We start from the raw sequence: 115,572 nt of genomic DNA on the forward strand, positions 1-115,572 counted from the left end.
TCTAGTCTTAGTGTAAGTTTCAAACTATGACCTCATGACCCCCTGTGGCTCCTTTACTGCTCATGGCCCCCCTTTTGGCGCCTCTGCTGTTTATGACCCCTGAATATCTGTCACTTTGGGAAACTCTGGTCTACGGCTACATAAAACAGGCTGTTGTATTATTACAAAAATTAAATTTATGATTCTAGTTCAGCGCGATTCGGGTCCAGCTTGGTTAAATATGATAATATTATTACTATACTTCATAATCTTCTGGTACAAAATTTAAAAATTATTGATCAATTGTTTTTATCTGGTATTTAGTATCAAAATTTACAAACAGCTAAAAATTATTCAAAAAAATTAAATTAAATTTTTACACTAAATAAACTTGAATTCAAAGAAAATAAAATTAAACAGTATTTTTTTGTTTCTTTACAGTAATTGTTGCATTTGAAAGTGTATTTACCAGTTATGTCTTTGTTTACCTAATATAAAGTGCTTTTTTCATAAAAAAAAAGCATTAAAAATAAATAGCAGTTTAAAAAACTTCCTTAAAAAACTTATAAAAAATTTTAAAAGTCCATTTTTTTAAGATCTATTACTATAAATCAAATTTTATACAAATTACAAAAAAATTCAAATTTTGATTTATTTATTTAAAAGCCATCAATAACTTAAATTACATACTTGCAATTTAATAATGTTTTTAGTTTACAAATGACAATAAATAAACATTTAAACTACAAAAGATTAAACGATGTAAATTAGTATTGGGCAACTTTTCTAGTCGGTGGACAGATTTGCCAAAAAAAGTGTTTTGAAGGCTGAAATCATTAAAAAAAACTTGCTATAAAAATAAAAAGCGCTTTTTAAAAGTAAAATTCAATGAAAAAATCATTTATTCGTTTTAAAAACACACATTTGAAAATATTTGCTATAAAAACTTTAAAATTCAATTTTGAATAAAAAATACGTCGCGGGCCAGAATTTTATTTTTGGCGTAGCCCACCAATGGTAGTACGAAAAATTATATTGCAATTTTCATATTAAAAAAATTCGGTTCAAAAATCTAAACAATTTTTTATGATTTCTCGCTAAACCTAAAAGTTTTCACTTAATCGTCCACTGAGCGCACCAGCTTAACTTTCTTCATTTTTTCCCGACGAAAATCTTCCACCCCGCGTGAAATATCGACGCCATCACTGCCAGCGCGACGACCAGAATGAAAAAGACCATTTTCGTCTTGGTCCTCGCGTCGCCCGTCCTCCTGTACAGGTTGGCCTCCTCCCTCCGCTTCCTGCCCTCCTTGGCGTGCAGCGGCCACACCCTCGGAGTGTTTTCCTCCACGATTCCTCCCAGCGCCTCCGCCACGTCCTCTTCCTCCGCCTCGCCCTCCTTCAACGAGATCATCTTGTTCCTCGACCTCCGCTGACGCAGCACGTTGAACGTCGACGCGTTCTTCATCAGTTTCGCTGTTTTAAACAAAATTCATTAAAAAAAAACAAAATTCTTGTGATTTTGGTAAAAAGCCAGAAACGTCTATATAAGGTTGTGCTAGACCTTTCAGATTAATGAGTTTTTTTGAGAAAAACTGTTTTTAAAGTTCTACTAAATTTTTTTAGGTCTTAACTAGTTTTTGATTTGCTTTGGTTAGATAAATTGCTTAAGGTTTATTTTCACTTTAAGTCATTTATATTCTAAAACTTTTTATAACCACGTTTATTTCTTCACTTACCCGTTCTCGAAAACAGCACGCTTCTGTCCTGCTCAGGATCGTACAAATCTCCGAAGGTCGACTCCTGGTGCTCCAAACGCCCTTTTCTCCTCTTCGGTTCCAACTCAGGGACTTTTATGAAGTTTTGCGGCTTCGTTTGTTTTTCATCTTTATCTTGCGGAACTTCTATTTCGCTGTATCTTATTTTTTCTTCAATTTCTTCCGGTTCTTCAAAATTCACTACTTTTCCCTCCGTTTCGAGATTCACGACTATTTTGTTGGAGTTGTCTTTTTCCGAACTTTCCGAGTTGTTTCTGCTTCGTCTCTTCTCCAGCACTTCCAGCTCCTTTTCAACCTGGCACTGCTCTTCCTCCGTCAGCAAGCTCTCTTCCGCTGCCGAGTCGCTGACCACTGTGAACTCGAAGCGGCTTTTGCTTTTGTCTTCGTCCGAACTCAGCGAGGCCGTGTGGTACTCTGCAGCGGAGTTCTTGTTCTCGACTTCGCTCGGACTCTCCGCGTCCTTGTACTCGTACTCAGACTCGCTCGAGGTTTTCTGGCTTTCCTCGTAAGCTTCCAGGAAAACTTCCTGCGAAAGCTCCTGTGAAAAGTTGACTTTTTTCCGCTTGCCGTACTCGACTTTGGGCTTTTCTTCCACTTTACCGTCCTTTTTGCTTTTGTCGAGATCGTAAGCCAGAGTGAATATCGACTCCGACGAAACCGATCTGTAAGGGGTCAGCTCCACGCCTTCCAATTGCTCCTCGTGGCTCAGATCGTTGTGCGATCTCGACTTGTCCAGAGGAACGACGTAGTACAAGTTCGACTTGTCCAAGCTGGTCGGTCTCTCAAACACCACGTTGAGCCGGTTCGCAACGCTCTTCAACGAAATTTCTCTCTTTTCCACTTTGTTCGTCTCCCTCATCGAATTCGTCAATTTACTGTCCAAAAGGCCGCTGAATATGCTGGCCACGGCTTTTTGCGCCTGTTCTTCTATCTGTTGCCACAACGAGCTGTCGTTTTCCTTATTCTGCAGCGAGGACAAGACTCTGTGCAAAACTTGTTCGGATTTCAGCTTGGCGCTGCGTACGATTAAAACAGACTGGTCGCGAACGTTGTTTTTACTCGAATCAGACAACTGTGTAGACTCGAGTGTTTCGTCTAACGTGTTATTCACAGACTCGATGAGACTTGAAAGAGAATTGCCGTTTTTGTTGCCATCCGTTAAGTGTTCTAGAAAGTACTGCAGCATTTTGTTTTTGAGCTGATCAGTCAGGTCCCTTGTTGCTTCTTCGCTAAGATTCTCCCCGCACCGAAACTGTTTCATTAGGAAGGAGACTATTTCAATCGATAGTTTCACACACGTGTCATTATCAACTTTATTTGAATCTTCTACGTCGTTTAGACTCAAACTGCTTTCGTCTTCATTGTTCAGTTTGCACTTTATTTCGCTCTCTACGGTTTCATTAAACTTAAAACTGTCGTTGCCACCGAGCTCTTCTTTTTTATCTTCTTCATTTGACTTCCCACTAGCGCTTAACTCTTGAGATGCGTTCTCTTCGTTTATTATAACTTCAACGAAGCTTTCTTCGACCTTTCCGGGCGTTGCGACACTTCCACTGCTCTCCGAGGCGTCGTTTTTAACATCGTCCTGACGCAAGGCCACAGTTAAAATGTCGTCGAGCAGAATCTCGCACTTTGCCTTGGTTTGGGTGTTGATTGACTTGTTGAGAGTGGTGTTGGCGCTCAAAACTGAGGAACTTTCCTCGTTTGAAACTGAACTGTTGTTTATGTTTAACCGCGTGGCGTCGCAATCGAGCTTGTTGTCATTACTTCCAGCTGTTTGATTCGTTTCGGGGACTTTTACCACTTCGAAACTTTCTTCTTCCATGTCGAAGGAGGAGGCGGGGGTCATGGATTTGAGGTATCTTTTTATGGAGTCGGGAACCGATTTCGCCTTTGGAGTGGTTTGCTGCGCTTGTTGCCTTGTAAAATTTGTATTGGTTGAGGAAAAATGATAATGACTTAAATAATCGTGTTTAACAGTTAAAATATATGAGCCTTTAAATCATAAAATGCTTTTACAATATATAAAAAACTACTGTTTATTAGATTTGATAAAACAATATAAAAAAAAAGAAATATAGTTGAAAGCATGAAGGTACTCTTTTAGTATTTTATTAAGTACCGTCAATTTTTAACTGTATAAACTTAATAACCATTTTTTTAAACTTTAAGAAAAATACACAAAGTAATTATCTAAAACTCGAAAACTGTAAAATTATTTTTATTAAGTTTTTTTACCTGTTTTTAGTTTTTAGTACACAAAAGTCACCTTTCTAAACAAAAAAATCTTTTAGAAAGATTGTATAATGTTTTACTTGCTTGCTCAAATACGTGAATATACTACAAGTAAATGTATTTTTTAATAACTAAGATACACAGCGGTGTCCTAACGTGGGCAACATGACCCCCTTCAAGGGCAGTTTCCAGCCAACGGGAGAAAATAAATAGCAACGGCAAAAAGTTAACTCGGTAACTTACTAGTAAAAGTAAGAAACCTGATAAAAGGGGCAGATTATAGCTAATGAGTTAGGAAAGCATACAGTATACGAATGTTCTAAAACAAATGCATTCAGTATCACTACCAACTTGTTCAAGTACATAGCCATCAAGTTCGACGAGGTCCGTTCCCTGCTCCGCAACGACGACGCCACCGACCAGCTGCCCTCACTTCCGCAGCTCGACGGCGACTGTGACGTCACAACGTTGTTCCACCTGCCGCGGGGTGTCGTCCTAGCCGAGTTGACTTCGTGTTGGTCGGTAACCTGGTTGGCCGTCGGGGCGTCCAGCAAAAGGTCCACGGTCGTTTTGTAGCAGTCCTGGCACAGCTGCAGAAGTGGCATGTACCTGGTAGGTTTTTGTTGTTGAAATAATTTTATTAAATTTTTGGAAAAAATAAAACTTTAATTTATTATATGAAATTTTAAAGTATGTATTAAGTATACAGCTAGAGATAAATATATATCAAAGAGTTTTTGGAAATTAAGGTTTAGAAGTTTTTCGTTTGAATTTAAAATACATATTAAGATGACATACTATAAATTAATTCTTTAGTGTTAGTTCTAAAGTAAAAAATTTAATACCTAAACCAAAAAAATTAAAATTCTGAATGATCACTCTTAAATAATTAATAACTTTTTTGTTAATTCCACAGTTTGGTATAATAAGTAAACTATTTGATTGCCTAGTAAAAAAATCTTTTTACTCAGGACTAGCTTGAAAGTTAAATCTTTCGTTAAGATTTCATAAAACAGTTCAGCAAAATTACCTGATGCACTTTTACAAAATTTCATAGCAAAACAAATAAATTTTAATTGATTAGCTACGTTTAACACATTCGCTGAATATTTTCAAGCACATAAAATAAATATTATGTAACCAATTACAAAACAACAAGTTAAAACATTTGTAGATAAATAAATATTCAAATTTTCTTACTCGGTTTTGAGAAATATGGTGTTGTTTATAAAAAACCAACATTTCAAACTCCCTTCTTAAAAAAGTCACAAGTAACTTAAACTAAGAGAAAATAAAAAATTATGTACAAACTTTTGTTAACTTTATAAACAATCATTAAAAATAATATCAACATAATTAAAAAATTAGTTTCGTTTTATACTCGTTTTTTTATTTTTTGGCTCGAAATAACTTATTAATTCTTAAACTTTGTTTAACTTAACAAAGCTGTTTTTAATTGTTGTTATAAAGTAATATGAGAAGTTAACCTTACTAATTAAACAAGTGTTTACACAATTTGCTTTTTTTATTTATCTATAATTAACTTGTTTGTATACCTACTTTTTTTTCGAAAAACTTATATACGTTTAACTAAAAAAGTTTTAGTATTTTAGCTTAAAAGTTTTTTAATAAATGTTCTGTTAAAACCTAGTTTTAAGTGATGTTTTTAATAAGCAATAACTTCATTGACATTTATATATCTTATATGTTTTAACTTAATCTATTTTAGTCTGTTAATAAAAAGTATAATTTTAGTACGGACAGAACAATTTAAAGTTTATAAAAACTTTTTATTACATTTAGTATCCGATTCTTTTTTTTTAAGAAAAACTTGTTTTTCTATAAAGCATTCATACTTTAAAAACAACTGAGTATTAAGTAGTAAAAAATTGAAGCAGCATATTCACTGTGTAGCTTTATCTAAATTAATTAAAGACACTAATACCATTACTTTTAGAAAAAAGATTATAATTAAATTTTAGTATTAACACAAGAATTTTTTTTTTCTATGAAATATACTCTTATTAATATTTTACATTTTAAAACGTGTTTACTATTACTAAAGAAAAAAGTTTTTTCAACAACCGTTAATGTACAAAAGTAAAAACTGCAATTGACATATGAAAAACATTAGTTTGATAGGTAATAAATTTATTTAAAAGCTTTATTTTGGCAGGTAATTTTTTTTTAGTTGAAAAATAATTTATTTCATCTGTCTTGCTTACGTACATTTAAACTTTTAACAAGTTGTAAAAATGTTTCAAATGCCTTTTAACTCTTAAGCTTTAGATTTAAAACTTAATTAAATTAAAAACAAGTGATAAAAAATGATATTATTACATGTTTCAACAAAAGCCAAAAAGTGTTCAGTATTTTCGTAAATATATAATTTTAACAAAAACACACCTAAGTAGATAAACATACTTATAATGTTCGTAAAAGCTTTGTCAAAAATTATTTGTTTAAAACTTAAACTTTTTATATTCGTGTTTTAGTAATCATGTTTACAACTATGTTTAAGTTTCTTGTTTACAAATGAACTTCTTTATTATTATTACTTATGTCATTAGTTCAAACTTTTCTTCCCCTTTTTTTTATAAAAAAAACATTATTTAAAAGAAACATATAAACATTGAAGTAAAAAAAAGTCAAATAGTTTTGTAGTATAATTTTTTGACTGTTGAAAAATGTTTTTTGTGTCATTTATAACACCATATTTTTAGTAACTCTACTAACAACAGACCTAATTGATATTCGTTTTTTTTTCCAATATATAAAAGTAATTAATTAAGTACTTTTTAAATAAAACAGCAACATATGTTATTTTATTAAAAATACAAAAAACTAAAATAAACAAAGTTTTAAATAAAGTTCACAGCATTTTGTGTAAGTGTATCTTATACAAGTTCAAGGAAAAACAGAATGTTTAATACTCATACAGTATTGTTCAAATATTAACTTTAAAGAGTTCAAGTTCACTTATAAAACTTCTTGTACTAGTATACAAACAAAAAGAAGACAAAAAATAAATTACATATAACATATTGTTTTAAACTTATGTTTTATAAAATTTTTTTTTGTTCGACTAGTTATAATTAGATAAATAACAAGATACGAAATATTTTTGAAAAAAAAAGTTTATAAGTTAATTACACTTAAATAAAAAGTAAATTAAAACTTAAAGTTTTTGTTTAGTTTTTCTTATACTTCTCTTCTAACAAAAAATGATTGTTTTTAAGGCAATTATTGTTTGAACATATTTTTGGTGCTTTATGTTTATCATTTAGAAACATTTTTTATATTAGTTGTTTATAAATTTGTAGTTATGTCTTTTATACTTAGATCTTAGTGATTAAAGATGATATTTAGCTGCTTAAAAACAGTTTAAAAATGAGTTAACTTTTTTAAACATAGGAAATAAGCTTATTTACTTAACTAAACTATTTTTAAACCTGTTTTTAAAAGTTTACCAAAAATAAGAGAACCGCTGTACTATAATTTTTTTAATTTAAAACTTCCAAAAAACAAACTCTGCAAGTAGCCAACAATATAATAGTTTTTATTCGCATAATACCTCATAATAAAAAGTTCTCTCTCTATCAAGAAAACAAACCTTACATGGCTTATATACAGGACTTGGTATAAAAACAACAGATGTTGCAAAACAAGATAACTCACAGTAAATACGGTAATAAAACAGATAGTTATATGATACCTTGAACTGGTGTCTTTGTTTTCGAAATAGTGTCGCCAGGCCCTGGGTACCGGCCGGATCCGCTTTCCGGGTCTCACCCCCTTGCAGAAGGGTGCCGAGCATTTTTTGTGCAAAACTTGGGAGCTGTAACTTGTGTTCATGTTGATGTTAAAAGTTGTTTTGAGGCTTAAAGTTTCTGAAAGTAGTAAAGTAATTAGCTTGTTAGAAAATATTATTGAGCTTTAGTTTTAACAAGTTTTGCCTAAAAAACTTTTTTTAAGTCCTTAAACTTTGAATCGTATTTATTGTTTGTACTGCTTATTTGATTTAAACTAATAGTCCACAGTATGAATGACAAAAAAAAAATCAAAACAAAAGAAACAAAACTAGAAAATTATTTTTTTATAAAACTTAGCACAATGTATAGAACAACCTAATAAAAATCAAGAAAAAAAGGTAAAATTAAAGTTTAAAACATCATAAACTGACTTTAGTATTTTTAGTTTAGATGCATTCTAATATATACTTTAAAGACTATTTTACATGTTAAACCTAAAGATTTGAAACCTAAAGATTTGAAAAAATGCGAAGATGTATACTAAATTATTAAATTGCTTATTTAGTTTCAAACATATGATAAATCAAGCTAAAGTTGAAAATACTTACCTAATATTTTTTCAGTAAAATCTAGTTAAATTATTTTAAACGATATAAAATAAATTATAAACCCAACCTCGACTGTAATAAATAAAAAAACAAACGATTTTCACTAACGGAAAGAAGGTTATATAACAAGTTTAATGTATAAAGTTTTTCTTATTAAACATTAATTGTTTGAACTACTGGAAAAAGTGTAATAGTGCAGATTTAAAGTATTTGATGGTTTTTAAATTTCTAGGTTTAAAAGCATTATTCAAACAAATGTGTCAAATAAAGTCTGTTAAATAAATTAAACTATCTCTTTTTTAAACTTGTGTACGGAATCAGAGGTCAAGTTTTTTTTATGCAAAATTAAACTACTTACTATGAACGTAAAATGCTTTGAGAAGAAATTACCTAATATACTTAATAGCTAACTATCAATACTAATTTCAAAAGATAACTTGTTTGTCATAGCTTTAATGATATTAAGCTTTAAGATGAAACGTTATTCTATTTTAAGACTTATTTTATTAACTATTTTCAAAAAGCTCCTAAGTTTTATTTCTATTTTTAATCAAACTTGTGTTTTAAAGATTTGAAGTTTTTAACAAAATATTAAATAAAAGAAATTTAACGTTTCTCGTATTTTCTGCTAAACACTTGTTTAAAAAATACTACGAAATTTAACCTTGTAAAGCTTTTTATCTTCAAAAAACAAATGTTTATTTTAAGATAAAAAACAACAGTGTTCAATTATAAAATACAAATACTAAATTGTTGAAAAATGAATGTTGAAAATCTGTTATTGAAAAAAAACTGTTATATGTTTAGCTTTCACAGTTTAAAAAGTAAAAAAAAAACTTACAACTAAAGTAAATTGTAAAAAAAAACAGCCTGTTATATGTATGTATCATTAAAATTAAACAACAAAAAATTGTATAATATCTCAATAAATAAACAGTTTTTGGTAAAAACTGTCCAAAAAGCTAATATCTGAAGACTACCTAATTTGTATGCAAACAAAACTTTACTACAAATTATTAAGAGCCTATTACGAATACATGATTACAATCCATCCGTGCAAAAATGTGTTAACATAACAAAATGGTATCAAGAGGTTAATGATTAATTTTAAACACAAAAAGATTACAATGCTCAATTGAAAGCAGAAATTTGTTAAGGCTGGTCTTTTTCTATTCAGTGAAACCTGCCTTTTTCCTTTCGCGATTGATATACAGCTCGTATGTTCATTTACACTGCATTTTTGTGCTCTTTGTTGTAGAGAAACGCTCGCCATAAGAATAACGTTGTTTACATTAATTTGTTACTAAAATTAAAGCGCGTTGTTTTACTGGTGCCTGAGAAATTTCAATTTTTTGTAATTTCAAAATTTATTGAGTTGTTTTTAGCCTAATGTGTTTTCGGTCGTAGCTTTTTTGTTCGACTAAAATAAAAAAATAACACAAAACAACTCTAATTTTAGTTTTATTTTCTGTTTTACAAATTACAATAAAGTTGTTTGTTTAAAATGTTTTCAACAATGCCTATACCACACAAAAAGTTAATTTCTAATTTAACAATGCTGTAAAGGGTCTCAGTTATTTTAGTTAAATAAATGTTTTTTTTTCGATTTCTTGTGTGCTTGTAATTTAAAATTTTTTGCTAGTTTTTTATTTGATTAAAATTGCACCGTTTCAACTGTTAAAAATGTTGACATATTTTACCTATAAAAAACTGGTTTTTTTATTTTTTGAATTTGTTACTAGTAAAAGTTAAAAATATTGCAAAAGTTTAAATACTTTGAGCATTAAACAGTTTTAAAATAAGAAAATTTCAGATAGCTTTTAATTTTTTAATGGCAAATTAAATGTAGCTTATAAATTATTTGAGCTTAACCGTTTAAAAATATAAAAAATCTTTTAAAACTACAACTGCTTGTTTATTTCCAACAGTAAAAAAAATAATGATAGAAACCTGTGATAATTTTGAGTAAAGAAGCGACTTTTCTAGTTAAACATCGTAAAACACTTATTTGTTGTTTGTGATTACAATTCAAATAAGAAATTTTATTATAACTTAAGAGAAATTATTTTTCTTTTTCTCGTTATACAAAAGTTATACTAATATAGCAGTTTTCTTTTTCAGCTGTTGAATAACTTTTTGGCATTTTATCGGTTTTTATTTAACATGTTTCAGTTAGAATATGTACAAAAAAACAAGTACAAAATAAGATTTTATTTTCTTATAAACTAACTAATGGTAGTTTTAAATATAATAAGTATATTAAAATGTTAGTAGTTTATCATTCAAAATTTTTCAAGGAATTTTTAATGTTTTAATAGTAGCCTTTTGATTATAAAGGTTTAAGATGTATCATTTAAGTACAATTTAATGAGAATACAAAAGAATCTTTTAAAACAAAAAACAAAAAAAAAATGAAACTAATCTTTATACATTTTTTTGTAGAATTTATACAGTGTACAAAAAATAATTGATAAACTTTTTTAGTTTTATTTTTTAACTTTGTAGCTAACTTGTTCTGAAATTACAAAAACATTAATTTAAAAACTGTGTATAAATCTTAACAAGAATAATAAAAATTGCACAGAAAGATAAAATATAAATGAAGTAAAACAAGTTTATATAAAACAGTATTGTTCAAATTTGTTTTTTTACACAAAAATAAAACTAGTTAAACTTAAACTAGATTTCTCTAATTTGTTATGATTTCTTTTCTTTTTCTTCTAAAAACAAACTTCTTTGTCACTTTCCACTAGATCTTTTACCACCAGTTGCTTTGAATCTAAATATTAAAATAAATAAATGTTTTATTAAATTGTTTATTAAGAAACTATCAACTATTATTTAAATGAACACAATTTTTCTAACCGTTGTTATTGTCTCCTTGTTTGTTTACATTAACACATAGATAGTTGTTGTTATTTTTTTCCTTGTTCGTATTTATACATAAGTAGTTGTTGTCTTCTTTTTGACTATCGGCATTACATTGAGTTGTACTGTATTTATAATTCTTATTATAACTCCTATAAAAGAATTTTAAATGTAAAAATTTATGCAATGTATTGAAATTTTAAAAGAATTTTGTAAAATATTATGTGTATAAACTTATACAAACGAAAAATGTACCTCGATTTTTACGTATATAGTAGAGCTATTTATATTAAAAGAAGTTTACTTTTTAGAAAATAGTTATAATTTAGTGTTTAGCAAAATTTTGAAGTATATATACCATATTAGGATTTTTTTTGTTTATGTGACTTCACACAATTTACTTTTGTATACAACAAAAATTTTTGAAATTTAAAAATAACAATATTTTACTGAATTTTATTTTGTTAAGTTTTGACCTGTTTTAAAGTATAACAATTGCAACACAAAAATAACAACTAAACCTTTTACAAACAGAAGCTTTCTTTGCACAATTTGATGAGCTTTGCTTTTGAGTTGGGCTCTAAGTTATTTAACATTGCTTATTTAATATTTTGAAATTTGTAAATATATACCTTAAGTAGTTTAAACGCTTTAAGAACGCTAAACAGTTTATTAACTAGCACAATTTTTTTTTCAAAAGCTTTAACTTTTAAGTTATACTTTTTGCGAAGTTTTCAACATTTAAATAGTACTTTAAAGCTAACTAAATGTAAAACATTTAAGTCGATTATATAAGATTTCATTACAAATACTTAATATTTTTTAAATTAACGCATTTTAGTATTTTAAATGCTAGTTTTTCCATTTAAAGACTTTTAAATCAATATATTTTGTACTCGTGTAAATTTTTTATACAAATATTTTTTAATTCAAATAACAAACTTTATGTTTTTCTTTATTTCTAGATTTTTCTGACTCAAACTTGGACTTAATTTTCTCATAATACTTCACGGAGTGATTGTTTTTAAAAATAAATTCAGCTCTAGAGCTTATTTCGAAATAAAGTGCATTTATTTGACGAATAAGATCACTAATAATGTGTTTTTCATTCTTCTTATAAGAATCTATACTAAATATGTACTTTTCTTATACGATTTTTTTTGTTGAACTTAATTTAATTACTTGACTTACTTTCAAGGCTACTAATTAAGCTGAAACTTTGGGTCGAACACCTTTTAACTTTTTCATGAATATTTTTTATATTATCGGAAAACACCTTTACTGCCCGAGATAAGTCTATCTTGTCGATTTCAAGTAGTACCTGTAACAAAAGTTTAACTGAGAGTAGTTACTTGAAAAAATATTTATGTCTTTGAATATTTGAAATAATAAAAGTTAAAGTTTTCTTTGAAATATAACAACACATAAGTTTATCACAAAAAGTTTTTAAATGTATGCGTAATAAAAGTTATGTTTGATTTACGATGTTTGTTTTCCAAATTAGATGAAACATTGTTTGGTTAGCTTTTACTAGATCAATAGCTGATTTACAACAACAATTAAATATTTATGTAAGTTTTAATTTATAAAACTAAGCAAAATACGAACTTAAAACAAAAACATACTTGAATACAAAGCTGAAAATAATCCACGAACGAAGAAGCTAAACCTTTTTTTTCTTGTATAATCAAGTTTGTTTGTTGTAACAATGATTTTAGTTCTTTTAACTTTGGACTACTAGTATCGTGCTTAAAACATCTATTTTCTAGTAAATACTTTTTAATATTACTAAGCTCTTCTACCTTTATCCGTAGTTTCTGTTAATTAAATTAACGTTTAAATATGTAATAAGTCATTACATGAAAAGTAAAAAGTACTACAGGTAACTTTGATCATCTGGATTGAAACAAAACTTACAAAGTGTTTGTTTTAAACTTATTACAACAGTAAAAAACAGCCTTACAAAAATAGTACTTTAAACAGTTGCTAAATAAGATTTTATATTAGTAGTTTGTTAAATCCTTTTTTGAAGTGTAAACAATTTCCATTAATTGATAACAAAAGCTTTTAAATATTTAAAGCTGTATAACTTAGCTCTTAAAACCAACACAGTTAAACGATTTAAGGCTCTTAAAGTTTTCTTTTAATTTAGTATACTATTTCGCATATGTTTATAACAGTAAATAATAAAAGAAAAAGTTACATTACAAAGTTCTTCTTTTTCTTTAGACCATTTAACCATACCAACGGCAGAATAGTAATCTTCAAATAATTCTTTATTTCTCAGTTCTTGTTCAAAAACATTTATTTCTTCTGATAACTAAATATAACTAAATATTAAAAACATCGAAGATAAAGTTGTTAATTATTGTTAATATTTTTTTTCCACTAAATATACTTTATTATTCAAGAAATATACTTTATAATAGATTGTAATACTTAATTTTATAAATTCTAAGCGTTATTACAGTACAAAAAAAACAAGTAAAATTTTACAAAAATCTATATGTCTATTGAACGTAAGATTTAGTATGTTCTTTAATTGTTTCTACACATTGTCAATGAAGTTACAAACTAGGGCATATAAATCACCAGAAAAATTTATGAATGTCCAAAAAGTCTAAATTTAAAAAGTAAATGAAGCATTTTAAAACTGTTTATGATCAACTCGTAAAAAAGATTTACTTTCGAAACTAGTTTATTATACTCAATGTTTTCCTTGACCGCTTTTATTCTGTCATCAAGAGTTGTTAGTACCTTCTCACCGAGTTTATCGAGATTTGCAGACCTTTTGACTGCTTCTTCGCTTAAACTTGGCTTTAAACTTTTACCTCTGAGCAGTAAAGACTTTAAGTTTTCATATCTTTCCTACCAAAAAAAAAAAACTCAGATGATATTTTTAAACTGTAGTACGAATTTATTCATCAAGTAAGTGCATATTACATAACTTCAAAACCGTATTTCGTTAACATAACTATGTTTATTTATCACGTTAACATCGAATTAAAATAAGCTGAGCTTTCAGTTAAACTTAAAACGTACAACAACTTTTAAGAAATTTCACTTACTTTACTTAAACGCTTAGACAAACATTTCTTTTATATATACAACAACAACTGTTATTAAAAAGAACAATTGAAACTACCCAATTTTTCTTTTGAAAACTTAACTTACTTTAACTTCGGGTTTTATGTAGGTAAGTTGCTCGTAAACATCTATTAACTCATCACTGTTTGAAGACACATAAATCTGATTATGGAGGACATTTGTGAACCAAAAGTTTTCCTGTTAGCAGTTGAATACAAGTTAAAGCTGTCCTTAAAAGTAGTAGTCTTAGTAATTAGTTAGTTTAAATATAATTAGAAAGTATAGTTTTTATAAATACTTAATTTTTAAAGTATTTTTTTTTGTTATACAGCTTAGATTAAGCAATCAAAGTCAAAAATAAGATCTATTATTAACTAAATAAATTTAACAGAATGTAGCTACATTTTAAAACTTTACTTATTCTAACAAAAGATCTTTGACCTGTAGTAGATAACTGTTACAGTGAATTACATTTTATCTAACTTGAAATTTTGAAACTTTTATAAAGTTAACATATGGATAACTTTCGGCTATCAAGTGTGAAATTTGTTAAACAAGACACATGAAACTAAAAATATTTTGAGCAACAGTATATACACCTATACTACTTTAATATTTTGTTTTACGTATAGTATTTCTATATTAATTTTAAAAACACTTTTTGTACTAACTATATAAGAAAACGAAAAAAAATTGTGAACTTAAAAATATGTGCATATAAATTTAATTGTTTTTTCTATCTACAAGTAATAAAAATGACCAAAAAAATTAACAAAATTACAATTCAATTAAATAAGTTAAAACAACATACCTAAAAATTCAAATAAACTATGCATTTTAATTTGATAAAGCCATAATTTTTGGTTTGTGTTTACTTTATATTATCTGTGTAAGTTTTAAAAATGCAGTTACATTTACTTTTTGAGAGTTTTGGATCCATTGTTTTATTTTTAGATCATCTTGCAGCTGTTTAACTCGTTTTTTAAACTTTTGATCAAGATGTTTTTCTCTTTCGAAAACTGAGGCCAGCATACAATCAATTTTCGAAGTAGAACGTCTGAAGCTATTAGAAGTCTGTTTCATTTTTTTGTAAGTATTAAAGTGAAACTCATTTTATTTAGTTTTTTAACAATGAAGCTAAGTTAAAATAAAATTAAAGTCTTACTGTTAGTAAATGTTTATCTTCTGTACTTAACTTCATCAAATTTTGTTTTAAAATTTTTCCGTCACTTGTACAAAGCTTTAGCATTTTCTTAAATTCTTCATACATACTTTCGACCGTTGATATCAAGTGCTTTAAATCTGCTGGTTGCTTTGGCAAGCTGTCCCATTTTAAATAGTTTTCCATGCACAAAATTTTCTTATCCAGCTTTTGAAAAAAAGTAAACTTATAATTTATAAAGTTAAACACAAAACATAAAAATTATAAGTACTGTTAAATAAAGGTACTTTTGTTACTAATTATTGAAACTAAGTGTTTAAAAGTTTAGCAACTTACTTTTTTTTTAGTTTCTTATTTTAAAAAGACTCATTACCTTTTCAAAAATTTTATAGAAATTTACAGAGCTTTCCAAAAAGATCTTTTTGATTGAAGAGCAATAATTGATTTCTTTCAAAAGGTGTTTTAAGGACTTTGACTTTTCATTGAAAAGTTTAACTTGAGTTTCGGGATAATCGAAGAAGACTGATACGGACAAAAGACTTGTAATCATGTTTCTAGATTCCTACAAAAAAAAGTTCTTGAAATTTTTAAACAAAAGCTGCTGACAATTTTTTTTTGTTCAACTAACTTGAAAGTTTTTGTGAAACAGCTCATGATCATCTAACAGTTGTTGTGCATCGGTTGAATTTTTTCCAAGTACAAAAATTTCAACTATTGAAATACACAACAAAGTATGTTTTATGCAGTAAACATACTTTTAGTAAGTATTATATCCCTATTAACCTTGAAACATTCAATTTTAACTTTAAGTACCTTTAATAAACGTAGTTACAAATATACATATGATTATATTTACATACCTTAGATTTTTTATGCTAGTTATATTCTATAACTATCAAGAAAACTTGAAAATATTGAATATTTTCAACGTAAATTTTAAGGTTCTTGTTACAACAGAGTTTAAAACATTTTGCTACTAATATTTTAGTTTTCATTAAAGAAAAATTTGTATAAATACTTTTAAAAAAGACAAATCTAATACTCAAATATATAATTACAACAATTTGATACTAATGCGTAATAGCTACCTATCAAAAATTTTAGTTTAAATTGACTAACTCAATAATATTATAAACTATAAATTTTAAGTATATAATTTGACTTTTTAATACTTGAAAATACTTTCTAACAACTATCAACTAGATATAAACTTTTTTGAATTTTTGGAAAAATACTTTTATCAATTTTTTGTATAAAAACTCACTTTTAGTTGTACAGTTTCATTTTTAAGGAAAAATTCATCATTTCTATTTTCTTTAAATGTTTCATCTAAATTTGCTTTGAGTTCTTTCAGCCGATCAAAAGACTAAAACATTAATTTCTTAACTACATTAACTTTATTAATAAATTTATATAACTATACAATAGATGTATGCAAAACAAAACATTATAAATATGATAAAGTAAATTAAAAAACATGTCATAAGTATACCAGTTTTTAAAATTTTTTGGATTAAAAATAAACAAATAAAAATTAGATTTGTTTATAAAACTTTCTTAGATTATTTGAATATTATCTTAACAAATACTGTGCTTAACTGTAAATACATTTGTACAAAGGTGAATTTTGGCTACTTGTAATCATAAAAACGCTTGTTCAAACTTACAACAACACATTGTTTAATCGCATTTTGAAAAGTTTGTTCATGTTTCATGTTATTTTTCCTTTGTAGTGCTAGCTTTTTAAACTCTTTGTGTTTTAGTTCTAACGATTTATATCTTGATTGAAATGATTCCAATTCTTGTTTACTCGCACCACTAAATGGTTTATTTTTGTTTATATTATGCCTTAATAAATAAAAACTTGTTTTAAGTATGTTTAACAACATTTAACATAAACACTATATAGAAAGTTTATTAGTCTAAAAAGCTACTGCATATAACAATAATATGTTTACTGCATTGTTTTAAATAATCTAGTGTTTGAATATACTAAATGAAATCTTTGATATTTAACTCTATAAACAAAACGTTAATAAAAAAAAACTGCTTAAATATTTTTGTTGAAGTTATCAAAGTAAGTGTTGTTAAAATAATTTTTTACTACAAAACAATAACAAACCTTGAACCAATAACATCTGAAGATTTTTTTGTTAGATGATTTTGGTATGAATTAATTGATTTTTTATACTTTTCCATAATTTTGACAACTCCCTGAAACAAAAAATATTTTAAATAATTTGTGTCAAAAAAAAAGTAAGTTATTGTTTATATTAATTAAATTAAACTTTTGTTTTGCCAACACTTACTTTATTAAGAACTTGTTAAACTAAATTTCAACACCAAACTAGATTGTACTAACTTTTTTTAAATCATATAAAATTGTTATTATTTTATTTTCTATCTAAGTCTTGTATTCTTAAGAATACTTCTTATATATTTCTAAAAAAAATATCTATCGTTGCTTGTAAATAAAGAAAGAAAGTTTTTCAAAATTTTTTAACTATGTTATTTTTATAAAACTTCACTAACAAATAAAAGCAGTACTTGACAAATACATAACTAGAAATCATCAAAATTGTGAAAAAAAATGCAATTACAAAAGTGCATTATGCTAATGAAGCGAGTAATTTGAATAATTATTCAGTTCATTACCAAAAAAAACATAGTAAAAACAAACTTGTTCATCTAGTTCTAACTGTTTCATTACTACATCAATAGGTTTGGTACTATTCTTTATTTCATCAAAGACCATATTTCTCTTTATAAGCTTTAATATCTGTAAAATACCGTTAAAATTTTATGGAGGTTATATTTTATATTAAAATTATATTTAGTTCAAAACTTCTAGTGTGATAAGACCCTTTTTGAACTAAAATTTGTAATTTTAATGCTTTTGAATAGACTATAAACAAAACAAAATTTTGAATTTTTAAAAAGTACGTACTACATAGATGTTAACACAGAATATATATTTAATGTAAAATTAAATAAACTGTAAAAAATGTTCTGTATCTTTTTACCATTTTTTAAGTAAACATACATTTTTTTCTGATGTGTGCAATTCATAGGCTAATTGTAAACACTTTCCTCTGTCTCGTAAGTTTTCTTTAAATTTTTCAGCTTTATTTTCTACGGTGTCGTATATTTCATCAACGTCGTTTTTCAACTGCAAAAATATTTGTTCAAGCACTACCCATAGTTTTAAGTAGCTTAAAAATAAATCTTTTAACAAACGGTATTTTATTGTGCTTGATAAAAGTATCGTAAGTACCTTTCTGTTTTTAAATTAGCGTTTCTAACAGTTAATTTCAGTTTATATAACAAAAATATCATACAGAGAAAATATCAAACTTAATAAATAGACTTACAAATAGCGCTCGCAAATATAGCTTCTTTAGCTAGTTAGTAAGTTTAAACATAGACCTTTGTTTACTTTTTTCTTTCTAATTTTAAACTTTCAAACACTTGATTGATTGTAACAATAAATAATTTTAAATGTACTTATCAAAATTACTATTTATTGTTTAGTTAAACTTTAGTTATATATAGATACTTACCGAATTATAGGTTAAAACTGATGGCTTATTTAATTGAAGCAGCAACATTTTTTCTTTAAATTTACATTGAACTGTTTTGATTGATAATAAAGAACGGTACATCAGCTGAAATATTTCCTACAATTTTGTTTTCTAGTTTAAATGATCTTATTTTAGATGATAGTTATAAGTTTTATATGTAGTACAAAAAACTAAATAAAAAACTATGTTGTTCGGTGTCTTAAATTACTTTTTAATAAGATTTATTATGAGGTTTTTTTTCGTTTTTGACATGATCTAATTATTCTTTAAGACATTTTTAAATAACAAGTATTTTTGTTTACAGTTCAATGTTATTTTTTAGTTTTGTAACGCGAAAAACTTAAAAACTTTAAATAAAAACTAAAAAATCCTAAAAAAAGTTTGTTTCACTATTACAGGTCAAACTTTCAAGATAAAATGTTTATACATTTATGTTGACAGAAATAATTAAAGTTTACATATTTACCAAGCTTTTAGAAAGTATTTGTTTGTGGTTTTTGATTTTTTGTTCAACAGTCACACCTTTTTCGTTAATTGGGAAAACATTTAGATTTAGATATTCTTCGTTATCCCTTAAAAACTTTTGTACCTGAAAAGACAAAGTTTAATTTTTAGTTTAAGAGTTTGCATAAAAAGATACTTCCAAATTAAAAAAAATTATGAGTATTCACTTTTAGTGATGGTTGTTTTTGTGTTGTATACTTTTTATAGTAAATGATATTGTTTCACCTTTGAATGAAAATGTTTAGTTAAATATTTGCGGTTAGACATTATAAGTACTTTGCTCTATACTTTTACCACGTGACCACTTTTTTAAGTTGTCTTTAAGTTTGCATACTAAAAAATTCCTACACTAATTAATTTTATTTTAATTTTTCTAATTATCGATTTTCATTATAATTATCATAAAATTTTATAACGTTATAAACAGTGTTTAAATTAAAACTTACTTTTTTGAGGTCGTTTTCAATAATTTTAAACGTATACTCAATGTTACCAAAATCTATTTTATCATTTAAATTTTTGAATTTGGTCAATACTTGATTGTTGTTGATCATCGGTACTGAAAAATTTCTTCTATTAATTTCTGTCTGGTTTTAAAATTTAACATCAGTTCAACAAAAAACAGTTTTCAATATTTTAAATGTAAAATTTTGTGTTAAATGTAGTTTTTTTAGTAATTAGAATTTGTTTTTTGTATACATTTCAATGAAATTTTATTTTACAAAAGTCTTTAAACTAATAAAATATCTCTATTAAACTCATTTTCAAAACTTTTATTAATTTTTTTTAATAGAGGTTTACAATTTAGAGACTTAAACAATTTAACATAAGCTTTTTATGTTTGTAACATGTAATAAAAAACGCTTGAAAATTAAAAAATACTTAAAAGTTAAAAAACATAAAACAAGTTTTCCTATTTACCGATCTACATCGAGTAACTTTTGGTTCGGATTTTCTTCGTGGTTTTCTTTTTAAAGATAAACTTGAAACTTGTCCTAAATAATAAAAAAATAAAGTAAATTGATTAGCTATTATAACAAATCTGTTTTAATGGTTTGAAAAATAAGATATTTTTTATTAATAATTAGATTATGTACTTAAGGTTGGATAATATTAGTAGTAGTCCAAAAACTTGCTAAAGACCTTAAACGTAAAAATATAAATCAATTATTGACAAAAAAATAACTTTTTTGTAGTAAAGTTTTATTTTGCCGTTAAAATTTTAGACCCTTTATATAAACAAAAAAAATCTAAACTAAGGCTTTATGTATATTTTAAACATTAAATAAGTTTTTCAAATGAAATTAAAGCAATAAATTGTAAAGAAAAAAAAAGTTTATTTATTATGCCTTAATTAATCTAAATGTAAACATGCTCTTTTAACAAAGTTTTAAACTAAACAATGCTAGTTCAAAGTTATAAACAACTTTCATTAGAATTCAAACAGTTTCAGAGTAAAAAGCTAATAAATAAGATACCTTTCAATAAACCACTCGACAATCAATTAAACGCGACAACTCAAATTACAAGTGATCAAATTACAATTAGTCAAGTGCGACAATGATATGAAGCATCAAAAAATTAGCTACGCTATTATTACAAACAATAAAATTCATAGATACTAAGCTATTTCGAGTGAGCTAAAAACTGTTACTTTATTCATTAATCAAATATAAACAAAGGACATAGTTTTAGTTTTGATTTTGTTGAGAATTTTAAATTTCATTATATATTTTTGGTATTTATGAGTTTAATAGTTAAAGAATAACGATACAATTGTTTTAAGTTTTTTCAAATGCGTTTAAGATGTAAAGCTTAAAATTAGTTCATTTATTTCTTTTACTAACTTTTCGTGAGTTGTAACAACTTTTCACATACGCTTTTAGCTCAACTAAAGTAAGTTTTGATTATTTTATAAGTCATATAGTTGCAACTTAAGCAAAAAAATTCATTTATACTTTTAGAAACCCTTTCTATAGTGTAAATAAAAAAAAGTTGTGAGAAATGTATGTTAAACTGCCTACTAATCATTCTAGTACTTTCTATTTTCTTTTTGTTTTTATTTTCTCACCTTCTTTTGTTAATGTAGCATTATTAATGCTTAATAAGTCAGCTTCCGATTTTCTCCGAATTTTGTGTAATCTGTTTAAAAACAGCTTTTAATGAAATAAAAATTAGTTGTTTTATGTTATGGTTTTAAATAAGCTAAATATTCTCATAACATCGAGCTTTTTTTTTCTGTTACTAAATTTGTTATACTTGAATTTTTTTAGCTTTATATTTTTAAATGTTTTATCCTTTTAACATGCATTATTTGTATAAAATTTTAACAGAAATATGTTTGTTATATTAAAAAACTCACCTAAATGACACTTCTTTTTTACTTGAACTGTTACACTTTTCATTTGTACGTATGCTCGAATTTTTATTTGTTTTCTGAACATTTTTTATTCTTTCTTTGATGTTGTGACTTTTCTGACAAAATTTATATTTTCAAAAAGCTTTGATAAAACTGTGTTAATCATATATATGTTACTGTTGTATTTATCTTTACATCTTATCTATTATATATTACTATCAAATATAACTTTATATTATGTTTAACTGTGATACTAAGTTATACAAATTACAAAATTCATACAAATTTAGTCAATGTGTCTATGAAAAATAATTTTGTAAGATACTATTATACTTAAAACAAGATCTTTATTTAATAAAAATGCTAGTTTATTTCCAGATTGTTGAAAGTTTTTATATATGAAAAAAAAAGTAAGCTTACTTTATTCTCTATCACTTCAAATTCATTTGAAAGAACTTTTTTCATCCATTCATTATGGTCAAAGTGTATATTACCACCTAAACTTTTCAATAGCTCGTCTTTTTCTATATAATTCTTCAAGTTTTCAAGTTTCACAAGAAATATCTACAAAAATATAACAATAATAAATTGACTTTCCAAAAAATATAGTATAAGTAAGCTTTTTGACTTTTTAATTATTACTTTAATTTTAAAGGTGTCTAGTAAGTGAAACTTTAAAATAAGTTTTCAAAATCAGATGAGTTCTTAAATCTTTTGTTTGAAAGGTTTCTTCAAGTTTTGTAATAAAATATAACTTTGTTCAAACTTGTTTAAACTTGTTTTATCTCAAAGTAACTTCAGGACTTACAATTTTAAGCTACTTATTTTAAGTCGTGTAAAATAAATAATAAGTGATATAATATTTTAGTTTTATGTAACAAAAAGTACAAATAAACTTTAACTAATTTAAAATACATCTTAGATTAGCTTTCACTGATAATATAAAGAGTTCATCCAACTAACTTTAAAGTTTGCATTTCTGAGGCAGTTTTTTAGCTTGTGTTTAGTTAGTTTTCGTTGCCAGAAACTTTCAGGTTTAATAACATACATTGATCTAATTGTTTTCGTAAAAAAAACCTGAAACCGAAATACTTTGAAACTTGCCATTACTATCAATACATATTTCATTTAAAGTATTATCAAAAATAATCTTTAAAATTTTGTTTTTTAAAATGATTTTAGATTTGTTTAAGGTTATTTACATATTTACAAAACGAATAAAAGAGAATATATAAAACAAGTTTTGAAGATTTAAATAGTAGATTAATTTTAAAAATCAAGTTACTTTAATCTTCTATTACTCTACTATTTAAATGCTAAGTATCTTAAATAAATGATAATACAATCAAAATATAGTTAACCATAAACTGTTTCACAACGTTTTTAGTTAACTTCCAATTAGACTGACTTGAATCCAATATTATTGTTACAAAATAATCTTCTTTTCTAAAATAATTTGAGTTTCAACAGCAGGTAAAAAAGCGTAGAAAAATCGTAAGATAAAACAATTACCTTTTTAAGCTTAATAAGAAGTTCATATTAATTTTGAGGTCATTTTCGCAGCTATAGTTTCTTAAGTCAACTAGAACTATTTTGTTAGATTCATTGTCACGTCCTCCTAAATACAAGAGAGAAAAGATTAATTTTGTTTTAAAAATTTGTTATAAGTAGGATTTAAAACAAAATAAATATTACTTTAAAATCTTAAGTTTGTATAAAAAATACCACAGCCTTAACTTGAAATAATTATTAAAATTACTATGAATTTAAACTAGTATAGATATAATAAAATATAGAGTGTATGTAAAGGAAAAATAATAAAAAACTAATTATGATTTTTATGTTGTTTAAAAAATCTAATATTACCTGTAAAGTACGCAATTTTCAACTGAAGAATTTTTTTGAGTTCCTCTATTCCTCCTAAATTAAATTTTGTTATTAGTTTTAAGTAATTATTTTCAAAAATATCTATGTTCTTAATAATTCTATGTAACACAAAACCTGAAAAACTATTTAGTGAGACATTCACAAGTTGACAGCTAAGAGCATAAATAAAACAATGCTTTCAATACATATAAATAACTTTACGACGGTTAAATAAATACAAAAAGACACAAACTTTTACTCGTTTTGTTTCCAATCTTGTTTACTGACATTTCTATTTTGCCAAATTTTCAACTTTTCATCTGACCGGTATTAACTGAAACTTATATGCCTCATTTTAGTCGTAATTAAATTTATAATTTAAAAAATACTTTTTAAGCAGTTAATAAACAGTTGCCCTAAATGAAATTCAAAGTTAGCTTGACTTTTTAAATATCATATAATGTGATTGTTTATAATAAAGTAAAGTTACCACATACTTGTTACTGTTTAATGAAAGGTTGACTTTAAACTTATTGTTCATCTACTTGATTTAATTATGCTTTGACAATCATGAAGTTTTTCCAATGAAGCATAAAGTTTTCAGATAGTGTATCTTTTAAAATAAATTTATATTGCATCTGAGTAACTTTCTCATACAAGATAAAGCTTAAGGTATAAGTTTTTGAAAATTGTATTTAAAAAATGTGAACATTGTTTTGCAAACTAAAAAGCTGGCTACTGAAATTACTAAAAGCAATAAATTAGTACACCTATCAAAATCAATAATTGAAATAAAACATTTTTGCACTAACTTATCGGTATAAATTAAAAGCCTACCTTTTTCAAAAAAATTATTCAAAATAACTAACAATATACGAACCAACATAACTAAAAGTAATACAGTCGCCCTATTTTACTATTGCCGATTTAACACTTTTTTCCCTCAAAAAGTGTATATTTAAACAAAATCAATGGCGCACAAACGTGACAGAGAAGCTCTCAAAACATGAACGATGCTCGAAGGCACTTCAGAAAATACCAAATTAGCAATAAACAACGGGCTGCCATCACAAAGTATTTCAAGCACTTTTGGAAAAGTATTAAACGAAACTAAATGGACTCTTGTTTATAGATTATCTCCTTTATGTTCGCTTCTACAAAGGGAATGGTTGAAACTCTATAGAACTTACTCAAAATAGAGAAACATCATTATTTAGAATGATTACAGAGCTTAAAAGTAGTGTTACTTTAAAGTTTTCAAATGTTAAAACTGTAACTATTAATTTTATACAGTTAAAATTATTGAAAGCATTTAAGGTTTTAACAGTTGTTGTTAAATTTAACCTAAGTAAACTTTACCTTATTTAAGTATAATTGTTTGTTTTAAGCTTTTTTAACACAACTACTTAAATTTAAGTGAAGTGGTTACGTCACTGGACAATGACGTTAACCGCATTGTAGTGTGTGACTCAATAACCGAAAAGTTATTTTGTACACCAGGTCCTAGGACCAAATATTTTGAGCGTCTTTTTTTTTCGTTAAATAGGCTATGTTTAACTCTTACAAACATCCTGTTATAACTTGATATCGAATTCTTCTAAACTTGTATAATTTGTACTTAGAAACTAATTTTAAAATACTTAGCATGAATAAAAAACTATATTACTGTTAAACTATGTAAGTTTTTGACAATTTTTTTTTTAAGTAAACTGAAATTAATTAGTTTTGTAAAAGAGTTTTTTTTTTGTTGATAGATTTTTAGTTTAGTATAGGAAGTTATTGAGTCTAACTTAAATAGGAAATTTATAGTTTTTAAATAGAAGTTTTTAAAGTAAAAGCTATTATCAAAACAATTAATGAGTTATAGAGCTGATTAATAAACTTACTGTACTAGGTCAAAACATGTTTGGTTGTAGTAAAATAAGATAAAATAATCAGTAAATTAACTAAGTGAGTTATATCAAATATCTATCTCACTTACAAATTAAAGTTTACTGATTTTATTAACTATAAAAAGAGAAAACAAACACTTAAAAACTACGTGTTTTGAAATTTGTTAATGGTATGTCTGAATTATTTTAAATAAAAAAACTTGTATTTATATTATTTAAAATGAAACTGACGTTGACTAATGAAATTTATAATTTGTTGAAAAAGATAAAGTTTTAAAATCACTTATAACAATAAAATAAAAGAACTTATTTTTTTTAAATTTAAGTTAAAAAAATGTAGCATAATTCTTTTGAGTTTTATTTACAAAATAAAAAAGTTTATAAACTTTATCTTAAAATTTGAACAAATATAACAACTTTATTGGTAAGAGTATTTTTTATATGAACAGTTTTTATCTTGATTAAAACTAATTTGATGTTCAACTTTACTTTGTTTTGACAAATGAAGATGTTTTATTATTTAAAAGTAAGCTACTGAGCTTACTTAGTTACTGAGTGATACGACATCAATTAAACTTATTGATATTTCATGCTTTCTTAACATTTTTATCATCCGTTAATAGATTTTAATCTTCCTTAGACATTTTATAACTTAACTATACTTATATTAGTAACTTATTGTGCAACTAATGTAAACCTGATTCTCGTAAGTTTAGAGACTTTATGTTACTTAAAGATTTGCTATATGCTAGCATTTTTATTGGTAAAAAACATAACAGCTTATCTAATGCTACAAACTATATTTAACTATTAGTACAAGTATAAAATATCATCAGATAAATCGTTTTCTTCTATGTATGTTATTTGTATTACAGCCTACTCATTAAAATATTGGATTTGAAAATTCTAATAAAAAGTTTTTTGAGTATTTAAATACTGTTTAAAGATTTAAATTCTGAAATCCGTATATATTTAACAATTTTTTTTGAAATTTTAATTGAAGTTAATTTGAAATCATAAATATCTAAGGGTTTATACTTTAATTTTTTATTCATATATGAGTAATTTGAATATTTATCGTGTAATTGAAAGCTTTAATAATTTTTTTAATAACAGCATCTAATGTGTGCTAGTTTTATTTTAAGTATAAAATATCACGGGTTAGTGAGTACCAAAAGTTTTAAACCAATTAAACCATCTGAAATTGTTTGCATTATTTTTTTTTTCAAGCGTTTAATCTTACGCCCGTATGAACAAAACGAAACAACATTGAAATAAAAAACAAGTTAAAAAGAAAACAACAAAGTGCTGAAACGTCAATTTGTTCTGTATTGAATTAAACAACTAATTAATAAATTTATATTTGTTTGAATTTATTTGAATTTTTTCGCTGCGCCGACTCCCCTTCCTCCGGCGATCTTCACCTTGCTCTTGTTCTTGTTGAACTTGCCCATGTACTCGTTGACACGTTGACGAAGCTGGTTGCTCTGTTAGATGATTAGAAGTTTTATTAATTTGAAAAGCTTGCTTATTTGTTTTCATTGGGAGTGTGCTTAAACTTCGAAAAAAAAAGAATTTTTTGGCTGAGAGCATTTTTTTAGTAAAAATTGTTAACTTTACTAAGCTTGTTTTTTTTTTCTTATAAATGTTAAATCTTTCAATTGTCTCAACTCTTACTTGTGAGCAACGCTACGTTACAGGAGTTACAGCATCGCTTAAAATAAACTATGTGACGTATAAACTTTACTCATTCCAACTTACATCGTATTTCTGACGAGCAATTCTCTGTTCAGAGTCGTACTTCTGTTCTTCGTATCCGTAAAGTTCTTCCCACAATTCCTTGGCCTTTTCACGAAGTCTAAAACGTAAGTTATGCTGGTCATTTAAAGTCAATATTCAAATACAAAGACTTAAAGGTTAAATTTTTAATCATAAAAATTTTTCTTACGATAGATTATTTTGGCAAAGAAAAAAAAATCTACTTATTAAATAAAATTTGTTTTTTAATTCGAAATATGAATTTTTCAGCTTTACAACTGAATTAAAGTTTTTGTTAAAGTTTTTCATAATTTTATTTCACATATTAACTTTAAAAACTGATTTTTCAGCTTTACAACTTAGTTTTTTTTTAGTTTTTCATAATTTTATTTAATACTCCACCTGTCAATTCCAAGATGGTCGATGTTGAGGGCCTTCTTGTTCTCAGCCAGCCACTTCTTCTTGACTTCACGGTCAGTTTGCCTCTTGTTCGGTTTGTTCTTTTCAGCCTATTTCACAAAAATCAAGTTTGAAATTATTTGTATTATTTTTTTTGGTACGACTGTGATTTTTCGAGTTTAAGTATTTGTAATGAGAGGTAAACATCGATACCAATTTTTAAGAATTTTTTGAAAAAATCTCACTACTTTGAATATTTTTTTTCCTTATTTAATGACATAGCTCAAACGAAAGAGTTGTATCATTGTCATTCATACTTGGATACAGTTTTTCACAAACGATCATTTAAAACGTTTAAACAAGGTTCTGCTTGTTACTAACTCTGGCCAAGTATCCGCCGTAGTGAAGAGACATGTTCGCGATCGCCGCCTTCTTCCTCGCCTCTTCCTCCTCCCTCTTCTTCTCTTCTTCCTCTTCCTTCTTTTTGCGCTCTTCCTGTGAAACAAATTGAAAAAAGTTTAACAACAAATTAATATGAACTTTTTGAAATTTGTAAACTTTTAAATTGTTTTCAAATTAGTTGAAAACAGAACAGATTAAAGACAATATTTTGTTAAATTCAAACACATAAAAGTTTTTGTTAATTTGGAAAAATTCTAAGTTATAAAAGTAATGACTGAGCATAGGCTGCTAGCTATATTTTACGTTTTCTGGATGAAAATTGATGATTTATCTCTTAAGATTTATGTGATAAATTGATACAAAACAGCTTAAAACAAAAAATCAAGCTGTATAAAATCGTACAAATAATGTACAATCCATTGTTTAAACATTTAATTTAAAATAAGCTAGAAACTGTTCACAAAAACTTAAACAGATTTTTTATAATTGCACAATCTTCTCACTCTCTCTTGCGCCATGCGCTGCTTCTCCTTCTCCTGCCGGATCTTGGCCTGCTCGATCCTGGCCGCCTTCCTCGCCTCGATCCTGTCGTGGAGCTTCTGCAGGTCCTCCTCGTCCTTCTTCCTCTCCTCGAAGTGCTTGGCGATCAGCGCCTGCAGCTCGATCAGGTCCTTCTCCCTCCTCTTGCGCGTGATGTCGTCCAGGTCCACCAGCTCTCCCTCGGGCAGCCTGGGAGCGGAGATCTTGGGCATGGAGAGGCTGAAAAGAAATTTTTTGAAATCTTGGAGTGCGTTTTTTGTTCGTGTCAAACGTTTTAAATTAAATATTTTTGTGAAAAATTGTTAAATAACAGCAACATAAAACAGTTTTGAAATAATTTGTTAGTTTTTTTTTTATTTGAATATACTTTAAACACTTTGTATATACATCAAAAAAAGCTAGGTAAACACAGTTGACCTACCGTGGTTGAGAGGAAACTTCGGCACGGTTCTGTTTTAAAATTAAATACTTGTTAGTATAATGTTTCGCTTAACACTAATGTTTAAATATCACTTGATATTTTGTTAATACAAGTTAGATAAATGTTCAAGTATAAAAGTTTCTGTTGTATATATGCACCTAAATTCTAATTTTAAACTGCTCAAAAAACTTGTTTAAAACGTATCGTAAAATTTTAGCTATTTTTTAGTCGTTCTTCAACCTAAAAAGTCTAAAAGTGTTTTATTCCAACGCTAATGACGCATATAAAAAAAACACTTTTTACTAGTTTGTTAAAGAATTTCCGAATAGAAACGAAAGTTAAAACAAATCTGGATTACATCACGACAAATTTATTATGTACAAAATTAACCTGTTCTTCTTCCGGTTCCATCGTGTCATCTTCTTCTTCAGGTTCGGATTCGGGTTCCGGTTCCGGCTCCGGTTCAGGTTCTTCTTCCTCCTCCTCTTCTTCGGCCTCGGAAGCGGCTTCTTCCTCCGCTTCGGACGCCTCTTCTTCCGCTTCGGAGGCTGAAGCCTCGGCCTCGGAGGCTTCTTCTTCTTCTACCTCCTCCTCGCTCTGTGTGACGTGTTAGTTCGTGCATTTGTGACGTCATAGTGATAATTATTAGTGTTGCACGCTACACTGAGTTGTGTTCTAGTTATCATCAAGTAAAAAAAATTTTAAAAAAGCAAGAATTGTGTTTAACGTTTAAACATTTATGTTTTGATTATTTCACAAATTACAATAAAGAAAATAAGGAAAAAGTATGAAGCACTTAATAAAAAATTTAATTGAAAATTTAGTAGTTCAATCTGTTATTTTCTAGGTATACAACTAGAAGCAGCAAGATTTTAAGGTAAAACTATTTAATTTTTTTTATCAATTTACTTGAAACAAGTCACACATCTAAAGCTGGTTTTCAAACAAAAACCAAAATAAACTTAATTTTTTGTTTGTTTCATAATAAATTAAACATAATGTATTTAGTATAATTTCTAATATAATCAAATTTCATGTTTGTTTTAAAAAACCATATAAAAAGCATTTGTTGTAAAAATAAAAGCATTAGTTTAGTAAAAGAAAACCATGTAAAAAACTTAATAAATTAATTTTGAATTTTGTAAATAAACCTCTTCTTCCGACTCATTTTGTGAGTCTTCGTTTTCACTAGAATCTACCTCACTAGATTCCTTCATTAAATTTCAAAAACATTTACAAGTAAGTGAGATGTAAAGTGAGTCACACAACAAGGTTAGTAATAAGTAAAAAAATATATTTAGTCAGATCGAATATAAAAAGTTGTAAAAATTTAAGCTAACTATATCTAATGTATGGGGAGTTTTTTGAGAAACCTGAAAAACAGTTTAAGCTTTCATTCGAGTAAAACATTTTAGCAGTATTACTATAAATAAAGTTGTGTATTTAGTTTAGTAATTAAAAAATCAAAAACTTACTACTTCTGATTCATATTCTTGTTCTGAGTCGGACATGATTACTATTTAAAACCCCTAAAATTCAAGAGGTAACGTCTGTAAAGTTTTTTTAATACATGTGTTAAACAAAGTTATACAAAAACTGTTATTAAGTATACAAGAAAAAACATTTTAAAATTAGATTATAAATATAGTTGTTACTTATTTTTTGTTAAACTATAAAACATTCTTATATAATATTTTAGTGTAGTGATACGCAAAAATAAAAAGTCTAAAACTTTTTTGTAGTTTATCAATTTTATCAAATTAATTTAAAGTTATTAAGCTTTGTAATCTCGTTATTTTCGTTTTTTTCTTTTTCTTTTGGTTCAAACATCAAAATAGTCCGTAATGTAGTTTAATATCTTTACAAATGCTGAACTTAGTATTTTTTAAAGTTTTTACCAGGTGTTTTGTAAAATTTGTTGTACTAAAATAAAACTTTTTTAGTTTTAGCCTTTCAACGTTAAAAATATATAATAAAGAAAAATAGTTAATAAATGTGTTATTTCAAATAAGCACAGAACAAACAAATCAAAAACATGCTAAAACTAAAACTGTTTATATAAAATTTAAAACTTTGCTAATACTATTTGAATTTTATTAAACTGACTTAATCTAGTAACATAAGTGTAACTACAGAAATATTTTACAAATAAAGTGTACATTTAATTAACAATAATAAGTTTTAAAATTTATTTGCTTTATACAATAATAAACGTAAATAAGCAACTAAAATATTTATGTAAATACATATAAAAACTTAAATTTGCTTTAAAGAGTAAAATTTTTAAATGTTATAGCTCAACAACTAATTTATCAACACAAAGTGAAAAACTTAGCTAAATAAAAAAGACCGCAATTAAATGACCTTGAATTAACTTTTGAATTTAAAACAGTAATAATAAGATTACCTTGATTTTATTGGCTCGTTTTAAAATTTTGCAAATTGCTTTACATAGCCTTGCACTATTTACTCATTTATCTATGCTACTTTGCTTTGATATTTTATCAATTTAAAAACTTTTTTTTCAAAATTTTCTCAATAACCTACATTTGCTGTTAAATTTATCACATACTTTTTATAACGTATGAAAAGTTTTCAAATTATTTCAAACAAACAACTTGATACTTCTAAAAATTATTTTTAATGTTAATTTTTGTGAAATTAATTAAAATCCATTTAAAAAGTTCAGTAATGAACTAGATTTCATTTCAGTTTAATTTTCAATTGTTTACCTTTAATTTAGCATTATTATAAGAAATCTTAAGACATTAGAAATTCATTATGATGGAATATTAAGTTGATTTAAAGATTTTATTTAAACGACTAAACGAAAAAAATTTAAAGTGTACAAGTTATTTATTTTTGTACTAGTCAAAAACAATTTAAAAAATAATACAAACTTTTCAAAACATCAATATTGTTATAAAAAAACCATAAAAAATCGCAAATTTTCCTAAGATTTTATTACATCTATTTTAAAAAAACCTCAAGCTTAACGTTTTGATTTTTATTTTCTACTTCTCAACAAACTAGTTGTAAAACTCAAAAAATTTTAAACTTATTTAGCAAAAATAAAATGGATACATAGCTAAGGATTAGATTTGCTACCTTTACTAAAATATTCAAACGAGAAGACGTGGTTGCTCGTACAGCGAACAACTTGACAATAACATAAATAGAAGTGATGTCTAAAGCTTATCGTCATAGTCTCGTTATATCTGTTTATGACGTAATAATGTGAGCGGCTGTTACAACGCTACATCTTATATGCACTGCACAGCTTTTAATAAAGTTGTGCTGATTCTTGTATAAAAGTTTTATAAAAATATATTCAAAAAAGTACAAAAAGTGACAAAACTAATTAAAACTGTTTTATCAAGCTTTAATATTTATTTTAAAGTTTGTCACTGTTGTATAAAAGAACTCGTTTAAAAGTTCAGTTATAGTTATGTAAAAAATAACTAGTTTCTAAAGCTCTATTGTATATTTTAATATTTTATATATGAATAAAAGCGTATAAATAAAAATAAACATTTTAAAGAAGTTTTTAAAATAATATTACAGAAAACATTTACATCAAAAGTTTTTTAAAAGTTCAAACAAGTTAAGCTTAAAATTTTGAAAAAAAAGACACACCTTCAGATTTATATTGATATAAAAAAAAAAGAAATTAATGTTTAAAATTAAAGCTCAATTAAAATTATTTTTAATTTTTACATATAGTTTAGAACCACGATAGTTTTACAAGCAAGTGTTTATTTCCTATTCAACACACTAACTATTAATTTCTCTTCGTTTAGTATCTCTTTCTTAAAAGTAGTGTTAGGTCATACTTACAAAAAACTTAAGCTTGTTAAGTTTGTTTGAAATAATTCACAATTACAAAAAATACAACGTTTAATTTTAATAATTGTTTTTTTTAAAACAAGTTATGTGAAATTATTTATAAAAATATAGCATTGATGTTTTATTTAAAGTATTATGTTAATCATTTTCAAACCATATTGATTTTTATAAGAGTAGTTTAATATATACTGCTAAGACTAAAAAACTAGTTTAACCGTTGTATTTAAATTCTTTGACATCTTCTTTTTTTTAGTTATTTTAATTATTCTGGTAAAGTAAGCCTAGATTATTTTCTGTACTAGGGTTTAATACTATTTGTTAGAAAATTGCCAGTTTTAAAATGACTAAAAAAATGTAAGGAATATATAATAAACAGCATAAGAAGCTACTCATGGTAGGATAAAAGTCATAGGTAAAGTAATAAGTTTAGTTTAAAAGGTTTTTGTATTTACTTATTATATCAGCAAACTTTTACGTAAACTTTTTAATTATGGGCTAGGAAATTTCACTAGAAAATATTTCTAGTTGTTTTATCAATTTGAAAACATTTACGTTATAAGCTTTAGCCAATACTTAATTAACTGTATTCTACAAGACCTCTATGTTATATTTAGCGCAAAACTTTGTATGTGAGCAAACACTTTAAATAAAAACATTATATTTTCTTTGCAGAACTTAAAACTTTACTTGTTTGTTAAACAACTAGAATCATAGCAATATTTCATGATAGAGGAAACACTTTTAATTTATTAGAGTCAGAGTAGTCTAATTGTTAATTAACACAGTTTGTATATCCACACCTAACTGTTTTAAAATATATTTTAACTGTATAATATTAAGGGAGTCTAATCAAAGTGAGTACTGTAAGTATATTGGACCTTATAGTTAGTTAGAGAATTTTTGATTTATAAATATGTGTAAGATATAAATAACTTTTGATTGAGAATTTTAAATATAAACTACGTAAATATCAAAACATTAAATATATTTTGAAAGAAATACTTAAAGAACTGAAAAATTATGTGATGTCCAGATGTTTGTTTACAAATAATTTTTAAATGCATTTATATTAATTACACACAAAAATAATTCACCAACTGTTAGATTATACATTACTGTTAGGTTTTCTTTATAGATTAATTTTTTTTTGGGAGTGTGTATTAAAATATAATTTTTTATTATTATAGTACAAACTTGTAGTTTTAAAGTTAAAATGCTGTTTAAATAAATTGCCCAAAATAGTTTAAATTTATAACTATTTAAATTTTATTTATTAAAAGAAGAAAGCTCTTTACATAGTTTTATTGTTTAAACTTCGTTGTACAATTTAGAAACAAATCAGGTATAATTTTGGCAAATTTCAATTAAGTTTAGTAAAGAAAGTTTGACACAGCTATTTCTAAAGTTTAAATAAGTTTTGTATCATAAGTATAAGTTACAACACTAATTTGCAATCAAAAAAATTTGAGTGTGTTTTAATAACCTATAAACTACAAACAAAACAAGATTTAAAATACATACAGAAAAGTTTATAAACAAGATAATTAAGATTTTAACCTTATTTGAAAAACAATCAATATCCAAAATTCGATAAACAAAACGAAATTTAAGAGACTATTAAACAATTTATGAAAAAAAGTAAAATAGCAAATTTAAGCATTATAGATTATAGAATAACAAAAAAGATTTACTAAAACTTTAACAAATATTATTAACTAAATAATTAAAGTTTGAGATTAATTGATAAATAATCAAAAGTAAAACAAAATTAGTATAAAATTTATTAAAAAATAGAATGAAATATACATGAAAAAGAGTTGTTAGCTTCTTCTAGTTCCTTGTCTAAATTTGAAGTTCTTTCTTGTTTATTTTTTTTTAATTATAAACTTGGATAATAAAATAGATTATGGTTAACTTTTAGCTCAAATCTTAAATAAAAAAATTGATAATTAATCGCTTTTCAATGAGTATTTATATATATAATATTGACAACGATGTGCTTTTTGGCTTAAAAATTCTTGTGCAAAACAAGTAAAAATGAATCTTTTTTGGCAAATACTCTTATACATGTACTCAGTTCGATTTTAGGTACACAGCATTTAAATGAAAATTTGAATACAATACTTCCCCTGAAATTTTTTTTAGTTTTTATAGTACAATCTTAAGTTACGCGGTCCGCGAAAGACTTTTGTTAAAAGTCTGGCCCATCGACTATAAAAGTTGTCTACCTTAAAATATACTTTATTGTACCAATATACTATACTAATTGAAATGAAAATTAAAGTTAGTATTTTAAACTGCAGTTCAAGTTTAATAGTTGTTTTACAAAATTATGCAAATTAACTTTGCACACCTACAAAGTTAAAAAACGTATTTTCTACTAAAAGCATAAAAAGATATTATTTTCAATTTAAAATGGGGGCAGGCAACACTTTCAGTCGACGGGCCAGTACCACCAGAATAAGCTTTTGAAGGCAGTCAAAAACAAACTTACAACAAAAATCAAAAAAAATAATTTAAAATAAATTTTATTAAACAAGCACCATGTATACAGCATGAACCAAAAATGAGGTAGCTGTCTAGTTTGCTAAGTGTACAAAATTGCACGAAGACTAATTTGCACGAGAACACAAAATTGCACGAAGATACTTCTGCACGAAGACACGTTTGCACGAGCAGACAATTTTGCAAAGAGACATTTTTGCTCGGGTCTTTTTTTTTTTAATTTCTGTATTATTTTTAATTTTTTTATATTTAGCTTTATTTTTACTATCACGGTTACCTTTAACCCTTACCCTCGGTCAGTAACTATTTATTTTCTTTTTTTTTAGTTTTATTTTATCTGTATTTTTCTACTTTCGTGTAAAATTGACCCTTGGTGAAAAGTAGTCTTCGTGCAATTTTGTTTTCTCGTGAAAAATCGTTTTCGTGCAATTAGGACCCGTTCCCACTAAAAATACGTAAATTTCAAAATGATTAAAAAAATTTTAAGCTTTTTTGTTTTGATTACATTTATAAGCTGAAAAGTACGTTGCCAGATATTTCTGTTGGTGAAGCGGTCTGTTTTATGTACGTTGCTCACGCATAGTTTATTAAGTTTTAATAACCAGTACCTTATTTTGATTTTAAAAGATCTAGTGATTGTTAACAATTTAGCAGTCTTAAACATTTTACAGAGTAACTAAGAGAACTTTAAAATATTTTTTTAAATACAAATGCATTTGTGTTACAAAAATGTCTGAGACGTTGAGCTGTGAATGATTAAGCTGTGTCATTTTTTCAACTTTACTCCCAAACGGTCGCTTCAGTACATTGTACTTAAGCCCGCTTGTTTAAGATCACAATAGCGGTTTCTCGCGACTATTCCTGCCTGATGAGTCCTAATGAGGACGAAACCGGTCGTAGGATTGTCTCGGATGCTGTTGTTGATCTTGCGGTAAAGTTCATTGTTTATTATCGATGGCATAAAACATCTCAACTTGTTGATGATGGCCGAAATAAATACTGGCTAAAACTGATCAAACGAGCGCAGACTATAATCTCACAACAAGCTGACAATGTCTGAGACGTTGAGCTGTGAATGATGAAGCTGTGTCATTTTTTCAACTTTACTCACAAACGGTCGCTTCAGTACATTGTACTTAAGCCCGCTTGTTTAAGATCACAATAGCGGTTTCTCGCGACTATTCCTGTCTGATGAGTCCTAATAAGGACGAAACCGGTCGTAGGATTGTCTCGGATGCTGTTGTTGATCTTGCGGTAAAGTTCATTGTTTATTATCGATGGCATAAAACATCTCAACTTGTTGATGATGGCCGAAATAAATACTGGCTAAAACTGATCAAACGAGCGCAGACTATAATCTCACAACAAGCTGACAATGTCTGAGACGTTGAGCTGTGAATGATGAAGCTGTGTTATTTTTTCAACTTTACTCACAAACGGTCGCTTCAGTACATTGTACTTAAGCCCGCTTGTTTAAGATCACAATAGCGGTTTCTCGCGACTATTCCTGCCTGATGAGTCCTAATAAGGACGAAACCGGTCGTAGGATTGTCTCGGATGCTGTTGTTGTTGATCTTGCGGTAAAGTTCATTGTTTATTATCGATGGCATAAAACATCTCAACTTGTTGATGATGGCCGAAATAAATACTGGCTAAAACTGATCAAACGAGCGCAGACTATAATCTCACAACAAGCTGACAATGTCTGAGACGTTGAGCTGTGAATGATGAAGCTGTGTCATTTTTTCAACTTTACTCACAAACGGTCGCTTCAGTACATTGTACTTAAGCCCGCTTGTTTAAGATCACAATAGCGGTTTCTCGCGACTATTCCTGCCTGATAAGTCCTAATAAGGACGAAACCGGTCGTAGGATTGTCTCGGATGCTGTTGTTGTTGATCTTGCGGTAAAGTTCATTGTTTATTATGTTACAAAAAAAAAGTGTTAAAAAACAAACTGGGTTAAGATTTGAGGTTTTGTTTTACTGATTTCAAATTTATTTATTTTCGGCGACTCTTTATTTGAATCATCACTGCAACCCAAGTAGCAGCTGCTTTTTTCCTTAAAATGACCTTCCTTCCAACTGAGATGCTATCTGCTTACATCTGCCAAGTCAACTCTGACGAACCAATAGGAGAGAAGGGAGGCGAGTCACGTGTTTGCATATCTGCTGACTCAGCAGAAAATTCTTGGTTTAACGATTTTTTATTTTGATACGAAATTAGTAAAATATTTATTTTTAAAGATGTTCTTATAAGAAACAGAACTCGTCAAATTAAAATGATTAAAAACCTTTAAACAAACTTTAAAAATTATGTTGTTAATTAGTCTATTGTTAGTCTCCTTCGAAGTAAAGTTTATTAATAAAACTTATTTATAAATAAAAACCAATTATACAGTAATCTTCCTTTATTGTACCAACATATGTTTCTGTGTTTTAACGAATCAACACACTTCAACTGGGTTATTAATGGAAAGAATAACAGTTTTTGAACAGTTAAAACTTATTTATTCATAAACTAACGTCCTAGACTAGGGGTGGGCAACGTAAGTAATTGACGGGCCGGATCCAAAAAAAAAATAGTACTCAACGGGCCGAAGCATTTCGGGTAAGTGATCTACCGGATTCAATTGGATCCTTTTTTAGATCCGGATCTTTATTCAAAATTGTTATCCGGATCCAGTTAAATACTAATTTTAGACAAGGTTCGTATCTGAATAGAACTAACTTCAAAAGACTTGGATCCGGCATAATGCTAGTTGATCTGGTGTTTTAAATTTTTGAATCAATATATTAACTACCAAGGTTCTCAAATATAAAATTTAAGTTAATTTTTATGTAGTACTCATAATTCTGCATTTATTACAACTCTGGACCGAATTAATACTAGTTAGTTTTATGAAAAAAATAATTTACTTACTAAAAGTTACTCGAGCCTAAGATTTCAGACTAAAACATTTAAAAATTTAACTACTCGAAATTATCTTATTTTGGTAATCCTTGGCTCGAGGCTACATTAATAATATTATTCAGAAGTTAACAAACATTACAATATTAAACTACTATCTTTTTATTTAAAAAAACTTACAAAGATTCATTCAAAATTTAGTTAGATTGTAAACTGTTATTACAAACATACACAAATAAATTTCCTAAAGAAATCATACTTAAAGTTAATGAGATATTGTTTTGAAATATTGTCATCAGTTGGTCATCATTAAACTTAATCATTTAATTAATCAAAAATTCCTTAATTAAATATCAATAGCAGAAAAGAGTGCAAACTGTAGTCTCAAATTGGAATATTCTACTAAAAATTAAAGTTGAGCAGTTTTACTTAAAGTAGGTGTCGATGTTATTAAAAACTACTTTTCTTAACAATTATAAGAACAACTCACTACACATATGGGAAAGACATCAATTTTTTACATGTCATTTAAATGAAAATCTTTATGATAGGTAAAATCATCAAAGTTAGTTCAGCAAACAATTTTTTGGATATTTTGAGAAAAATTAATTCAACTGACTTGAAGCAGAACAAGGTAATATAACAAAAGAGTGTTTTTATTACTACAAAAATTAAAAGCCATTTTCAAAACATTTTTAATGTTAAAGTCTTACAGTTTATTTTGTGTGAATAATTTAAAAAAAGTTTTGTACAAATTTTGTAATATTTACATTGGCTTGTAGGATTTCATATAAATTTGAAATGCCTAGCAGCCCGGATCATCCACTCGCGGGCCGGATAAATTCTGTCCGCGGGCCGGATTCCGTTTAAATTTAAAAAAGGTTTGGGGGCTGGTCATTTTGACTCCGGGGGCCGGAACTGGGCCGCGGGCCGTACGTTGCCCACCCCTATCCTAATACCAAATATTCTGAGCGTCTTTTTAAGTCGTTTAAAAAACTATGTATAATAAAAAGAACTTTATAATGATTATGATTAAGTTCTATAAATATGCATTTATTTATTGACATTTGTATTTGAATTATATAAAAATTTCACTAACTACAACAAGCATAATTTGTGTAAAGTTATTATAACTAAAAATAATTGTATGCAGAAATAAAAACGCTTAACCCTCACCCTCACTCGATAATTATTTTATTTTACTCTTTTTGCTTTTTATAATTTACTTTTATATATTTTTTTTTCCTGTTTTTTTATTAATAATTTTTATTAGGTATATACTTTTTTTATCACTGTTACCCCTAAATATTACCCTCGGTCGGTAACTTTTTTGGAGAACGGTTCTAAATTGCACGAAGTTACTAATTGCACGAGGTGACTAAACTGCACGAAGACGATTTTGCACTAAGGATCAATTTTGCACGAGTTACATTTTTGCACGAGAGTAAAGAAATATAGAAAAAATTATAAACAGAAAAAATATTTTAAAATGTTTATCAAAAAAAAAGGAAAACAAAGTTACTGACCTAGGGTAGGGGTAACAGTGATAGTAAATAAAAAAATTAAAAACAAAAAAAAAACTTACTGACCGAGGTTAAGGGGTAATAGTGATAGTAAAAAGAAATTAAAATAAATAAAAAAAAAGATCAAATTAATAAAAAAATCTAACCCGTGCAAAATTGTCTCCGTGCAAAAGTGTTTTCTTGCAAGTGTATCTTTGTGCAATTTTATCCCATCGTCGAAAAGTATCTTCGTGCAATTTTGTGCACTCGTGCAATTTTGTATGCTTGTGCAATTTAGACAGCTACCCCTTTTTTTGCCCTTTTTGTTATTTTATTGTTAGTTGATTTTGTTTATCATTATCTAGTTTTTTGTTTTTTTTTTATTTTGTAATTTTTTTTGTTTTTATTTTTACTATTCCTTGTTAGCACTAACCCTTACCCTCGGTCGGTAACTTTTTATTTATTTATCAATCTTTTTTTTCTTGTTTTTTATACAATTTGTTTTTATTTTATTTTGTATATTTTTTACTCTCATTCATAAATGACCCTTCGTGCAAAAGTGACCCGTTCCCATACAACAATATCAGACTAACTCCTTTAAATTTACTAGTTACAAAAAACTAAAGGCTTTTAAGATATTTCTTTCAATTTTTCTGAATTTTTTACAGGTTTCGAAAATATAAGCTTTAAGGTCTAATTTCAGTATAAGATGAATTTTACTGATGAAAATATCTTAAATAGTATAAAAACATTAAAAAGATACTGTAAAGCTACTTTAAATGTATTATTACTATAAATAAAAAATAATAACAACAAAAAATGAATATTTAGAATAAATCTTTTTGTCAAATCGAAACTTCATTATTTTACATGTAAAAGTTGTTAAAAACTCCAGGTTTTTTAGTAATTTTTGTTCGAAATTCAACGTTTTTTTTTAACGTTTCTCAAATTTCATGTTTTTCCATCTTTTTTTTGCAACCCTGTTAATAACGACGAAACACACTAGGCACAAAAAAAATTGAAAAAATTGTTAGTAATATTGGTAAAATTTCATTAAAAATAATTACTTGGTAAATAAAAAAACTTGTAAACAAACCAGTGAAAATCTGATTAGTTTCTGCTATTATCATGACACATTAGTAATTTCGATTTATTATGAGGATCATATTCAGTGGCGTAGCGTGGTATTTTGGTCAGGGGGTGCGCAAATTTTTTTCTGAAAAAATCCTCTAAATTAAAACTTTTGTAATTAGCTATAAAAAAACTTTTTATAAGTTATATAATTGAAATAAATTTATTAAGTAAAATAAGTTCGTTAACTGTTTTGAAAAATATTTATATATTACAAAATTAAACAACTTATAACTTATAGTAAACTTTATATCTTTAAAAATTAATATATTCAATAAAACGAAAGTATCTGTTTTATTTACGAAAAAAATATCAATCTCTTTAATATACAATACAACAGTGATAACAACACCTCATTGCACTTAATTTTTATAAAATTACACAGAATATAAAATAGACCAACTTTATAACTGTTATTACAGTTTATTACAACTTTGTAAAAAAGTTAAAAGTATACTTTTTAAATTTAATTCATTTGATTGTATTTGTTTAAAATAAAAATCACAAACAAAGTTTATTTCTCATAGGCCGACACGCTTATCTTGTATGTTTACAAAAATAAAGTTCAGAAAACTAGCAGTAGTCTTAACAATGTAGCATAAAAAAAATTGTAAAATTGTTTAATTTTTCTTTAAGCGTGACGTATTTTTGTAAACTTTTTGTAGAAAAATAATCTGCCATAAGGTTATACTACAGCGGTGCGCTATATTAATTGCGTACTTTTTGAGTCTAAATGCTTATGAAGTTAATGAACTTATAAATTTTTTCCTTATGGAGTTTTTCATCAACATCGGTGCGCATTTGCAATTACGCACCGAATCAGTATATTGAGTAATAACATGTACTTTCCTTACTTGTCACTAATTGGTATTCAAAATTTCGTTTAACTTTTTGAATACTAGATAAACATAGTTGAAAAAAGGCAAATTAAGCAGAAAAAAATAAACTATAAAGGATAAAGATATTACATTCTTTTTTTTACATTTTTCTTTTTTTGGGTGGCACGCATGCGCCAGTGTCCCTCCCCACGCTACGCCCCTGATCATATTCATATTGCTTCAAAGAAAAAAAACGCTACCTTTACTGTGAAATTGAACAAACAGTTCTTAGAAAAAGTTTTGACTATATTTCTGGAAAAGTTATTTTTGATTTGTTTTATTAAAGCTTTAAAGGTTAGTTAAACAAAACTTTAATTTTCAAATTGATAGTTTGGATATCATATCAAAAAAGTATAACTGTTTCATTTTCAGCACCCATTAAAGTCTATATATAAATATATACGAAATACTGTAATTAAAATAATGTTGAGCTTAATAAATTCTCATTCAAGGCTTTATAAATATATCAAAAACTAATTAACATTTTTTTTTGAATGCAATTTCAAATGCAAAAATAAAAAACGACTTGAACAACTTCGCAAGTAAGTTGGTAAAAAAAATATTTTGTTTTTTCATTACATAGATATAATCTCAAAAAAAGAAATAATTTAAACCATATGAACATTTCTATTATAATAACTTAAAAATTTTGAGCAATAAAACTTTGCCTTTATAAATAAAATACAGCATTCATCGCCAAGTGTTTCAGTAGTGTAGTGGTTATCACGTTCGCCTCACACGCGAAAGGTCCCCGGTTCGAGCCCGGGCTGAAACATTTTTGCTCCATCTATGTAAATAACTACTTTTTGGGACATTGTGTTGTCATTTGTAGTTACTTAATTATTATTTAATTTAAGTTTAGTTACTTTACTTTAGTTTAAGTTTAGTGTACTAAAAAAGTGATACACGTTTAACAAATTAAACATTAGCTTTATTTGAAAGATTAAAACATAACATATTTGTTATTTTTTATAAAACAAAAATTTAAAATATCTTTTAAAACATGGGTAAATTTGTTTAAAAATCTGATAAAAAACACTTAAAACGGAAAATTTCATCGTTAATAACATCTAACGTTCAAAATTTAATATCTATTTTTCGTAAAATATTTAATTACTAGAGATTTTAAATTAATTAATTAAAAATTGTTTGTTGTGGAATTTAAAAGTTCAACGGATTGCATTTACAATGTAGTAGAAAATAGATTTATATAGAAAAAGTTTTTTGTTTGCATTTTTAATTTGCTTATTTAATAAGGTCCTATCGAAATTTTATATTATATCTCGGGAATTTATTCTGGTAGCTTTCACTAAAATTATTTATAGGAATAGAGATAGACATAAACTTACTTTTAAAATATTATTTTCATTATTATATTTTAAGTTATAAAGTATTGTTTCAAAAATGAGGGCAGAAAAAAAATAAAACATTTCTTTTTTTATGAAGTTCTTTAAAATAAATCTTATGAAACTAAAAAAACATAATGTGTAATATAAAATATACAAGACTATTATGTTAGTTTTTACCAGTAAGACTAATTAACATTTGATGCAGTATGCTTAAATCAATTATACAAAAAACAATGCCTCGACCCGGGATTGAACCAGGGACCTTCAGATCTTCAGTCTGACGCTCTCCCGACTGAGCTATCGAGGCTTAAGAGCGAAAACACATCATCGCGAATATAAACAGTTTTACAAAGTTTGTTTTTGTTTTGTTTCTTATGTTGCGGTTCTAAATTAATGATGTTTCACAACCCGTTTTCTTGTAAAATTACATAATTTAAATTCAAGTTATAACAATACTTTTGGGTAACTACATATACATATATCTAAACCTTGTTAGCTATCTATTGTAATTAACTTACATATTAAAAATTTGCTATGTGAGTTTACATTTAATTACGCATATATTTAATTAAATAAAACTACTTAAATGTTAGTAGACTTTCATTTTAAAAACAATTCATTCGAAATTTTTGGTGATTTGTTTGAAAAAAGTTGTAATATCAGTTTAAAAATTAAAAGATACTTCTTTTTGTTACTTACTTTAATTAGTACGTATAAGTGTTTATACACTGTTACTATGAGTGTACAATTTTCTACCAATAAAAAGTAAACTTTTGATTAAAAACAAGTAAACAAATTTAATCGGTATTAAAATTTAACTAACAGTTATTTTTTTTTTTTTGACTTTTTGTAGCTACAGCTAGTTGACTTATTATATTTATTAAAAAAAAATATTTCCAATATAGAATGTATTCGAGAAAAATTGAGACTTATTTTACAAATCTAATATGTTTTAAGACAAAAAAATAACTTTTTACAAATTATCAACTAAATAGAATCCATTTAATTTTACACTTTAATACAAATAAGTTCTTCTATTTATGTAATTTATAATTTCAACCAAATTATAGTATTACTGATTATCATGTTTAAAGTATGAATATAGTTTATTAAAAAAACTTTTGTTAATAATAAAGTTAATCAATATTTAAAATAAAGAAGCCTGACAGGGGACTTGAACCCCTGACCGTTGGATTAAAAGTCCAACGCTCTACCGACTGAGCTAGCCAGGCTTATGCTGAAAACTTGAATGATGTGAATATAAAACTGAATATTACGTAACAATAATATAACTTTTAAGTTTTGAGGCTATAACATGCAAGGTAACATAACTGTTATACCAGGGGTCGGCAGGCAGTTCGTGCTCGCGGGCCAAACTTTCAAGTTTAAAAATCTTTGCGGGCCGCAGTTTTAGTTTTAGTGACATTTGAATAGACTATTGGTTTACTTTTAGTCACAGATAAAAAAAAACTTTTTTACTTTTATTAACTTAAGAAATTTTAATGAATTTCAGCTACACATAGAGGGCCTTTCAAAATTGTACGTATTTTTTATACTAAAATTTAAGTTCAACAATATACTTCAGTCTTGATAAAACGTCTACTATTAAAACAATTAATGATTTCATTTAATTATTTAGTTTTTTTATTTACTACCTAACTTTATATAAAACTGAGTCTTAAAAACATTAATGGGCCACATTATACATTTTCATAATAACAGGGTTCGTGCGCGTCAGGCTAAGTAAGGCTAAATCAGTATTTTTGAAAAAAGTTAAAAAACGTCAGGCTAAAATAACAACCACTTTTTCACAATTTTTTTAAATTACTAGTTTTTGAAAATAATCTTTTCGAACTAAATAACTTGCTCTCTTTGAAAAGTTCAGAAGTATTGATACTAGCTAATTAAAATAAATTTAAACCTGTTTGTACAGTAACCTCTCGCTTATTTACGCACATTGTGTCCACAGAAAAAATGCGTAAAGATACGAGATATCGTAAAGTTACGAGAGGTACCAAATATACTTACCATAATGGCTTTTTTTTTTTTGATATTGCTTCTAGTTAAAAGCAGACTGAGGACTTACGAACTTTTAACAATTTTTTTACTTTATTTATAATTATAAAAACTAAAGATAAAATTATACATATATTAAAAAAAGGATCTAAATTTATATAAAATTATAATACTTGTAGAAAAATTTTAGTAATTTTAATAATAAGTAGATTTTATCTTTATTTATATGTGACTTATTTAATACTTAATATTTATATTATATTCTACTTTACCAATTAAGTTTATAAGTAAGCATTTGTTTACAATTAAGAAATGGTGTGGTGTCTATATTAAAATTTGTTTCTATAGCCTTTTCAAAGATATGCATTTGGTGCTGTAATGGATTTCTTCTTTTAAACAAAAATATATGAAATATAGGAAAATTGTTTAATAAAAACTGTTTATGATTCATTATATTTATTTTTTAGATGTGTATTCATATATAGGGCAAGATTGCTGTATTATTTATTTATGGTTTAAACTCTCATTATTTCATTTAATTTCATTATTTAACACCGTCATATTTCTTTCAGAATTTTAATTTAATCTCTTATTGTTAACAAAATTTGTGATATACTGAAGTATAACTAAATGTTTATCAACTAGTCAAGGAACATAAGTTTACAAAGTCTAAATATATAGAGAGGTGAGTTAGCATTTAAAAACATATTTTAAATATACCATACCATAAAATATACAATATACCTAATTTGTGCAATATAAAAAAAATTTTTAGTACTCAAGAGCTAAAAGTTTTGTTTTAATAAAAACTACTGATAACAGTCAATTAAAAAGGTTATTTAACCTTAAAGTCAAACTATTACTAACAATAAAAAAAAATTGAAATATAATAGTTTGAATAAAAGTTAATTTTATAACGGTATGAAGTTTATTTGATGCATTAAAGCTTTATTAAATACTGAATAATAGGTGAAGTTAATTTAGTTTCCGAATGAAAATGATGGTAGGTGTTACACTGGTTCTGGCATTTAATATTCAAGATATTTCTTAAAATTTCTAATAAAAAATGTCAGAAGTGGGATTCGAACCCACGCCCACAATTGTAGACAAGAATACTCAGCATCGCATGGGCGATGAAGCATAACGCTTGAGTCTGGCACCTTAGACCACTCGGTATTGAGCGCTCTAATTCATATAGTTATTTAAGTTCATGTTTTTTTACGTAAATAGAATCTAAAGTTTTTACTTTTCTAAATTACAGTTTTATTTCATACTTTTTTACGGTATACTATCAAAATCCACCCGCGTTCAAAATCAACTCGATTTGTTTTTATATTTTCTTTATCAATTTATTTTATATATTTTATGCATTTTTTATATACTATTTATTTGTTTTTTACTATCACTGCTACTCCTAAACCTTACCCTCGATCTTTAATTTTAGTTATTTTTTATAAATAACTTGGTATAATCCTGCTTTTAAATGAATTCCAAATAATACTAGATCCAATATAAATTATACACAAAATTTTTCAGGGTTGCCACTCTTTGAGCCAAAAAATCTTCCCTGAGTGACCAAAAATTTCCCTGAGTAACCTTAAATTTCCCTGAGTTTCCCTGAGTATTTTTCAAATCTTAAAAAAAAAATTTCTCTTCTAACACAAATTATTTATACCTCATTCTCATTTTTCTTCTTTAATAATAAAAAGAAGGTTGTATGTGTATGCTTCTGCATCAAATTTATGAAAAAAACTGTTTTCAAAAACTCAATCTTAAAAGGTTTAAAACAATTGAAAATTAAAAACTAAATTCTTGCACAACTTTGTGTAAACTTGTTAGTTAACTTTCTACATAAAAGAATAAAGTTTAACTTGTTTGACATTTTAATTGACAAAATTTAATTATACTATAATAATAATTTCACATGAAGAACTCACTTAAATGCATACATAATAACTTCATTATGACTTGTATATCTTTCCTAGCAACTGTTCTGAAAGTTTTAAACTGTACTTTACTCATAATACTTAAAAAAGCTTTTAAATTAAATCTGCAAAAAAGTTGTAAAGTATATTAAAACATTCACACTAAAAAATTAATTACCATTACTGCTACTACTTTTGAAATTATTATTTATAAACAAAAGTTTGACCTCTATTTTTTTAACAAAAGTAATACAACACTAATCTGTATTCATTTTAATTTTTTTTACTGAAAACAAGTAGTTGTAAACAAATAACAAATATTTTTATTATTTAGAAAATAAAAACTAATAGTACAACATAGTGTTTTTTAAACTACATAAGTAACTAAAATTAAAAAGTTTATTAGAACTTTTCAATGAATAGTTAACAACAACTTTCATTTCTCTAAACTGTTTGATTTTACTTAAGTAAATATAAATTTAAAACTTAAAAAAACTACAATGTTAATACTAAGAATATTGAAGAACTAGCCGCAAGGCTAAAAAAATTCTAAATAACCACTTAAATAATAAAAATTACTACTTTTGAAGAAAATATTGAAACTGGATTAACTAAACCTCATTCTAGATCTAGAAAAAAATTTCCCTGAGATTTTCAAAAACTTCCCTGAAATTTAGAGAAAAATCAAAAATTCCCTGAGTTTCCCTGAGATTTTCTACAGTTTGAAAATTCCCTGAGATTCCCTGAGTGTGTGGCAACCCTGATTTTTACAAAAATCTACTACTATATTGAAAAATTAAAAATTTTTTTTTGTATTAATAGTTCAAAGCTAAACAATTTTTTTTATTATTACTATTATTATTATTATTATTATAATTGATTAAATTACAGCACAACGATTAAAATAAAATAAAACAAAGATGTCTATATATTTGAAAATAAATAAAAAGTAAACAAAAGTATAAAAAAAGACTAACGCAGTTTCTCGACGGATCTTAAACTAGTTTCTTTTTCTGAGAGTTCCGTTGGGTCCGTTGTACGAAGGCAAGTTGAACTTATTTGGTTTGGAGAAAGACGGCTTGTCGAGATTTGATTGGTCAATAAACTTTTCACGTGACTGATCAAAACGCTTGCCTGATTGGCTGCTTGGCTTAACTAGCGATTCGGGAATTACTGGCGGAACGAATCTGAACAATATCGTAAAGTTTAGTTATCTATTAATTTTTTTATAAAATTTCTTAAAATAACTAATTTGTTCAAAGTTATCTTAATCCTAATGTAGTTGTGAGTCACATAAAAAAAATATATATACTTATCAAAAAGTTAATTGCGCTTTATCTCAGTTTCTAAATCTTATTTTTAAATTAGCAAAAAACATTTATCGATAATTAATTTATATATGTTTAAACTAAATTCCAAAGGGTTACTTTAAGTTTAAATTTTCTTTTGAGTATAATTATTACACAACAAATATACTGTTTTTTTTGGTGGTGAAGCGACAATAACTTTCTGCAATGTTTTTTTCAACAATTGTTACTATTCTTATTGAGGGGAGTTTGGAACTTGTTAAGTTTTTTTTTTTCAAACAGGCGAACATTAGATGGTGGGAAGTTTTGAAAAGTCTGAATTGGTCTGGGTGGCAAGGCACCATGTATTCCGAATTTCCGCTTGTTAATATTTTAATTAAATTAAACTTGTGTTGTTATTATTAGAACTGTGTTTTTTTTTACTTTAATTATAGTGAATAAAAGATAAAGTTAAACGATACACAATTAAAAAAGCGTCGTCGGCAGGATTCGAACCTGCGCGGGCAGAGCCCAATTGATTTCTAGTCAATCGCCTTAACCACTCGGCCACAACGACTTGCACAAATCATAGTTAAAAATTTAAAATGCTACTGGTTGAAAGAAAATTACAAATAATTTTTGTAATTACACTCAAGAAAAAAGTTTACATGAACTTTGGGCAAATTAAAACTGCATTTATAGTTTTAAAAATAAAATAATTTTATCAAAATCTATTGTTGACCAAATCCATCAGTAACTTTTATATATATAAAACAAATTTAACCTTTATATAATATAAAATTAATGCTTTTATTTTGATTGCTGTTCTTTAATATTTTATTCAAATTGTATTCAGAATGATTACTGTTGTCGTTTAGTTAGCATATACAATTGCTAATCTTTTTATAAATAAAATTATAGGTCAGCCAAAGTAAATTTCTCTTTTTTTTAAATAAATTAAATTAAAATATATTTATGCAGAAACGTTATACCGATGAGCGAAAAAACTTGCTTTTATTTCAGCTTGAAAAGACTTTGCTTTCTTAGCCTTTAGTATTCATTTATACTTAGTAATGCACTCCTGGGAGATAATTTTGACATATATGTACTCTTTAGAATTTTTTGTGGTAAAAATTAAACAAATTAAATAGATCTAAATTGTATACATTTAGCGCGTTAAAGACTTAGTTTGTCAAAAAAATGCATTACAAAATTGATTCTAATGGAAGCTGTAACTTTTCAAAATCGAAGTCAAACAATTTTATGTTACAAAAATTTGCATAACTTAATGTTGTTTCTATTGACTACGTTAAATGTTTCATTTTGAAAACAATATAAATTGTGTTAAATTGTGATTTTCTTACACTTATTTTCAATGAAAGTTTTATGGGCTTACACAAGTGGCAACTTATAAAGCAAAATAAAAGTCATATGGGGGGGTGGAGCAAAATAAATTTCCTTGTATACAATTATCTTCCATACTTAAACATTCCATTCTTGAAGTATTAACACTACTGCATATTTTCATATTAAATTCAATAACATTAGAGTTAGTTTAAATTGCTGTTTTGGTGTTCCCGCTAGGACTTTATCACGCGTTATTTCAGATGTTTTGATTTTTGCAGATTCGTAACTATTTTAAGCTAGCTACGTCCCTGGTATATACAAAATAGAGCTTTAATTACAGTTGAGAGATAATAACTACAGGGTTGCTAAATTTTTTTGGCAAAGTTTCTCCAGGTTTTCAAAATTTCTAGGCACTTTTTAAAATTACATGTTTTAGGGTCTAATTTTATTTAAAAACTATAAGGTAAAAAACTGTGTTAATTAGTAAAATGAAATTGATAAGAAGACATGTTAGAAATCCACCCGCGATCGAAATCCACCCGCGTTCAAAATCCACTCGATCGAAATCCACCCAGTCAAATTCGAGAAGCGCTTACAGATCAAGGGTAAGGGTTAGGGGTAACAGTGATAGTGAAAAATAAATAAAAAAAAGCATAAAGTACACAAAACAAATTAATAAAAAAATAAAAAAAATTGGGTGGATTATGAATGCGTGTGGATTTTGATAGTATACCTTGATAAGATATCTTAAAGCTTCTTTAAATATGTTTTAAAATAAAAAAATTTTTGATGATGACAAAAAAAAAAAACTATAAATAGATTATTTGTGTCAAATCGAAATTTTACTACCTACATGTAAAAATTGTTTAAATATCCAGGTTTTAAGTGATTTATGTTCAAAATTTCAGGTTTTTCCAAAATTATCAAAATCTAGGTTTTTTAGCCTAGATTGTCAAATTCCAGGACTTTAGGTTTTTTGAAAACCCTATAATTATACATAATACACTCCAAAATTTAAATGATGATTATATTAAAAACTACAGCTCAAATTAACGAACATTAAAAAAAAATTTACTGACAGTGTATAATTAAAAGTTTTATATGTTAAATCTAGGAAAATATAGCTTTGTCAGCTTATAAAAAAAGACAAAAAAGAATTAAAATAGTAGAATTATTTCAGCTATCTTCAGCAAAGCTAATATGTTTTAATTTTAACATCATTTATAAGCAAAACGAATATAATATAATGATTTAGCAAATTAATATGACTACATTTAAGATAAAGTTTTATTTAACTTGCATTCAGTTTAAAAAAATAAAACATAATTTTTATTTCCATTTAGAGCAAAAAAATTTAAAATTATAATTAAAATCTATGTACATTTTTTAATCGAAAAATAGTAGTACATAAGTTTTTTTGATTAAAACAAACTTATTTTATTATTTCTAACCAAAAACATTGTATGTTTACTAATAATAAGTATAACTAGTAATTATTATAGTTTAGTGTGAAAATTACTCTAATTTTAGTTAACATAAATAATTGCTAATTATTTTATAAATATAATTATAGGTCAGCTGAAGTAAAATGCTCTTATTTATGAATATTTACGAATAATAAAAAAAATACAACACAGTTTGCTTTTACGAAACAATACGAATTAGAAGTTAAATAAAACAAGTTTATTTTACTACATATCACTACTTTTAGCAGCATTTCGTTAGCAGATACCATCACTAAGTAGCATTTTAAGTTTAGAACCGAAATAATGCCCTGGCTTCCACAAGCATTGTTGGTTCAGTGGTAAAATTATCGCCTGCCACGCGGGAGGCCCGGGTTCGATTCCCGGACAATGCAATTTTGTTAAAAATATTTTGATTTGAAATAAAAATTCAATAAGATTCTTCAGCTAATATGATGATAAAAATTAGTTCGAATAACTGTATTCTTAACAAAGCTTTCTATGACTACAACAAATAAGTCTTTATCTAGTTTTTCTTTCTTCGTTCAGCTTTTAAAAACAATCAGCTTGTTTTCAATAAAGTTAAATAAAAGGTACTGTTTTTGGCCTTAATAACACTATACAAATAAAAAAATAACTTCTAGGGTTTTTACCAAATGGTAAAAAGGGTGCGCCCAATGTTGGATTAAGAGTCCAACGCTCTACCGACTGAGCTAGCCGGGCACGCTGCGAATTAACTCTATGGAGTATATAAAGCCTTTGTGACGATACTATGACGTAATAATCCTTTAACTGACGTCAAAATGGGCTCGTCCGGGATTTGAACCCGGGACCTCTCGCACCCAAAGCGAGAATCATACCCCTAGACCAACGAGCCACTTGTCAGGACATGTCTTGTTTGGTTTCTATATCTAACAGGTATTATGACGTTGTATTGAGAATATTGCCTATAGTATTTGTCAAACTCATTGTTTTATTTATAGATGAAGCCAGTTTTTTCTGTTTAAATGTAACTAATAGTGGTGGTCGTTACAGCTTATAGTGTCTACTAAAAATTTTAGCATAGTTTATGTGTGTACCAAATATTTATTTTCTAAATAACTTAAAGGATTAAACTGAAATTTTCATTTTCATTTAAGTAAAAGGTTATACAAAAACAGACTGTAATAAATAGTGATAAACTTATGAGTTTATGATTTACTTTCAAGCCAGTTGTCTTAAATGCAAGTTAAATAGTAAATTTCACCCTTAACAACAATTATGTTTGCATTAAAAATAAGGTTAGTAAACAAAAACTATACGAAGTTTATTTACTTTATCATTTAATAATCTTCTAAAAAAGAGTATTTATGATTACAATTAAGAAACAACTTGATATTAAAAATAATAACTTTGTGCACTACATTCAAATAAATTACCTCAACTTATATTTGTTTTAGTTTTAATCATATTTAAATAACAATAGCTAAATAAATACAGTAACCTAGGTATGCATTGCTGGTATGGTACTGCTGGATAGCTTCATACCCCATGATTGCAACATAAATGTCAACAGTGTTCACAAAATCTGTATTAATAAAGTTAAAGAACATTGCAATTGAAACTTACATACACATGACTGAAGCATAAGTATAAATTATATTATAAATAATATATTTTAAATAGAATTCATATTTCCTTAGCTATTTATAGGGTGACCACTCGTTTTTTCAAAAAGTTTCCAGGTTTGAAATTTTTTCAAGGTTTTCTAAGTACACATTTTTGGGTCAATTTTTAGTATATAAAAGTTAAGTTTAAGGTAAGAAACTGCGTTAAAAAGTAAAACATCATTAAAAAGATACTGTAAAGCTACTTAAAATATTTTTTAAGTAAAATAAAATTTGATGATGACAATTTTTTTTTAATTATATGATTGATTTTTTGATTCAAATCGAAACTTTGTTACTGTGAAAATTATTAAAATTCAAAGATTTTAAAAAATTTCTCAAATTTCAGGTTTTTCCAGGTTGTTTTTGCCTAAATTGTCAAATTCCAGGTTTTTAAAGGTTTTTCCAGGTTTCCATGTAAAGTAGCAACCCTGTATTTATAACAAAAAACTATTTCACAATTAAACTTATATGAGATTGTTGTGAATTTGAACTACTACACTTTTATAGGAAACAGGTCAAAATTGCATGAGGAAACAAAATTGCAAAAAGACAAAATTGCACGGAAGGTCATTTTTGCATAAGAGAAAAAAAATAGAATAAAATATATGTACACAAAAAAAAACAGAAAAAAAAACTAAAAGATAAATTAAGAAAAAAAACAAAACAAATAAAAAAAGCTACTGACCAAGGGTAAGGGGTAACAGTGATAGTGAAAAAATATTCATTAATAAAAAAAAATTAAAATAAATAAAAAACTTTAATAAAAAAGAAAAATCCAACACGTGCAAAAATATGTCCGTACAAAAAATTGTATTCGTACAATTTTTGGCTCTCGTGCAAACAATTTTGTACGCTCGTGCAAATTTGACAGCTACCCGTTTTTGCAATGTATTATTTTAAGATTTACACAGATGTTTTGTAAGTAGTACAAAATAACATTTCAAACAAAGTATAACTAGGTAAAATTCACAACAATCACATATAAATATGAGTAAAACTAAAATAATCATAAGTTAAGGTTGTTTAATTTAAATGTGGTGCACAAAATTATTACTTTTAATGTCAAGTTGTTTCTTAATTGTAATCATAAGTATTATTTTTTAGAAGATTGTTAAATAATTAAGTAAATAAATTTCGTATAGTTTTTGTTTACTAATCTTATTTTTAATGCAAACATAATTGTTATTAAGGGTGAAATTTACTATTTTACTTACATTTAAGACAACTGGCTTGAAAGTAAATCATAAACTCATAAGTATATCACTATTTATTACAGTCTGTTTTTGTATAACCTTTTACTTAAATGAAAATGAAAATTTCAGTTTAATCCTTTAAGTTATTTAGAAAATAAATATTTGGTACACACATAAACTATGCTAAAATTTTTAGTAGACACAATAAGCTGTAACGACTACCACTATTAGTTACATTTAAACAGAAAAAACTGGCTTCATCTATAAATAAAACAATGAGTTTGACAAATACTGTAGGCAATATTCTCAATACAACGTCATAATACCTGTTAGATATAGAAACCAAACAAGACATGTCCTGACAAGTGGCTCGTTGGTCTAGGGGTATGATTCTCGCTTTGGGTGCGAGAGGTCCCGGGTTCAAATCCCGGACGAGCCCATTTTGACGTCAGTAAAAGGATTATTACGTCATAGTATCGTCACAAAGGCTTTATATACTCCATAGAGTTAATTCGCAGCGTGCCCGGCTAGCTCAGTCGGTAGAGCGTTGGACTCTTATTCCAACGGTCGTGGGTTCGAGCCCCACGTTGGGCGCACCCTTTTTACCATTTGGTAAAAACCCTAAAAGTTATTTTTTATTTGTATAGTATTATTAAGGCCAAAATCAGTACCTTTTATTTAACTTTATTGAAAACAAGTTGATTGTTTTTAAAAGCTGAACGAAGAAAGAAAAAATAGATAAAGACTTATTTGTTGTAGTCATAGAAAGCTTTGTTAAGAATACAGTTCTTCGAATTAATTGTTAGCATATAAGCTAAAAAATGTTATTGCTGAATAATTTTTTTTTTAAGTATTAATATTTCAATAAAAGTACATTGTCCGGGAATCGAACCCGGGCCTCCCGCGTGGCAGGCGAGAATTCTACCACTGAACCAACAATGCTTGTGGACGTCAAGCCATTATTGCGTTTATAAACTCAAAATGCTACTAAGTGATGGTGTCTGCTAACGAAATGCTGCTAAAATTAGTGATATGTAGTAAAATAAACTTGCTTTATTTTACTCAGGGTTTCCACTCATTTTTTCAAAAAATTTTCCATGTTTTTTAATTTTTTCTAAGTTTTTAAAAGTACACATTTTTGGGTCTATTTTTAGTTCAAATTTAAGTTTGAAGTAAAAAACTGTGTTAAATAGTATATAAACATTGAAAAGATACTGAAAGCTACTTAAAAAAAATTTGATGATGAAAACCTTTTTATTTATATGATAGATTTATTGAGTCAAATTGAAATTTCACTACTGAACATGTGAAAATTGTTAAAATTCCAGGTTTTTCCAGATTTTTTTATTGAATTTGTTTAAAATTCCAGGTTTTTTAGTTTATTTTTGCCTAAATTGTCCAATTCCAGGTTTTTTCAGGTTTCCAGGTAAAGTGGCAACCCTGTTTACTTCTAATTGGTATTGTTTTGTAAAATTAACTATATTGTAATTTTCTTTATTCAAATACAAGAGCATTTAATTTTGCTGACCTATAATCCTATTTATAAAATGATTAGCAATTGTTTATACTAACTAAACGACAACGGTAATCATTCTGAATACAAATTAAATAAAAACTTAAAGAACAACAATTAAAATAAAAGTAACACTTTTATTTTATACAAAGTTTAAGTATGAACTACATTTTTAAACCTTATTTTTTTTATAAATATATAAACTTATTGAGTTCAAATTAAAAAAAAAATAATAATTCTATAGACTGTTTATATTTTAAAAGTTATAAAGCTTTAAACTGTACTGTCAATTCAAAATTGATAGTTTTTTGGTAAAAATTATAAGTTAACTATGCGTACTTCGAAATTTTCTGTGAATATGATAATTATAAATTTAACTATTAAAAAAAACTTTTAATCAAAGTAAAAAAGGGAATTTGTGTTTAGTTATTAATTTAACTGGTATTATATTTTACTTAAACTTTTTAAAACAAATTTAAATTTTAAGTAGTCTTATTTCAAAAAAAAAAAACTTTATAAAATTAAACTTACACTTGATAACTTTTAGGAGAAGCATTTATTTTTGAAAATCGAAGTTCATCTATTAAGTTTTAAAGTTTACACACAAAATAATTCTGAAAAGAAACATAAATCATGAAAAACTAAACATACAACAACTGTTCAATTTAAAAACCTGAATTAATTATATTGCTTTGTTCTAGCACAAAAACTATTTTAAAAATGTTATCAAAGCAATACTATTTATAACTGTTGACTCAAAAGAAGTACAAAATGACAATGTAAAAAAAAACTTTACTTTGTTCTACTAGCAAACATTAAACTAATTTTAATTTACTTTATATTACTTTTCTTTTTATACAACAATTTGAATGAATTTCACAAAACAAAAAGAGCCGTTATTTAAATTGTAAGTAATGTAAGTGTAAAAAGTAATTGTAAGCTATGGCATCATAAAATTATCTGTTTAGTATAAATACTAATAAGAATTTTACAAATGAAGCTTGTTTATATATCAAGCTACTTTAATGGATAATTGCAGATAAATAAAAAAAATATAGCATCTTTTTTAATAATAATATTTATAAATCAATGAAAATTTTAAACTACATCATGTAATATGGAAATTTTTATCATATTTAATAATTTATCTAAATAAACATGACAAACAATATTAAAAGAAAGCAAACTTTTTAAAAAATAGGTGACAGGAGCGGGATTCGAACCCGCGCCTACAATGTAGACTGCGACCTGAACGCAGCGCCTAAGACCACTCGGCCATCCTGCCAACTGACAAATGACGTGTTGACGGGTATATATATATAAACATATATCAACAAAACAAAAATTTTGTTTTATTTTTAAATACAATTGTTTCACTATTCTGCTAAACAGAACAGATCTTCAGTTTGTTTATTCGTTGCAGAGAGCCTCTTTACTTCAGCATTAGAAATAGATATATATATATATATATATATAATAAGGTTATTGTTCAAACTTGAACACCTTCTACAGAGCCCACTTGAAGTGTTTTTAAATAATTTATTAAAAAAGTACGATAAAGCTCTATGAAAAATTAAAGCTTTATAAAACATATGTACCAGTATTTTTAAAATTGTACTATTTCAATCAATTGTATATATTTATATATATAACTATATAAGAATGGATAAATGATCTTTCTTATTGTTGTTTATAATTCTATTGTGATAATCAACAATTAACTTATAAAAATTAATAAAAAACAAAAAAAAAGACTTAATACATTTTAAATTAGCCAGCTGTTTGACTTTAAATTTGAATAGAACAATTTAATCTATTTTAAACTTTAAACAAACAACTTTTTCATTAAGTTATTTATATAAAGAAACAACTATTTTCGTAAAGCACAACCTCAAATATCTAATTTTTTAATTCATCTTAATACAATTTATTCCACAATCAGATTTATATTTTTCTTGTACATTTTCATTTTTTAAGTTAAACACATTAACTGTCAAACACTTGAAACATAAAAATATTATTTATTTTCAATCATTTTTAAAAAATAAGCAAAACTTTACATATTTAAAAAGATTGGTTCAAAATCTTTTTTAGCATTATGATGTAACAAATGTTTAAAATCGCAGCTAAAATCATTAATTTTTAGTAAGTATTTTTCTGTGATACTAAATTAATTACTAGCATAAGTTGCTAAAGTAGATAGATATACACATTTTTGAAAATAATTTGTAGCTTACACACTTCAAAAGTTATTACTATTGTGTTACAAATACACGTTGTTTAGATACTTAGTTTAAATTAACTTTAGCTTGTGTTCTTTTTGGTAAATGCGAAAAAAAGTTATTGAAACAAGAGTAATTCAATCAAGCTCGAACTTTAAACTGTATATACAGCTCAGAACTAAATTACTAAAGCACAAAATAAAAATTTTTAATAGATAATTTAAAACAAAAAACATATATATTTTCAGAGCACAAAAAAATAAATGAATACTTACATAAGTAATTGTTTTAATAACCATAGCTTAAAAGTTTTTAAATAAATAAAAAAGGTGCTCCCGGTGAGGCTCGAACTCACAACCTCCGCATTTCTCCGATACTATCTTATAAGTACGGCGCGCTAACCGATTGCGCCACGGGAGCTACGCTAGGCAGGGCAAAGTAGAGAATATAAATTTAAATTTTTTGAGGGCGCGATAATATAGTTTAATTCTTAAGCTCAAATTATTCTACCTATAGTTTTAATTAATTTTTACTGATGTAAAACTTAAATTAAACATTTTAAATCTACTGCATATCAAACTTATCAGAATAACTAAAGAGTATATAACTCAAAATGTAAAATATTATTTTGACGTATTTATAGGAAATTTGTGTCGAATGAAAGTTTAAGCTTGAGTTCAATTGATAAAATAAAATGTTTTTTAATGTTATAAACTTTTAATAACTTAATTAAAAATTTGCTAAATTAAAAACATGTTGGGTTTTTTCAGTAATTTAAAATATAGTTTATTATAAAACATTTTAAAACATTTTTCTTAATATAAGTATTTATGGTTTTTAAATTTAGTTTTACAGTATTACATTCAAACATTTAAACAGTAAACTTTTGATAATAAATTATATTAAATTTAAGCTTTAAACTTAGACCAAGAAAAATTTTTCTATATATAGGATAGATTTTATATGTTTAATGGAAGCTCTATTACTTTAAATGTAAAGATAGTCTAAAATAACAGGTTTTTTAGTGATTTTTGCTCAAAATTCCAAGTTTTTCTAGGATTTCAGGTTTTTTGGTAACCCTAGCTAATTTAATTATTAATCGAAGCTCTATCACTTTAATTGTAAAAATAGTCTAAAATACCAGGTTTTTTAGTGATTTTGCTCAAAATTCTAAGTTTTTCTAGGATTTCAGATTTTTTGGCAACCCTAGATTATTTAATTATTAACATCAACAAAATACTTGGCTCATTGCCTAATAAAGTTGGCTATAGCGAAACGAACCTTAAAATAAATAATGCGGATCGATATAAAATACTACAGTATATTTTAATGTATATATATATTGTAGTTATAAATATTAAGAGATGATACAAATATAAAATTATTATTTAAAAAGAAAACTCAAATTTTTTTATAGCTGGTTTACACACCACTTAAGGATTTTAAAAGTTTAAAAGTTTTTTCAAAGCAAATAAAATTAACTTAATTAGGTTTTTATACAAATAGTCTATAGTTTAAAAATTAAATCTACAAAAGACTCTCAAGAAAAATCCAAAATTAATTACTACCAAGATTCTTTAGGCTAGTTAACTCAAGGTTAAAAATTCTTTTGCTGAAATAGTTTTACATAGATTTTACATATATTGCTAAGAAAAAACATAATGTAAAAAATAGTCTGTTTTAACAACTGTAAAAGGAGATAGGACTTGTTTTTTTTGCAAGTTTTTTAAAATTTTCAAAAATTTAGTCTCAATTTTTATTATCAATTCTATAAACTGGGATATAATGATAACTAAGATATTAACATATGTGACAGCAACAAAAAAGAAAATGGGTAGACATGAGAACTAATTTTACATTTAATTACTTTAAACTAAATTAAGCATTTTTTGACACTTTAATAAATTCTTTCAAAAAATATAAATAAGACTCAAATTTTCAGAACAATAATTATTTCATGCTTATTTCATCAGTTGTATACTAAGCAATAAAAAGAAAATTTCAAATCTAGCTTTTATAGTGAAAATGTTATCAACGTAAAAGTAATAATAATAAAGCAAGGTTAGTTAAAAATACATAAGTACTTATAATTACAATGCAACTAAAAAAATTATAAAATACAGTAACAACTTATAAAACAATTTAAGAAAACAACAAAACAGTATAATCAAAATCTTTATGGTTACACAATTTAGGTTTTCTTCACAAAATACAAATAGTATTTTGTAAAGTAATCGCCCCTTTACAAAATTATTGCCCCACAACTTACTAGAATCGCCCCCAGGGAGGCGGTACCTGCAATAATGACAACTTTGATTTAGTAAGCAAACTTTTTTTGACAACGTTTAGTTTTTCAGGCGATAATGAAGATCATAGGGTAGAGGTGGGCAACTTATTAGTCAACGTGACACAATCACCAAAAAAGTCATCTGTGGGCCAGGTACATTTGAAAAATTAAATTATAAAAACATAAAATGCTCTTTAAAAGCATGAAATTAATGAATTTATCATTTAATATGCACTAATGTAACCTAAATTTTGGTCCAACTTTGCTCGACCCTCTCATTCCAAGAGCAAAATTTTAATATTAGAATTAATGTTGACACATGTTTAAAAACTTAAAACAACAAGTATTTTTTAAATAAAAGTTTTTAATAGTTAAGGTGCTAATTAGCTATTTTATATGTGGCCAGTTTTGGTGATAAAAAAACTGACCTCGTCAAACAATTAATACTTATGTGCACTTTAAAATATTTTTAAGTTTTACAAATTTTTGAGAAATAGTCAGTTTTGTAAAATTATTCTCATAGAAACTAATGAAAGAAATAAAAAATACTAATTTTAACATTAAGGGCATAGAGGGGTCAACCTTGTTTTTTACAAGTTGATCTTACTTTTCATAATCTTCTTCAAATTTTCACAGAAGTTCCATTACTAATATCTAAATTGATTCAATGCAGAAACTTCTTTAATTTTGAAAAAAAAATTATAGAAAAGGACACATATATTTTTGTATTTTTTATCAAAAACTCAAAAAAAAAATTATATAAAAAATATTCAAAAAAAATTTTTTTTTTAGTTTTTCGTTATAAATTTTTTATTTTTTATCTTTTTTAAATTCTGTTATGACAGAATTTTCTAAATATATTAAGGAACATTTCCTGAAAATTTGAGGTAGTTATCTCAAAAAACGTAGGAGGAGATAGACTTTTAGTGAAAAAGTCTGTTTTTGCTGTTTTAGTTTACGCCTCCCATAAGGGGACTATGGATGCCTCCGACTTTGACCGGCTATATCTCAAAAATTATTTTTAATATTTCAAATCTGTAAAAAGCAACTTATAGCTAGGTAAAAATTATATTAAATAAGATCAAAAACCAAAAAAGGGTGTTTACCCCCCTATACCCTTAAACATGTATAAAATATGATTTCAATTAAACAGTTATTTTTTTTCACATTTTTAGCTTGCTCCTTCCAAAGAGTATTTAAGTAAAAAACTATGATCAATTGTATCTCAAAATTTACCCTGGTTTTTTTATTAACAAAATTCAAGCGTAGCTTGGTAAAAAAAATAGACACTAAAGACATTTTTTAAAGAAATATCTTACCATATAAATGTCTTAACAATAACTATCACAAAGAAAAAATTCGAGGTAGTACTTTAAATGAAGGCTAAAAAACGTTAATTTTTTTTAATAAACATTGGCAATCATTTGTAAGCTTTAAAAAAACAGAACAAAAGTATTTAACTGTATTTTTAGGTATAATTAACTTAGCTAAAATTTTTTGTGCTAGAATATGAAAATAAAATTTCAGTTGTTAATTTTCTTAGATTTTTGAAAACTAACTAAATATCTAACTTTTAATTTATTTCTTAAAAAAATAACCTTAAATGTTATGAAATATTGCATCATTAAAAAACTGTATTGCAAATATTCAATAAAATTGTGCTTGGTGACTAAGTGTAATAGATAATAAATTTATTGTTTTTTTTAAAGATTAATTTATTCAATACTAAAAATATCTTCAGAATAACTGTTAGTTTTTAAGTGAAATTAGACTAAAAAAATTTAATTGAGTACAATTACTTGAAAACTAGAGATGATAAACTTTTTAATAAGTAGTTGTTTTCGCTATATTAGTTTAGTCTTTTTATAATTATGTATTGACTTGTATACTGTAATTATGTATGTTCCTATTTTGTACCTTTATATCTCAAAAGCTTATTTGAATTTTGAAAATTGTAGAGAATAAGTACTAGCTGAAATAAAGAAGTTTAAAATAAGATTAATTTGTATATCACGCCCATGGCCTTAACAATTATTTAACAAAATAATTGATGTTAACACAAAGTAAGATGTTTTAGTTTAAACTCAAGTTGCTGTAAAAAAACTTTAAGTAATTTTGATATTTGCTATGTATTGTTATTATCAAGTTATTTTTTATTTTACTTTAACTTGAGCTAATGCAATTATAATAATTTAATATTTCTAAATTTTTCGAAGAGAGCAAGTTATTAAATTCGATTATTTTCAAAAACAAGTATTTTTAAAAAGCTGTGAAAACGTGGTTGTTATTATGAAATATGTATAATGTGACCCATGAATAGTTTTAAAACTTAGTTTTATATAAGTTAAGTAATAGCTATAAAAATAAAGTAATTAAATAAACTTATTAAGTGTTTAATAGTTGACATTTTACAAAGACTGAAGTATATTATCAAACTAAATTTTAGTCCAACAAATACGTACAATTTTAATAGGCCCTCTACGTGTGGCTAAAATTGATTTAAATTTTTGAAATTAATAAAAGTAAAACAGTTTTTTTATCTGTGACTAAAAGTAAAACCAATAGACTATTAAAATGTCACTAAAACTAAAACTGCGGTCCGCAAAAACTTTTAAACTTTAAAGTTTGACCCGCGAGCACAAACTGCCAGCTGACCCCTGGTATAACAGTTATGTTAACTTGCATGTAGTAGCCTCAAAACTTAAAAGTTAGTATTGTGACGTAATAGTCAGTTATATATTTACATCATTCAAGACTACATCATGAGCCTGGCTAGCTCAGTCGGTAGAGCGTTGGACATTTAATCCAACGGTCAGGGGTTCACGTCCCCTGTCAGGCTTCGTTTTTTAAAATGTTGATTAACTTTATTATTAACAAAAGTTTTTTTAATAAACTATATTCATACTTTAAACATGATAATCAGTAAAACTATAATTTGGTTGAAATTATAAATTACAGAAATAGAAGAACTTATTTGTATTAAAGTGTAAAATTAAATGGATTCTATTTAGTTGATAATTTGTAAAAAGTTATTTTTTTGTCTTAAAACATATTAAATTTGTAAAATAAGTCTCAATTTTTCTCGAATACATTCTATATTGGAAATATTTTTTTTAATAAATATAATAAGTCAACTAGCTGTAGCTACAAAATGTCAAAAAAAAAAAAAACTGTTAGTTGTATTTTAATACCGATTAAATTTGTTTACTTGTTTTTAATCAAAAGTTTACTTTTTATTGGTAGGAAATTGTACACTCATAGTAACAGTGTATAAACACTTATACGTACTAATTAAAGTAAGTAACAAAAAGAAGTATCTTTTAATTTTTAAAGTGATATTACAACTTTTTTCAAACAAAGCACCAAAAATTTCGAATGAATTGTTTTTAAAATGAAAGTCTACTAACATTTAAGTAGTTTTATTTAATTAAATATATGCGTAATTAAATGTAAACACACATAGCAAATTTTTAATATGTAAGTTAATTACAATAGATGATAGCTAACAAGGTTTAGATATATGTATATGTAGTTACCCAAAAGTATTGTTATAACTTGAACTTAAATTATGTAATTTTACAAGAAAACGGGTTGTGAAACATCATTAATTTAGAACCACAACATAAGTTTAGTAAAATTAACTTAACTTTAAGACTTCACAATTATTTATATGGTACTTATCATAAACAGTAATTTTATCAAAATAATTGTTGATGGTGTTATTACGTCATAAAGCGCTAGTCAGATATATAAACCGAAGAAATGCTGCTTTCACGTGTGGCCGGTTAGCTCAGTTGGTTAGAGCGTCGTGCTAATAACGTGGATGTCGCGGGTTCGATCCCCGTACTGGCCACTTATTTTGCTCGTTAGTATAGTGGTGAGTATTCCCGCCTGTCACGCGGGCGACCGGGGTTCGATTCCCCGACGGGGAGATTTTTGCCTACTTGTTTTAATAAAGTTGGTTTTTTATCCATATAATAGTCCAATAATAATAAGTAACAAAACTTATATAAGTATTTTTATATTTATCAAATGACTTTTAAGGTATTACTTGAACACCTTTTTGGTATATAATATTTTTTTGGTTTATAAACAAAATAATGAGTTGTTCCCACAGGTCTTCGTGGCGCAATCGGTTAGCGCGTTCGACTGTTAATCGAAAAGTTGGTGGTTAGAGCCCACCCGAGGACGTTTTTTTTATTTAGTTTTGAAGCATAAGTAAAGTTTTTACACTGAGTGTCTTTTTGTACTGCGTCATTTTTACAATACTATGTAGTTAGTTAGATAGTTCAAATATCTACATCTTTACATTGAAATTTTGTTTTTTTATGATAAAGAAACATTCTTATTTTTCTAATCTTCATAAAGTTTGTTTTAAATAACTTTTTATCTTCAGTTTCATCTTAATAATAACTTGAATAAAAAGATGATACACCAAGATAAGTTAAACCGTATTAGCCCTGGACCATAAATATTAATTAGTTTTCATATTTAAAACTTAAGTATTAGATAATGATAAAATGTATATCATGTTTACCCCATATTCGCCAATCAGTAAAAATTAAGTACAGTAACCTCTCGCATCTTTATGCACTCGTGACGTTACGCACTCTCGTTTAGTTACGCATTTTAGAATTCTAAAAAATTCAAAAAAAAATTTAATCTTTTTTAATATTGCACAAATTTGGTTTATTTTACATTTTTTATGTAATATATGTTTTTCAATACTAACTCACTTCACTATATCTTTAGACTTTGTAGACTTATGTTACTTGACTAACTGATAAACATTTAGTTATACTTAGTATATCAGAAACTTTGTTAACAATAAGAGTTTAAAATAAATTCTGAAAGAAATATGACTGTGTTAAATAATGAAATAATAAAAGTTTAAAAAACAAACCAATAATACAGCACTCTTGCCCTATATATGAACAAACATCTAAAAAAGAAATCTTATGAAACTTCCTATTATTTATACCTCATTCTCATTTTTCTTCTTTAATAATAAAAAGAAGGTTGTATGTGTATGCTTCTGCATCAAATTTATGAAAAAAACTGTTTTCAAAAACTCAATCTTAAAAGGTTTAAAACAATTGAAAATTAAAAACTAAATTTTTGCACAACTTTGTGTAAACTTGTTAGTTAACTTTCTACATAAAAGAATAAAGTTTAACTTGTTTGACATTTTAATTGACAAAATTTAATTATACTATAATAATAATTTCACATGAAGAACTCACTTAAATGCATACATAATAACTTCATTATGACTTGTATATCTTTCCTAGCAACTGTTCTGAAGGTTTTAAACTGTACTTTACTCATAATACTTAAAAAAGCTTTTAAATTAAATCTGCAAAAAAGTTGTAAAGTATATTAAAACATTCACACTAAAAAATTAATTACCATTACTGCTACTACTTTTGAAATTATTATTTATAAACAAAAGTTGAACCTTTTTTTTTTAACAAAAGTAATACAACACTAATCTGTATTCATTTTAATTTTTTTTACTGAAAACAAGTAGTTGTAAACAAATAACAAATAACTTTATTATTTAGAAAATAAAAACTAATAGTACAACATAGTGTTTTTTAAACTACATAAGTAACTAAATTAAAAAGTTTATTAGAACTTTTCAATGAATAGTTAACAACAACTTTCATTTCTCTAAACTGTTTGATTTTACTTAAGTAAATATAAATTTAAAACTTAAAAAAACTACAATGTTAATACTAAGAATATTGAAGAACTAGCCGCAAGGCTAAAAAAATTCTAAATAACCGTTATATAATAGTATATATAATAGTCAGTTATATATTTACATCATTCAAGTCTACATCATGAGCCTGGCTAGCTCAGTCGGTAGAGCGTTGGACATTTAATCCAACGGTCAGGGGTTCAAGTCTCCGGTCAGGCTTCCATTTTTTTTAATGTTGATTAACTTTAATATTAAAAAAAAATTTAATAAACTATACTCATACTTTAACTCATGATAATCAGTAAAATTATCGTTTGGTTGAAATTAAAAAATTAAAGAAATAGAAGAACTTGTTTGTATTTAAATGTAAAGTTTAATGGATTCTATTTAGTTGATAATTTATAAAAAGTAATTTTATTGTTTTAAAACATACTACATTTGTAAAATAAGTCTCAATTTTATTCGAATACATTCTATATTGGAAACAGTTTCTTAAAAAAAAATGTAACGAGTACAAATTAAATCTATTAGCTGAAGCTACAAGTCAAATTAAAAAAGTTGCAATAATAACTGGTAAATAAATTTCAATACCGATTAAATTCGTTTACTTGTTTTTAATCAAAAGTTTACCTTTTATTGGTAGAAAGTTGTACACTCATAGTAACAGTGTATAAATACTTATAAGTACTTATTAAAGTAAGTAACAAAAAGAAGTATCTTTTAATTTTTAAAGTGATATTACAGTTTTTTTCAAAAAAAGCACCAAAAATTTCGAATGAATTGTTTTAAAAATGAAAGTGTACTAACATTCTACCAGTTTTATTCAATTAAAAATAAGCGTAATTAAATGTAAACACACATAGTAAATTTTTAATATGTAAGTTAATTAAAATAAATAGCTAACAAGGTTTAGATATATGTGTACGTAGTTACCCAAAAGTATTATTGGAACTTGAATTTAAATTATGTAATTTTACAAGAAAACAGGTTGTGAAACATCATTAACTTTGAACCATAACATAAGTTTAATAAAATTAAGTTATTTTAAGACTTGACAGTTATATGTATGGTACTTATCATGAACAGTATTTTTATCAAAATAATTGTTGATGGTATTATTACGTCATAATGCGCTAGTCAGATATATAAACCGAAGAAATGTCTACTGCACGTGTGGCCGGTTAGCTCAGTTGGTTAGAGCGTCGTGCTAATAACGCGAATGTCGCGGGTTCGATCCCCGTACTGGCCACTTATTTTGCTCAATAGTATAGTGGTGAGTATTCCCGCCTGTCACGCGGGCGACCGGGGTTCGATTCCCCGACGGGGAGATTTTTGCCCACTTATATAATAAAGTTGGTTTTTTATTCATTTATTAGTCCCAGAACAATAATAATAAGTACAAAACTTATATAATTATTTTTTATTTATCAAACTATTTTTAAGGTATTAAATTGGTATTGAAATTTTTTGGTTTATAAATAAAATAATGAGACCTAGAAACAAGTCTTCGTGGCGCAATCGGTTAGCGCGTTCGACTGTTAATCGAAAGGTTGGTGGTTCGAGCCCACCCGAGGACGTTTCTTTTTTATTTAGTTTTGAAGCATAATTAAAGTTCTTACACTCAGTGTAAGAACTGCGTCATTTTTACAATACTATGTAGTTAGTTATATAGTTCAAATATCTACATCTTTACATTGAAATTTTGTTTGTCACTGATAAAGAAACATTCTTATTTTTTTAATATTCAAATAGTTTGTTTTAATAACTTTTTACCTTCAGTTTTATCTAAATAATAACTTGATTAAAAAGATGATACACCAAGATAACTAAACCGTATTAGCCCTGGACCTTAAATATTAATAAGTTTTAATCATCAAAACTTAAGTATTAAATAATTAATAAAATGTATATCATGTTTACCCCATATTCGCCAATCAGTAAAAATTAATTACAGTAACCTCTCGCAAGTTAACGCAGTCTCGTTTTTTTAAGCATTTTAGAATTCTAAAAAAAAAAAACTAAAAATTTTAACATTGCACAAATCAATAATTTAATAGCTTGAAAAACACAAGGGATAATTTTAAATGAAATTAATATTTTTGCATGTTTAGTCTGTGCCTTCCATCAGGAGCCTGTTGTACTCTATGGCTTTAACCTTTATTACTTGTTGTCTTAACAACCCTCCTTTTATACATTTTAACAATTAAGAGTTTTCAAATCCTCAAATTCTTATGGCATGAAATGTCATTCCTACTCAAAAAATCCATTAATATATCTTTAATACAATGCAAGACAAGTTTATCGTTATGTGGGCAAAGGTCAAATTAAAAAAAGTTATAGTAATATAACCACTTTTTATCTTTTATTAAACATTTTCTTATATTTTATATATTTTTGTTCAAAAGAAGAAATCCATAACAGCACCAAATGCATATTTTTGCAAAAGGCCATAGAAACAAATTTTAATATAGACACCACACCATTTCTTAATTGTAAACAAATGCTTTTTTATAAGTTGAATTTTTAAGTAGAATAGAATATAAATGTTAAGTATCAAATAAGTTACATATAAATAAATTTGAAAATAAAAGCTACAATAATTAAAATTAGTAAAAACTTTTTACAAGCTTTACTATTTTATATAAATTTAAATATTTTTTTAATAAATGTATAGTTTTATCTTTTGTTTTGTCATATTTATAAATGATGTAAATAAATTGTTAAAAGTAAGAAAGTCCCCAGTCTGCTTTTAACTAGAAGCAATATCAAAAAACAGCCATTATAGTAAGTGTATTTTGTACCTCTCGTATCTTTGCGAATTTTTTCTGTGGACAAAATGTGCGTAAATAAGCGAGAGGTTACTGTAAATAAGAACTGATTGATAAAATTTTTAAGAAAAAAATGAGAAACATTAATACCCCTGAGCATACACAGGGCTGCCACAAAACCTGGAATCCTAGAAAACCTAGAATTTGACAATTTAGGCTAAAGTAACCTAGAAAAACCTTGAATTTGAGAAAATTTGAAAAAATACTGGAAAACCTGGAACTTTTAACAATTTATACATGTAAAGTAATGAAACTTCGATTTGACACAAAAAATTATCATATAGGAAAAATTTTTTGTCATCATTAAATAATTTCTTATTAAAAAAACTATATACTATTTATGCAATAATATACACAAGACACACAAACTAACAAAGCTAAATATATTTCCCATAAAAATTTTTTGAATTATGACAAAAAAATTTATCTATTTGATAGATTTTTTGTGTCAAATTGAAACTTCATTACTTTACCTGTATAAATTGTTTAAAGTATTCTCAGGGATATTAATGCTTATAATTTTTTCTTAAAAATGTTATCAAACAGTTCCTATTTACTTAATTTTTACTAATTGGCGAATATGGGGCAAACATGATATACATTTTATTATTATTTAATACTTAAATTTTGAATATTAAAACATATTATTTAGTTTCTTTAGTAATTATCGGCTAATTTAATCGGTTTCTTCAGTAATTAGTAATTATCGGCTAATACGGTTTAACTTATCTTGGTGTATCATCTTTTTAATTAAGTTATTATTTAGATTAGGGGTGGGCAACGTCGCAGAGTTATAATGACCGTTTTTTAAACTTAAATGGGATCCGGCCCGCAAATGAAAATGACTGGCCCGCGAGCAAACTTATATGCCGCAAGGGGTCAATATTACAAAATTTTTACAAAACTTTGTATCATACTTTTACAAAACAAAACTGTAAGAGTTTGACTTCGAATATATGCTAAAAAATTACTTTATAAGTTGTGTACTAATAAATACACCATTTTGTCCTAATATTTTATGTTGTTCTAACTTAGTAGGAATATTTTTTTTGTAAAATTACCCCAAGAAAATTTTAATAATAATTTTTTTAAGTACGATATTTTACAAACGTACCTTTGTCAATTATAATGTCAATTCTATTTATAGACATTATTTAAACATCTGACATGTCTCAATCTCCATCTTAATTTGTCGGACTTGAGAAAGTTTTTAATTTGAAGGATTTAAAAAAGTGATCATCTGTATCCATAATTTTATATTCCGGTCGGATCCGAAACTTTTATTTACATTAGAATCCGACCGGATCTGTATCTCGACTAATGATGTACCGGATTCACTATCCGGGTCCGGCCGGATATTGCCATTTTTGTCTGATATCCGGATCCGGCCGGGTTCTAATTTGAAAAAAAAGTCCGGATCCGGGTCCGGCCGGATTTTAAATAAAAAAAAAGTCCGGATCCGGTTCCGGCCGGATTCTAATTTGAAAAAAAAGTCCGGATCCGGTTCCGGCCGGATTCTGATTTGAAAAAAAGTCCGGATCCGGGTCCGGTACATCACTACTTAAAAACAAGTGCTTTTGTGGAGTACTCGAAATAATTTAAAAATGTTCTAAGCTTTATTACCTGTAATAAATTGAAACTAAACTTGTTTTATAGAGTTTATAAAGCTTATGATACTCTCTAGTGTAAAATATCTAAAATATTAAAAACAAGTTCAAAAGTTAGGCTAATGAATTTTAATACACTCTATAACCATTGCAGATTCATTTTGCGGACAAGATGCGGCTTTTTCAAGAATTTTACTGTTCAAGCCGAAAAATGCTGGATGTTTTCACTGAAATGATTGAATTGGATGAGTTTGAAGAATGTTTAAACAATACGAAGGAAATTTTCTTAAGCAACATTCTAAAAGACCGTGAAAAAATCGGAAATAATTTACAAAGGCTTAATACTACCTCGCAAATAGCTGATGAAAAACAAGGTGAACTAGAAGAAGTGCAACTTTGGATTGAGACGAGTTCAAGGACGCTGGAAAATGAAGAAACAAATACACCTTTAGATGAAGCTGCAGGTTATCTGAAAGAACTTGAAAATGCTACACAAAGTGTTAAGGATAAGGAGGCTACTTGGATTTAAAAAGAAAAAGACCTCCAACAAATAGAAAAGTACATTCAGGAGCAACATGATTTATTGCAACAGGAGGTATCAGTTGTAAGGATCAAACTTCACAGGGGTCTTACCGACGAAAGAATCCAGAGATTTCGCCAATTCGAAGCAGACGAGTCAATGGCTGATGATCAGTGTGCAGTCTGCATGGAAGAATTCGAAGCTGGGAGGAAGTTGATGCAACTCGATTGCAAACACGAATTTTGCCAGGAATGCGTAGAAGGTTGGCTCGTTGATCACAACACATGCCCCGTATGCAGAAAAGTATTTGAAAACGCTTGACTGTTAATATGGAAACGCAGAAATCTAAAGTTCTTTTATTTATGCTCAAATATCAATTTTTATATAGGTATCATATTTTGTTTCAAGCTAAGTGCTTTTTTCCCTTTATGCTTATACTGTCAAAAATATTCTCGTGTGTTTAGATTTGACATGCAATTTATTTAAATTTTTGTTATACTATATTAGTTGACAACTTTCCTGAGTTTTGATTTTTTGTTTTTAATAGTATATGTTGTTTTAATCCTGTTAATAAACTTATACACTATTCTGTGGTATTATTTAATTTATAAGTTTGATTATGTGTTCAAGTTTAAATTTGTATATTTTATGTCATATCTTTCTATTATGTATGTACTTCACGGTACTTATGAAAAAAGCTCAAAACTAACTTGCATTTAGAAGATATCTTATAATCAACCCGTGAAAATAGTTTGATGATATAGATTAGAATCGTAGACAGCTGCAAAATAGTTTTTCTGTAACTAATCCCAATGGAAACTCTTGCGACCTTAAAAATTCTACCTCCAGATTTTAGGCTGAAAACTTTTTTACAAGTATTAATTTGTATTTTAATACAAAGAAAGTTTCATGTAGGTACTTAAATCTTTTATTTGAAAAATTACCCAAAAAAAACTATCGCTTTGTGAAATATTTCAATTAAAACTTATCAGTGAAACTTTTATCACATTGTCTTGAGTTACTCAGAATTTATTGCTATAATTGCTCAATGTAAATAAATGTTAAGCTGTTTATAAATTGAAAGTAAGTTTGTTTTATAATTACCTTAGTTGGAAAATAAATTTGACATTTGAAAATTTATATTATCCACTTAAGCTGTAGAAAGTCTCAATTAAAGACCTTTTAAATTTTTGTGCAATAAGTTTTGCTGTTTGTAATGTATAAAGGTGTTGTTAATTCTTTTAAACAATCCATAAAGTTTAGCAAAAAAAAATTCAAATTATTTTAAGAAAAAAGTTGTCTGATCTTAACTAATGTACTTAATTTAGTTAAAGATAAGTCGTAATGATATAAACTTACTTATTTGCTCAAAAATAATTTTTGAACGACATGTTTGCACAAATATTGACTAAACAGATATCAAAAGAGTTTAATGTTTCCTATAAAAATTTTAGATACATAGTTTATAACTAAACTTTATTTGAAGATTAAACTTATTTAAATAATAAAATAAATAAATTAACAGATTTCAACCTCTCTTCCTATCACAGCGTAAACTTTACAGATGTTAGGATCTCTATTTGGTTTATTGAAAAGTAAAAAAAAATTGTAAAATTTAATCAGACATGTCCTTTTTTAATTTTAATCTACTTAATTATTAAAGAAACTTGAAGTATACGGTGAGGCAAACAAACGTTACTTTATATTATTGTTTATTGAACGATAAAAAAAACTCTTAAAAAGTATTTACATACTTAAATACTTAAAAAAATGAATTATTTGATTTCAATCAGAATCAATAAAAAGTTAGCTTAAAATACCGAATATTTTTTGTTTCATTTCCTTAAAATAAAGAACTACTGAGAAGAAAAATACGAAGTTTAAATGTTTATTTCTACAAGGAAGCCAGACTGTTGACCATCTCTTTTTTTAATACTTTGTATATAAGCAAACATTAAAACTTTATTAAGAGAGTCTATATCTTAAAATAATTCTTTTTTTAAATTAAATAAAATTGTAAAATCATAAAATTTAGTTTGTTATGGATATTTAATCTGTTATTAGATAAAATTTTTTTACTGAGTTTAAACCATTTGTTAAAATTTATAAGATTTTATAAGCTAAGTAAATTTACATACCTTTTGTAAATAAAAAGTTAATAATTAAATGTTTAATACGTTATTTATTACGCTTAAAGTCCGACAAAGCCTTTATTGTTAATTTGAAAAACTGTTTATAAATTAGAATAGTAATAACTATAAAGTATTTATTAATATACATTTTAAGTAACTGTGTTGATGTCTGTATTGTTAGAATGGAATAATTTATAGTTAATAAATACTACTCGAATTTCATGACTTACTCCTGTATCAGTAAATAGAACTTTTGGTCAAGAGCCATTTTTTTCAAACCAGTACTAAAACTGTAAAAAAAATTTAAAAATAACATTAAGGATAATATAAACTGTAAAGTCAAAAATTAATTGTTATTGACAGGATTTGAACCCGGGTCGTTCGCTTACCATTTCAAGTACTTGCCACTCGTCTTTTGGGAATCTAATTGCGGTGACTTTTTCAATTTATATATTGCTTATTTTTCTAAAAATCTTTTTAAATAAACAGTCAACATAGTAAATAACAAAAATAATATTTTAAATTTTTTACAAATTAATGTGTTTAAGAAGTTGATAAATAACATTGTACCCTACTTCAATTTATATCAAGTTTATTCTAATTAAATTATTTGTAAATCGTAAATATTTTTAAATCCTTAAAAAGAATACAGTTGTAAAAGCTAAGCCATTCAAAACATTCTAGATAGCAATAGTTCATTTTCAAACACAAATGAATATCATTTATAAACGACTACTTAAGTAAATGCTGCTTATAAACTTGATGCAAAAATTGTTTTCAATTTAAAAAAAAATTGTTGTTTTAATAGTGATTATAAAATAAAATTTATTAAGTAGTTGTAACATATAAATACAAACAATTTAATTTTGTTAATAAAGTTCAAGTCACGACTTATTTTCAATGCAGGACAGCTGAGGAAAAAAGAAAATTCACGAGCTCAGCAAAAAATACCCGTCGCTACTAAAAGTTTTTAGGGAGTGGGTTCAGAGTCCTGGTCAAAGGTTGCGCACTTTGGTCAGCCCAGGAATACATTAATTTTTTATTTGTCTCGTTTTAAGTATTTTTTTAAAAATTTAAATTATTATGATTTAAATAATCGAGCACCCGAAATCTTGTTGATAGCGTCATAATTGTTTTCACTTCTTTAGAGAGGGCCTTACGAAAAAATTTTGCGCATTAGCTGAATATATGAATATTGAAATAAATAGCATTGAATAGCATTTAAAGGTTTCATAAATTTTTATTTGAGCTTACTAAACATCTGCTAGTTGTTGCCTTAGCAAAAATTGTTTTTTGATTAGAAGAATAATAGAGTTTTAAGAAAAATTAATTATATAAGTGCAACGACACTTTTTCGTTTGTTATACTTTTAATACTGAGGTTTTTTACATATTTCTAGTTATTTTTATTTTCAGACTGAGATGTTAATTACATTGGACGTGAAGTTAGTACGCATGACCGACAGCCAAAACCGAATTGGCTGGCCGTCCGGCTACTATTTCTTTGTCTTTCAAATAAGTTTTTCCCAGATACGTTGTAGTATTTTTTATTTTTTGTTACTATTTTTAAAGTTTTACTTTAAATGAAGAAAGTATTAAAGACTAACTACATTTAAGTTCTACTTTTTAAGTTTATAAAATATATGTGACAAGTCAAGTAACAAAAATAGTTTTAATTTTATTACCAGAGTAGTTTTAAAGTGTTTTTGGTATAAAATACGATTCATTACATTCAACGATAACAGGATTAGTTGATTGAAAATTATTCTAAGCTAAAATTACTTTAAGTCGTTATAAGTAAGTTCTATCCTACATGCAAGTCTTACATTACCTTGAATAGTATAGTAAAACTCGTTTTATCATTCTATAGAGAAAAAGTATTAATGAAAAAATAAATAGTGGAACTTAATTATGTTAGTAGTAATAAATAAACTAATTTATCTAAATATAAACCTTGAGAAACTTAGTTAAAATATAACACTGCAAAAAAATCTCTCATTAAGATCTTATTTACAAATAAACCAGTCAAAAAAAAATTAAGAATATAAATCATTCAGTCATTTATAAAAAGTTATTTTTTTAAATAATACCATAATACTTCTCATTCAAACCTTGTAAAAACTAACAACATTTTTATTCATAAGCTCTTAATCTGTTATTTGAATATTAATTAGTTGAAGAAAATTTAATTACAGCTGCATTTAAGTTTGGAAAGAAAATAAAACCACTATAATCGTCTCAGTTCATAATTATGTTATTGAAGTGTATCTAATGTAAAACCTTATTACTCAATCTGAATAATTTTTCATACTTTAAGTTTGTATACTTTTAAATAGTTGTTATATCAAGTTTACTTAAAAAATAGAGTGTTTATAAGGCTTATATAAAACTAATTTACTATTTTATTTGTTGTTCAATGTATGGGTCTTTTTTGTATTTCTAATTGTTAAGAAAGTCAATGGAATTAAAGTATTTCAAAGCTTTTTTTGACAGTATTCTTAGCAAAACATTTATCATATCTTATTTGACTTGTTAAGTTTTTGACAAATACATTTTTTTCAGCTTATTAAACTCAGTCTTAGTTACTTAAGAAAGCATGGACAATACTGGCAATGGTGAAGAAGAATCTGTTGTTTTACAAACGGTTTGTTAAGCTATATGCTCTAACCTGTAATAGATTTAAAATAAATATGTTAAGTTTCATTAATCTTTAATACTCTCTTTTGTAAAATATTTAAAATATTCAAAACATTTTTAAAATTGTAGCTATTAGTTTTAATAAAATATATAATCATATCAGATTTCTTTTGCGGATAAGATGCTGTTTTTACAAAACCTTTACCAGGAGTAGAATCAACTCCTGCAAGCACTAACTGAAATTCATAATTTAGATGATTTTGAAGAACTGATAAATAATGTGAAGGAACGTTTATTGAAGCAGATCGAAGATAGGCGTAGCATATCAGAAATAATTTAAAAACGCTTGATGATACCTTGGAAATGGTTGATGTAAAACTGGACGAATGTGAAGAACGTGTGCAATTTTGGGTTGAGATGGATGCAACAAGCCCGAGAAATGCAGCAATATATACATATTTAGCAGGAGCTACAGAACATCATAAAGAACTTGTAATAACTTCGTTACGTTTGAATGACTGTTCGAGAGGAAAAAGAATTTCAAAAAATAGAAAGGTACATTTAACAGCAACAATAGTTGTTGCAACAGCAGGTATTAGTTGCAAGAAAAAAACTTCACAAGGGTCTTACCGACGAGAGAATTCTGAAATTTCGAAAATTCGAAGCAGACAAGTCAATGGCTGATGAACAGTGTGTAGTGTGCATGGAAGTATTTGAAGCTGGGAGGAAATTGTTGCAGCTCGACTGCAAACACGAGTTTTGCCAGCAATGCGTGAAAGGTTGGCTCGCTGACCACAACACATGCCCCGTATGCAGAAAAGTATTTGAAAACGCTAAGTGTCAATATAGTGATGTTAATATTTGATATTCTTTTATTTATAATCAAAAATCATTATTTAAATAGGTATCTTTTTTTTTTTCAAGCTACGTGCTTCTTTTCTTTTATCTTTTTGCTGACAAAAATAGTCTCGTGTGATTAGATTTGACTAGGAATTGAGTTAATTGTAGCTTAGTTATTAAAAAATTTTGTTTTACTGAGTCAATTGACAACTTGTCTGAGTTTTGATTATTTATATCTTATCTAAGTTTTTTGTTCCTGTTATTAATCTTAAGCACTATTCTGTGGTATTGTATAGTATATTAGTTGAATTATGTATACAAGTTAAAACTTGTAAATTTTTTAATATATCATTTTATATTGTATTTATTTTAGAGTACTTGTAAAAATAACTTGCATTTAGAACATTTATTCAAAAAAATCCGTAAAAATAGTTAAATGATATAAATTAGAATCGTAGATTGCGGCGAAATCATTTTTTTTCTGTAACTAACCCCAACGTAAACTTAAGCGATCCTAATTAGTTAAACTTCAGGTCTTAGGCTGAAAACTTTTCTACTTGTATAAATTTCTAATTTAATTGAAATAAAGCTTCATGTGGGTATATGTAGATTATTTTGAAAAAAAAAACCAACAAACAAAAAATAACTACAAAAAAAAAGTTTGAAAATTTTAAGTAACTTCTTTTGAATTATTTAGATAAAAAATAATTTGTGTTGTTTAGTTTTTTAAAAGCTATGTGTAATTAATAGGTTTAAATTAACTGTTTTCAAAAAATTAAAAAAAAAGAAAAATTAACTGTTGATATTGTTGCTAAATATTTTATCATATCTATCCGATTGTAGTATAAAAATAATAGTAAAACAGATTAAACTAATATAGAGTTTATTTTTGATTTTATTAGATTTTGAAAGAATTATAAATTAAATATTTACTTAAAACTTTCTTTAATCTCGAGTCATTTTCGTAAAACTGCAAAATTTAAAGTAAACATAAAGCCTAACTTAGGTAAACAAATTTAGAATAAAAGTGTCACGGTCGCCTAGCGCGACTACACTACTCTTAGGTGGAGCTGGCGGTCGCAAATTATAATCTAAATCTACTACGGGGTCAGGCAACGCGCCTGAACCAGATCGGGTGGTTGTTTTGTTGACCATCCTTTTCAGACCTAAAATAATATAGCGAATGACTGGTCAACTAAGTACTAAAAAAGTATGAAAATAAAACAAAACAACAAATTATTTATTAATTGAACTGAAAAATATGAAACATAAAAACAACAATTAAAACTTAAGTAATACGTAAATAAAAAAAAAGTATAATAGGAAAGACTAAAACTTAAGAAAAACGTAAAAACTGACTTAATGTATGCAACAAGGCAATAAAGTGACGTAATCGCTCATGCGTAGTATATATAGTGTTTTAACAACCCCTTTTTTCACTAACTATCTCAATTTATAGCAGAACAGATCTGTTAGACTGCTACAAGAGGTACTTTTAAGTTTAAAAAAGTATAAATCTGCTTTGTCCTTTGCAGTTTCCGTAAAATAAGACTTTAAGTTGTAGATATTATCAAGAAAAAGTTAATAAATTATAAAATATATAGCTTTAAATATTACTTAATTTTAAAAAACATATTAGCAACTTCAACGTCAAGAATAAATTAATTTTGTTGTTTAGCAAATATTTCCTTGTTTTAAACAAACTATTAAAATCAAATCAAAGGTTTTATTAAGCTTTGTTAAATAGTTTAAACTTTTTTATTTTGAATAATATTTAAGCTGCAAAAACTTTTTTCTAAGATAATTAATAAAAACTTGGGTTCTTTCGCAACTTCTTATATATTCAAAACCGACAAAAAATAACGAGTAACAACAAATAGAATCTTGCCATTTTATATCACAGCTGCCAAAAGGTGGCGTCCTCATGGTTGCGACATTTGCTATCTGTGGGAGAACGAACAATTTATTGAAAAGTATCTCATATTTACGGAAGACAATACTAAGAGTTTTATGAAAACTTTAATTGTTTTAACACTTTAAGCTTTAAGTAATTAGAAATTGATATGTTTATAGGACTTTATGTTAAACGTTTCAGAATATATGTTATTTATGAATGAACATGTATACTTATTTTTTTAAGGCTGATAACTATAACAAAGCTGGCAATTTAGTTACATTCACTCTAAATACTGCTGGTCAATTTACTTCAATTGTATATAAAGTCCTGCATTAAATTGATGATTTAAATTCATAAACTTACTTAAACTCTCAACTACTTCTCAGTTTTAAAAACTGGTCAGTAAGTTTTATTGTGTTAAACATTTTATGTAGTATATTAGTCTTAAAACATTTCATGAATTGAACACAAATTCTACGTTTATGTTAAATCTTTAAACTATAATGAAGGACTTATTGATTAAGATTTGACATTTATTACTATATAACGAGTAAAAAAGAACAAAGAGGATACTAAACAAAGTCATGTAAAAATACAAACTAAAATCACTACAACATATACAAATTAATTAATAGTTTCATAACATAATTATTGTTCCACACAAATCATTCATCATTCATCATTAGTTCTAGATATTCAACCAACTCATGTTTTTCTGTTTCTAAGCAAAACATGGATTTGACGTTTAAGGTGAACACTTTCACGTAGTGCTTCTTCGCGTAAAGGTTTTTTTTGTCTGCGGACGCACTATCAACATCCAACGCAACAAACAATGCGTTATCGAACGAACTTTTGATTTGAGTAAAACAGTTGTACAAAACACCGTCTTTCTCAGAAGAATAAACTAAAGCTACAACAACTTCAAAATTTTGCAACAGTTCTTCGATTTCTAATAAGCTACTAATTGTTCCTATACTCTCAAGATTGTTCTCAACTGATTTAGAATTTTTCAGCATCAATTTTTTCAGATGTCTGACAAAAAGCGCAGCTTCCTTGCGATCTTTCTGATCATCAAGTTTGAACTGTTTTGTTGCGACACTCTGGTCAAAGTAGTATATAATGATTGTGGTCTGATTAATGCTTTTGATTTTTGCACAGTCAAGCTCTATAAACTGAAATTCAAAATACTCTTTGGAAAGACGTTGAAAAAAGTCGTACGATTCAGTTTTACAATTTCTAAGATAAATAACAGGTGTCACTCTACATTTAATTAACCAATTGGCTTCTTTAGCAGTTTTAACTTTTTTTATAGTTTCATCAGAAATATGATACATCTTAGGGTAATCTGATGAAAATACCAGTTGGTTGTTTTTTAAGGAGAAGAGCTTTTTAGCTGTCTCAAGCTCAGTATGTACTTTTTTAAGATTATCTATATTGAAACTGATCGAATAAAAATCTTTGAAACGATTAAAAAAAATTGATCTGGGTAGCATGGACTTAGGTTGAACAAGTTGTAGGTTGTTACAAACATCAGAACCTGATTCAAGTATGAAAAAAGTAATATTTGAGTGACATTTAGCAAAAGCTTCAATCTTCTTTACAAACTTATTTAACTCTTCTTCACAATTTTCTTCGCAAACGAAAACAACTGAGAGCTCCCTGTGTGTAAATAACTCGTCGATAACTGCTTTACTAGGAGAACATGCAATGTTATTTTCTTTGGAGAACATTCTGTCAGCAGGTTACGCTTAGCTAAAGTTATACAAAAGCTATAAACTGAAAATAAACAATTTTAATCTAATGATTTTATTCAGTCTTTATCTTATCAAAATAAGTTTACTGCTATTTTTAAGTTTTTAGTAAAAAAATAAATCAGCTTTAAATTTTATCCTATTACTACTTTAGTCTTGATAATAACTAAAGTAATCTTTTTAAAGAATTTTATATAGTTATGATCTATTTAAGAGTTAATCTTTAAACATAGCTTATTAAAAATTTCAAACAGCCAAATTCATTGAAAATCAAAACAACTCGAAGCAGAAGTCTGAATTAGATATTGATTTTTAAAGTTTTTGATAAAATCATCAGAGTTTAAAAAATATCGACCATTTTTGCATAAGCAAAACATTTTCAGTTCATTCAGAAACTTGTCTATTTTATTAAACAGAGCCGTAATAATTAAAAGTATTTCAATTCAGCTGCTTTAAACTTCTACTTTTTTTATCGAAGTTGAATCCTGACGCTTGGCGATCAATGTTTAAAAAGTTGTAGAAGTAGCTAGGTTTACTCTTTACTCGAAATATGGAAACGATCAATTCAATTTCAGATTATAGTTTAATGAATTTTTTATTTGTATAAACGAAATGCAAAGATTAATTTTTTAAATTGTTTAGTTTTTCAATTATATCATTTTAAAAAATGGTAGTATAAATAGTACTAATCTTTAATTTAGATAAGTTATTAAATCAATAGTCGGTATTAAAAAAACTCTTTTAAACATATCCAGTGTTAATTTATTTTATTCAATAACTACTACTTATTTAAGAACTGACCATTTTTGTTTTGTTTAAACAAAAAAAAAATTGCATGATGTTATTATAGTTTTTTAAATACTCTTATATAATAAACACTCATATATATTTTACATTTAAATTCATAGAAGATGTTTGGAGCGTAAATTAATACTCAAAAGCTTTATTTCATTAATTTAGGTATATTATTCTAGCTTTTTGTTGAAAGTGTTAAATTTTACTATTTTTCGTCTGTTTTATTAGTAAAAGATTAAAAACAAAAATAAAATTAGTGCTAATTGAAAAAATAATAACTAACGTACAAAGTTATTCTAAATATTATTAAACAACAAAAATCTTTTGCTTGGAGAAACAAATTTTAAAACGTTTTCAATCAGTCTGAAATTAAAACTATTCAATAAATAACTTTCAAGTGTCTTTCTAAACGCAATTAATTTGAAATAGGGTACTACCTAGACCAAGAAGAGGCTTCGGCTAAATAAGAAACGGAAGTTAATATTTACTAGAATAAACTTCCCTGCAAACTATATTAACTTAAACAACAATATTAAAAAAAAAGGACTATCTGTAACATATCTTGTCATAAAACGAACCTAAAATGCGCTACACCGATTACTAGCAAACAAAAAAAGAACATTTATTTACAATTTATTAAAGAAAAAGCTTAAAGTCGGTATTTTATAATATATATTTTAGTAAAAAAAAGGGGTCATGAGCCTTGCTTCAGTCCAGGGGCTGCAATTTGCTGATCCTGTACCAAAACGTATACTACTGCTCAAAAGTATATCAGTCTCTACTCTCTACTCTTTATCTATTAGCTTTGTAACAATAACATGATTTCGGGAAACAAGTAATTAGGACTGTATATTAAACGCCTCAAAGTTTGGCTGAGACCTTAATTTTTTTACTATGTTTACGTTACAACTAAGATGCCGCAACTGCTAAGTACGCTTATGTTTGGTTAAAATCCTATATTTCAAGTTTATAAGGTTTTACTTCCCACAGTCGGCAACAGAATGAATTGATTACGTGTGGCATTTAGCTGAGCAAATTTCGTCAATATTATTTGCGTTTAAACAACCTAGGTATTCGCCAAATTAAAAAAGTTACAGTCGCCACACTGGAACAAAACAACTTACGTTAAAACGAATTAATATTTCGTTTGACAAGGCAACTCTGTCTGACAAGGTTGTTTTGGTACAAATGTAGAATAAGTTTTCTTTGTAAGTTCTTTGAACCATGTGTTTAGTTTATCATATTATATAATATATTTTGATATAAAAAAAAGTAGTGTTTGCTATATATTAATATACATAACTAAGCTTATATTTCTACTTTATAAAACCGTTTTTTTTTTCATTGTTTTTTTTAAAAATAATTCTACATTAAGAAATGATAAATTTTTAGATTTACTAGTCTTGATTTTAACGGAATTTTGTTTTAACTATAGTTTATTAGTTTATTCAAATAAATTTTGTCAACTTAGTTTTATCTTAACTTCGAAAATGTCAACCACGCAAAATGACGCCGTACAATTTTCTACATTCATTCAAAATGACTTGCTGGCACCGGTGAAAAATTGACGCAACGCTTCGTACAAAAGTGCAACCACTCAAAGTAGGTTAATCATTTGATAAGTGAATTCTTGCAAAAGTGACGCCATAGAAAAGTCACTCTCTGCGCAAAAGTAATGCTGCGACGTTGATAGTTGTTTGGGTGGAATTTAATTGGGCCAAGCGTGTTCTTTAACACTTGTAAAAGCTCTTTTACTGTTGTATTTGTATTATTGTCTTTTAATTTGTATCAAAAAATTCTTACTTTACTATTGTTAAATAAAGCTACGAGAAAGTGGTTGTAATGCAGTGATCTATATTTATGTATTAGAATATGAACAGAGGTTTTGAATAATGTTTTTACTTTTTAAATATGTATAATTAGTTTCAAAATCTGCTATGTCAAATTTTTATAAGAATCTTCAATTACTTTCATAAATTGAATATTTTAAAAACTTAATATGTTTGAAAAAATTTTTCAATTTGTTTTTGAGATTAATTAATAACTATTTGTTAAAATAATAAAATTTCAACATGGATTAATATTGGTTGAAATAACGGTAAAAAAAGGATTAGATTAAGTTTTTAGGCTCGCCACACCCCAAGGCAGTAGTTTCTAGGTCATGGGCTAATTTTACAAGAGAAACTTGCTCGCGGGAGGCACTGTATTAAAATAGTTTTCCGGGAGCCGCAGTTGTTTCAAATTTTCTGTAGTAATACAAAAATAAAATTTTAAACCTCAAATGTTATACAATAATCAATAGTAGAGCACTGATAGTATTAGTTATTAAAAACGAGCCTAATTGAAAGCTTTTATCTCAATATTTATGTATAATGTTTTAATGATAAAAACATACTGAAAAGTATTCTACCTTTATTACTTTAACACGTACTTCTGTGTGTTAACGAGGTTAACATACTTCAACGTAGCTCTGTAAAAATAATTACTGTAAAAATAGAATAGCTTAAGTAAGTATCTGCATATGTGTTTATTAAAAATATAAATAAATATTATGAGTTATTGTAGATTGATAGTTAGTAATAGATATACTACTTAATATTTTACGACAAACCGACTGTTATAAAACTTTAAAATATTTATATTAACAATTATAAATTAGATAAAATAAAGTAAAAATACTAAATAAAATAACAATTTATAATATGATGCAACTTCTTGAAAGTCAAGAAATACTGATCAGGATATTTAGTTGTACTTTTTGTTCAAAAAACATCTAGTAATTACATAACAATATTACGCTTTTATGTATAATTATTAAAACTAGTAAATTAGCTCACACTACAAATTAGATAACTTATTCTTTACGTTTGTAAAATTTAGTAAAGCACTATAATTTAAAAAGATTTTCGCAATCATTTTGAAATAATAGTGATCTATTTTAAAAGAATAGTAGTAGGAAACACACCTTAATTACTGAATTTAAAAAGATAATTAAAGCTGTAGAAACTTGGGACATCATAAACTTTTAAAATTTTTACTATGGTTAAATATGAATTATAACAAAAGTTTAATAAGATACAGTTTGATATAACAAATTGAATATAACCTTTAAAAAACAAAAAAACTAAAAATGCTATTAATCCCTGACCAATAGTTGAATTACAGCACCATATATAAAAATACTATAAATTAAATACATGTATACTACATATTAATTAATATGATTAAATATTACTTTGGAAAAGAGCAGTAGGGTATTAAATTCAAACGATCTTATACAGATGTTTTGAATATTTAATTTTTTAAATTTTCTGACAAATTTCTTATTTGCGTTTGATATGAAACTTATAATGTAAAACATAAAACAACAAGATGGTTGTGTGCTAAGTTTAAACCTTTAATAAAAAATCCTCTAGCCGATTTATTGGGCGTAGTAGGTAAAAATGTACTGGTTATCTGTGATTTTGATGCAGATTTATAATTATTGGAACTTAACACACAAAGTATATAGTCCAGTAAGAGACATAACAATGTTGGAAATTAAAAAGTGATATGTATACAAACAAATAAATCAAATTATGTGTTTATTTATAATATACAATAATATTAACTTATACGTAGTGAAAAAGTGTGTGTGTTCATATAAAAGAGAAACGAAATGTAAGAAAGCGCTAAGATGTTATTTGAAGAACAGTTAGTTGTGTACATAGTTGTTTGAAATATCACGTCTTTTGTTCAGTAATGTTTTACTACTAAACATTTCAGCTACAACTCTAACTCGTTCAAGATTACATATACAGCAGATCTTATTCGAGCTACTCATGTTGTTGTTGGCGTGTTAAAGGATGCTTCATTTCATATCTGGGTTTGTACAGTACATGTCAAAATGCTGCCAAACAAAATCTGACAATATTATGCTGTTTTAACTTTACAAAGTTAAAAGTAAACGTATTGTATATCTCTAGCAAACAAGAACTTTATTTAATTTAAAGTATTTTATGAAAAAAAGTATGGTAAAAGTAGCAGGAGTGTATATGATTTAAGTATTATAGCAACTTATCGCAACATAAAATATCAAACCTGCCATATAGTTTCTTACTTGTTTAGTAAATTTTAGACCTTATCGCATAGTTTTTCAGGGTTGTATACTAATTCAATTTCAGCTAAATAACTATTTAAAGTTTATAATAAACCAATACGCTAATTTTTGTTCAGTATTCGGGACTTCCTTGTTTTAAGAAAACTTAAGTAGTTTTTTTCGGAATCGATTATTGAAAATGAACTTTTTTAACGAATATCGTATAAAAGTATGGTTTTACGGGTAAGAGTCAAACATGCACGAAGGGACTTTTTTGTACGGAGAAACTTTTACAAAAGTGTCACTTTTGCACGGGTTGCAAGCTTTTAGTTTTTTATTATCAATTTGATTTTCAATCTTACTTTATTTCTACCACGTAATCGTTACCCTCGGTATTTTTTTAATATTTTAGTTTTTATAAGTTGTTTATTTTATTATGTATTTATTTTTTAAGTTATAATTTTTTTTTCTGTGTTTTTTTTTAAGTTATACAGTTTTTTCTGTCTTTTTACTCACGTGCAAAAGGTATTCTTCGTGCAAAAGTGTCCCTACATACAAAAGTGATACTTCGTGCAAAAGTTTCTTTGTGCAAAAATGTCCCATTGTGCAAAAGTGTCCCTTTGTGCATATTTGACCCTTTTTGCAAAAATCTTCGCGCATATTTGACCTGGTTCTTGACAATTAATCTAACTACCTGAGCTTTGATCGTAGTTAAGCTTTTAAGAAATTGATTTGAAGGGCAAATAAAAAAAAACAGGCCGTTAGAAAAATAAAAAGTAGCATTTTATTTAAAAAAAATCATGCACACATATAAATTCACATATACAACCTTAAAACATAGGTAATTTAATACAAGATGTGCAATAAATATATTTCCTCCTCGACACATTTTTGTACACTCCTGACCATTCTCGCTTTTCTGCGTCGAAGACAACATGCTCCTTCGAACTGCTCTCGTTGAAAACTGTAATCGCACTCCCTATTGACAGACATCTCACACTCACAGGATGCACACCGCCGAAATAAGGCATTGCATTTTGTATTCTAACAAATGCGTTGCTGAAAAAATCGAACATTTCGCAACTGCTGCCTTCACTGTAAAGCCCACCGATCACATAAAGCTTGTTGCCGATGCTCGATGAGGCATGATGGTTTCTGCGTTCAATCATGCGCGGCATCGGTGACCACGAGTTAGAAGCGTGGTCGTAAGCCTCAACCGTGCTGGTTGGAACAATACTCCCTTCTTCATCGCTAACCGCACCTCCCGAAACCACCACTCTTCCGCGAAATACTGAGCACGCAGCGTGCATTCTATTTACTGCCATTTCTGCTCTTTTTTCCCAGGCGTCACCGTCGGGGTAATAGACTGTTAAAGCTTGCTCGTACCAACCTGTGATGTGAATATTCCCCATAAAGTTGCACAAACTGGAACAATCGCCAACTGTTTGTCTTGGTAAATGTTTTTTTTTTAATAATTTTTTCGTCAATGTTGAGTACAAGTAGATGTAGTGAGAACCAAATAAGTAAATGACTCCATTTATAAGAATACTTTGAGAGATTCTAGTATTATTTTTTAAAACATTATCCACAATTTCACTTTCTTTGAAAAGTCTTCTGTTTTTTGCTTTGTACAAGCAATTTTTATATGTTCTAGACATTCCGCATAGCATTATCTCAAATTTTTTCTGGCTACAGTACCGGAATTGGTTACAGACAGAGCTCGGCTTAATCTTTGATTTTTCACTTATTGCTTTTTCGATACGCTTTTTACTGTCCTCGTTCTTTGAAAATGAGTTACAATCTGCTAATAACGTTTCTAAGGAGGCTTGTGACAGCAAAGGCAACCGAATGGTTTTTACAAGCTCCTTGGCAAGCTTACCTCTTTGCATATCATCGTATTTTATCCATCCGTCGGCGGCGAGCACAACTTCAGTTTCCGATGTTATATCTAGTTCTGAACTGGACAAAACTTTTCTTAAAGAGTCAAAACTCAAATCAAGGTGCTTCTTATTCGCCGCTAAAAGACAAAACCATCTTTGGATAAATTCAAATACCTGATTTTGAAGACGTGGCAGATGCAAAAGCCTGGACAGTTCAAAATAACAGATAGCATTTTCGTGGGTAATTGACTTTGATAGTAAGCTATTAAAATCTTTTTTTAATAGATAGCAGTCAAACATCTTACCAAGTCTTGCAAACTGAAGAGTTTCTGACAAAGTCAATTTCTTCTTTTCTGTTTAAAAAACAAAAAAATAAATTTAAGTGTGAAGTTTTTAATAAACAAAAACACTATTTAGATTTTTATACGATCAACTATAAAATAAGTTATGTTTTAAAACTAGCCTTTATTATTATACTTTAATAAATTTTCTACAACATTCTTATTAATTTTATCGATTGCATGATATTTGAAAGCTCTAACTTTTTCATTTCTTACGTTACTTCTACATATCTTACACGAATTAAGTCGGTTCAAAAGTTTCTTGCAGCAATTTTCATAAACGTTTTCAGTTTTTATATTTGATACTTTTAAGTTAGTTCTTTCGTTTATTGTTAAACTTCTAGTTTTCATCTTTTTAATACCAGAAAAAATTAAAGATTCATTACTTTTAAATTTTCTTTTACCCATATTGATGCAATAACCCAAGTTAGCTATAAAATATTTTCATATATTGTAATCTTAAATGAAAAATATTAGTTTAGTTTTAGAAAAACTTCGTAATGTAAAAAGTTTCATTTAATAAAAATTTACTGTAATTCGTTTCTTTCGTCAGCAAAAGGATTAAATAGTCAATCTACGAAATAAACAGGTAATTTTATATTATAACACAGACTTTGTAACTTGATTTTTTAATAAATGGAAACAAAATAATAACTCTTTTTAATTTTAATAAAATACTGCTTTGATTTAAAATATGCCAAAAAAACATAAGCGGAAGTCTACAGAGCCTAACCCGGACTTTCGTACGCCGTGAGACAAGCTAGAGTTAAGGGCATAATGGGGTCCGACATTTAGAAAATTTGGAAATTATATGAAACCTAAAGTATAAACTACCTGTCAGTTTTTGTAAAATATTAATTATGTGTTTAGTGTTTGAGATATAGACGTTTATGTAATTAATTTCCAATACAAACATATAGACAGCAAATTTTACAGGATCAATTTTCTCGAAAACCTAAAATTTCGGTAAAATATATTTTCTTTTTGTTAATCTTTAAAGCTAGCGCGACGTAAAATTTGTTAGAAACATTTCATTTAAAGTTTAAAAAACTTTGAATGTTGGTTTTACAAAATACTAAAAGAAAAGTTAAATAAAAAAACGAAAAATAGGTAGTTTTAATTTTTGTCTTTTTATTTTTTCTAAATTAAAAGATTAAAAATTGCATTTGCAATCTCTTTAAGCCTTAATAGTACACATTTTGTGAAAATTTGAGAAGGATTATATGAAGAATTAAAAATAACAAATTTATTTTGTGAAATAGTCTTTTTTTGGGTTTTTGGTTTGTGCCTTATCATAAGAAACCTGTAAAGGTCACTAACTTCAACTACTTATATAGTGAAAGTTCCTTAGAATTTTGTTAAGCGGTAAAAAATTTCGGATAGCTCAAACTAAACTGTACAAAATAAATTTTATTTGTAAAAATAAAGGTATAAAAATAAACTAATTTTAAATTAATTGCAATCGAGTTTTACCAAAAAATTAATTTATGAGTAACATATAGAAAACACATCTAAAGTTACTACTACAAAAAGAAAGGTAAAATACTAATAAAAACTAAAATCTAAAATTTTTGAAACTAATGTTTTTATAACTTAATAAACCTTAACTATTTTGAATTTTTTAAATTATTTTTTTTAAATTTCTCGGTTTCTTTTTTCTCTAAACTATATAATTTACATGTTTCATTATTTTTGATTTTATTTTGGTTCTGCAGAGTAGTTCTTATTTATAATTATAGTCTTTGTTAAAATAAGGTAGAATGGAAAATACATTGCAGAACAAAACTAAATTAAAAAATAACAAAATATGTAAGTTATGTAGTTTAGAGAAACAAGAAATCAAAAAGTTTTAAAAGAGCTGTCCTCAAATAAAAGAACAAGAAGACAGGAACCCTGCCTTTACAACTAAAAAATGTATTTAAAATAAGAAATAATAATATACAGTAACAGCAATAGCAACAAAAAAAAAAACTAAAAATCATAAAGAGACAAAACAAGGTATAAGATGACTTGTATATAGCTGTTTTAAAATTAATCTAACTAAAGTTATTCAATTTTATTTGACATTTTTGAATATTTATTTCTGCTGTTCTTAAAAAATTTACTAATAAACTTTGTTTTTACTCTGATGATATGATAAAAGTAGTGATCTACCAAATCCAAGATTCGGACTCGAATTCGGACGAATCCGGCTTTTTTAGACTCGGATTCGGCCGACTCTGAGATTTTAGACTATGTATACCTCTTTAAACTTTTTGACATTTATTTAGTTGTTTGTCCAAAAGTTAAATAAAATGTAAAACTAGTTAATAACTTCAAGCTTGAGTGGATAAAAAATGGGTTTTCTCACTTATAAATGCATTTTTAATTTTGATTTAGAGTTTTGCACACAGTATAAAAACTATCATGTATTAACTTTGTTAGATTCACAAAAAAGATTAAATAAATTGTTAAGGCATTTAGTCTTAGCTTTTTGGATAAGCGCTCTTATTTATTTGTCATATGTTTAGTTTTTTTATGTTTTCTCGTTGTTATGAACTGCTGCATTATTTCAACAAAGAAAAAAAATGCAACTTATATATGTAACATTAAAGCAGATGCTTGAATACTTTTATTTATATACTTTTTGTTAATTTTGTATTATTTATACAACTGAAAGTTTTAATTTATGATATGTATGTTTTAATTACAAATATTTTGATATTTAATTTAAAAAACAACATTCTGAAAGTAAAAAAATATTTTGACAATAAAATCCTAACTAAAATGCAATGAACTGCTGCAACTACTTTTATTATTCATTGGTGAACTCTGACTATTAAGAGTATATTTAGAGCTTGTTGCAGTTATAAGAAATAAGGCCTAATTTTAATGATGTAACATTTCATTAAAAAACATTTGCCTAGTTATTTATAAAAGTTTTGAAAGCAGCTTACATTTTTTGAGTAAGAAGTTTTATAAAATTTTTGCGTGATTCTTTTGTATTATAGATACTTCACCAATACTATATTGCCTAATTTATATAAAGCAGTCTAGAGTAGTCTTTAGTATTGATAGATAAAATCCACTGATACATTAAAATAAGTTAGTATAAAAGCACTTTATTTTTATTATGTCTAATTTAAATAATACAAATACCAAACTTCTCTCAGAGAGTCCTAAGCATAAACGTGCAAGGAAGTCACCCCGTCTACAGAAAAGTCAAGGTTGAGAATTTTCCTACATACAGTCAACCAGACCCAAATGAGACTTTAGGTGTTGGTCTACGAACACTTAAAGCTCACAATTTTTTAATATCTTTTTTTATTTTGATGTTCTATTTTTTTGAGTAAAAGATTGTTATGAAAACAAAATTTTAAAATATCATTCTATTTACAGGGTTGTTAAAAAACCTTAAACCCTGGATTTTGACAATTTAGACTAAAAAACCTGGAAAAATCTTGAATTTGTGAAATTAAAAAATAAAACCTCGGATTTTGAACAGAAATCGCTAAAATACCTGGAATTTTAACAATTTTTAGTAGTTAAGTAGTAAAATTTAGATTTGACTTAATGAAATATATCCATGGTTGCCACTCATCAAGCTAAGAAAATTTTCCTGACTTTTCCTGACTTTTTCCTGACTTTTTACCAAAATTTTCCTGACTTTTCAAAATCAAGCTCTTAAACTAAACTTATTCTAAAATACATAATCTAACACTTTAAACTATATAAAGCTTCCAATCTAACTTTAATACAGGTTATAAACAATAGTTTTTTGCTGAATTCTATCATCAAACTTCCAGTAAATCATTTCAACCATCTGTGTATGATTGATGTTTGTAATAAACAGCCCTATCAGCAAAATACTTGTATTTTTATCTTATAAACACAGCTTGTCTGAAAAAAGAAACATTTTTTAGCAAATCCTAGCATAATTGTATCTAGATAAACGAACGACATATAAGGAACATTTTGCAGTTTATTAAAGGATATTTTACTAATTTATACCAGCTGAAGGAATTGGAAATAAAATTAAATATTTTAGTAAATTTCTAGGAAAATTTTGGAATTTTTTTCCGACTTTAAAGGACTTTTAATTAACTTTTACCACTTGAAGGCTTTGGATAACAAGGAATTCTGTAAATTTAAACTGACAAAATCTGACTTTTTTTTTTTTAATCAAATTTCCTGACTTTTCCTGACTTTTTTTCAAAACCCCCCATTTTTTCCTGACTTTTCCTGACTTTTGTAATTTTTTCAAATTTTTCCTGACTTTTCCTGATTTCCTGACTTTTCCTGACCGAGTGGCAACCCTGTATATCACATAGATATTTTTTTAGTATCATCACAAAAAATTTTATAAAATAAACAGTTTAAAGGAGCTATACAGTACCTTTTAAATATTTGCATACAGTTTAACACAGTTTTTAACCTCAAAATAAACTTTAAACTAAAAACAGACTCAAAAATGTCTACTTTCTAAAACCTGGAAGAATTTTTGAAAACCTTGAGAAAACTTGCCAAAAACATTTAGCAACCCTGTCTTTAGCAATAAGTGGAGACGTTTATTTGTTATATATCTTTAAAGACAACAACTTTAAATAAATGACTTGGCTAGTTTTTAATGTTTTTGGTGCAGAAGTATAAAATATAAAAACCATATATTTTTCAATAATTTGTTTCTTATCTTTTATAAATTATAACAATCAAAGGTTGCCAAACACTCAGGGACTCAGGGAAACATAGGGTGTTCTAAAAGTTTAAAAAACCTCTTGGAGGTTCTGGGAAACTCAGGGTAGTTTTAATTTTTAATAAATCCATAAGGGTAGTTATACGACCTTCAAATTTTTGGCTAGTATTCATATATAAAATAAGATTTAGTTAAATTTTTTTCATTACTTTGTCTTATAACCAGTTTTGTTATAATTTTCATTGATGTCAAAAAGATGTTAAAACTTTTTTGTAAGGATTTGAAAAAACTCGAGGTGACTGAGGACAGTTTAAGGTCACTCAAGCAGTTATTGTTACTTAAAGAGTTACATCCCTGAATAATGTAAATGTTGTTGGTAGTTTGTTTATGATAAATATATTTTTAATATATGCTCACAATTTTATGTAAGGGGGTTTTGTTAATGTTTCCATTTTAGAGATTGTGTTGGTAGATTTTAGAATTTTTTTATTTATATTTAAAGGTTTTTACAAAATTTCAAACATCTATGCTAAAAAAAATAAATATTCTTTATCATTAAAAATTACAACAAAATAAAAAATAAATTACATTGAAGAAGATTTTCGAAAATTTTTAGCTCTATATTATTATGCTTATATTTAATTATTTCTATTTTCATTCTGTTAGGTATGTAAATACATACAAAAGTTAAAATACAATGTAATAAAATTGTTAATTTCATGAAATAAATTTCACTCACTAGGTCAGTATAAATAAAGCCTGATTTTTTTATAGCATAAGCTTAATAATTGTTTGGAAATATATTGGTTTGTATTTTGTAGTATCTTGTTTAAAAATAAAAGGCATAGTAGTTTAAAATGCAGCTTTTTTGTATCCATAAAATGTTTTATTTAAATGAAAACATAATTTAAGAACAAAACTATTACGACCTATATTAACAGCTTTATCAAAGTATAGTTTACTTTACACAACATAGAAATTAAATTACTATTTAGAATTAAGATTTAGTGCATTTTAATTTTATGATACTATCATAATATTATATTTATTATTATCATATATTAATTAAACTTTACAAACTACATTGAACAGTTTTGAAGTAAAATTGTCCTTGCTAGTTCAAAAACAATGACTAATAATTATTATTTGCATTGAATAGTATTTTATAATGGAAGTTTTAAGTAACTTATAAAACAGTTTCCCAGATCAAGAATGAAAATCTAATTACTAATTCTATAACTCAAACTAATAAAACTTAACACATAAAAATAAATAAACTCATTTCACTTAGCTTCTAAGAATGCTCAAGCTATTTGTGAAAATTTCAAATTGTAATGCTCTATATGTAATAAATTCAACATTAGTAGTTTGAAAATTTTTAGGAAATAGCAAACCCAAATCTACAAATTTATTTTAATTTTAAGGGGTCGTTCAGGAAACAGGAAACCAGTCAAAACACGCCCCTGGATAATAACCGTAATATTGATCTTTTAATTTTTTCTTTACCTCTAAAATGTAAAGACCCTTTGCTTAATTTAAAAAGCCACGCATGAAATTTTAAATAAAAACAAATAAAGGCTTTTTAAGTATTTACAACTGTTTAATTTGGAAATTTAGCAACTGTGCTTTACAGTAGAGTGTGATAACTCAGTTTGTTTTAATCTAGAAACTAAAGTGTAATGACATTTTAATTTTAAAATTGACATGTTTTTATTTAAATAAGTTGATTGTAAAAAATCTTAAAAGCGCTAGTTTAAAAAGTTTGAGTTATAATGACCATAAGCCTAAAACAACATTGGATTTTCTCAAAAATCATGACCATATTGACCTCTTATTTCAAATAAATTAACATATAAAACCGTTTTAGCTATGTTTTTAAATTTTTTTTTCTTGGATTTAATTATACAGTGTTTTGAATACTTCTAAAGGCTTGTTCATTTTTAACCTTTTTGAATTTTTAACGCGACAATCATTCTAATATAACGAAAAATTTAAATCATTTTTCTTGACTTTAAGTTTTCAAAACACAATAATTTTTATTTGGTCAGTGTTAGATTCCTCAGAAAAATAGGGACATTATGGCTTTTCTTTAAATCTCAGAATAGAGCTCAAAAAATACATTTTTTGGCTAATTTAAGATCAAAAATATATGTGTTTAATCAAACTAGCTTGTATCAAGTTCAAACGCTACAACTTATTAAGACGACCTTCCTTTTATCAAAATTTGAAATACATTATTTGCATATGTTACATAGTAGTTTTACTATTTAAGGTTCACAGCAAAACAAAAGTCAGGCAGATTTCAAAATAAAAACAAAAATCATTTTGAAAGTTTAATTTATTTCTAACAACAGATTTTATGACTAGCTATTTTAATTATTTTATTGTAGATTTTATATTAGTTAACTAAAAACGAAAAATTTAAATTAGTCACATCCTCAAATCAAGCTGTTATCACTAAATTCTGAAGTTTTGTTTTATAATTCAACATTACAGTTATAAATAAACAAAAGTATCGACAATTTAAACATGCAAATAAAATATTCGAATCTCTGCGTGAATTACTTGTTGCCCGGCTAACTTACATCTTGTAATATGTTTTGCAGTTTGACTAACAAAATTATATGATACTTGTAATCAATTTTTTATAATTGTAATGCTAAATTACTTAAGGTAACAAAAAGTTAAAAAGTGACTTTAAAAAAATAGTTTTTAAAGTTTATTATTAATTGTAAAAATTAATGAATTAAAAAATTAAAGTTAGGCTAAAACTTATTTAAATCAACTTAGTAAAGGTTTGAGATTTTTATTGAACAACTGTGTAAATGATAAAAGCTCTTTAAATTAGAAATAAAGTCGTTAAATTTTCTTTGCAGCAAATGACTCACTTTTGAGGGTAGCTCGTAGTTATTTTTTTCTTCTTTGAAAAGATTAGTTAGAGAGTTTTTTGTTACTCTGCAATAAATTACACTACTGTTATAATTGTTTAGTAAACAACTAATGAAATTTTTGGAACCTTAATTTTGGTTATTTGATTGAAATAATATTGCTTCAAATAATACAATACATATATTTTAGATGCAATTTATTAATGTATTACTGCTACAAAATGTATTACTACTTGTATTATAATAGTACGTTATATTAATTAAGTTAACAACTAAGACAACAAATGTGTTTATCTAAGCGTTTGGTTACGATTTTTAGACTAAAAAAAGAATCATTTAATCAAAAGTATTCTAAATTCTGAGAAAAAATTGCAAAGTTATGTTTGTTTTTTAATAAAAGTTAAGCAGCTCTACAAACTATGGTATAATAACTATATATTTTAAGTATATATATATATATTAAGTACACTTTGCAATGACTCATGTGTTTAAAATTAGTAAATTTACGTAGAATTCGTTTTAAACAAAAAGTTTTATTTAATGTTTTTAAACACTTTATAGATGTTTAAAACTATGCTTACAGAATCTAAGTAACTGCGATTTTATGAATGTTGTTTTGATTAAAAAAAAATTTTTAGAAGTCAAAATTTATATTCGATTGATTGATATACGTTTTATTTATTACCCATATAACAAAGTTTTACTTTTATCTAAACTAATTTAGGGACGAAAAATATTAACCTAGCGTTCATGAGTTTTTCTAACTCCATTTCAAAATTTTTTCACCATAACTTTCTTGTAAATTAAGTCCACAAAGAGGAAATATCTTTTCTGATATCAACTTATTGTCTAAAAGTAAAATTTTATTAAAATAATTAAATTTTACTTTATACTTTTGTGAAAACTTCAAATTTTTACACTACATTAGTTAAAATCATTAGCTTTAAAGTAGCTTTAAAGCAAAAATGTAACAGATAGAGATTTTTTAACTGTTTACTAAATGGTTTTAGTTCAAGTACTTTAGTTAGTCATGTTTATAAAATCAATTAATTATTTTCTCATTTACTTTGCTTAACTATTAGTTACTCTTTGGCCTAAAAAAGGCTACTTTAAAGAGTTTAATTTTTTTTTTAACGAGATTATTTGTTAATAATTTACAAATTACAGTTCTCATTTTTTTTATCGCTTAGAAGTATATAATTTATTTAAAAAACTAGATATAAAAATTAGTAATAAACATTTAACTAAGTATCACTATACAGTTAACCTAAATTTTAATTAAAAAAAAAGCTAGGTACGTAATTGTGAAATAATATTCTACTGAAAATAAATAAAGTTTTGAGCATCAACAGCCTTTTATAAAGAACGAGCTAGATTAAATTGAATAATTATTTTCGAAAGACGACAATAAAAGAAAAAAAAATATGAAGATCATAGTATTACAATAAAATAAGTAAAAAAAAAAATAAATTAAAACAAAATATATAAAATAGGCATAGTCACATGCAAAAAAAGAGTGAATGTTAAAATATTTTATATAAAAAAATTTACATTTACTTTTTTCACATTAGTTGTTTTTTTATGTAAGTTAAGAAGCATTTTGCTAGTCGAAACGTTTTACTCGGCTGGTCATATTTAGCCTGCGGGCAGCAATTTTACGATTTATGTTTCTAAACGAAGCAATAAGATCAATAAACATAAAGAAATATATATGAAGCTAAATTTTTAGATAAGTTTCTGTAAAATTAAGTTAAAAAAAGTCTTATCAGTAATATAAATTCTTAAAATTTAGCTTAAAATGTGAGTCGAAGTACATTTCAGTAAGCCAGCACTAAAAATAAATGAAACAAGAAACTTGTTTGTTTAGCCACTTTAGAGTCATTAATCTACTAATAGTATTAATGAATATTTCTATCAAAAGTTCATAAAAAAAAAATGATTTTGATTATGTAATACATGTAGGTACCACTACTTTATGTATAAAGAAATTGAATTAGTCAACAAAAATTATAAGCGCTTTAGTTTAATTAGAACAAAGAGTATATAAATACCCATTGGAAAGGAATGACAAAATCGTCATTGTTTTTAATTTATAAACTTGGTTCATGTATAAAAGGATGACTATAAATAACTACTTTCAAAATTGTGTTTTCAACTTCTAACGAACAAAACAATAATAACTTGAAACAATCGTATTAAAGCCAGCTGAAAGAAATCAAGTTTAATGAAAGGATAAAACATGACAATATAAAGTTTCAAATAAATGTTAGTAATTTAGTTTTACTACTGATGTTGAATTAACTTTTGTGTTAATTACATCTATTGCTTTTATCGTATTTTTTTTACTCAAAATATCGCGTTATTTATTTTTATTGAGTTAAAAATTTTGCTTTGCTGAATATTGTTTGTATACTTAATAGTTATAACAAATTTCCGAAATTTATGATCTTTAGCGCCAAAACTATGTGTTAACTAATTAGGTATCTCAAATTTACTTTTATTTAGGTGAAAAATAAAACCATTTTGTTTTTTAACATAAACAAAGTTTTCAAAAGCACAGTTTTAGCCAAAATTAAAGTTCTTATGAACGAGAGAAAAGAAAAAAGTTGTTAATAACTAATTCAAGAAAAAATTACTGGACATAAGATTTGCTTTTATTATTGGAAAATTTCAAATTTCAAATTTAGTTTAGCGCAAATTAGTTGTGACTTAAAGTTCTATATAAAAGATAGTTCTAATACAGTACTATAGTGTTACCAGTATAAATTAACTAGAATGTCAGTGAAAAAACTTTCCATTTAAGAGTTTATAGATAAAAAATATCAAATACTCAAAAGTATTTTTTTTTACTATAAGACTTTTTGTAAATGTTGTACAACTGATTTTTCTAAGATGGTTTTTTTGTTTTGTTTTTGTGAATATTTTTTGTTTGACTATAGTTTTTTTTTATTTTAATAGAGCTATTACTACTTCAATTATCCAAGAAGTTGTAACAGTTACAAGTAGGTACTAATATTTTATTTATCAATAAATTGAATTTTTCAATAAACATTATAAGTGTTTACATTTAACTAGTTAAAATAGTGCACGAATACCCAGTGGAAAAGAATCACAAAATCATCACTTTTGTTGATTTATAAATTTGAACTATGTATAAAAGGATTATTAAAAAAAGTTATTTTTGAGATTGTGCTTTTAACTTTCATCATTTTATTTGAAAAATTTGCCATTTAGCAGTTGATAAATAAAAAACATTTATTACTCAAAATGTTTTTTTTTTCTTATAAGACTTTTTGTATGTATTTTATCAATGATTTTTCTGAGATGGTTACTAATTATAGAATTAGTGAACATTTTTGTCGGACTAAAAATTTAGTTTTTTTCTCTTTTTAATAGAGCTATAACTACTTGAATTACCCAGGGAGTTGTAATAATAAAACTTTACTAAATAAGTTTGTAGTAGCTGATTAATAAAAATTGTAAAAATGAATGATTTTGATTTCATCTTTAATACTGTTAGTTTTGTTTAGAAAAATTGTTATTCTGTAGATAAATTGGAAAATATCAAAATTATAATCATAGGTGTGAATGTGATTTACTTTTGGCTATTAAACATATTTATTACCACTGTTTTTTTTTATAAGTTTTTATTGACAAGTTCACATTTTTTAAGTAAATTATTTAAATTGTAATTTATAAAATTTTTAGATTACCTAAAAAAAAGATTAGTTCAATTTGATGTACTCTTTAACTTGGTTCAAAGCTTATACCATTAATTTTGTCCACATTTTTAAACAGATTTAGATTAACTTTTTTCTGCCAAATTCTTTTGTCAATTCTAACTAAAAAAACTAAGTTTACTTTGCATTAATGTTGCAAATCATATTTTATAAGTTTTTATAAACCTAAATTTAAATTTTTATGAACACAGATTGTGGTTTTTATCTAAAAATTAAAAAAAAAAAATTTTTTGAGCTACAGTTAAAGTTATTTTTTTGACATGCATTTTAAAATATATTGTTGTTAATTGAACGACAAAAAAAAATCTAAAGTTAATTTGTTTTAATTTCTAAAAGCTTTAATAACCTGTTCTTTTCTGAATGGATTAAAAAGTTTACAATTTTTCAAAGTAAAAACTAGATAAAAGTTTTTTTGACTACAACTTTTACAAATGTTTTGTTTTAAAGCTACTTTAATAATTTTCAAAAAGTTTTATTTTTATTGATTACCTTTTGACTCAAATTTGTGCGTGCATGAATGTTGTCAAGTACAACAGGATGTACCTTATTAAAATGCAAATGGTTAAAGGTATTTTTTAACTGTTAATGAATGGTTTATGTTACTAATTTTCCCAGTTTATTATCTTATTTTCAGGGTTGCCACTTTATCTGGAAACCTGTAAAGACCTGGAATTTTTCAGTTTATGCAAAAAGACCTGAACAACCTGGGTTTTTGAACAATTTTCACATGTTCAGTAGTAAAATTCAATTTGAAAAAAAAATCTATTATATAAAGAAAAGTTGTCATCATAAAAATTTTTTTATTATAAAACATATATAAAGTAGGTTAACAGTATCTTTTCAACGTTTTCATACTACTTAACACAGTTTTTTTTTACCTTAAACTTAACTTTCAACTAAAAATAGACCCTAAAATATCTACTTTTAAAAACCTGAATTTTTTTTTGAAAAAACGAGTGGCAACCCTGTAATTTTGTATTTTAAAACAGACACATCAAGTTTTGTAATAAACTTTTTTACAGAACTAATGTTCAAAAATATCTTCACTATTTTTGTAAGTGTATGAAGCATACTCGCTTTTTAATTATTCTAATATTAATATATAGTTTATTGTGTCCACAAATATTTATTAGACAATCATTAAAAACTTTTTATACGAATTTTTAATTAAAGAATACAAAAACATAAATTTACAACTGACATATCTATACTTAAAATTTTTAAATAAAATTCCATAATTTAAATGAAGTTTTATTTTGTTTATTGCCTTTTGAATTGTTATGCATGTAGAGTATGTATAAAATAAGTGTAAAATGTTTTTTTTAATTTTTCAAAGCTGATATATAAAGTTTAGATTTGAACTCATAAATTTACAACTGACATATCTATACTTAAAATTTTTAAATGAAATTCCATAATTTAAATGAAGTTTTATTTTGTTTATTGCCTTTTGAATTGTTATGCATGTAGAGTATGTATAAAATAAGTGTAAAATGTTTTTTTTAATTTTTCAAAGCTGATATATAAAGTTTAGATTTGAACTCTATAAATACTTCCTTCTTGAAGATTGGTAACTAATTAAGAATTTTTTAAATAAACATTATATTTACTTTGTATAAACAAAAAATTTTTGTATATTTTTAGTTTATTTTAGTTTTAATTTAACCATAATAATGCCTAATATTAATTTCGTTGGGCCCACTCTTTCTGAAAGCAAAAGGAACGAATTGAAAAGAATATTCCTTGAAAAAGACTTTTCTTCTAATATGGTGTATTTTTTCACTACCTATGTATTTAAATTTATTATTAAAATTGCTCTCGTATAATTCTAAACTACTACCAAGAAAAATAACAAGTTAAATCACGATTTTAAAAGACTTTCAAAAAAAATTTTGATAACTTGCCGTGTTATCAATAACTGCATTTATTTATTATTATTTGTAATTCAAAGTTTTATAAGTATTTTATTAATGTATGTTAAAAGTAGTTAGTGTTTAATAAATATATAAATAGTTTAATAAATTTAACAAATTTTTAATAAAAACTTGTATATTTTTATGGTTTAAATATTTTTATTTTATTAATTAATTATCTTAATCAGATAAACGAGGCAACAGCAAGAGAAATGTATGAAAAACTTTCTAATTTCACTAAGTTGTTTAAAACTTCGAGAAAACCAAAGGTATGGCTTTTTATTTATTATTATCTTAAACCAGATCTAAACTTTAAAACTATTTATTATGTATTATTATTTTCAATATGGCATATTAAAGTACGTTTAAGGAACTTAATTTTTGTTGTAAAAAACTTAATTTTGATTTTTATATTTTACTTTTGTTTGAAAAAATGCAGATGTTTTTGTAGTTATTAACTTTTAAACAAGGACATACACTTTATAATGACTAAAGTTTCGTAAATTAAAAATATCCTAAATAAATACTTTATATTCAATAGATTAGAAAAATAAGTCTAGCTACATTTCTATTTTATCAAATTACTTAGAAACACACTGCAGTTTTAAAATATTTAAGGTGTTTTGAACTAAACAAACATATAGTAAATGTTTTTAAAATTTTATTTCATTTTAGTTTGACTATGAATCGTTTGTTGCCGAAGACTTGGTAACATTGAGCAAAAGAGGCGATGTTAAGTTCAATTGTGACGACATAATCGACTTGTGCGAGTTCATGATTAGAGATCGACTCTACATCCAAGCTTATTGTTACATTCAGGCTACAATATTTTATCATACAAATTTGGTTGCTGGTGAAAGAAAAAACAACTTTCAATCAGCTCACAAGGTTTCAAAATTACTAGGAATGGCTCTATCCGTTTTTGCCGAGGTAAATTTGGTTTAGTAAATATATTTTCTTCAGAAAATAAATTTTTATGACGAAGTTTCAAAATTTCTTTCAAAGTGATTATCACTATTTTTAAGTGGATATTTTAATAGTTAAATTTATATCAAATACTATGTCTTGACTATATCAATGCTTAGTGTATCTTCTAGAATTAATGAACTTTGAAATTTATCTTTAAATATTACGACTGATTTTAATCTAATTTAAAATACATTGTTCTAGATTTTAAACTATAATAGTAATAATATAATTGTCTAATCTAGTAGTTTTTTAGATTTTTTATATGCTGCGGTTAAGTTTTTTGGATTATTAAAACTTTATATTTTATATTCTAGACATACTTAAAATTCATTTAATTTTATTATAACAAAACGAAAGTCTTAAAGTATCAAAAACAAATATTACCTTAGATTAAATACTTTGTCTAGCAAAACTATAAATTTATAGTAGAAGTAAGTATTCAATTTTTTTATTTTTTTTATACTTGCTGTTACGTTGGTCCTACTCAATTCAGAATCAGGTCTTTTATTAACTAAAATCCTGTTTTTTGTTAGAAATATACGTTTAATAAAAGAAACAGAAAACTTTTATCAAATCCTTCGTTGTTAACACATAAGTAAACTATAGACCATGGTTAAGTTCACTGTATCCTTTAAAAAAAAATATTGTGTTTTCTCGTTGCTATAGAAAACACAAAAACTTTTGACGAAAAAAAAACAAAACTAAACTTTCTAATTACTCGTTATTGGCATATTTTTATATTAATTGTATTAGTAGATGAATGTCTATTAATTCATATTAGTTTTGTTTTCTTTTTTTCGTCACAAACCAATACATTTTCATATGTAATGTTCAGACTTTTTGAATATTTTCTAAATAAAAACTTTTCCGCAGTATTTAGATGCGTTATAATAAAGTTAGAAAACTTCTTTAGTTGATGAAACTGATATTGTAGCGTTTTTAAGCCTTTAACTTTTTAATAATTGATTATTTTTCTTTGTTTTGATTTTTAAACACATCTAAAAAAAAGTAACATATGGAAAAATTTGGCTACATCTTATAAGTATATATAGTCTTGTGAAACTAAATGAAATAAGATATTATTGTATCTTTAATTTTATTTTAATATTTATGCTTTTTCAAGGTAGTGGAAACTTATATGAATTAATTATCTGGACTTTAAAAAGTTAGTTATGAGAAAAAAAAAATTATTTCTACTTAATAATTGAATATTTTGTCTAATTTTTTCTTCTTTTATCTAACTAAAGTAAATGTAACAAAATTAAAAAAGACAAGATCTTTTTTTCATACTTTTTACAAAATAGCTTTTGATAAAAGTAAAATAATTGTACCTTTATAAAACCTAGTTTTCCGAAAACCTTTAGAGTAAAGAAAAATATTGTAAGTTATACTGCTTCGTATTTAGTCATCTTTAGTACTTTAACGTTTCATTTCGTTATTTTTTTTGAATTTTAATATAACTGCATGCTTAAATATAAAATAGAATAACGCTCGAGAAAGTTTTAGCTGATAAGTATTTTGTATGACGTCATAACGTGTCGACCCTAATGTTTTTTGTCTTTTTTTTTTGCAGCTTCGTTATTCATTTGAGCTTGCTACGTCCCTGGATTGTATCATTATTATACAGTACATACTTTGTAAAGTTTACTTTGTTGTTTTTTACTTTTGATTTAGAAAATGAATTGTTTTGAAAATTCTGTTTAATAAAATTTTATCATTTTTTAGTGAACACAATAGTAAATATTATCAATATCTAATTTGTATAAGTACATGCAAAGAGTATTTCTATAGCACAACAGGTCTCAACGAAACTAATTTCGGAGACAAAATTAATGTTAAGTTTATTTGTTTACACAAAGGCAACGACTTTTTACCTCTAAGGGATCTTCCGGCCTGAATACTATAATAAAAATATATATAAGGCTATGGATAACTAAAAAATTATATAATAATGCAAGAGATTATAATCAAATTAAAATTAAATTAAAAGCAACTATGTCAATAAAGTATTATTCCTAAATAGTAAAATTAACAAAGTAAAAAACAAAAACTAAAGTAAGAATAAAAAAATTTAGATAGTAGTATTTTTACTTACAATTATTGATATGTTTTATACAGATTTAGATTAAGCTTATAACAAAACAAATCAAAATGGCTTTTAACAAATAAGAGTACAAACAAAAACACAAATAAGTAATAAAAGATTTGAATACGTTAAGTTTTGAATAGAGTTTTCTGAAGTGCTAGTAGGATTAAAAGAGCTCATGTTCTTTGTTTAAATTCCGTTTCTTGTTAGCAAGTGCTATTTAAATTTTTTCCAGGTTGCAAGTTTTGCAGATTTAACTATATTTTTACTTTTCAATACTTATGCATGATACTCCATCTTTTTTCGTAGCAAGTGCTATTGTATTTTAACTTCTAAATGTACTTGGAACATTATTTCCTTTGTTATTTTCATTCCTAATATCGCTAATGTGTGCGTACAATCTCGTTTTAAATTGGCCTTCCGTGGATCCTATATATTCCTTGGTTTTGTTCTGACTAGTGATTGTCGCCTTATATACAACATTTTCCTGCAAGCACTTACTACTTAAGGGACAGGAGTCTTTGTCGCGGCAGTTGCACGTCTTATTCTCTTGGTTTTTCTTATAGCTCAATTTACTTAGTATCTTCTTGTTGTGGGCACTTATTAATGATTTAACATTTAACATACAATAGTACGATACTTTGAAATTGCTTCTGTTGAAAATCTTTTTCATGCTCTCTGTTTTGAAATGTTTGTCAATTAGATCCAATTATTTTTTTTCCCAACGTTTGTATTAACTGATTGGCAGTATGGGGGATTGAAAACCATAATTTTTTTTATGTTTGTTTTAACTTCTTTTTGTCAACAGGGTTGGTTTTGTTTTCATATTTTAGTTTGTGTTTGAAGTTAGACTGGCGTAGAGCAACTAAATAGCTATGCTTTGCATTATCAAAGGTTCGTGGGTCTGTAGACAGTCTATTTAATCGTTTCTCTATCATTTTAAGTAGGTTTTTCTTGATTATCGTCGGATGGTTGGAGTTATTTTTGATGTATCTGAATGAGGAATTTTCTTTTCTGTACGGAATATAACAACTGTTGGCTAGATCTAATGCGATGTCCAAGAAGTTGCATCTTGTCATACTAATATCTATTGTGATACTAAAACCGATGTCTTTAGAGATCTTTATCGTTTGCTTTTTTATCTTCTCAAGATCCTGGTTGTTTTTGTGCTTGTTGATTGCTAAACCATCATCCCTATATAGGCCTATTTGGTTTGACTTGTATGTTTTCCTAATCTATCAAGAATATATAGGCCAATTAGGTCGTATAACTAAGCACCGAAGTACGACCCCATAGGAACGTCGAAAGATGTTTGTATAAGTATTGTATATAGATCATCATAACTTTGAGTATTTTGTTTTGCAGTTTTGTTTTTTGTTAAATTAGCTGTTTTTGAAGTGAAACGTCGTAACATGGATAAATTTTAACTAATTGGATTATATTGTCATACTTGAAGTGTAAAAATTGATATCCTTGATAAACTCAGCTTTTATTCAAGTGGTACACAACCAAGTAAGATAATATTTCTGCTCATTTAAATTAATGCAAACAATTTTCTAGGTCCACGAAAACGGTGGTGTATTCGAAAAGAAAAAGTTGCAGGACGGGTTCCCAGACCTGATCTGCTTGACGCTGTTCGTCTACGGGGACGCGCAGGAGTGGAATCACTCATCCGTGAAACACGTCACCAACAACGTGACGGTGTTGGCGGCCCGCTTCGCCTCCCAACTTTACTTCCAACAAATGAACGTTCACTTCCTCGACAGCTACCGGAAGTCGGGGATGCACGAGAAATACGTCGTCATGGAGATGCTGGCGTCTATGGTGCACGTCGCCATGGGCAACCCAGTCACCAGTTTACGCCACATGACCAACGCCAACAGGCTGAGCGACACCCCGAAAGGTTCCGTTTACAAATCGGGAACAAAATATTTTTGTGACTTTTTAAGTAATCAGCTTTTAATGTGAAAATACAAAAACATTTTCAATTGAGATACTGCGAAGGTATTTTGTTGTATGATTTTTTCTTCCAATAACAAAACATGTGTAAAAATTTGTAGTGATGATTATGTTTTAGGCTTAAAATTCCCATTTAAAAATGTTTAAATGTCGTAACAGATTGTCAATTATCTATATTTTTAATAAAAAATGATCGACAAATTTATTTTAATTTTTTAAATTAGACAAAACTTATCATAAAAAAAATCATACATGTTGTATAAAAACAGTTAATTAAATATTATTAAATAGGTTTAATAGGTAATATATGTTGTTGTGCTTAAAACACATAAACTGAAAACAAAAAATTTGTATTTCTAAATGAAGCTCAGTTTTAAAAAAAATTGTTTTATTTATAAATTGACTAAGGGCAGTTTTCATACAAAGCTAATTAGTTTTAACCGAAGTTTAACGACGAAAAAAGAAAATTTTAGTTTTTTGTGACTGAAAAGTAAATGTGAAGTAAATAATTTGAAATTAATTACAAGAAATAAGCTTTGAACTTATAAAATTTTAATGCTGCAACCTAAAAAACCTAAAAGGTTAAAATATATAAAGTGTACAAAAGTCTTTTTTTTGTTTTACAAGCAATATATTTTTGTCAATTAAAACTAAAATTTGAGAAATGTATCTAATAAGTAATTCATGTATGCTTATTAAAAAAAAAAAAAGCAAAGGTAAATTCAAAGACAAAATAAATATTCATTTATTTTATAAAAAAAAGCCTTGAGTTTATAAAAACGTACAGTGTAAGAAAAATATTAATAAGTCGACATATTATCTGCGTTTAAACTTTTAGATATTTATTCTAGCACTACAAAAAAATCTTGAAAGTTAGGAAAGAGTTTTAAGTGTACGTTATTAGTTTGATGTCGAATAAATCATAAAGAAATAAAAAATTGCAAAAATACTTACATGTCTTGACAAAATTTGGAATTCTCAAGTTAAAAAAAAAGCAACAGTTAATGTTAACAGTCGTGACAAGTGTTTGCTTTTCAAAGTAGATATTTTGTTTATAATATGTTTTAGATATATTAATTTTATGCAATAGCAAACATTTCAGTAACCAGTGATTTTTTTAAACATATTTTACTCAACAAGTATTTTTAAAAGAGAAGAAAGTCAACCAGTCATATTTTCAGCTTCAAAACACAAACTTTAAAAAAAATTAATAATTTGATTTACTGTTATAAGCTTATTACATGATTTAAATTCTACAAATGACAATATCGCATAATAAATAAAGAAAGTGAAAAAACTATTTAAATATAATTTGTAATAAAACGCTCAAAACTTTTCCTTTTTTATGTAGTACGGTCTATTTCCTCTCCATTTCAAACTTTGAATCAAACCCAAAAGTGCAAACTCATAAAATCATGATTATTATTTTTACGAAATTGCTAAGTTCGATATGTTAAGGTAACAATGAGTTGAAGGTATCAAGTTATCAGAAGCTGTTAATATAAATAACAAAAGCTTACATTAAGCACTCTAAAAACTTTAAAATGTTAAAAAAACAAACTATCAACAAAATTGTCTTTTTTTTTGAATTCTTTACTATTACACGTATTTGTAAAGCATTTAGATATAGAAAATTTTATTGTTTGTTTTTTCTTTAAATTTTTTAAACATAAGATTGTCTAGATGGTAATTTCAGTTAAAATTGGTGCTTATGTAAGTTTAAAATGTTTGAGTTTTAGTAGGGGCTTTATACAATTTTCAAATACATTTTAATCATGAGATTTTAGATTAAAGCAGTACTGCTCTTTTTTTTAACTTTTTACTTAGTTTAATTTTCTTAGTATTTTTCAGTGTTTTCTTAATATTTTGTTTTGTATCATTAAATTAAAAAAAAAAATTCATGTTAAGTTGTACTTCTTTTATATCAACACTTAGCAAGCAGCCAGGAATTAAGAGAAAATGCCGAAGAAAAATAAGAAGTAATTTTATTTACAACTTTTTATCATACCACGATATAAAGTATATTGAAATTTAAAAACAGCTAAAATGAATATCTACCAGTGCTTTGTCTAACACAAGGGTCGGCAGGCAGTTGGTGGTCGCGGGCCAAATTTCAAGTGTACAAAGTCTTCGCGGGCCGCAGTTTTAGTTTTAGAGAAATTTGAATAAACTTTTAGTTTTAGTCACACTAGAAAAAAGTTTTACTTTTATTCACCTTATCATTTTAAATGACTTTTAGCTATACATATAATGCCTATTTAAATTAATATATATTAGAATAAAATTTTAGCTATACATAGAATGCCTATTTAAATTAATATTTATTAGAATAAAAATTTCTTTGACTAATATACTTAAGTGTTAATAAACTATGTATTTTCATAAGCACTTAATAAGTTAAACTTAATACTTTTGTAATTTTACTTACAACCTAACTCTCTATAAAAATCAAACTTTTAAGACAATTTATTGGTAAATTTTATATATTTGTTATATTATCATGCCTTTTTTCATATTTCTAAGAGTATTTACTTCAAAAAAAAGTTTTTGCATGTTAAATAGTTTACATTCATTTAAAAATTTAGTTAACTTAATAAGATTAATACCTGTTTGTATTCCAGAAAGCTAGAACAAATTCTTTAACATAATTAATTCTCGAATACTTAAATAAAATATTTTATTAGTAATTAGTCTTTTACATGGTTCTCACTTAAAAAGCAAAAAATTCTGAGTTGTATCTAACCAGTCTAAGTTTATTAAAATTTAAAAAAGCTAATAAATCGCTTTAATCAAGCTTAAATACCTAGTAAAAATATCATCATCAAAAAAAGTACACTAAGTGTAAGAAAACATGAAAAAACTACAATTAGTAAACTACACTACAGTCATAAAAACTATTCTGGGAATTAAAAGATTTCTTTAAAGTATTTGAAATAAAATTTTCACACACACCTGAGTTTTCCAACTTTTAAAATAGCCTGTTTGTGTAGCAACCCAGTTAAAACAAAGTTCGCAACATAAAGAAATAACGAAAGTTATTAACAGTAAATAAATTACATGCCAAAAAAAGTAAAAGTCAGCTTGAATGGATAATTAAGTTTCTTAAACAATTTTAACAAAAGTATAAAACTTTATTGAGTCATTAGCGAAATATAAAAACTTGTTTTTTGTTTAGCATTATAGCAATTCTTTATCTGCAATAATAATATTGCATTTAAAAATATTAGTTGTAAAACAAAAGACGAGCTACAAAAATAAAAAAAAATTTAGTTAGGACTTATTGCGAGAAACGATAAAAAAACAAGTCACCAAAGTCAGTTCCAACAAAGCACATGATTATCTTTATTAACTACAGAATTATCAGAAAAAAATTGTTAAGGAAAGTTAAAAAGTAGCAAAATTTATTATTTAAAATGACATACCGTTTATAATTGAAAACTTTTTAAAATAATTTATGTTGGCAGTAGTTGGCAGTAGTGAACAACTTTTGTCTATTTCTTCAACGACATCAAAAAGTTATATTTAGGAAATTCATTAAGGTTATAAAGTCGCATAAATCAAATTAGGACTTTAATCAATATGTTAACATGAGAGAACTGATAGAAAAACTATTGCTCATCTGAGAATTTTTATTAGAAATGTTTTTACTAACTTTGACATTTTAGTAGAATTTCTTGGTTTAGTTCCAACACAAAGCACACCAATTGGTAAAATTTCACAAGTAAAGGTGCAATGCACAAATACAAAGTTTTTAGAAGTACAATTCTTTCTTTTATTTTTAGTACAAAGTTTAATTAAAGTTTAAAAAGTATCTAAGAAAATATATCAATATTAAATAACACTGCTAAGCTACTTTAATACATTTTTATTAAAGAAATGTTTCTTTGCTAAATTTTTTGTGTCAAATAGAAATTTCATTACTTTACATGTAAAAGTTGTTTGAAATTCCAGGTTTTTTCAAAAATTCTCAAATTCAAGTTTTTTTCCTGAATTTTTAAGCATAAATTTTCAAGTTCAAAGCTTTTCCGGGATTCAATTTTTTTGGCAACACTGATTGTTCACACTTAAATGTACACAATAATATAAATAATATTTTGAATTATATCAGCTCCAATACTTAATATTTAACATATATTATAACTCAAACTAACACTGTGGATTGAGCAAAACTTACATCATAAGTTTAATTTGCCACTCTTTCAAGCAAAAAAGCCAGCCTGAGTCAACAAAAACATTCCTGATATTTTTGTATACAAAAAACAATTCTAGCCAAAAATTATAAAAAGACTTAAATAGTCTGAGATTTGAAGTCTTCAAATAGTGATAGTCTGAGTGTGTGTCAATTTTTAGTTGTTTATTTGCTTGAATTTGAACTATTTGGATTAACAATGTACAAACTTGATAAATTTACCATCTCTAAACCTAGTTTATATTAAATAGGTAGCTCCAAAAAACAGCAAATGTGTATATTGATATGCAAGGCATAAAAGTAAACTTAGTTTGACATAAACAATGATTGAAAAATGAAAATGTATATCTAAAAAAATTTATTAATTTATGTCATATATACTGTTTTAAATGTGTCTGTACAAATTTAGATATTACATGTAGAAACAACAATGTCAGAAAATTATGCATAAACTAAACTTAAATTAACTAGAGTATTAAATAAAAAGTGGTTTAAAGTATGAGCATCTTTTTAAGTTGGTGTGCATATAAATTAATTTAAGTGCAAAGAAAACTTCTAAATAATTAAAATTTGTAAAAACAAAAATTAAATAAACCTTATTTTTTATTACTTTGCTATTTTAAATGCCTTTACACTAAAATATAACATTTACAAATAAAAAATCTATAAAAGAAACTTTGGTTTAAAAAATGTTGAAAAAGAATATCTAAGCTATAAAGAAATGACACTTTAGTTAATTACTGTGCATTACTTTTGTAAAAAATGGAAAACATTTGCATTTAGTTTATTAAATAAATAGGTATTATATAACTAACTTATTAAATTCAAGCAATCTTTACACTCTTTTTTCAGATAGTTACTTAACTAAAGCAGTATCTTCTTCTAATTATTTTTAAATGTTATACAGAGACTTAAAACCAAACTAATCAAATTAAATCGAATTACCGAAAAAAATTTAACTTGAATTATATTTTTGCTCAGCGGGCCACAAAATTTTCTCTCGCGGGCCGCATTCCATTTAAAAAAATAACGTGCTCGCGGGCCGCAGATTTACCCTTCGCGGGCCGCAATTGGCCCGCGGGCCGCAGTTTGCCGACCCCTGGTCTAACACAAAACCAATAAACTTTTAAAGCAAATTTAGAACAATTAAAAATACTTGTTCACATAAAAACAAATAGAGTTTCAACAAGATTTTCACAAATATTGGTGAACCACTTCAACCCAACGTTCGCAAAGTTTCACCGTCTCCTCCCTGTAAAACCTGTTTCTGCTGTTGCCGCCGCTCTGCCTCTAAGCGCGCCTCATGTGGCGGAGACTGGTCATAGGGTTTCCTTTGGTCAGGTTCACCATGGCGGCTATCGTCTCCATTACGTCCAACTTCTGGTAGTCTCTGGAAGCCCTGTAGCTGGCCAGGAAATCTTCCTTGAATTTGTGCAAATAAAGTTAGGAGGAAAAGCGGGCCACCGTGACGTTGTTGACTTCAAATTTACTACTTGCTAAAAACTTAAAGATTTTTAAGAAATTTCTTTCTATTTTTTCCTGAACTTCTTACAGGTTTTCAAAAATAGAAGTTTTAAGGTTTACTTCCAGTATAAGATGAATTTCACTGATGAAAATATCTTAATTAAAAACATTAAAAAGATACTGTAAAGCTACTTTAAATGTGTTGTTATTATAAATAAAAATAATAACAACAAAAAATTAATACATAGAATAAATCTTTTTGTCAAATCGAAACTTTATTACTTTACATGTAAAAATTGTTAAAAATTCCAGTACAGTAACCTCTCGCTTATTTACGCACATTGTGTCCACAGAAAAAATGCGTAAAGATGCGAGAGATCGTAAAGATATGAGAGGTACCAAATGAACTTACTATATTGGCTGTTTTTTGATATTTGTTAACTTTATTTATAAAAATGAAAATAAAACTATACATACATTAAAAAAAGGATTTAAATATATGAAAAATAATAGTATTTGTAGAAAAATTTTACTAATTTTATTAATAGGTAGATTTTACCTTTATCTTTATTTTTGTGTGACTTACTTGATACTTAACATTTGTTTTCTATTTTACTTAGCAAATTCAATTCATTATTAAGCATTTGTTTACAATTGAGAAATGGTGTTGGCAAGAGTGTTGTATTATGTATTTGTGTTTTAAACTCTCATTATTTCATTATACTTTCATTATTCAACACAGTCATATTTCTTTCAGAAGTTTTTTTTAATCTCTTATTGCTAACAAAGTTTCTTATATATTGAGGTACAACTAAATGTTTATCAATTAGTCAAGGAACATAAGTTTACTAAGTCTAAAGATGTAGAGTGGTGAGTTAGCATTTTAAAATACATTTAAAATCAAAAATATACAATCAACCTAATTTGTGCGCTATTAATAAGTATTATAATTTTTTTTTGAGATTTTTTAGAATTCTAAAATGCGTAACTAGACGAGAGTGCGTAACGTCATAAGTGCGTAAAGATCCGAGAGGTTACTGTAGTAAATTTTGTTCAAAAAATCAAGGTTTTTTTTTAACGTTTCTCAACTTTCAGGTTTTTCCAGGATTCCAGGATTTTTTTGCAACCCTGTTAATAACGACGAAACACACTAGGCACAAAAAAAGTTTGAAAAAAAATTGATACTAATACTGGTAAATTTAAATAAAAATAGTTACTTGGTAAATTAAAAAAACTTGTAAACAAACCGGTGAAAATCTGATTATTTTCTGCTATTATCACGACACATTAGTAATTTCGAATTTTCATGAGGATCATATTCATATTGCTTCACAGAAAGAAGATTAAATAAAAAACGCTACCTTTACTGTGAAATTTAACAAACAGTTCTTAGAAAAAATTTTCATTATATTTCTGGAAAAGTTATTTTTGATTAGTTTTATTGAAGCTTTAAAGGATAGTTAAACAAAACTTTAATTTTCATACTGTTAGTTTGGATATCATATCAAAAAAGTATTTTCAGCATCCATTAAAGTCTATATATATATATATATACGAAATACTGTAATTAAAATAATGTTGAGCTTTAAAAAGTCATCAAAAACTAATTAACAGTTTTTTTTTAATGCAATTTCAAAAATCAAAAATAAAGTGCAATTTGAACAACTTCGCAAGTCGATTGCTAAAAAAATAATTTTTAGTACTTTCTTTATTTCATTACATAGATATAATTTCAAAAAAAAAAATTAAAACCATTATAAACATTTCTTCTACAATAACTTAAAAAATTTTAAACAATAAAATTTTGCCTTTATAAACAAAATTTAGCATCTCCCGACAATTGTTTCAGTAGTGTAGTGATTATCACGTTCGCTTCACACGCGAAAGGTCCCCGGTTCGAGCCCGGGATGAAATATTTTAGCTCCAAAATCTGTGTAAAACACTAAATATTTATTTTCTAGGACATTATGTTATCATTTGTAGTGACTTAATTATTATATACAATTTACTTTAGTTTAAAATTTTACTGTACTACAAGAGTAGTACATGTTTAACAAAATAAACATTAGCTTTACTTGAAAGATTAAAACATATTATATATGTTATTTTTTAGAAAACAAAAATTATTTTTTTTTTTTAATATGGATAAATTTGTTTAAAAATCTGATAGAAACACTTAAAACGGAAATTTTCATCCTTAATATCCTCTAACGTTCAAAATTTAATATCTATTTTTCGTAAAATATTTAATTACTATAAATTTTAAATATATTAATAGAAAATTGTTTGTTGTGGAATTTAAAGTTCAACGGACTGCATTTACACTGTAGTAGAAAATAGATTTATATAGAAAAAGTTTTTTTTTGCATTTTTAATTTGCTTATTTAATAAGGTCCAATCGAACTTTTATATTATATCTCGGGAGTCTAATCTGGTAGATTTTACTAAAGTTAGTTATAGAAATAGACATTAACTTACTTTTGAAATATTATTTTCATTATAATATTTTAAGTTATAAAGTGTTGTTTCTAAAATGAGGGCAGAAAAAAAAAAATATTCCTTTTTTTAAAATAAATTTATGAAACTAAAAAAACATAATGTGTAATATAATATATACAAAACTATTATGTTAGTTTTTACCAATAAAACTAATTAACATTTCATGCAGTATATTTATATTGATTTATAAAAAATATTGCCTCGACCCGGGATTGAACCAGGGACCTTCAGATCTTCAGTCTGACGCTCTCCCGACTGAGCTATCGAGGCTTGTGATCAATAACACATTATATCGAATATAAACAGTTTTACAAAGTTTTTTTGTTTGCATAAGAATCCAAATTGTGATAGCTTTTTCGAAATGCTTAACTTTGTTTGCTTTTAAAACTTGGTTTGTAAAAAAGATGGTTTTTGCCTTTATTACAACAACACATCATTTATAACATCAGCTCAATTTATAAATGATTTTAATAACTAATACGAAAAAAATTTGCTAAACAAGTATGGTATAAATAATGTAAGTAGTAGTACATAATTGAAAATGCAATAACTTTTTTAGAAGTACTTTTATTTAAAGATTGACTTTTCTGCAAGTAAAGTATAGAAAATTACGTATTAACTTTAAAACATAATTTTCTTTACTCTAGTTTATATGAAGCTTTTTATTTGTTATTTATTTTAATACCTATGCATGAGATAATATTAAATAGGAGCCTGATATCAAAAGAAATTTTACTAGGGAACACAACAAGTAATTTTGCTTTTCTTGGAGTTAGGATACTTACAATTGTAACAATAACTCAACATTTTAAGTTAAACTACAACTAAATTTTTTGATACACTTTAGATACCAATTTAAAAACCTGTTTAAAATTACGCATAATAATTTTTTGTTAAAACACAATAACAAACACTTGTTTATTCGCACAAGTATAATTTTAAAAATTAACATAAACAATTTTGTCGGTTTGACAATGAGTCGTTTAAGTTTGCTGATCAGCATACTTGTATTCAATATAAGATTACTAAAACATAATATTTTATTAAATTCTAATAATTTTAAATAAGATTGCTTTTAATTATTAATAAACTAAGTAGCAATTTTTAGGATAAAATATAAAAAGAATAAGTAACAATTACATTAGAAATAAGGCAAATTAAAAATATCAAATGATATGTATATTTCAAGTAACAAAACAATCATTCCCTTGTTATACACAATTTAATGGTATAACACAGGAATCGGCAAACTGCGGTACGCGAGCATGTAAATGTGGCCCACTGAACAAAAATATTTTTTAGGTTTATTTGTTGTAATTGGATTAATCTAATTTTACGTCCCTGTATAACATTTTAAAACTATCAATAATTCAACTGCTTAGCATTAAAACTCTGAAAAAGACAAATTAGCTTTCTATAAATGTTTTTTATCTGTTTCGATAATAACTTTCTTCTTAGAATGTTAATTGGTTAACTAAAGCTAAGTTTTAAAAGTACTTAGAAAAAGTTAGTTATGTAATAAATACTTAATAAATAAATATACACAGTGCAAATGTATTCCACTTTGTAAAAAATAATGCACAGTAACTAACTAATATACAATTCTTCAAAAATTAGTTATTTTGTTTAAAATCTAGTTTATACCTAAGTTTTTTTTAAAGACGTTTTTAATATATATTATATTTTAGTGTGAACAAAAACTTTTGAAATAACATAATAATAAGACATAAGGTATATCAGTTTATTTGTAATGATATTAAGATTTCATTTTCTTAATTTAAAGCGGATTTTGTAAACTGTTTTACGCAGATTTCGTGACGTGCTTCCAGTATTGAAAAAACAAACACTTTTTATTGTTAGGAGTTACATTTGTTTCAGTGCATATAAAACGGAATTTTACTTGCATTTACTTGCAGTGGCAGTAGCAGTTTCGGCAGTTATTAGTGTGCTTTAAATTAATATGCATTTTAAAC

The 115,572-nt window shown here is 26.1% G+C and overlaps 4 protein-coding genes and 15 non-coding genes across 20 annotated transcripts; 7 read left to right on the forward strand and 12 right to left on the reverse strand.

Moving 5' to 3' along the window:
• Positions 1-10,861: 10,861 nt before the first annotated feature.
• Positions 10,862-16,205, reverse strand: LOC145838018 (uncharacterized). The gene is made up of 13 exons (XM_082945539.1): positions 16,097-16,205; positions 15,842-16,030; positions 15,472-15,675; positions 15,225-15,380; positions 14,394-14,504; positions 13,905-14,087; positions 13,423-13,539; positions 12,845-13,036; positions 12,411-12,540; positions 12,162-12,343; positions 11,741-11,799; positions 11,217-11,344; positions 10,862-11,130 (listed from the first exon to the last, which is right to left on the reverse strand). Exons 2-13 carry the CDS (start codon positions 16,016-16,018, stop codon positions 11,072-11,074), a joined length of 1,698 nt encoding a protein of 565 aa, XP_082801665.1. The 5' UTR covers positions 16,019-16,030; positions 16,097-16,205; the 3' UTR covers positions 10,862-11,071.
• On the reverse strand, positions 16,102-24,410 carry LOC145838017 (uncharacterized). 2 transcript variants are annotated; one of them, XM_082945537.1, is made up of 19 exons: positions 24,276-24,410; positions 24,032-24,118; positions 23,779-23,832; positions 23,425-23,530; positions 23,274-23,358; positions 22,876-22,989; positions 22,333-22,476; positions 21,916-22,028; positions 21,625-21,695; positions 20,475-20,548; positions 20,000-20,140; positions 19,516-19,638; positions 19,029-19,145; positions 18,512-18,637; positions 18,149-18,247; positions 17,591-17,682; positions 17,136-17,286; positions 16,733-16,834; positions 16,102-16,251 (listed from the first exon to the last, which is right to left on the reverse strand). In XM_082945537.1, the coding sequence occupies exons 2-19, from the start codon at positions 24,066-24,068 to the stop codon at positions 16,207-16,209; spliced, it is 1,794 nt and encodes a 597-aa protein (XP_082801663.1). In that variant the 5' UTR covers positions 24,069-24,118; positions 24,276-24,410; the 3' UTR covers positions 16,102-16,206. The 2 variants fall into 2 exon arrangements, with proteins under 2 accessions (XP_082801663.1, XP_082801664.1); XM_082945538.1 differs by lacking the exons at positions 23,779-23,832; positions 24,032-24,118; positions 24,276-24,410 and having other exon boundaries at positions 23,321-23,358; positions 23,425-23,460.
• A 2,459-nt stretch (positions 24,411-26,869) lies between these two features.
• On the reverse strand, positions 26,870-30,766 carry LOC145838299 (troponin T, fast skeletal muscle isoforms-like). The gene is made up of 8 exons (XM_082945868.1): positions 30,666-30,766; positions 29,581-29,787; positions 29,191-29,219; positions 28,733-28,988; positions 28,209-28,322; positions 27,831-27,937; positions 27,432-27,528; positions 26,870-27,157 (listed from the first exon to the last, which is right to left on the reverse strand). Exons 1-8 carry the CDS (start codon positions 30,699-30,701, stop codon positions 27,044-27,046), a joined length of 960 nt encoding a protein of 319 aa, XP_082801994.1. The 5' UTR covers positions 30,702-30,766; the 3' UTR covers positions 26,870-27,043.
• An 11,897-nt stretch (positions 30,767-42,663) lies between these two features.
• On the forward strand, positions 42,664-42,736 carry Trnav-cac (transfer RNA valine (anticodon CAC)). The gene has a single exon. It is a non-coding gene; the product is annotated as a tRNA-Val (tRNA).
• Positions 42,737-43,544: 808 nt separating this feature from the next.
• Positions 43,545-43,617, reverse strand: Trnaf-gaa (transfer RNA phenylalanine (anticodon GAA)). Its single transcript has one exon. It is a non-coding gene; the product is annotated as a tRNA-Phe (tRNA).
• Positions 43,618-44,469: 852 nt separating this feature from the next.
• Trnak-uuu (transfer RNA lysine (anticodon UUU)) lies at positions 44,470-44,542 on the reverse strand. Its single transcript has one exon. It is a non-coding gene; the product is annotated as a tRNA-Lys (tRNA).
• A 4,490-nt stretch (positions 44,543-49,032) lies between these two features.
• Positions 49,033-49,114, reverse strand: Trnas-aga (transfer RNA serine (anticodon AGA)). Its single transcript has one exon. It is a non-coding gene; the product is annotated as a tRNA-Ser (tRNA).
• A 2,557-nt stretch (positions 49,115-51,671) lies between these two features.
• Positions 51,672-51,742, forward strand: Trnag-gcc (transfer RNA glycine (anticodon GCC)). The gene has a single exon. It is a non-coding gene; the product is annotated as a tRNA-Gly (tRNA).
• A 410-nt stretch (positions 51,743-52,152) lies between these two features.
• Trnap-ugg (transfer RNA proline (anticodon UGG)) lies at positions 52,153-52,224 on the reverse strand. The gene has a single exon. It is a non-coding gene; the product is annotated as a tRNA-Pro (tRNA).
• A 2,332-nt stretch (positions 52,225-54,556) lies between these two features.
• Trnap-ugg (transfer RNA proline (anticodon UGG)) lies at positions 54,557-54,628 on the forward strand. Its single transcript has one exon. It is a non-coding gene; the product is annotated as a tRNA-Pro (tRNA).
• An 82-nt stretch (positions 54,629-54,710) lies between these two features.
• Positions 54,711-54,783, forward strand: Trnak-cuu (transfer RNA lysine (anticodon CUU)). Its single transcript has one exon. It is a non-coding gene; the product is annotated as a tRNA-Lys (tRNA).
• Positions 54,784-55,060: 277 nt separating this feature from the next.
• Positions 55,061-55,131, reverse strand: Trnag-gcc (transfer RNA glycine (anticodon GCC)). The gene has a single exon. It is a non-coding gene; the product is annotated as a tRNA-Gly (tRNA).
• Positions 55,132-56,904: 1,773 nt separating this feature from the next.
• On the reverse strand, positions 56,905-56,987 carry Trnal-cag (transfer RNA leucine (anticodon CAG)). The gene has a single exon. It is a non-coding gene; the product is annotated as a tRNA-Leu (tRNA).
• Positions 56,988-58,254: 1,267 nt separating this feature from the next.
• On the reverse strand, positions 58,255-58,344 carry Trnai-uau (transfer RNA isoleucine (anticodon UAU)). The gene is given in 2 exon segments: positions 58,255-58,290; positions 58,307-58,344. It is a non-coding gene; the product is annotated as a tRNA-Ile (tRNA).
• An 8,746-nt stretch (positions 58,345-67,090) lies between these two features.
• On the forward strand, positions 67,091-67,164 carry Trnai-aau (transfer RNA isoleucine (anticodon AAU)). Its single transcript has one exon. It is a non-coding gene; the product is annotated as a tRNA-Ile (tRNA).
• Positions 67,165-67,418: 254 nt separating this feature from the next.
• Positions 67,419-67,492, forward strand: Trnan-guu (transfer RNA asparagine (anticodon GUU)). Its single transcript has one exon. It is a non-coding gene; the product is annotated as a tRNA-Asn (tRNA).
• Positions 67,493-85,829: 18,337 nt separating this feature from the next.
• On the reverse strand, positions 85,830-87,628 carry LOC145838190 (kelch-like ECH-associated protein 1). Its single transcript, XM_082945750.1, has 3 exons — positions 87,625-87,628; positions 86,698-87,232; positions 85,830-86,448 (listed from the first exon to the last, which is right to left on the reverse strand). The coding sequence occupies exons 1-3, from the start codon at positions 87,626-87,628 to the stop codon at positions 85,830-85,832; spliced, it is 1,158 nt and encodes a 385-aa protein (XP_082801876.1).
• Positions 87,629-112,942: 25,314 nt separating this feature from the next.
• Positions 112,943-113,015, forward strand: Trnav-cac (transfer RNA valine (anticodon CAC)). Its single transcript has one exon. It is a non-coding gene; the product is annotated as a tRNA-Val (tRNA).
• A 781-nt stretch (positions 113,016-113,796) lies between these two features.
• Trnaf-gaa (transfer RNA phenylalanine (anticodon GAA)) lies at positions 113,797-113,869 on the reverse strand. The gene has a single exon. It is a non-coding gene; the product is annotated as a tRNA-Phe (tRNA).
• Between the last annotated feature and the right edge of the window lie 1,703 nt (positions 113,870-115,572).

The sequence above is a fragment of the Thalia democratica genome, chromosome 6 (assembly GCF_965202585.1).
Source record: "Thalia democratica chromosome 6, ktThaDemo2.hap1.1, whole genome shotgun sequence".
In the NCBI taxonomy this organism is placed as follows: Eukaryota; Metazoa; Chordata; class Thaliacea; order Salpida; family Salpidae; genus Thalia; species Thalia democratica.

Coding starts and splice junctions, on each gene's coding strand:
- LOC145838299 (XM_082945868.1), bottom strand. CDS start 30,701: ATGTCCGACTCAGAACAAGAATATGAATCAGAAGTA. Junction 29,220..29,580: donor TGGAACCGGAAGAAGAACAG/GTTAATTTTGTA, acceptor ATTTTAAAACAG/AACCGTGCCGAAGTTTCCTC. Junction 27,529..27,830: donor GACCATCTTGGAATTGACAG/GTGGAGTATTAA, acceptor CTTACGTTTTAG/ACTTCGTGAAAAGGCCAAGG.
- LOC145838018 (XM_082945539.1), bottom strand. CDS start 16,018: ATGATTACAAGTCTTTTGTCCGTATCAGTCTTCTTCGATTATCCCGAA. Junction 15,381..15,471: donor AAGATAAACATTTACTAACA/GTAAGACTTTAA, acceptor AAAATGAAACAG/ACTTCTAATAGCTTCAGACG. Junction 13,540..13,904: donor ATAATAAACTAGTTTCGAAA/GTAAATCTTTTT, acceptor AGTTATATTTAG/TTATCAGAAGAAATAAATGT.
- LOC145838017 (XM_082945537.1), bottom strand. CDS start 24,068: ATGTCAGTAAACAAGATTGGAAACAAAACGAGTAAAA. Junction 20,141..20,474: donor AAGTTACTCGATGTAGATCG/GTAAATAGGAAA, acceptor TTTTAAAACCAG/ACAGAAATTAATAGAAGAAA. Junction 16,835..17,135: donor CGATTAAACAATGTGTTGTT/GTAAGTTTGAAC, acceptor TTAATGTTTTAG/TCTTTTGATCGGCTGAAAGA.
- LOC145838190 (XM_082945750.1), bottom strand. Junction 86,449..86,697: donor TCTGTCTGTAACCAATTCCG/GTACTGTAGCCA, acceptor ACATTTACCAAG/ACAAACAGTTGGCGATTGTT.